The 144179-nt window shown below is 35.2% G+C and overlaps 1 protein-coding gene and 3 pseudogenes across 3 annotated transcripts; 1 reads left to right on the forward strand and 3 right to left on the reverse strand.

Annotated features, from left to right (window-relative positions):
- Nucleotides 1–1520: 1520 nt before the first annotated feature.
- On the forward strand, nucleotides 1521–2307 carry LOC149530303 (putative 12-oxophytodienoate reductase 11 pseudogene; annotated as a pseudogene).
- Nucleotides 2308–21311: 19004 nt separating this feature from the next.
- Nucleotides 21312–22144, reverse strand: LOC149530304 (putative 12-oxophytodienoate reductase 11 pseudogene; annotated as a pseudogene). The gene is made up of 2 exons (XR_016358835.1): nucleotides 21952–22144; nucleotides 21312–21869 (listed from the first exon to the last, which is right to left on the reverse strand). The product of XR_016358835.1 is annotated as a putative 12-oxophytodienoate reductase 11 pseudogene (transcript).
- Nucleotides 22145–28368: 6224 nt separating this feature from the next.
- Nucleotides 28369–31243, reverse strand: LOC149530305 (putative 12-oxophytodienoate reductase 11 pseudogene; annotated as a pseudogene). The gene is made up of 3 exons (XR_016358661.1): nucleotides 29372–31243; nucleotides 29009–29188; nucleotides 28369–28926 (listed from the first exon to the last, which is right to left on the reverse strand). The product of XR_016358661.1 is annotated as a putative 12-oxophytodienoate reductase 11 pseudogene (transcript).
- Nucleotides 31244–31944: 701 nt separating this feature from the next.
- On the reverse strand, nucleotides 31945–73634 carry LOC149530306 (NADP-dependent D-sorbitol-6-phosphate dehydrogenase-like). Its single transcript, XM_089809551.1, has 6 exons — nucleotides 73428–73634; nucleotides 33277–33371; nucleotides 33062–33179; nucleotides 32820–32952; nucleotides 32508–32727; nucleotides 31945–32435 (listed from the first exon to the last, which is right to left on the reverse strand). Exons 1-6 carry the CDS (start codon nucleotides 73570–73572, stop codon nucleotides 32205–32207), a joined length of 942 nt encoding a protein of 313 aa, XP_089665677.1. The 5' UTR covers nucleotides 73573–73634; the 3' UTR covers nucleotides 31945–32204.
- Between the last annotated feature and the right edge of the window lie 70545 nt (nucleotides 73635–144179).

Below are 144179 nucleotides of genomic sequence, written 5' to 3' on the forward strand. Positions count from 1 at the left end.
ATTCTAACCCTATCCCTAACCCTAACTATAAGCATAAGTCTAACCCTAGCCTTAACCATGAGCATAACTCTAACTTTGGATTTGACTCTACCATAATTGGACTCTAACCTTAACCCTAACCTTAATTTTGATCCTAACTCAAACCCTAACCCTTTAAACTCTAACCTTAACCTTGACTCAAACCTTAACCCTAACCTTAACCATGACCATAACATTAACCCTAACCTTAAGCATTAACATAACTCTAATCTAAACCATAACCATAACTCTAGCAATAACCATAACCATAACTCTATCCCTAACCTTAACCATAGCTCAAACCCTAACCCTAACTCCAACCCTAACTCTAATGCTAACCCTAACCCTAATTCTATCCCTAAGGTTAACATTAACTATAATGGTAACTTTGTCCCTAACCATATATCTATGTATGACTATAACATTTTACATTACAATATCCCAAAAATAAAAAATATATTTTTAATCTATATTAAACTCCTTATATTAATTTTTTTAAAATATTTTGAAGCATAATTTTATACTAACTTCATACAACTCTAATTAAAAATTAATTAACAATTTTATAGTAACCTTATCAAAATAAAAAATAAAAGGTAAATATTTTTCCTATTGCGCCGCGACTGCCACTAGCTATATATACCTCTATATATATTACGCCGAGATTAATCGTTCTCGAGGCGCCTATTTTTATTTTCATTAATCCCAACTTCGATTAAAATAACTTTGGGATTAAATAAAAATAGGCGCCTCGACAACGATTACTCTCGGCGTAATATATATAGAGGTATATATAGCTAGTTACGCTGAGAGGCGTTCTTTACAATTGCAGCACAAATGCCCAGCACGGGAATATGCCAAGATTCTTTGTCAATAAAAAAGAATTGGGAGCAGTTACAAACTTCCAAATTAAATATTAAAAAAGAATTTTCGAAATAATAGCTGGCCGAAATAATAGGAAGCCAAATGGAGGCCGAAATAATAGGCCCGAAAAAGTAGGGCCCAAAAAAGTAGGACCCGAAAAAATAGGGCTCGAAAAAATAGGGGCGAAATAATCTCAATATGATTTTTTTTTTGTTAAATATAATTTTGCATGCACATTCATGCTTATTTTTTGCGGGGAGTGGGGGAATTTGAAACAAATTTGTGGAATGTGAAGAGACGTCTGTTGGGGGATATGAGGAGCCTCTCAGAAGTTATAAAACCAAGGCTCCTCATTTCATTTTCATTTTATGTTTTTGCAGGAAGGAAGAGGTGGAGGTTATTGGAGGATTAGATTGGAGTTTTTGAATAGGAGTAAATTGAAGTTTTGGAGTAACATTTTTGCAGGTGAGATTTCTATTTTTTATTTACATTTTCATTTAGATTTAGATGTAGATGTAAATTGAAATTAAAAATTAGTTATAATATTCTACTTTGATTTAGATTTCAATTTTAATTAATTTCAATTTGGTTGGCTCTCCTCCACAACAAACAGTGTATTGTGTATTTAATGGGTGCATTGGAATGCAGATTATCAGCCTAATGGCCAATCTCCAGTTTCCTCCACAAGCAAACCAATCTCTGGAAAGATCCCTCTTCCAAACCGAAAGGATGTGGCAGATTTCTTTCCTCCTCGGCCTCTGAAAACAGAGGAAATTTCCAATATAGTTGCTGATTTTCGAAATGCTGCCAAGAATGCAATAGATGCAGGTATGTTTTTTTATTCTGATCTATCTTGGTTTGAAGAAGAGAATGTTCCTTTTGTTGACATAATTAGTCCTTTTACAAACAGGGTTTGATGGTGTTGAGATCCATGGGGCGCATGGGTACCTTGTGGACCAGTTCATGAAGGATAGCGTGAATGATCGAACAGATGGCTATGGCGAAACATTGAAGAATCATTGCAGATTTGCACTTGAAGTTGTGGAAGCAGTGGTGGAGGAAATCGGAGCAGAGCATGTGGGAATTCGGCTTTCTCCATTTTTGGATCATGCAGAAGCGTATGACTCAAATCCAGAGGCACTGGGACTTCACATGGCAGAGGCTCTGAATAAATATAAGATATTGTACGCTCATTTCTTTGAGCCCAAGATTGATAATTCGCAGACGACAATAGCGAGTGAAAAGAGCTTGATTCCCATAAGAACAGCATTCAAGGGAACATTTTTGGCTATAGGGGGTTATGATCGGGATGATGGTAACGAAGTTATTTCCAGTGGCAAGGCAGATTTGATTGCTTATGGCCGACTATTCTTGCTAACTGATATTTCTATTGTATATTCTCATGCCCAGCACGGAAAGTTTTAATCTATATAGTTTATTTTGTGCATTTAGTGCACAAAATAAAGAATGCATATGCAATCAATTTTTTTATCAATCTTTATGATAGCTTTTTTTTTAAAATAGAAAATAAAAAATAGAAAATAGAAATTATTCTTTTATGTATGTAGAAAAAAATTAGAAAGATTTTATGTATGTAAAAAATTAAAAGAATTCTATATACATCTAGATTTTTTGAAAAGAATTCTATTTACATCTAGATATTTTGATTGAAATAACCATAATGTAAAAACAAAATATAAAATAGAAATGTTAATATATGTATGTAGAAAAAATTAGAAAGATTGCATGCATCTAAAAAAATTCTATTTAGATCTAGATTTTTTTAGAATGGAAAAAAATGGATAATAGAAATATCAGTTGCATGTTTGTAGAAATAAATTAGAAAAACATGTATCTAGAAATTAAAAAGATTCTATATTTGTCTAATATCTAGATTTTACTTTATTCTAAACTAATTATTGATGGAAATATATTTTAAAAATATTTATGTAGTTTAAAGTTTAGATTTTAATTAATTTGTATGCAAATAGGAAAAAGAATAAATATTTTATATATATGTAGATTAATTTCTATTTTTAAAATTTACAAGTAAATGAGTACTTTATTCATTTAAAGTAAACAAGTTTTTAAGTAATATATTTTTATTTTAGAAATATATTAATCATAATGTTCAGTTATTATTACTTATTTAATATACTTACTCTCAAATCTAAGACAATAGAAATGATATTTTATTAACTTTGAAATAGGGAAGTGTTAAGCAAGTTCGTTTACAAAAATACCAAAAATATATTTGGTCTTTGATCAAATTGGAGTTAATATTAGAAATATAAATATGATCATTAACAATTAAGCTAAATTTAGTTCAAAACAATAATATTATTTAAATTAAAATAAATCTTTTTGAAAAGAATTCTATTTACATTTACATATTTTGATTGAAATAACCATACTGTAAAAAAAAAATATAAAATAGAAATGTTAATATATGTATGTAGAAAAAATTAGAAAGATTGCATGCATCTAAAAAAATTCTATTTACATCTAGATTTTTTTTAAATGGAAAAAAATGGATAATAGAAATATCAGTTGCATGTTTGTAGAAATAAATTAGAAAAACATGTATATAGAAATTAAAAAGATTCTATATGTGTCTAATTTTTAGATTTGACTTTATTCTAAACTATTTATTGATGGATATATATTTTAAAAATATTTATGTTGATTAAAGTTTAGATTTTAATTAATTTGTATGCAAATAGGAAAAAGAATAAATATTTTATATATATGTAGATTAATTTCTATTTTTAAAATTTACAAGTAAATGAGTACTTTATTCATTTAAAGTAAACAAGTTTTTAAGTAATATATTTTTATTTTAGAAATATATTAATCATAATGTTCATTTATTATTACTTATTTAATATACTTACTCTCAAATCTAAGACAATAGAAATGATATTTTATTAACTTTGAAATAGGGAAGTGTTAAGCAAGTTCGTTTACAAAAATACCAAAAATATATTTGGTCTTTGATCAAATTGGAGTTAATATTAGAAATATAAATATGATCATTAACAATTAAGCTAAATTCAATTCAAAACAATAATATTATTTAAATTTAAATAAAATAAGCCATGTTTACTTTGAAACATCAAACAACTAATTAACTAATACAATAATTAAAATAAATGAATCTATTATGACATAGAAAAATATTTTCGAAGTATAATTTCTTTGTTTTTGAATCAATATGAGTTTTTTTTTCTACTTGAAAAGATAAACCATCCTAATTGTCATCCTTAGTTAACCCTAACAACAACCCCTACCTTAGCCCTAGCCCCAACAATGATGTACAATATAACTATAATCCAACATTAAACTATAATTATAGCACTAAAACATATCCCTATTGATATTCTAAACTCTAATCATAACGAAAATCTTAGTCCAAACCATTATCTAAACCAAAAACCTACACACTAATATTGGTTATAGTCCTAACCCTAAAATCTAACCCTTAACCATAATGTAAAAACAAACTCCAAAATATTGATCAAAATCCTAAACCTACCTATATGGATAACCATGATATTAAACTCTAAATCCAGTCCCAAGGTCCTAACCATGGTGTAAACCTATAACTGAACTCTTAAAAAATTTACTAATCCCTGATCCTAATCACATTCCCAACTTTAAACTTGAACCATAAACCATAGTTGTAACCATAATCATAAACTTAAACAAAACCCTAACCCTAAAGGTACAATCATAAAATTAATAATAGCTTAGACCCTAATCCTAGCACAAACCACAATCATGACCAAATATAAATCTTCACCTTACCCCTAATCATAATTTCAATGTTAACCCTAACATTAGTTTCAATCCTACCATGATATGAACCCTAATATAGACTTCACCTTGATCCTCACCCTAATCTTAAGTCTAATTAAACCCTGACTAAAACCTAATCTAAATGATATATCTAACTATAATCCTAACTTTAATTATCATACAATCCAATGCTAACCCTCATGTATATTTAATCCCTAATCTTAACTCTAAATATTCTATAAACTCTAGAATTGACCTTGATTCTAACCATAACCCTAAAATCTAAATTGTAACCATAGCACAAAAGGTGGGGACCCCCACTACATGGCACAATTCTGGGTCTTGGAGCCTCGCGAAAGCACTACAGAGTGAGGAAATGTCAGAAAGGTGACATGTAGTAGCATGACGCAATTTTGGGCTTTAGAGCATTGCAGAAACAATGCAGCGTAAGGAGGCGCTAGAATGGAGACTCATGGAAAGAAGAGGAAAGACATTCATGTTGCTAGCAAAAAACTATGAAAAGAGATAACATGATGTCTTAACCTCCCACAAAAAATGCAAGGTTGATCCCAAGGGGGAATTTGGTTTCCCCAAAAATGAATGATGGTCATCGATGAAGGTCTTCCTCTCGAAATAGACGGCATAGATGCATCGTGAATCCTCACCAATGAAGGATTAAATCACAACCGTCGATGTAGATTCTCCCCTCAAAAAGGATGACTGAGATGCAACAAGGAAACTCCTCCCAATGAAGGATTAAGTCACATTCGTCAATCAAGATTGGCTTTATTTCCAATGGATGATTAAGATGTAGTGAAGAGATTCCTCCCAACAAACGAAGAAGATAGCACAAAAGGTGTGAACCCCCTCCATGTGGCACAATTTTGGGTCTCAAAGACTCATGAAAGAATTGTGGAGTGAGGAAATGTTGGAAAGGCAATGCGTGGTAGCATGATGCAATTTTTGGCTTCAAAGAATTGAAGAAACAATGTAGCATGACAATGCATCAGAATGGAGATGCATGGTAGCATCTTGTGCAATTCTAGGCTTTAGAGTATTTCGAAGACACTAGCGTATAAAGAAAAGTTAGAATGGGAATGCATGGCAACATCTTGCACTTTTGGGAAGATGGGAAGATAGCTCGCGAAGAAATAAGAGTTATCGAATCTCGCAGCATGAATCAACCCAACCAAGAAAAAATGATCCAGCGTGGTCAATGAAGAAATCGAGCCAACACAAAATGTTAGCCGCCAAATTTAGCGATGTTAACCCTCTGCAAAGAACCTATCCCATTTAAGGTCTCTCAGATCAGACATCACTGATGGGTTGAATAGGGGGAAAAAATAGCACACGATGCCCTCCTAAATGAAATTCTAAATGTAACACTAATAACCATGGTCCTACTTCTTTCCCTAACCTTATCCATGAGCGTGGGAATATACATATTATTATATAGGGCACCTTATATAATAATAAATATAATCTAAAATCCCAACCCTTACTCCCCTCCTAAATATAACTGTGACCATAAGAAAACTTCTAAATATAACCCTTCCTCTAACTCTAGCCTTAACCATGAGCATAACCCTAGCCTTAACCATGAGCATAACTCTAACTCTAGATCTGACTCTACCATAATTGGACACTAACCCTAACCCTAACCTTAATTTTGATCCTAACTTAAACCCTAACCCTAACTCTAACCTTAACCTTGATTCAAACCTTAACCCTAACCCTAACCATAGCCTTACTATAACCCTAACCCTAATCATAACCATAACCATAACTCTAACCCTAACCTTAACCATGGCCATAACTCTAACCCTAACCTTAACCATAAACATAACTCTAATCTGAACCTTAACCATAACTCTAATGATAACCATAACCATAATTCTATCCTTGACCTTAACCATAGCTCAAACCCTAACCCTAACTCCAACCCTAACCCTAATGCTAACCCTAACCCTAATTCTATCCCTGAGGTTAACATTAACTGTAATGTTAACTTTGTCCCTAACCATATATCTACGTATGACTATAACATTTTACATTACAATATCCCAAAAATAAAATATATATTTTTATCTAAATTAAACTCCTTATATTAAATTTAAAATAATATTTGACTCAAACCTTAACCGTAACCCTAACCTTAACCATGAGCATTACTCTAACCCTAACCTTAATCATAAACATAACTCTACACCTAACTCTAACCCTAATTCTAACTCTACCATAATTGGACTCTAATCCTATCCCTAACCCTAACTATAAGCATAACTCTAACCCTAGCCTTAACCATGAGCATAACTCTAATGTTAGCCTTACTATAACCCTAACACTAACCCTAATCATAACCATAACCATAACTCTAACCCTAACCTTAACCATGACCATAACATTAACCCTAACCTTAACCATAAACATAACTCTAATCTAAACCATAACCATAACTCTAGCAATAACCATAACCATAACTCTATCCCTAACCTTAACCATAGCTCAAACCCTAACCCTAACTCCAACCCTAACTCTAATGCTAACCCTAACCCTAATTCTATCCCTAAGGTTAACATTAACTATAATGGTAACTTTGTCCCTAACCATATATCTATGTATGACTATAACATTTTACATTACAATATCCCAAAAATAAAAAATATATTTTTAATCTATATTAAACTCCTTATATTAAATTTTTAAAAATATTTTGAAGCATAATTTTATACTAACTTCATACAACTCTAATTAAAAATTAATTAACAATTTTATAGTAACCTTATCAAAATAAAAAATAAAAAGTAAATATTTTTCCTATTGCGCCGCGACTGCCACTAGCTATATATACCTCTATATATATTACGCCGAGATTAATCGTTCTCGAGGCGCCTATTTTTATTTTCATTAATCCCAACTTCGATTAAAATAACTTTGGGATTAAATAAAAATAGGCGCCTCGAGAACGATTACTCTCGGCGTAATATATATAGAGGTATATATAAGCTAGTGGCAGTCGCGGCGCAATAGGAAAAATATTTACTTTTTATTTTTTATTTTGATAAGGTTACTATAAAATTGTTAATTAATTTTTAATTAGAGTTGTATGAAGTTACTATAAAATTATGCTTCAAAATATTTTTAGAAATTTAATATAAGGAGTTTAATATAGATTAAAAATATTTTTTTTATTTTTGGGATATTGTAATGTAAAATGTTATAGTCATACATAGATATATGGTTAGGGACAAAGTTACCATTATAGTTAATGTTAACCTTAGGGATAGAATTAGGGTTAGGGTTAGGGATAGCATTAGAGTTAGGGTTGGAGTTAGGGTTAGGGTTTTAGCTATGGTTAAGGTTAGGGATAGAGTTATGGTTATGGTTTATATTAGAGTTATGTTTATGGCTAAGGTTAGGGTTAATGTTATGGTCATGGTTAAGGTTAGGGTTAGAGTTATGGTTATGGTTATGATTAGGGTTAGTGTTAGGGTTATAGTAAGGCTAACGTTAGGGTTAGGGTTAAGGTTTGAGTCAAGGTTAAGGTTAGAGTTTAAAGGGTTAGGGTTTGAGTTAGGATCAAAATTAAGGTTAGGGTTAAGGTTAGTCCAATTATGGTAGAGTCAAAGCCAAAGTTAGAGTTATGCTCATGGTTAAGGCTAGGGTTAGACTTATGCTTATAGTTAGGGTTAGGGATAGGGTTAAGATCCAATTATGGTAGAGTTAGAATTAGGGTTAGAGTTAGGGGTAGAGTTATGCTTATGGTTAATGTTAGGTTTAGAGTAATGCTCATGGCTAAGGTTAGGGTTAGAGTCATCATTATGGTTATGGTTAGGGTTATAGTGGGGATAGGGTTAGGGTTAGGGTTTGAGTCAAATATATCTTTTAATTTAATATAAGGAATTTAATTTAGATAAAAAAAAAAAAATTGGGATATTGTAATGTAAAATGTTATAGTCATACGTAGATATATGGTTAGGGACAAAGTTAACATTACAGTTAATGTTAACCTTAGGGATAGAATTAGGGTTAGGGTTAGCATTAGGGTTAGGGTTGGAGTTAGGGTTAGGGTTTGAGCTATGGTTAAGGTCAAGGATAGAATTATGGTTATGGTTATCATTAGAGTTATGGTTAAGGTTCAGATTAGAGTTATGTTTATGGTTAAGGTTAGGGTTAGAGTTATGGTCATGGTTAAGGTTAGGGTTAGAGTTATGGTTATGGTTATGATTAGGGTTAGGGTTATAGTAAGGCTAGGGTTAGGGTTAGGGTTAAGGTTTGAATCAAGGTTAAGGTTAGAGTTAGGGTTAGGGTTTGAGTTAGGATCAAAATTAAGGTTAGGGTTAGGGTTAGTGTCCAATTATGGTAGAGTCAGATCTAGAGTTAGAGTTATGCTCATGGTTAAGGCTAGGGTTAGAGTTATGCTTATAGTTAGAATTAGGGATAGGATTAGAGTCCAATTATGGTAGAGTTAGAATTAGGGTTAGAGTTAGGTGTAGAGTTATGTTTATGGTTAAGGTTAGGGTTAGAGTAATGCTCATGGTTAAGGTTAGGGTTACGGTTAAGGTTTGAGTCAAATATTATTTTAAATTTAATATAAGGAGTTTAATTTAGATAAAAATATATTTTTTATTTTTGGGATATTGTAATGTAAAATGTTATAGTCATACGTAGATATATGGTTAGGGACAAAGTTAGGGTAAGGGTTTGAGCTAGGGTTAAGGTTAGGGTTAGGGTTAGATTCTAATTATGGTAGAGTTAGATTTATGGTTAGAGTTAGGGGTAGGGTTAAGGTTAGTGTTAGGATTAGAATTAGGGTTAAGATTAGGATTAGAGTTAGGGTTAGGATTAGGGTTATAGATAGGGTTAGGGTTAGGGCTAGGGTCAGGTTTAGGGTTAGAGTATGAGTTAGGGTTAGAGTTTGATTTAGGGTTAGGGTTATAGTTTGAGTTAGGGGTAGATAGAGCATTATAATTTGGGTTAGGATTAGGGTTAGGTTTAGGGTTTGAGTTTGAGTTATGGTTAGAGTTAGGGTTAGAGCTAGAGCTAGAGTTAGAGTTAGGGTTAGAATTAGGGTTAGGTTTAGGGTTTGAGTTACCAACAGAGTTAATTTTACAGTAGGGTTAATGTTAGAGTTAGGGTTAGGGTTAGAGTTTTGAGTCAAGGTTAGGGTTAGAGTTAGGGTTAGGGTTAAAATTAAAATCCAATTATGGTAGAGTTAGATTTACAATTAGAGTTATGGGTAGGGGTAGGGTTATGCTTACAGTTAGGGTTAGGGTTAGGGTTAGGGTTAGGGTTAGGGTTAGGGTTAGGTTTATATTTAGAGTTAGAGTTATATATAGAGAGAGTTATATCAATGTTAAGGTTAGAGTTAGGGTTAGGGTTAGGGTTTCAGTCAGGATTAAAGTTAGGGTTAGGGTTAGAGTCTAATTATGGTAGAGTTAGATTTACAGAAAGAGTTAGATTTAGGGTTAGAGTTAGGGGTAGGGTTAGGGTTAGGGTTAGGGTTAGAGATAGGGGTAGACAAAGGGTTAGGCTTAGGCTTAGGCTTAGGCTTAGGGTCAAGTTTAGGGTTAGGTTTAGGGTTAGAATATGAGTTAGGGTTAGAGTTTGAGTTATGGTTAGGGCTATAGTTTGAGTTAGGGGTAGACAGAGTAGTAGAATCCTAGCTACGATTAGGGTTAGGTTTTGGGTTACGGTTATGGTTACGGTTAAGGTTAGAGTTAGGTTTAGGGTTACAGTTATAGTTAGGGTTAAAGTCCAATTATGGTAGAGTTAGATTCAGGGTTACAATTAGTGGTAGGGATAGGGTTACAATTATAGTTAGGGTTAGAATTAGGGTTAGAGTTAGAGGAAGGGTTATATTTAGAAGTTTTCTTATGGTCACATTTATAGTTAGGAGGGGAGTAAGGGTTGGGATTTTAGATTATATTTATTATTAAATAAGGTGCTCTATATAATAATATGTATATCCCCACGCTCATGGATAAGGTTAGGGAAAGAAGTAGGACCATGGTTATTAGTGTTACATTTAGAATTTCATTTAGGAGGGCATTGTGTGCTATTTTTTCCACCTATTCAACCCATCACTGATGTCTAATCTGAGAGACCTTAAATGGGATAGGTTCTTTGCAGAGGGTTAACATTGCTAAAGTTGGCGGCTAACATTTTGTGTTGGTTCGGTTTCTTCATTGACCACGCTGGATCATTTTTTCTTGGTCAAGTTGATTCATGTTGCGAGATTTGATAACTCTTATTTCTTCGCAAGCTATCTTCCCATCTTCCCAAAAGTGCAAGATGTTGCCATGCATTCCCATTCTAACGTTTCTTTATACGCTAGTGTCTTTGAAACACTCTAAAGCCTAGAATTGCACAAGATGCTACCATGCATCTCCATTCTGATGCATCGTCATGCTACATTGTTTCTTCAATTCTCTGAAGCCCAAAATTGCATCATGCTACCACGCATTGCCTTTCCAACATTTCCTCACTCCACAATGCTTTCATGAGTCTTTGAGACCCAAAATTGTGCCACATGGAGGGGGTTCACACCTTTTGTGCTATCTGCTTCATTTGTTGGGAGGAATCTCTTCACTACATCTTAGTCATCCATTGGAAATAAATCCAATCTTGATCGATGAATGTGACTTAATCCTTCATTGGGAGGAGTTTCCTCGTTGCATCTCAGTCATCCTTTTTGAGGGGAGAATCTACATCAACGGTTATGACTTAATCCTTCATTGGTGAGGATTCACGATGCATCTATGCCGTCTATTTCAAGAGGAAGACCTTCATCGATGACCATCATTTATTTTTGGGGAAACCAAATTCCCCCTTGGGATCAACCTTGCATTTTTTGTGGGAGGTAAAGACATCATGTTATCTCTTTTCATAGTTTTTTTCCAGCGACATGAATGTCTTTCCTCTTCTTTCCATGAGTCTCCATTCTAACGCCTCCTTACGCTGCATTGTTTCTGCAATGCTCTAAAGCCCAAAATTGTGTCATGCTACTACATGTCACCTTTCTGACATTTCCTCACTCTGTAGTGCTTTCGCGAGGCTCCAAGACCCAGAATTGTGCCTTTTAGCGGGGGTCCCCACCTTTCATGCTATGGTTACAATTTAGATTTTACGGTTATGGTTAGAATCAAGGTCAATTCTAGAGTTTATAGAATATTTAGAGTTAAGATTAGGGATTAAATATACATGAGGGTTAGCATTGGGTTGTATGATAATTACAGTTAGGATTATAGTTAGATATATCATTTAGATTAGGTTTTAGTCAGGGTTTAATTAGACTTAAGATTAGGGTGAGGATCAAGGTGAAGTCTATATTAGGGTTCATATCATGGTAGGATTGAAACTAATGTTAGGGTTAGCATTGAAATTATGATTAGGGGTAAGGTGAAGATTTATATTTGGTCATGATTGTGGTTTGTGCTAGGATTAGGGTCTAAGCTATGATTAATTTTATGATTGTACCTTTAGGGTTAGGGTTTTTTTTAAGTTTATGATTATGGTTACAACTATGGTTTATGGTTCAAGTTTAAAGTTGAGAATATGATTAGGATCAGGGATTAGTAAATTTTTTAAGAGTTCGGTTATAGGTTTACACCATGGTTAGGACCTTGGGACTGGATTTAGAGCTTAATATCATGGTTATCCCTATAGTTAGGTTTAGGATTTTGATCAATATTTTGGAGTTTTTTTTACATTATGGTTAAGGGTTAGATTTTAGGGTTAGGACTATAACCAATATTAGTGTGTAGGTTTTTGGTTTAGATTATGGTTTGGGCTGAGATTTTCGTTATGATTAGAGTTTAGAATATCAATAGTGATATGTTTTAGTGCTATAATTATAGTTTAGTGTTGGAAAATAGTTAGATTGTACATCATTGTTGGGGCTAGGGCTAAGGTAGGGGTTGTTGTTAGGGTTAACTAAGGATGACAATTAGGATGGTTTATCTTTTCAAGTAGAAAAAAAATACTCATATTGATTCAAAAACAAAGAAATTATACTTCGAAAATATTTTTCTATGTCATAATAGATTCATTTATTTTAATTATTGTATTAGTTAATTAGATGTTTGATGTTTCAAAGTAAACATGGCTTATTTTATTTAAATTTAAATAATATTATTGTTTTGAATTGAATTTAGCTTAATTGTTAATGATCATATTTATATTTCTAATATTAGCTCCAATTTGATCAAAGACCAAATATATTTTTGGTATTTTTGTAAACGAACTTGCTTAACACTTCCCTATTTCAAAGTTAATAAAATATCATTTCTATTGTCTTAGATTTGAGAGTAAGTATATTAAATAAGTAATAATAAATGAACATTATGATTAATATATTTCTAAAATAAAAATATATTACTTAAAAACTTGTTTACTTTAAATGAATAAAGTACTCATTTACTTGTAAATTTTAAAAATAGAAATTAATCTACATATATATAAAATATTTATTCTTTTTCCTATTTGCATACAAATTAATTAAAATCTAAACTTTAAACTACATAAATATTTTTAAAATATATATCCATCAATAAATAGTTTAGAATAAAGTAAAATCTAAAAATTAGACACATATAGAATCTTTTTAATTTCTATATACATATTTTTCTAATTTATTTCTACAAACATGCAACTGATATTTCTATTATCCATTTTTTTCCATTCTAAAAAAATCTAGACGTAAATAGAATTTTTTTAGATGCATGCAATCTTTCTAATTTTTTCTGCATACATATATTAACATTTCTATTTTATATTTTGTTTTTACATTATGGTTATTTCAATTAAAATATCTAGATGTAAATAGAATTCTTTTCAAAAAAAATTATTTAAATTTAAATAATATTATTGTTTTGAACTAAATTTAGCTTAATTGTTAATGATCATATTTATATTTCTAATATTAACTCCAATTTGATCAAAAACCAAATATATTTTTGGTATTTTTGTAAACGAACTTGCTTAACACTTCCCTATTTCAAAGTTAATAAAATATCATTTCTATTGTCTTAGATTTGAGAGTAAGTATATTAAATAAGTAATAATAAATGAACATTATGATTAATATATTTCTAAAATAAAAATATATTACTTAAAAACTTGTTTACTTTAAATGAATAAAGTACTCATTTACTTGTAAATTTTAAAAATAGAAATTAGTCTACATATATATAAAATATTTATTCTTTTTCCTATTTACATACAAATTAATTAAAATCTAAACTTTAAACTACATAAATATTTTTTAAATATATATCCATCAATAATTAGTTTAGAATAAAGTAAAATCTAAAAATTAGACACATATAGAATCTTTTTAATTTCTAGATACATGTTTTTCTAATTTATTTTTACAAACATGCAACTGATATTTCTATTATCCATTTTTTTCCATTCTAAAAAAATCTAGATGTAAATAGAATTTTTTTAGATGCATGCAATCTTTCTAATTTTTTCTACATACATATATTAACATTTCTATTTTATATTTTGTTTTTACATTATGGTTATTTCAATCAAAATATCTAGATGTAAATAGATTTCTTTTCAAAAAATCTAGATGTATATAGAATTCTTTTAATTTTTTACATACATAAAATCTTTCTAATTTTTTTCTACATACATAAAAGAATAATTTCTATTTTCCCCATTTTATCTAAGGAACCGAGTAATGTCACCAATTCCTTGCTCAATGACCTCTGAGCCTCCCTTACCAATAGCTCTGAACCCTGCATCCCAAAAAAAATTATTTCCACGAATGTGAGAACGATTACTCTCGGCGTAATATATAGACGTCTCTTCACATTCCACGAAATTCCATGAATATTTTCAGGAAACTGGAGATTGGCCATTAGGCTGATAATCTGCATTCCAATGCACCCATTAAATACACAATACACTGTTTGTTGTGGAGGAGAGCCAACCAAATTGAAATTAATTAAAATTGAAATCTAAATCAAAGTAGAATATTATAATTAATTTTGAATTTCAATTTACATCTACATCTAAATCTAAATGAAAATGTAAATAAAAAATAGAAATCTCACCTACAAAAATGTTACTCCAAAACTTCAATTTACTCCTATTCAAAAACTCCAATCTAATCCTCCAATAACCTCCACCTCTTCCTTCCTGCAAAAACATAAAATGAAAATGAAATGAAGAGCCTTGGTTTTATAACTTCTGAGAGGCTCCTCATATCCCCCAACAGACGTCTCTTCACATTCCAAGAATTTGTTTCAAATTCTCCCACTCCCCGCAAAAAATAAGCATGAATGTGCATGCAAAATTATATTTAACAAAAAAAAAATCATATTGAAATTATTTCGCCCCTATTTTTTCGGGCCCTATTTTTTCGGGTCCTACTTTTTCGGGCCCTACTTTTTTCGAGCCTATTATTTCAGCCTCCATTTCGCTTCCTATTATTTGCCAGCTATTATTTCGGGAATTCTTTTTTAATATTTAATTTGGAAGTTTGTAACTGCTCCCAAATCTTTTTTATTGACAAGAAATCTTGGCATATTCCCGTGCTGCCATTGTATAGAACGCCTCTCGGCGTAACTAGCTTATATATACCTCTATATATATTACGCCGAGAGTAATCGTTCTCGAGGCGCCTATTTTTATTTAATCCCAAAGTTATTTTAATCGAAGTTGGGATTAATGAAAATAAAAATAGGCGCCTCGAGAACGATTACTCTCGGCGTAATATATATAGAGGTATATATAGCTAGTGGCAGTCGCGACGCAATAGGAAAAATATTTACTTTTTATTTTTTATTTTGATAAGGTTACTATAAAATTGTTAATTAATTTTTAATTAGAGTTGTATAAAGTTAGTATAAAATTATGCTTCAAAATATTTTTAAAAATTTAATATAAGGAGTTTAATATAGATTAAAAATATATTTTTTATTTTTGGGATATTGTAATGTAAAATGTTATAGTCATACATAGATATATGGTTAGGGACAAAGTTACCATTATAGTTAATGTTAACCTTAGGGATAGAATTAGGGTTAGGGTTAGCATTAGAGTTAGGGTTGGAGTTAGGGTTAGGGTTTGAGCTATGGTTAAGGTTAGGGATAGAGTTATGGTTATGGTTATTGTTAGAGTTATGGTTATGGTTTAGATTAGAGTTATGTTTATGGTTAAGGTTAGGGTTAATGTTATGGTCATGGTTAAGGTTAGGGTTAGAGTTATGGTTATGGTTATGATTAGGGTTAGTGTTAGGGTTATAGTAAGGCTAACATTAGAGTTATGCTCATGGTTAAGGCTAGGGTTAGAGTTATGCTTATAGTTAGGGTTAGGGATAGGATTAGAGTCCAATTATGGTAGAGTTAGAATTAGGGTTAGAGTTAGGTGTAGAGTTATGTTTATGATTAAGGTTAGGGTTAGAGTAATGCTCATGGTTAAGGTTAGGGTTACGGTTAAGGTTTGAGTCAAATATTATTTTAAATTTAATATAAGGAGTTTAATTTAGATAAAAATATATATTTTATTTTTGGGATATTGTAATGTAAAATGTTATAGTCATACGTAGATATATGGTTAGGGACAAAGTTAGGGTAAGGGTTTGAGCTAGGGTTAAGGTTAGGGTTAGGGTTAGATTCTAATTATGGTAGAGTTAGATTTATGGTTAGAGTTAGGGGTAGGGTTAAGGTTAGTGTTAGGATTAGAATTAGGGTTAAGATTAGGATTAGAGTTAGGGTTATAGATAGGGTTAGGGTTAGGGTTAGGGTAAGGTTCTAGGTTAGGGTTAGGGCTAGGGTCAGGTTTAGGGTTAGAGTATGAGTTAGGGTTAGAGTTTGAGTTAGGGTTAGGGTTATAGTTTGAGTTAGGGGTAAACAGAGCATTATAATTTGGGTTAGGATTAGGGTTAGGTTTAGGGTTTGAGTTTGAGTTATGGTTAGAGTTAGGGTTAGAGCTAGAGCTAGATTTAGAGTTAGGGTTATAATTAGGGTTAGTTTTAGGGTTTGAGTTACCAATAGAGTTAATTTTACAATTGGGTTAATGTTAGAGTTAGGGTTAGGGTTAGAGTTTTGAGTCAAGGTTAGGGTTAGAGTTAGGGTTAGGGTTAAAATTAAAATCCAATTATGGTAGAGTTAGATTTACAGTTAGAGTTATGGGTAGGGGTAGGGTTACGCTTACAGTTAGGGTTAGAGTTAGACTTAGGGTTAGGGTTAGGGTTAGGGTTAGGTTTATATTTAGAGTTAGGGTTATATATAGAGAGAGTTATATCAATGTTAAGGTTAGGGTAAGGGGATTGAGTTAGGGTTAAGGTTAGAGTTAGGGTTAGGGTTAGGGTTTCAGTCAGGATTAAAGTTAGGGTTAGGGTTAGAGTCTAATTCTGGTAGAGTTAGATTTACAGAAAGAGTTAGATTTAGGGTTAGAGTTAGGGGTAGGGTTAGGGTTAGGGTTAGGGTTAGAGATAGGGGTAGACAAAGGGTTAGGCTTAGGCTTAGGGATAGGGTTAGGGTCAAGGTTAGGGTTAGGTTTAGGGTTAGAATATGAGTTACGGTTAGAGTTTGAGGTATAGTTAGGGCTATAGTTTGAGTTAGGGGTAGACAGAGTATTAGAATCCTAGCTACGATTAGGGTTAGGTTTTGGGTTACGGTTATGGTTATAGTTATAGTTAGGGTTAAAGTCCAATTATGGTAGAGTTAGATTCAGGGTTACAGTTAGTGGTAGGGATAGGGTAACAATTATAGTTAGGGTTAGGGTTAGGGTTAGAGTTAGAGGAAGGGTTATATTTAGAAGTTTTCTTATGGTCACAGTTATAGTTAGGAGGGGAGTAAGGGTTGGGATTTTAGATTATATTTATTATTATATAAGGTGCCCTATATAATAATATGTATATTCCCACGCTCATGGATAAGGTTAGGGAAAGAAGTAGGACTGTGGTTATTAGTGTTACATTTAGAATTTCATTTAGGAGGGCATTGTGTGCTATTTTTTCCCCCTATTCAACCCATTACTGATGTCTGATCTGAGAGACCTTAAATGGGATAGGTTCTTTGCAGAGGGTTAACATCGCTAAAGTTGGCGGCTAACATTTTGTGTTGGCTCGGTTTCATTATTGACCATGCTGGATCATTTTTTCTTGGTCGGGTTGATTCATGCTGCGAGATTCGATAACTCTTATTTCTTCGCGAGCTATCTTCCCATCTTCCCAAAAGTGCAAGATGTTGCCATGCATTCCCATTCTAACGTTTCTTTATATGCTAGTGTCTTCGAAACACTCTAAAGCCTAGAATTGCACAAGATGCTGCCATGCATCTCCATTCTGATGCATCGTCATGCTACATTGTTTCTTCAATTCTCTGAAGCCCAAAATTGCATCATGCTACCACGCATTGCCTTTCCAACATTTCCTCACTCCACAAATGCTTTCATGAGTCTTTAAGACCCAAAATTGTGCCACATGGAGGGGGTTCACACCTTTTGTGCTATCTGCTTCGTTTGTTGGGAGGAATCTCTTCACTACATCTTAGTCATCCATTGGAAATAAAGCCAATCTTGATCGACAAATGTGACTTAATCCTTCATTGGGAGGAGTTTCCTCGTTGCATCTCAGTCATCCTTTTTGAGGGGAGAATCTACATCGACGGTTGCGACTTAATCCTTCATTGGTGAGGATTCACAATGCATCTATGCCGTCTATTTCGAGAGGAAGACCTTCATCGATGACCATCATTCATTTTTGGGGAAACCAAATTCCCCCTTGGGATCAACCTTGCATTTTTTGTGGGAGGTTAAGACATCATGTTATCTCTTTTCATAGTTTTTTGCCAGCAACATGAATGTCTTTCCTCTTCTTTCCATGAGTCTCCATTCTAGCGCCTCCTTAAGCTGCATTGTTTCTGTAATGCTCTAAAGCCCAAAATTGCATCATGCTACTACATGTCACCTTTATGACATTTCCTCACTCTGTAGTGCTTTCGCAAGGCTCCAAGACCCAGAATTGTGCCATGTAGCGGGGGTCCCCACCTTTCGTGCTATGGTTACAATTTAGATTTTAGGGTTATGGTTAGAATCAAGGTCATTTCTAGAGTTTATAGAATATTTAGAGTTAAGATTAGGGATTAAATATACATGAGGGTTAACATTGGGTTGTATGATAATTACAGTTAGGATTATAGTTAGATATATCATTTAGATTAGGTTTTAGTCAGGGTTTAATTAGACTTAAGATTAGGGTGAGGATCAAGGTGAAGTCTATATTAGGGTTCATATCATGGTAGGATTGAAACTAATGTTAGGGTTAACATTGAAATTATGATTAGGGGTAAGGTGAAGATTTATATTTGGTCATGATTGTGGTTTGTGCTAGGATCAGGGTCTAAGCTATGATTAATTTTATGATTGTACCTTTAGGGTTAGGGTTTTGTTTAAGTTTATGATTATGGTTACAACTATGGTTTATGGTTCAAGTTTAAAGTTGGGAATGTGATTAGGATCAGGGATTAGTAAATTTTTTAAGAGTTCGGTTATAGGTTTACACCATGGTTAGGACCTTGGGACTGGATTTAGAGTTTAATATCATGGTTATCCATATAGGTAGGTTTAGGATTTTGATCAATATTTTGTAGTTTTTTTTTACATTATGGTTAAGGGTTAGATTTTAGGGTTAGGACTATAACCAATATTAGTGTGTAGGTTTTTGGTTTAGATTATGGTTTGGACTGAGATTTTTGTTATATCAATAGGGATATGTTTTAGTGCTATAATTATAGTTTAATTTTGGATTATAGTTATATTGTACATCATTGTTGGGGCTAGGGCTAAGGTAGGGGTTGTTGTTAGGGTTAACTAAGGATGACAATTAGGATGGTTTATCTTTTCAAGTAGAAAAAAAAACTCATATTGATTCAAAAACAAAGAAATTATACTTCGAAAATATTTTTCTATGTCATAATAGATTCATTTATTTTAATTATTGTATTAGTTAATTAGTTGTTTGATGTTTCAAAGTAAACATGGCTTATTTTATTTAAATTTAAATAATATTATTGTTTTGAATTGAATTTAGCTTAATTTTTAATGATCATATTTATATTTCTAATATTAACTCCAATTTGATCAAAGACCAAATATATTTTTGGTATTTTTGTAAACAAACTTGCTTAACACTTCCCTATTTCAAAGTTAATAAAATATCATTTCTATTGTCTTAGATTTGAGAGTAAGTATATTAAATAAGTAATAATAAATGAACATTATGATTAATATATTTCTAAAATAAAAATATATTACTTAAAAACTTGTTTACTTTAAATCAATAAAGTACTCATTTACTTGTAAATTTTAAAAATAGAAATTAATCTACATATATATAAAATATTTATTCTTTTTCCTATTTGCATACAAATTAATTAAAATCTAAACTTTAAACTACACAAATATTTTAAAAATATATATCCATCAATAAATAGTTTAGAATAAAGTCAAATCTAAAAATTAGACACATATAGAATCTTTTTAATTTCTATATACATGTTTTTCTAATTTATTTCTACAAACATGCAACTGATATTTCTATTATCCATTTTTTTCCATTTAAAAAAAATCTAGATGTAAATAGAATTTTTTTAGATGCATGCAATCTTTCTAATTTTTTCTACATACATATATTAACATTTCTATTTTGTATTTTGTTTTTAGATTATGGTTATTTCAATCAAAATATGTAGATGTAAATAGAATTCTTTTCAAAAAGATTTATTTAAATTTAAATAATATTATTGTTTTCAACTGAATTTAGCTTAATTGTTAATGATCATATTTATATTTCTAATATTAACTCCAATTTGATCAAAGACCAAATATATTTTTGGTATTTTTGTAAACGAACTTGCTTAACACTTCCCTATTTCAAAGTTAATAAAATATCATTTCTATTGTCTTAGATTTGAGAGTAAGTATATTAAATAAGTAATAATAAATGAACATTATGATTAATATATTTCTAAAATAAAAATATATTACTTAAAAACTTGTTTACTTTAAATGAATAAAGTACTCATTTACTTGTAAATTTTAAAAATAGAAATTAATCTACATATATATAAAATATTTATTCTTTTTCCTATTTGCATACAAATTAATTAAAATCTAAACTTTAAACTACATAAATATTTTTAAAATATATTTCCATCAATAATTAGTTTAGAATAAAGTAAAATCTAAAAATTAGACACATATAGAATCTTTTTAATTTCTAGATACATGTTTTTCTAATTTATTTCTACAAACATGCAACTGATATTTCTATTATCCATTTTTTTCCATTCTAAAAAAATCTAGATGTAAATAGAATTTTTTTAGATGCATGCAATCTTTCTAATTTTTTCTACATACACATATTAACATTTCTATTTTATATTTTGTTTTTACATTATGGTTATTTCAATCAAAATATCTAGATCTAAATAGAATTCTTTTCAAAAAATCTAGATGTATATAGAATTCTTTTAATTTTTTACATACATAAAATCTTTCTAATTTTTTTCTATATACATAAAAGAATAATTTCTATTTTCTATTTTTTATTTTCTATTTAAAAAAAAAAGCTATCATAAAGATTGATAAAAAAATTGATTGCATATGCATTCTTTATTTTGTGCACTAAATGCACAAAATAAACTATATAGATTAAAACTTCCCGTGCTGGGCATGAGAATATACAATAGAAATATCAGTTACCAAGAATAGTCGGCCATAAGCAATCAAATCTGCCTTGCCACTGGAAATAGCTTCGTTACCATCATCCCGATCATAACCCCCTGTAGCCAAAAATGTTCCCTTGAATGTTGTTCTTATGGGAATCAGGCTCTTTTCACTCGCTATTGTCATCTGCGAATTATCAATCTTGGGCTCAAAGAAATGAGCGTACAATATCTTATATTTATTCAAAGCCTCTGCCATGTGAAGTCCCAGTGCCTCTGGATTTGAGTCATACGCTTCTGCATGATCCAAAAATGGAGAAAGCCGAATTCCCACATGCTCTGCTCCGATTTCCTCCACCACTGCTTCCACAACTTCAAGTGCAAATCTGCAATGATTCTTCAATGTTTCGCCATAGCCATCTGTTCGATCATTCACGCTATCCTTCATGAACTGGTCCACAAGGTACCCATGCGCCCCATGGATCTCAACACCATCAAACCCTGTTCGTAAAAGGACTAATTATGTCAACAAAAGGAACATTCTCTTCTTCAAACCAAGATAGATCAGAATAAAAAAACATACCTGCATCTATTGCATTCCTGGCAGCATTTCGAAAATCAGCAACTATATTGGAAATTTCCTCTGTTTTCAGAGGCCGAGGAGGAAAGAAATCTGCCACATCCTTTCGGTTCGGAAGAGGGATCTTTCCAGAGATTGGTTTGCTTGTGGAGGAAACTGGAGATTGGCCATTAGGCTGATAATCTGCATTCCAATGCACCCATTAAATACACAATACACTGTTTGTTGTGGAGGAGAGCCAACCAAATTGAAATTAATTAAAATTGAAATCTAAATCAAAGTAGAATATTATAACTAATTTTTAATTTCAATTTACATCTACATCTAAATCTAAATGAAAATGTAAATAAAAAATAGAAATCTCACCTGCAAAAATGTTACTCCAAAACTTCAATTTACTCCTATTCAAAAACTCCAATCTAATCCTCTAATAACCTCCACCTCTTCCTTCCTGCAAAAACATAAAATGAAAATGAAATGAGGAGCCTTGGTTTTATAACTTCTGAGAGGCTCCTCATATCCCCCAACAGACGTCTCTTCACATTCCACGAATTTGTTTCAAATTCCCCCACTCCCCGCAAAAAAAAAGCATGAATGTGCATGCAAAATTATATTTAACAAAAAAAAAAATCATATTGAAATTATTTTGCCCCTATTTTTTCGGGCCCTATTTTTTCGGGTCCTACTTTTTCGGGCCCTATTTTTTCGGGTCCTACTTTTTCGGGCCCTACTTTTTCGGGCCTATTATTTCGGCCTCCATTTGGCTTCCTATTATTTCGGCCAGCTATTATTTCGGGAATTCTTTTTTAATATTTAATTTGGAAGTTTGTAACTGCTCCCAATTCTTTTTTATTGACAGGAATCTTGGCATATTCTCGTGCTGGGCATTTGTGCTGCCATTGTATAGAACGCCTCTCGGCGTAAATATACCTCTATATATATTACGCCGAGATTAATCGTTCTCGAGGCGCCTATTTTTATTTAATCCCAAAGTTATTTTAATCGAAGTTGGGATTAATGAAAATAAAAATAGGGGCCTCGAGAACGATTAATCTCGGCGTAATATATATAGAGGTATATATAGCTAGTGGCAGTCGCGGCGCAATAGGAAAAATATTTACTTTTTATTTTTTATTTTGATAAGGTTACTATAAAATTGTTAATTAATTTTTAATTAGAGTTGTATGAAGTTAGTATAAAATTATGCTTCAAAATATTTTTAAAAATTTAATATAAGGAGTTTAATATAGATTAAAAATATATTTTTTATTTTTGGGATATTGTAATGTAAAATGTTATAGTCATACATAGATATATGGTTAGGGACAAAGTTACCATTATAGTTAATGTTAACCTTAGGGATAGAATTAGGGTTAGGGTTAGCATTAGAGTTAGGGTTGGAGTTAGGGTTAGGGTTTGAGCTATGGTTAAGGTTAGGGATAGAGTTATGGTTATGGTTATTGCTAGAGTTATGGTTATGGTTTAGATTAGAGTTATGTTTATGGTTAAGGTTAGGGTTAATGTTATGGTCATGGTTAAGGTTAGGGTTAGAGTTATGGTTATGATTAGGGTTAGTGTTAGGGTTATAGTAAGGCTAACGTTAGGGTTAGGGTTAAGGTTTGAGTCAAGGTTAAGGTTAGAGTTTAAAGGGTTAGGGTTTGAGTTAGGATCAAAATTAAGGTTAGGGTTAAGGTTAGAGTCCAATTATGGTAGAGTCAAATCCAAAGTTAGAGTTATGCTCATGGTTAAGGCTAGGGTTAGACTTATGCTTATAGTTAGGGTTAGGGATAGGGTTAGAATCCAATTATGGTAGAGTTAGAATTAGGGTTAGAGTTAGGGGTAGAGTTATGCTTATGGTTAATGTTAGGTTTAGAGTAATGCTAATGGTTAAGGTTAGGGTTAGAGTCATCATTATGGTTATGGTTAGGGTTATAGTGGGGATAGGGTTAGGGATAGGGTTTGAGTCAAATATATCTTTTAATTTAATATAAGGAATTTAATTTAGATAAATTTTTTATTTTTTTTGGGATATTGTAATGTAAAATGTTATAGTCATACGTAGATATATGGTTAGGGACAAAGTTAACATTACAGTTAATGTTAACCTTAGGGATAGAATTAGGGTTAGGGTTAGCATTAGGGTTAGGGTTGGAGTTAGGGTTAGGGTTTGAGCTATGGTTAAGGTCAAGGATAGAATTATGGTTATGGTTATCATTAGAGTTATGGTTAAGGTTCAGCTTAGAGTTATGTTTATGGTTAAGGTTAGGGTTAGAGTTATGGCCATGGTTAAGGTTAGGGTTAGAGTTATGGTTATGGTTATGATTAGGGTTAGGGTTATAGTAAGGCCAGGGTTAGGGTTAGGGTTAAGGTTTGAATCAAGGTTAAGGTTAGAGTTAGGGTTAGGGTTTGAGTTAGGATCAAAATTAAGGTTAGGGTTAGGGTTAGTGTCCAATTATGGTAGAGTCAGATCTAGAGTTAGAATTATGCTCATGGTTAAGGCTAGGGTTATGCTCATGGTTAAGGCTAGAGTTAGAGGAAGGGTTATATTTAGAAGTTTTCTTATGGTCACAGTTATATTTAGGAGGGGAGTAAGGGTTGGGATTTTAGATTATATTTATTATTATATAAGGTGCCCTATATAATAATATGTATATTCCCACGCTCATGGATAAGGTTAGGGAAAGAAGTAGGACCATGGTTATTAGTGTTACATTTAGAATTTCATTTAGGAGGGCATTGTGTGCTATTTTTTCCCCCTATTCAACCCATCACTGATGTCTGATCTGAGAGACCTTAAATGGGATAGGTTCTTTGCAGAGGGTTAACATCGCTAAATTTGGCGGCTAACATTTTGTGTTGGCTCGATTTCTTCATTGACCACGCTGGATCATTTTTTCTTGGTTGGGTTGATTCATGCTGCGAGATTCGATAACTCTTATTTCTTTGCGAGCTATCTTCCCATCTTCCCAAAAGTGCAAGATGTTGCCATGCATTCCCATTCTAACTTTTCTTTATACGCTAGTGTCTTCGAAACACTCTAAAGCCTAGAATTGCACAAGATGCTGCCATGCATCTCCATTCTGATGCATCGTCATGCTACATTGTTTCTTCAATTCTCTGAAGCCCAAAATTGCATCATGCTACCACGCATTGCCTTTCCAACATTTCCTCACTCCACAATTCTTTCATGAGTCTTTGAGACCCAAAATTGTGCCACATGGAGGGGGTTCACACCTTTTGTGCTATCTTCTTCGTTTGTTGGGAGGAATCTCTTCACTACATCTTAATCATCCATTGGAAATAAAGCCAATCTTGATCGACGAATGTGACTTAATCCTTCATTGGGAGGAGTTTCCTTGTTGCATCTCAGTCATCCTTTTTGAGGGGAGAATCTACATCGACGGTTGTGATTTAATCCTTCATTGGTGAGGATTCACGATGCATCTATGCCGTCTATTTCGAGAGGAAGACCTTCATCGATGACCATCATTCATTTTTGGGGAAACCAAATTCCCCCTTGGGATCAACCTTGCATTTTTTGTGGAAGGTTAAGACATCATGTTATCTCTTTTCATAGTTTTTTGCTAGCAACATGAATGTCTTTCCTCTTCTTTCCATGAGTCTCCATTCTAGCGCCTCCTTACGCTGCATTGTTTCTGCAATGCTCTAAAGCCCAAAATTGCGTCATGCTACTACATGTCACCTTTTTGACATTTCCTCACTCTGTAGTGCTTTCGCGAGGCTCCAAGACCCAGAATTGTGCCATGTAGTGGGGGTCCCCACCTTTTGTGCTATGGTTACAATTTAGATTTTAGGGTTATGGTTAGAATCAAGGTCAATTCTAGAGTTTATAGAATATTTAGAGTTAAGATTAGGGATTAAATATACATGAGGGTTAGCATTGGATTGTATGATAATTAAAGTTAGGATTATAGTTAGATATATCATTTAGATTAGGTTTTAGTCAGGGTTTAATTAGACTTAAGATTAGGGTGAGGATCAAGGTGAAGTCTATATTAGGGTTCATATCATGGTAGGATTGAAACTAATGTTAGGGTTAACATTGAAATTATGATTAGGGGTAAGATGAAGATTTATATTTGGTCATGATTGTGGTTTGTGCTAGGATTAGGGTCTAAGCTATTATTAATTTTATGATTGTACCTTTAGGGTTAGGGTTTTGTTTAAGTTTATGATTATGGTTACAACTATGGTTTATGGTTCAAGTTTAAAGTTGGGAATGTGATTAGGATTAGGGATTAGTAAATTTTTTAAGAGTTCGGTTATAGGTTTACACCATGGTTAGGACCTTGGGACTGGATTTAGAGTTTAATATCATGGTTATCCATATAGGTAGGTTTAGGATTTTGATCAATATTTTGGAGTTTGTTTTTACATTATGGTTAAGGGTTAGATTTTAGGGTTAGGACTATAACCAATATTAGTGTGTAGGTTTTTGGTTTGGATTATGGTTTGGACTAAGATTTTCGTTATAATTAGAGTTTAGAATATCAATAGGGATATGTTTTAGTGCTATAATTATAGTTTAATGTTGGATTATAGTTATATTGTACATCATTGTTGGGGCTAGGGCTAAGGTAGGGGTTGTTGTTAGGGTTAACTAAGGATGACAATTAGGATGGTTTATCTTTTCAAGTAGAAAAAAAAACTCATATTGATTCAAAAACAAAGAAATTATACTTCGAAAATATTTTTCTATGTCATAATAGATTCATTTATTTTAATTATTGTATTAGTTAATTAGTTGTTTGATGTTTCAAAGTAAACATGGCTTATTTTATTTAAATTTAAATAATATTATTGTTTTGAATTGAATTTAGCTTAATTGTTAATGATCATATTTATATTTCTAATATTAACTCCAATTTGATCAAAGACCAAATATATTTTTGGTATTTTTGTAAACAAACTTGCTTAACACTTCCCTATTTCAAAGTTAATAAAATATCATTTCTATTGTCTTAGATTTGAGAGTAAGTATATTAAATAAGTAATAATAAATGAACATTATGATTAATATATTTCTAAAATAAAAATATATTACTTAAAAACTTGTTTACTTTAAATCAATAAAGTACTCATTTACTTGTAAATTTTAAAAATAGAAATTAATCTACATATATATAAAATATTTATTCTTTTTCCTATTTGCATACAAATTAATTAAAATCTAAACTTTAAACTACATAAATATTTTAAAAATATATATCCATCAATAAATAGTTTAGAATAAAGTCAAATCTAAAAATTAGACACATATAGAATCTTTTTAATTTCTATATACATGTTTTTCTAATTTATTTCTACAAACATGCAACTGATATTTCTATTATCCATTTTTTTCCATTTAAAAAAAATCTAGATGTAAATAGAATTTTTTTAGATGCATGCAATCTTTCTAATTTTTTCTACATACATATATTAACATTTCTATTTTGTATTTTGTTTTTAGATTATGGTTATTTCAATCAAAATATGTAGATGTAAATAGAATTCTTTTCAAAAAGATTTATTTAAATTTAAATAATATTATTGTTTTCAACTGAATTTAGCTTAATTGTTAATGATCATATTTATATTTCTAATATTAACTCCAATTTGATCAAAGACCAAATATATTTTTGGTATTTTTGTAAACGAACTTGCTTAACACTTCCCTATTTCAAAGTTAATAAAATATCATTTCTATTGTCTTAGATTTGAGAGTAAGTATATTAAATAAGTAATAATAAATGAACATTATGATTAATATATTTCTAAAATAAAAATATATTACTTAAAAACTTGTTTACTTTAAATGAATAAAGTACTCATTTACTTGTAAATTTTAAAAATAGAAATTAATCTACATATATATAAAATATTTATTCTTTTTCCTATTTGCATACAAATTAATTAAAATCTAAACTTTAAACTACATAAATATTTTTAAAATATATTTCCATCAATAATTAGTTTAGAATAAAGTAAAATCTAAAAATTAGACACATATAGAATCTTTTTAATTTCTAGATACATGTTTTTCTAATTTATTTCTACAAACATGCAACTGATATTTCTATTATCCATTTTTTTCCATTCTAAAAAAATCTAGATGTAAATAGAATTTTTTTAGATGCATGCAATCTTTCTAATTTTTTCTACATACACATATTAACATTTCTATTTTATATTTTGTTTTTACATTATGGTTATTTCAATCAAAATATCTAGATCTAAATAGAATTCTTTTCAAAAAATCTAGATGTATATAGAATTCTTTTAATTTTTTACATACATAAAATCTTTCTAATTTTTTTCTATATACATAAAAGAATAATTTCTATTTTCTATTTTTTATTTTCTATTTAAAAAAAAAAGCTATCATAAAGATTGATAAAAAAATTGATTGCATATGCATTCTTTATTTTGTGCACTAAATGCACAAAATAAACTATATAGATTAAAACTTCCCGTGCTGGGCATGAGAATATACAATAGAAATATCAGTTACCAAGAATAGTCGGCCATAAGCAATCAAATCTGCCTTGCCACTGGAAATAGCTTCGTTACCATCATCCCGATCATAACCCCCTGTAGCCAAAAATGTTCCCTTGAATGTTGTTCTTATGGGAATCAGGCTCTTTTCACTCGCTATTGTCATCTGCGAATTATCAATCTTGGGCTCAAAGAAATGAGCGTACAATATCTTATATTTATTCAAAGCCTCTGCCATGTGAAGTCCCAGTGCCTCTGGATTTGAGTCATACGCTTCTGCATGATCCAAAAATGGAGAAAGCCGAATTCCCACATGCTCTGCTCCGATTTCCTCCACCACTGCTTCCACAACTTCAAGTGCAAATCTGCAATGATTCTTCAATGTTTCGCCATAGCCATCTGTTCGATCATTCACGCTATCCTTCATGAACTGGTCCACAAGGTACCCATGCGCCCCATGGATCTCAACACCATCAAACCCTGTTCGTAAAAGGACTAATTATGTCAACAAAAGGAACATTCTCTTCTTCAAACCAAGATAGATCAGAATAAAAAAACATACCTGCATCTATTGCATTCCTGGCAGCATTTCGAAAATCAGCAACTATATTGGAAATTTCCTCTGTTTTCAGAGGCCGAGGAGGAAAGAAATCTGCCACATCCTTTCGGTTCGGAAGAGGGATCTTTCCAGAGATTGGTTTGCTTGTGGAGGAAACTGGAGATTGGCCATTAGGCTGATAATCTGCATTCCAATGCACCCATTAAATACACAATACACTGTTTGTTGTGGAGGAGAGCCAACCAAATTGAAATTAATTAAAATTGAAATCTAAATCAAAGTAGAATATTATAACTAATTTTGAATTTCAATTTACATCTACATCTAAATCTAAATGAAAATGTAAATAAAAAATAGAAATCTCACCTGCAAAAATGTTACTCCAAAACTTCAATTTACTCCTATTCAAAAACTCCAATCTAATCCTCTAATAACCTCCACCTCTTCCTTCCTGCAAAAACATAAAATGAAAATGAAATGAGGAGCCTTGGTTTTATAACTTCTGAGAGGCTCCTCATATCCCCCAACAGACGTCTCTTCACATTCCACGAATTTGTTTCAAATTCCCCCACTCCCCGCAAAAAAAAAGCATGAATGTGCATGCAAAATTATATTTAACAAAAAAAAAAATCATATTGAAATTATTTTGCCCCTATTTTTTCGGGCCCTATTTTTTCGGGTCCTACTTTTTCGGGCCCTATTTTTTCGGGTCCTACTTTTTCGGGCCTATTATTTCGGCCTCCATTTGGCTTCCTATTATTTCGGCCAGCTATTATTTCGGGAATTCTTTTTTAATATTTAATTTGGAAGTTTGTAACTGCTCCCAATTCTTTTTTATTGACAGGAATCTTGGCATATTCTCGTGCTGGGCATTTGTGCTGCCATTGTATAGAATGCCTCTCGACGTAATAATTGTTATGGACATTCATTGTACGTTATTAATTTTTGCCTCCATGGTGAGGTAAGGGGTTTTGTGATTGGTACATGTCTTTACAATTGAAGTACAATTTATACGTATGAGCACAAATATAATTTTATTACTTATCCTTTCATTGACAGAATTATCGTGTCGTTATCTTCAGACATGATTCTTGTCCATCAGTTATCTAGAATAAGGATATAAAATCTTTCGGATTATTAATGGATTCCGAAATTGTAACAAATGCCCAGATCCTTAGATCAGACTCTCCTAATGTCTATTGCACTTGTGTCAGACCAATCTTTGTCCAGCGATGCTTAGATGAAATTGTAAGCTTGTTCTTCCGTTGTTCCATGATATCTATTCTCTTGTTTTATTCTATGTAATTATAACTTCCCATCCATGCGCAACGCTATAAACTTCCAGTTGATGTGCAGAGAGGTAAGCTTCCAGTTCGCAGGCAAATAGATAAACTTCCAGTTTCAACTTGTCTGATCTGTTGCTTGACGTTTTCTCCCCATCTGTCCTTTCCTCTGTCGATGGTATAGCCCGAACTCATCTCATCTCTCAATGCAAAGTGGGCTGGGTACATATCCTTGGTTCATTGATGAACCCGACATTCTAGTCTCCAACGACAGTAATATATTGAAGATAATAGTGTCTGACATTATCCATTAGGTGTATCATCCACAAGCCCTTTCTTTTTTTCTTCTTAATTTACATCGCACCGAAACCATATCTCTGACAATATGGTATTTGACATGATTCAATAATATTAAATGCAGTGCTTGTGAAATATTTAAATATTGATCAGATATTTAGCTGTCATTTCTTGGGTGAATGAAACCAATAATTGAAGGCTTGCAGTCATGCGTACCAGACTTGTTCTTCCTCCTCTCTTATGATGGTGCGCTTGTGTCTCTCAGAGCTAGATAACGATGTGGATTACAAGATTGTGTCATAACACCACATAAAACAATCCCATTCATATTGTCGGTTATCCGTTATCAATAATATTGAACGCTATGGTCTAGTGTCCATATCTTCCTTGATTTGGTATGATAATGCCACAGCCAATACAACTCCACATCCTTGTAGATGTACGCATAGAGCAATGCAGCTTTTGTTCCTTGTGCTGTAGGTTGAGGGATTCCATTGTAGAGATGTCGTCTCAAAGAATTGTAACTTAACAGGTAGAAAGTTCTGCAGATCTGACATTCCTTACCATACTATCCCATGTCTTAATTCATTTTTTACATTTGCAGCCTAGCTATGATACCATGTTATCTAGGATTGCTTCTACAAATGTAATAACATTGCCGTCGTATTGATGTGTTCCAAATGCAGATTTGGATCTCAAATAAATATGAGGAGACATGTCTTTATGGTGTAATCATCACTTGATAATATTATATTAACATAAATAATAATGTGTATAACAATATATATACAATAATACATATTATTTAACATGGATAAGTATATATAGGAAATGATAATTTACCAATAAGAATAGTGTATATCAGATCGAATCAATCCCTGAAGCTACAACTTCAACAAAACCTTTTAAGAAAATACCTTACATATTAATAATGCAGCTATTTTTCCAATTCTTCAAATTAGTGCACTTACAAGAAAGCATCATTCTAATTGTTAAGGGCAGTCAATTGACACAAACCAGCGCCATCTCCTAAGTGGTTTGGCATACAGATTTTCCCACCACCACTTGGAACATAATATATGTTGCCTCTCACAAAAGGTCCATGACTCTTACCTATATTTTACTATTTTTGCTAATTGGTAATTACAAATAACAGCCACCAACATACAAGAAGTATTTCATCATCGTATTCCAAATCTCTTGTGACTGGCAATTGTGTTAACAAGTTGAAAGGAAAAAGAAAAAGAAAACAATTAAGCCAGTTGTTTTTCAAATTCAATTAGACTACTTATATTGGATGATTGCAACAACTACGCTTCTAAACTAACTGCATGTCAAAATCTATCTGATACAATGGAATGGGAAGATTTCTCATCTAAATAATCTGAATGGAATATAGGGATACATTAATATAAGTTTCTTGGAGACCTGAAAGTTTAAGTTCCATTTCCTTTTTACAGCTTCCAATTATGAAATTTTGATATGGTTTTTGTCACAAGAATATTTGACCCCTACAAATCTTTTCTGTAACCAATTTTACATCGATTTTATTGATTTGGTCTATGTGGTTCAGAGAATTCAGATTCTCTTTTGAGAAATTTAAAGCTCTTTGCTAAAACTTAAGCATAAAGATCAATCCCCCAAAACTTTTCTGGGTTATTCGTGCGGAGTTTACGATCCATGAGCTTGATTGCCTCCATATCCTCCTTTGAAAGTTCAAAATCAAAAACATCAATATTCTCTTTCAGTCTTTCCATTTTACTAGACTTTGGGATGACAATTGTATTCCTTTGAATGCCCCACCGCAGTGCAATTTGTGCTGCAGTTTTGTTGTATTTCTTGGCTAGAGTCTGTAATCACAACAGTTTGTTAATGACAAGAAATTGTTTCATCAAAAAAGAATTGAATGTAGAAATGGATACCTGAAGACATGGATCTTCCAAGCAAGATACAGAACCAAACCATTCTATATTTGCTGTACCACCACCAAGAGGAGTATGAGCAGTAACAGCAATGTTGTGCTTCTGACAGAACTTCACTAGGCACTCTCTCTGAAAATAGGGATGTGTCTCGATCTGATTGACAGCAGGTTTTATTTTTGAGTAGGCCAGGCAATCTCGAGTCAAATATATGTCATAATTGCTGCATATCAACATATCAGATACTTTAGCCTGTGTAAATGCTCTTAAGCCTATTTATCTTGATAAATGGTAATAAAGTAACTCATATTTTACCTGATACCAATGCTTCGGACCAAGCCTAAAGAAACCAAGTCCTCCATTGCATGCCACGTAGTCTCAAGAGACACTGTAACATCTATATCCAACACACCATCCTCATCTAAGGCGCTATCAGTTGTTCCAACCCCTGCCATTTGTAAACAATGTCTGAAAGCAAGTTCTTAAAGTATTGTAATTCAATCTTATTTAGTCACAGTAAAAAGTACATGATCAAATGCTCAGGAAACAGTTTAAACCTGTGTGCCGTGTTGCTACTGGAAAATGAACCAAGTATAGATCCAAACAATCAAGCTGTAGATTCTTCAAACTGTCCTTACATGCTTCAAGAACATGTCCATGATCTGAATTCCAGAGCTGGCATAGAAAGAAACAAATTATATCTTTATAATTTATACAGAAGAATGCTTGGATTATACTACGTAATTGAACCAAATATTTATATCCAATGTACCTTTGTAGTAATAAAAATATCCTCCCGCTTGACAAGGCCCTGCTGGAAGGCCTCAGCAAGTGCTTGCCCAACTTCCTTCTCATTCTTGTAATCGGCTGGAAACATTCAACAATATCTCCATCAGTTTTCAGCCTCCAATTATCTATTATTAATTTTTTAGCATCACATTGCTGAACTTTTATTTATACACGTTATTCATTTATTATCAATCCAGTATAAAAGCGATGCCAAAAACTCTTAATTTGCCTCACAAAGTTGGCAGGCAAGCTGTCAAAGAATGCTAGATTATCTGTTTTTCAACAATATTTCAAGATAAACAGGACACTAATCAAAAAAGATCTTGTAACTCAGAAAACATATACCTAGAAATGACCATTATATGCAACGATACAAGAACACAACTAACAACGACATGCAACCGCAAATGAAGCCCAATTCACATTTGAAACTATTTGACTCTGTTTTCAGAGCTAGCAATGTTTTTTAAGTCATCCCCAAAAGCATATCCAAAATTTATAGGAAATCCCATCATTAATCATTTTGCAAAACATTAGTTATGCAAAATGAAATCATTGCTATGCTGTACATTTCTTCAATTTCCTTCTGCACAACTAAAAGGAGATAAAAATCAGATTATTGCTACTAGATCAGCTCAGACCAAAGTGAACTGTATATGCAATTAACATTGAAAACTATTAGAAACTAAGATACTAAACACTAATTTTATTTTTTTAATTAGTGAATGAAAAAAAATATATTAATGAAGATTATGGTCTCCTATTCTGTGTGGCTAGAGGCGGAGCACAGAAATGTGACATAAGCCCTCGTCTATGACAAAAAACAAAATGCTCAACACAAACAACGTAATCATAAATTGAGGGGATAAACGTTAAGCCAATGTTGCCAGTTCATTTCTGGTTCAGGGTCTGTGTTTCGCAGTTCAGCATTTTTTTCCCCAGTTCAGCACAGCTGGGTTCAACAACCAAAAACTAACTACAATTTAAACAAAACATACATAACTTACAATTCTTTGAACAGAAAACCTCAGCTAATTAATAGTTCAGTGTCACCTGTCAAATCACGAACTATATTAACCAGTTCAATGGGAAGCTTGTATGGATCCAAACTGATCCAATCTGGATTCTAATCCTGGTCTGTACGCAGCCTCTGGCAGGCTCTGACCCAGGCCAAATTTGTATTTTCTTTGAAGAAAAGAATTTAAGAATGTTACTAAGCCTAAAAAACACTAAGTTGCATCTTCTGAAGAATTCGTAGATTGATGAAAAGTGATGAGATTATGAAAAATGGTATGGACCATAAAGGTGATTGTGCACAGTTTCATAAAAACAGATATGGATATAGCATCAGATACAAGCACAGAATCAGAGACACATATTATCATATTTGAGCCTGAAATTTTGATCCCTTAAAGAGATACAGTTAGATTTTAAAAATTAAAAAATTTTGGATATATCCAATTGCCACATCTAAGGGTATAGAGCATAGCTTCAAGAAACATTATTTATATATAGTTAGCCAGTTATGAACAGCTACTAATTACATATGGTGTACCAAATCCTTTATGAGACATTAACTGTCACATTTTACCAGAAACCTTTCTTCTGTTTATCATTTTATAAATTGTATCCAAATCTCCATAGAACCAGTAGATGGACAAAAAGATTATAAAGAAAGAAAGAAAGAAACTGACAGCTGGGGGTAAATTACACAGGCCTCCAGCAGACTAGACAACCTTAACGATCAATAGCAGCATGACTCAACTTTTCCTAAAACGAAACCAAAGAGTCACAGCAATTTTCATTACCCCTCATTACCAGCAGTCGAATTCATATTGAGCACGTCTGCAATTTCTTCTAGCCTTTAGACAATGGAAGTGGTCTAAACATCAGTCACGGAACACTTTCTCGTTTTTTATCCTTAAAACATCTTCATGAAGTATAGAATCCCTAGCCACCATATATATCACTGTTGCACAACTGAGGACCCATGCAACATCAATGCACTCTTTTTGCCTATTGATTGTACTGGGAGCAGTCATAGTGAATCCATGGCTTCTCTCAGGAGTCAGGACAACACACATCATTCCAACCATATCCTTTGCCAAGCTCCACATTTGAAGCAACCAGATAATCAAGTCAGGATTAGAAATTTCCTTTTCCATGTATTCTGCAGATTTCTCTGCCAACCTATCAGCATCCTCCCTACTTCATCTTTGCTTTCTGATTATTCACTCTGCCTCATCTCACTCTTTTTTTTTTTCCTATTCTGACTGCTCTTCACCTCTGTTTACCGTACAAGGTAAACGGATAGTTATTGCATTCAGCAACTAGAATATAACACAGTATGAGAGAGCACTTTATTCATATAGCAGAGTATATAATCACGAGTACAATGATGCCTCATAGTTTAATTCGGACGATGTACATATATCTCTAGAAGGGGTGACTCAACCATCACGCAACCTTTCAAACACTAACTAATCCCATCGGCTGTAGTATAGTTTTTACCGACAACATCCCCCCCAAAAGAAAAGTCATCTCCAAATGACAAAATAGAGACAACTAAACAACTAAGTACATCAAAACAAGACTAAGAAGAAGAAAAGTTGTCTCCACCTCACTCCTCCGTTGAGCATAGTACGCATCCCGATACACCTCTACTATCTCCCACGTCAAGTTCTCAACTCGACTCTCTACTACAAACTCCTTAGTAGTCCACTCCCGCCGCATCTCCGGAGCCTCTGTGTTCAGCCATCCTCGTGCCTCGAAACATACTGAAGAGGCTGTTGGGCAACTAACTCGCATGAAGGACAGAATCTACTCCAACTCCTGCATCAGTCTCCAATGCACGTGTTTGTACTGAAATCACTACTTGGCGACCTCGGGTCACCATGTCTGCCAAGTACGCCTCGACATCCTCCCCTATGGCTATCGAGGGACCTAATGATGTGGGTTGCTTTGTGGCCATCACTATCTCTACTACTTCTAACATTCTCTCAGCAATACTTCTCGTCAGAGGTGGAGGTGGTAGCTCAACTCCAACAGTAGGATGACTCTCCTCCAATGGAGCTATAGGATCCATCTCTAGAGATACTTCTCTCATACGTGAGAGTGCTAGATGTCGGCGCTACAGTTCTGATGCTGAACCTCCGACTCAAGTACACACTCAAGTCCTGCGTTGTACTCATACCCTCACTAGTAGCCAATAACGCAGTATCTATAGTGACCACCACATCTGAACCAACTACCTCCAACCGAACCTGAGGTGCCCTCGAACTCTCAAGTACCTCTTGCACTAGTAACTCCATCACCTCGTCCGATACGGCTATAGGTGGTGACGGGGGAGACTCTGGTTGCAATGTAGTCACTGCCTTTGCAAGTACTGTCGGAGCTGTTGCTACTATGGCAGGAGTCATAACTAGGGATTGTCTGAACTGTCCAAAACTTGGAATATGCGTACTTACAGGGGCCAAATGAGTTGTCGCTGAGAGTGCAGACCATGGGAATAGCAGCGATGTCGTAGTAATGACTTCAACCTCTTCGTCATCCTCCACATCCTCTTCTCTTCATCCGTTTCACTATCATCAAATGATGTCTCCTGTCGGCCGCTATCTGTATTCCCATGCTCTGAAGCTGCGTCCAACTCCTGTCTAAGTTGCTTATGCCCAGTCGTGGCCTTCTACCTACCTAGTGTGTCTAAGTGTCTCCACTGCATGATGGGGAGCTCACTTGGTGCGAGTTGGTTAGGCTTGACCTCAAGCCTATCCAAGGGAATCATCTGTGTTGTCGTGTCAAGGAATAATCCAATAGCGCAGTAGGGCATGTAGAATGTCATGTGCTATAGCATCATGAACTCATACATTCATTCTGTCAATAATGTGGCCCAGTCATATACTCTCTCGTTCATGATCCCATTCATCATTGCTACCTGTGGAAAGGAGATATCAGACGCATGGCTCGATCCCATAAGCCTACTCTTAACCAGGTCCTGAGGCAACGCCAATGTCCTTCCTAGATATTAGTCTTCTTTAGCCCTCTGCCTTTCGAAGTGTCCACCAATGCTCCTCTTTCTAACTAAGAAAGTTCATCGCACACAAGCTCTATCAAATGCGCCTTCACTCTCGACTTAACTTCTTTGGTTTGCTATCAATTTTCCTACCTCCCTATGCGTGGCCAGGCATGTCAAATACCCTAGTGAAATCTGGTGCCCTAAAGAAGATGACCAAGTCTCGCCCAAGATAGGAAAACGAACTGGTTTTGGAGAACCGGTCATAGGTCTCTACCATCGTACACAAAAAGCCCTCATAATCACGAATGCAAAAAATTGACATTCATATCACCCACTCTACCTATGCCTTCTTCACCGGACGATCAGCAGGAGTATCCTACCACCATTTCCTGCAGTCAACTCCATTCAGACCTTCAAAAGAAATGTTTTGTGGTGAGAGCTACACTGTTGCTTGTGCTACCTGTTTGCCCTTCTTTTTGCTTGTGCTTGTGCTTCCTGCAACACGAACGCCTAGAGGCAATGTCTTCATATTTCAATTCATCCTATTACAGGTGTAAAATTTCTACAAATTCTGATAAACCAAAACTGATATAATGACTTTACTCTTGCTGCAAATCAATCTACTTCAAGTCTGGGTTGAGTGTTATTGTTTGGGAAGTTTGTAATGAATTTTGGAAATCATATTTTATCTCTAATCTAAATCGTCAAGAAGCAGATTACTAGAAGAGCAAACTTTTGATAATATTGTGTGTCTTCTATCCACAACCTTGTTCCTAATTTATACATTAACCAAGGGTCTTGTCTTTCCATAAGACACACCCCTTCTAGGTCGGTCCTCCATGAAACAATCCTTTTCCACTACAAATCAGTGGCCTTTTCATTTAACTAATAGTTAATTAATATTCAACTACAATAGTCAATTAAGAGACATATAAATATGCCTAGTAAATCGTCGATTAGTATAGGGAGAAGTATTTATCATAAGGCCATTGGTAAGGGAACTTACATGCATATTAGATCTATCTAATCTGGAATATCAGAACATTGATATAATCAAGTTATTAAGATTTAACACTCACTCTTAACTTGATAATATAAATGAAAGAAACATATCTAGCTACATTGTTTAAGCATAGAATTGTACTCTATATTTATCTAATTCTTCCATGCATATAGTATCATGGTACACATGATACTTTGTTATATTACTAAACCTATAATATGGATTATCACTAACACTTGTGATAATAGTATTACATGTAATGCAATGCATAGGATAAAATCCGGAGAATGATAAAATTCTTACTTTATCGAAATTGTGACTCATAGGTACTGACAAGCCTATATCACAATATGAATTAAGATCTGCCAGTACATAGGATAAAATCCGGAGAATGATTAAATTCTTCCTTTATCCAAATTGTGACACATAGGCATAGAAATGTCTATAACACAATATGATCTTTAATTCATCCAGATCTACTAGTAGTTTCCTACTGTTATAGATCATTATCTCAAAGATTGTCATCTCATATAATGTCTATTTATTATCACAGAGATCGTCACCTACTTAGATAATAAACACAAATGGTGAAGCCCATAACAGTCAATAGCCTAACAATAATAATTTTAAAAATTATTTCATTAATAATTAAGGAATACAAATGTATTATAATTCAATCATACCAAGTCTTTTTGTGAAGTGATCTATCTTCACTCGAGAGAGAGGTTTGGTAAGAATATCTATTGTCTGATCTGCAATGCAAATGTATTCTAACTTGACAGTTTTCTTGTCTACCATATCTCCTACATAATGGTAAAGAATTTCGACATGCTTGGACCTGTCATGAAAAACTAGAACTTGATGGAACTCTAATTGTCACAGTGAATAATAGTGGGATTCATGGGTTGACCAAATAATCCCACAAGTAACTTTCTAAGACAAACTGCTTCCCAAGAGGCCATTGCAGCTGCAATGTATTCAGCTTTTGTGGAACTCTGTGCTACTGATGCTTGTTTTTTGCATATCCATAATATCATTGCTAAGCCTAAAATGAAACAACATCCTAAAGTGCTTTCTCTATCAATAACACTTCCATCCCAATCTGAGTCTGTGAACCCATGTAAATTCAAGTCAACTTTCTCATACTTGAGCCCAAGGTTAAGAGTGCCTTGTAAATATCCCATAATGTGTTTGATTGCAACTAGGTGAATCTCCTTTGGTTCACACATAAATTGACTTAAGGCATTAACAGCATAGCAAATATCAGATCTTGTATTTACCAAGTACATAAGACACCCACTCATCTGTCTGTAAAGAGTAGAATCTATGGAGGGTGATTCTATTGCTGCTTCCTTAAGTTTGTGTAGAATAGTCTCCATTGGAGAAGACATAGGTCTGCAATTCCACATTCCAAATCTCTTCAAGATGTCTAATGTATACTTTCCTTGATTAAGTGTGATGCTATATATATTCAAGACTTTGATGTACCATCTGAAACCTTCAGAAAAAGCAAAAGACCCAAAAGATTTTCTAGCTATGCAGCAAACATGAGTGATTTATCTAAATCAAAACCATCCAATGTTTCAGATGCTATTAAACATACAGCTTGGAAAGATGCTATGACGGAAGAATACCAATCCAATATTAAGAATGATGTTTGGGAAATTGTTCCAAGGCCTGAGGGAAAACCTGTTGTTTCTTCTAAATGGATATTTAAAATCAAGCATGTTGATGATGGTAGCATTGAAAAATATAAAGCCAGATTCGTGGCCAGAGGATTCTCACAGAAGGAGGGAATTGGTTATAAAGAAACTTTTGCTCCCGGTTGCCAAATACGCCTGTGTAAGAGTAGTCCTAGCTATTGCAGAAACAAAGGGATAGAAAATACATCACATTGATGTGAAAACAACATTTCTAAATGGAAAGATTATAGAAGAGGTATATTTGGAACAACTTGAAAGATTTGAAACTCATAATCCAAAATTTCAATCAAAGATTAAATATAATTTCCAAAATTCATTATAGAGTTCCTAAGCAATAAAATTCAGCCCAGACTTGAAGTAGATTGATTTGCAGCAAGAGTAAAGTCATTATATCAGTTTTGGTTGATCAGAATTTGCAGAAACTTTACATGGTATCAGAGCATTGATATAATCAAGTTATTAAGATTTAACACTCCCTCTTGATAATATTGTGTGTCCTCTATCCACAATCTTGTTCCGACTGTTAGTTTTAGTGATCTCTGATAGATAAAACTATTACAATAAATATGGATAACAATAGATACTCTTACTTGACTAATTGTAGTACAAAGTTATTCTTCAAATAATGGTGATCTCGAATTGCTTAAATGCAGAATCTCCTTCTCTGTATATTGCTGATAATATAGACAGTATAATGAATATAATAATGGTCTTCCAAATTAGATCGCAGAAAAGAATTCTGGAAAGTATTCTGCAATGTTTAATATGTAGATCGTTGGGTCTGTGATACTGTAGATAGATGACATTCCCATCGATCTGCATTTGGTATATGTAGATATGCAAAGGGTATGCCCCATAGAGTCATGACTCTACGTGGCCACATAGGGTCATGCCTCTACGGAGGCACAACTGACTAATAGTTTAAACTACATGACACCCAATGGCAAATAATCTAAACATATTAAGACATCGCTGATAATCTGAAGGTAATACTACATGCCGGTAATATATGTTAAGACTACCATTCAAACATATATATATGTAACATCAGTAAATATTATTGGAAGAACCTATTATAGATTTGCATGTCTTAATAAACAGAATGTTTATAACATCATTACTTCTACTAATGCTAAACATTAACACTCCCTCTTAGCAAGGGAGAAGTAATACTCCTTTAGATTTCATAATAGCATATCTGATCTTAACACTCTAAAACAGTGACTAGTCAAATAATTAAAATCCCCATGCTATGAACACTATCATAACATATATTATGATCTCTAATTGTCCGAAACAATATCTAGAGTAATCATAATGGATATGTTATCTATGATCTCTAATTGCCCGAAACAATATCTAGAGATGTCCATGATAGCATAATAGGTTCATTATCCATGATCTCTAATTGTCCGAAACAATATCTAGAGATGTCTATGGTAACAAAATAGGTTTATTATCTATGATCTCTAATTGTTTGAAACAATATCTAGAGATGTCCATGATAACATGCCTATCATTTGCAAGATTGTCATCTTACAAATGATTACCTTCTGAATATATATGTCCATGAAAGATCGTCACTTTTCATTATATATCTGATGCGATTAAACAACAATAGAGGCATAAACTCACATGAATTGAAAACTTAAATTCAATATTCAATATTACAAATTAATCATACCGAGTTTTTTCTGAAGTATTTCAACTTCACTTTTGCAAGAGGCTTAGTAAAGATATCTGTTGTTTGCTCATTAGTACTAATGTACTCCAATTGAATGATTCCTCGATTCACCATATCTCTAATATAGTGGTAAGGAATTTCAATATGTTTGGAACGATTGTGGAAAACCAGATTAGTTGAAAGCTTAATGCAACTTTGATTATCACAATGGACTTCAAAGGTCTTTTGAACAAATCTGCTAACAACTTCAGTAGCCATACTGCTTCTCTAGCACCCAAGGAAGATGCAATATATTTTGCTTCAGTAGAACTTAATGCAACTAAAGACTGTTTTCTGCTGAACCAAGAAACCATTGCAGATCCTAGACTGAAGCAACATCCAGAAGTACTCTTACGTTCAATAGGATTGCCTGCCCAATCAGAATCAGAATATCCATAAAGTTCGATGTTGACTTTATCATATTTGATTCCCATGCCAATAGTGCCCTTTACATATCTCAAAATGCATTTAGCTGCATGTAGATGTATCTTCTTTGGTGCACACATAAACTAGCTCAAGGTGTTAGTAGCATAACATATGTCAGGACGAGTATCCATCAAATACATTAAAGACCCAATGATCTGTCTGTAGTAAGTAGAATGTGTAGGTTCTGATTTGATCATATCATCCTTCAACTTGTGTAGATTTACTTCCATAGGAGTAGAAGCTGATTTACATTCCATCATTCCAAATTTTGTTAAAATGTCAACTGTATATTTTCCTTGATTCAGGAAAATACAGTTATCCTATTGCCAAACTTCGAATCCAAGAAAGTAGTGAAGAAGACCTAAATCTTTCATTTCAAACTCTGTTGTGAGTTCTTGCTTGCATTTCTTTATGAGATGTTCTTCACCTGTTATTAACAAATCATCAATATATAACACAAGAATAATCATATCATCACCATCTATTTTGAAGTATAAGTTAGGATCAACTTCATTTTTAGAATATCCTAACTTCATTAGATAGTTGTCTATCCTTTCATACCACGCTCTCGGAGCCTGTTTGAGACCATATAGAGCTTTCTTTAATTTACAAACGTGAGTTTTGCTGTCATGAGTGTTGAATCCTTCTGGTTGCTCGATATAAACTTCTTCTTCAATTTTGCCACTTAGGAATGTTGTTTTGACATCCATTTGATGAACCTTCCATCCCTTGGATGTTGCGATAGCCAAAATGGTTCTAACTGAAGTATATCTAGTGACTAGTGCAAATGTTTCTTCATATTCAATGCTTTTTTTCTATGAAAAACCCCATGCTACAAACCTAGCTTTGTACTTTTCAATGCTACCATTAGATGCATGCTTAATTTTAAACAACCATTTTGAAGAAACAACTGATTTGTTTTTAGGTCTTGATACAACATCCCATACATCATTTTTTAGTATGGAGTTATATTCTTCAATCATTGCTTCTTTCCAAGACTAATTTGAAAGTGCTTCTTTAACATTTGAAGGTTCAGTTTTTATAAGTTCAGTTAATAGTGCAACATAACATGATTGATTTCTCATTCTTTTACTTTCTCAAATCACTTCATTAGGTTCAACCTGATTTTTTTCTATCATTTTTCTAGCCCAAAGTGGCCTCTTTTTATTGTTGACATTTTCAGAATCTTCATGATTAGACATAGTGGAAGAGGATGGTTCAATATCATTCTCCCTCTCAATTTCTGCTTGGTGATTTTCATCTACTCTAGGAATAGATTAAGTAATGGATTCATCACTGTTTCTAGAAATATTAAAGGCGATATCTTCTTCAAATTTCACATCTCTGCTAATCTCAATTGTTCTTTGACTTGAAATGAAGACCCTATATCCTTTTGTTATTTCACTGTATCCAATAATTATCCCCTTCTTTCCAAATGGTTCTAGTTTTATTCTTTTCTCTTTAGGAATGTGAATATAAACAAGACATCCAAATATTCTTTAGATGACTTAGATCTGGTTTAATGCCCATAAATACTTATTCCGAAGTGGTTTTCTCTAATACTGAGTGTGGACATCTGTTTTGAATGTAGAATGCAGTGTTAGATGCTTTTGCCCAAAAGGAAGTATGAAGGTTTTGATCATGCATCATTGCTCTGGCTGATTCAACAATTGATCTGTTTTTACATTCAGCAACTCCATTCTATTGAGGATTATATGGTATAGAAAACTCCCTCTTAAACCCAACAGCAATGCAAAAGTTTTTAAAAAGATCAGAGATGTATTCACCTCCATTGTCTGACCTTAGAATTTTTATTTTCTATCCTGACTGATTTTCAACTAGGTCTTTGAACTCTTTGAATTTCAATAAAACTTCAGGTGATTCTTTCTGTTTCTGGAAATAGATCCAAGTTCTTTTAGAGTAATCATTAATAAAAATTACATAAAAGAAGCACCCATTAAGAGAAGGTACAGACATAGGACCGCAAAGGTCAATGTGAATCAGTTCAAGAATGGATTTTGATTTGTGAACACTATTAAGAAATTATTGCTTAGTATTTTTGCCTAAAGCACATCCTTTGCAAATACTTAAGTGATCAGTTTTGAGACTAGGTAAACCTTTTACAATTTTTCCTATGGATGATAATGCACAATAGTGAAGGTGACCTAGCATCCTATGCCAAATTTCGGTAGAATTTAAAGTTTCATGACTAAGAGCTAGGTCTTGATTATTACAAAGTTTAAATGGACTTCCATCTCTAAATCCGATGGAAATGGCTTTCTTGATATTAGAGTTCTTAGGCCAAGATAGAATTGTTTCCTCTTGAAAAGTGATTTTGAATTCTTGATCAGTAAGACCAAAAATAGAGACTAGGTTTCTCTTTATTCCTGGTACATATAAAACATTTTTGAGTTGGAGAGTAATCCCTGAATTTAGGTAAATCGAACAAGAACCAATGTCTTTGATAGGTTGGGTAGAGTTATCTCCAATGGCAACTTCTTCTGAGAGTTCTGAGAAAGTTTCAAATTTGTCTTTAAAACCGGTGATGTACAAAGATGCTCCACTATCAATGATCCAAGTGTTGTGGTTTGAGTTTAATTCACTTCAAAGTGCTAAGTAAAAAGCATAGTTTTCTCTTTCTTCTTTCTCTACTTCCTCTCCTTTGATTTTTGCTAAGGTTGCTTGAATTATCTTCTTTTCAGGGCAGAAGTTATGTGAGTGACCAATTTTATCACATTTAAAACATCTAACTTTGGACCAATCACGTTACTTATATGATTTGTTAGATTCCCTTCTATTATGTTTAGCTTTTCTTTTCTTGTTTGAATTTACATGAAGTGCTTGAATGTCTCCCTCTTGATTTGTACTTAGTCCTCTTGAGACTAATCTTGATTCTTCTTGTAACCATTCATTCTTTAGTAAATCAAATTTAGGGAGTTAGGGTCAAGGGCTTAAACCTCGAATAAATGTTTCCCAAGATAGAGGAAGACCTCTTAGTGCTATCATGTTGAGTTCTTTGTCATCAACTCGATTTTCCATTGTTGCAAGTTGATCTTTTAATTCATAGATCCTTAGAAAGTAGGATGTAATAGATTCTCCATTTTTCATTTTTATATATAGTATTGTTTTAGAGTTAATAATCTACTAGTATTGTTGATTTCAAATGTATCTCTTATAGTAGAGAATATCTCAAATGCAATCTTGAGACTTGATATGGATGGAAAAATATGATCTTTTACAAAATCTATTATAATTTTCATTGCTTTGTTATTGTGTCTTTTCCATTTTACTTTCTCAGGATCATTTTCAGGCATGGATATGTTTGTTTCAATATACTCCTTTAATTTCATTTCTCTTAATATTATCATGACTCTAATTTCCACGATGAAAAATTTGATGCACCCTCAAGCCTATCTTCTAGTCTTACATGATTCACCATTTTGATTTAATAATATAATTTAGCTTTTGTAAATCTCAGACTTTAGATTTTAATTCTGAGTAATAGCTTTTCTTATCAGAATGGCTCTGATACCATGTTAGTTTTAGTGATCTCTGATAGATAAAACTATTACAATAAATATGGATAAGAATAGTTACTCTTACTTGAGTAACTGTAGTGCAGAGTTGTTCTTCAAATAATGGTGATGTCGAATTGCTTAGATGCAGAATCTCCTTCTCTATATATTGCTGATAATACAGACAGTAGAATGAATATAATAATGGTCTTCCAAATTCGATCGTAGAGAAGAATTTTGGAAAGTATTCTACAATGTTTAATAAGCAGATCATTGGGTCTGTGATGCCGTAGATAGATGACATTCCCATCGATCTGCATTTGGTATATATAGATATGCAAAGGGTATGCCCTGTAGAGTCATGACTCTACGTGGCCTTTGGCCACGTAGGGTCATGCCTCTATGGAGGCACAACTAACTAATAGTTAGTTCAAACTACATGACACTCGATGGCAAATCATCTAAACATATTAAGACATCCATCGATAATCTGAAGGTAATACTGCCTGCCGATAATATATGTTAAGACAACCATTCAGACATAAATATATATATATAACATCAGTAAATATTATTGGAAGAACCTGTTACAGATTCGCATATGTCTTAATAAATAGAATGTTTATAACATCATTACTTCTACTGATGCTAAACATTAACACCTACGTTATACATTAACCATGGATCTTGTCTTTCCATAAGACACACCCCTTCTAGGTCGGCTCTCCATGAAACAATCCTTTTCCACTACAAATCGGCAGCCTTTTCATTTAACTAATAGTTAATTAATATTCAACTACAATAGTCAATTAAGAGGGATTAAAATATGCCTAGTAAATTGTTGATCAGTATAGGGAGAAGTATTTATCATAAGGCCATATGTAAGGGAACTTACAAGCATATTAGATCTATCTAATCTGGAATATCAAAACATTGATATAATCAAGTTATTAGGATTTAAAAACTAGTAGCTCAGTCTTCCAATTTTTTCTTCCAAGCTCTTTTACCAGCCAACTCCATAATTGTCTTCTCTTTTTGTCATTTTGTCTGCCAGAAACAAAAACGGTTAGGGCGTTTTGCTTCTCTTTTGAACCAACTCCACCAAACAACTTCTTCAGTACGACAACTAGGAAGACCGTACAGTTCAATCCTTAGCTTGTGTGAGTGTGGCTCTCTCGCTTGCGTAATTTTTAAGTTGTGCACTATGGTACAATCCTCAAATTGCATACGACCACACATCTCAAAATTATTGGGTGTCAAAATCCCCCACAAGTGCGCTCACTAATCCAACTTCCAACTTCACACGGGTATGCACCCTATATACTCTTTTGTGGGTCGTGCAGTGCGTCAAAATCACCTCTTTGACCGTACAACATCTAGCGTCTATCCCTGTTGTCTCTTCTAATGTTAGGTGTCCTATGGTCGTACGGTGTTCCTTACTATAATGAATTGCTCCACACGAGTGATACCGTACGGTCCGCACAATCCCTAGCTATTCCATTTCAATGCTTGGTTGTCATACGGCCTGTGCATACTCTGCCTCCTTTTAATGCTTTGCTACCGTACGGTGGGTATGTGCTCTTATCAATATGTTTTGTCCGTATGGTGTACAATAGTCTAACTCCCCCTTTCACAGTAATTTTTGTATGGTGTGCAGAAATCTAGCTTCTTCCTGGTCGTGAAATGTCTCTACTTGGTCGTACGATGGCAGCTTTTGAGGGTGGTGTAGTGCAACTCTTTGGGCTTTCTTCCTTTGAAGTCGTATGGTCTTCTCTTTTGAACTCTAGAGGACTTGTCTTGGTCATTTGTACGGTATCCTGTCTTAGTCATAAGGTGAGTTGTTGTATTCAAGCCATATGGTGGTATCGTGTACGTGACTGTACGATTTTAGAGTGGTAAAGTGCCTACTTAACTTTGTTCCTGAAGGGATCTCTAAAATGAAAAATGAAGTAATATAAGTAATCTCTTTCTTAAATAATCCAAGTCTTTATTACTCCTCTTTGTTCATCTAACTTTTTTCTCTATCGGCATGTCTCTTTATTATTATTATTTTCTATATAAATTTTATTATTATTTATCTATTTACTTATTTACTATTATTATCAAATATTTATATTCCATCTAAATCGTTCATCTGGATCTCCTTATTTCCCCAAGCTTCATTCCCCTCATGGTAGATTTTTAACTTTAAACCATTTACCGGATTAATCACTTCCTTCCCGTCCAGCGTCCACAATTTCATTGCTTTGTTATCGCCCACTCCACGAATCTTGTATGGTCCAATACGCTTCACTTTGAATTCGCCCAGTTTGATTTCGTTACGCCCGTTGTTTTTCAATACCAACTCTCCTGGTTGGAACCTGTTCAGCTTCAAGTGTTTATCATGCCAAACCTTGCACCAAAGTTGTGAAATCTTCGTGGCCCATTGTACTTGTAATCTTTGCTCATCTAGCTTATTCAGGTTATACAACCTCTCTATGAGACTTTCCATGTCTCCTAATTTGTTTTCAATCGCTATTTGCAAGCTCGGTGCCATGAACTATGCTAGTACTACAACCTCCTGACCATACATTAACTGAAACGGAGTATGTCCCGTGGTAACTTTGTAAGAGGTACAGTATGCCCCTAATGATGATAGCAACTTCTCCCAATCTTCACCTTCAACTATGCAAGATTTATAAATTATTGCAACCAAGATTTTATTTGTAGATTTTGCTTGCCCGTTTGCTTTCGAGTAGTACAAGCTCAATAGGGAATGGTAGATTTTAAATTTCTGCAGTGAGTAGTCGAATGACATGGTTGACAAAATGTCCTCCGCGGTCGCTTGTCAGTTGTATCGAGATTCCATACCTTGTAATGATCTCTTCATAAATGAATTTCATCGAACTCAATGCAGAGTTATTCGGTAAGGCTCGTGCCTCTGGCCACTTTGTAAAATACTCGGTTGCTACAACAATGTATCTACATCTCCGAGCTTTGCTCACCTTTAGAGGTGCAACAAAGTCCAACCCCACCATTCAAAAAGTTCATGCGCTTGTGAGGGGTTCAAAGGCATAAAATCCTTCTTCAATAGTTTCGCAGCCCTCTAGCATGTATCACATCCAATGACCCACTCCCTAGTGTCGTTATACACCGTCAGCCACCATAGCCCTACAAGCAGTATCTTCCGCACAGTTGTGTCTAGCCCCATGTGTCTGCCTGCAAGCCCTTTGTGTGCTTTCTTCAATACTCTTGGTATTTCCTCCTCAAGAACACATCGCCGAAGGATTTGGTCAGGTCCCATCTTATACAATAGTTCATTGATCAATTGAAATGTTCGGCTTCTCAGTATGAATTTTCGTCTTTCATTTGGTTGCATTTCCCTAGGGAACTAACACGTTGAAAGGTACTCTCCAATACTTGCGTACCATGATGGTAGTACAGCGATCTGAAATAATTGTGCATCCGAAAAGTCATCATTGACTCCCTCTGGAGGTTCTCCTGACTTGATCCTGGATAGATGATCCGCATTCACGTGGCTTTTCCCTGGCCATACCACAATTTTAAATGTGAATTCTTGCAAGAGAAGTAACCATCTTCTTATCCGTCCTTGAATGATTGGTTTATTCACCAGGTATAGCAAGACATGATGGTCTACATAGAACATGAATGTAATCGCTAGTAAGTAGTGCCTGAACTTCTGTACAGCATATATCATTCTGAGAGACTCCCACTCCGTCGTGTTGTAGTTCTTTTCTAATTTTGACAACAGTCTACTTGCATGCAAAGTACACTAGGTGGCCTAATCCATGATCACCTATTCGCGCCAATGTTGCTCCGATTGCGAAATTCGACGCATCATGTATGTGGAACTCCTTGTCCCAGATGGGGTAAGCCAGAATAGGTGATGTAGCTAGTCGTGTTTTCAACCCCTAAAAGGCTTCATCTTGTTCTGTTTCTCATTTGTAGGGTTCTCCTTTGCAAGTTAGCTTGTCGAGAGGGTAAGATATTTTGGTGAAGTTTTTAATAAACCTCCGATAATACCTTGTGTCCTAGGAATGATTTTAATTCGGTCACATACGTCGAAGGTGGCATTTCCAAAATCACTTGAATCTTATCCAAATGTCTTCAATCCTGCCTTGCACTTGATGTGTCCCAATTAAGGCACCATAAATCTGCAATTCTTAGGGTTTAGTGCTAGTCGTGCCCGTCTGCATCTTTCCATACATTCTGAGTGCAGTCAGATGCTTGTCCTCCACACTGGAAACTAACCAATATCGAAGAACACTTTGAAGTTTTCCTACTAACGTCTTGTCGAAGATGTGCAGGATGATTCTTTGAAACATTGTCGGGGCGTTGCACAGACCGAACAACATCTTGTTGTAGGCGTACACTCCATCTTCCACCACAAAGGTTGTTTTGAGCTTATCTTCCTCTGCGATGGATATTTGGTTGTAACCAGAAAATCCATCCATGAATGAGTATATTTCATGCCCGGCAACTTCCTCCAAAATACTATTAGTAAACAGTATTGGAAATTGATCGTTAATTGTTACTGCATTCAGACAGTGAAAGTCTATGCATATCCTTATTTGAGTGGTGTCATTTTCCAGTGATATCACAATTGAGGATACGCACTCACTTGTTTGTACCCAAATGATAATGCCTACATCAAGCATTTGATTAATCTCGTTCGTGACTCGTGCGGCATAGTTTTTATTCATGCGGTATGGTTGCTTCCGTACAGGTATTGGTCCTTGTATTTAGTGGGATGCGGTGGACACACAATTTTGGTGGTACCCCCTTCAGGTCTTTGTATGTCTGTGCGAAAACATCCTTATACTCCATGAATATCTTAAATGTTGTCATTTTTAGTACGGGATTCCAATCATCTCCCACAAAAATGTTTTTAGGGTTGGCGTCATCTGCTAAGTTCACCATCTTCACCGTGGGTTCTTCATATTTAATAGGTTTCTCGTGGCTAAATGTATGTGCATGGGTTTCATCTATTGATGCCTCCCCTTCTTTGACTTCTTTGTATTCCATTGGAAATTCGTTCTTTTCCTCTCCCTTACTTCTTCAACCGCTAACATCTAACAACTCAAAAAGAATTCATAGTCCTCCATTTGCCAATGGCAAATGGAGTAGGCCATTTACCGAGTCCAAGTCATCATCGTCGGATCCTCCTTCCACTTTCAAGATTCCTTCTTCACTAGGTTCCATTCTTTTCTTTCCTTTGTCATCTCCTTCACCTTCGGAATCTAACGATGCCACATCTCCCACCATCTGGGTGTGTAGGTAAATTACGAACCTACGACCTCCTCTTTCCATGGACAGAGTGTTCCTTTTCTAGTCATGTTTCACCTTTGCCTGTACTAGCCAGCCCCTTCCGAGGATGGCGCTGTAACCTTTCCTTTTCAACGGAATAACCACAAAGTCGAGTAAGAAGGGTTGTGTCTCGACCATTACGGTTTTCGCTATTAGAGTTCTAAGGGGTTTGATTTCGTGTTGATCCATGGTAAGCAGTTGAAATGTAGGTGGCCATAGGGTTGGTTGTCCCAACTTCTTCCACGTTTCCTCAGGCGATACATTTACACCCGACCCTCCATCTACGATAATGTCTGTGAGGATGGTTCTAAGGATACCCATCTCAACTACTGCAAGGTGTCTTCTTGTGTTCAGCGTGAGTAGCATTGGGTCTACTGTGGTAGTTTTGCTTCCACCATGTGTGTTCTTCCCTGGCTCATCCACCACCTTTAGGGATGGTGTCATGTTTAAGATTGTTGTCCATAACTGAGGCATTGCAAGGTCATTTAGTTTCATAGGAACCTCAGCTTGCATTACCTGTCATATGATGTTTTGTTCTACCCAGTTCCTCCTTGAGGTGCCAGCAACATCCTTCATTTGAGTTCTTTTGGCCTCCATCTCTTTTTCTATTTCTGTTTTTGCCTATTGCATCCTTTTCTTTTCCTCTTCCAGATTTGGGTATGTTGCCTTCTTTGTTTGTGCGCGAGTGATTGCTAATGTTTCTTCCTCACATCTTTCTATGGTCAACAAGTTCACCCCGGGCTTAGGGCATTTTGAATCATCGTGGTCTCTCGAACCACACCATTTGCACAATAGTTGCGGTGTTCCCTTTGTAGTACAATCTTTGGCAAAGTGGACCCAGAGGTTACACACATGGCATTGTATCATTGGTCGTTTGGTTGGATCGTATAGTATCCAACTACGGCCCCCGTTATTATTGTTGTTGCCACCTCTTGTCAGTTGTTCGATACCCTCCTAAAGTTGTTGCATCATTGTTTGTATCTGTTCCTACTCTCGAGGTGGACACTTCTTATATTAGTAGCACTTGTTGGTGTCCTTTTGTTTTCATATTAAACAAGCATTCCTTGGTGGAATGTCCCGCAATCTGATAGATATCGCAAAATTGGTTCTTAGGGAAATAGCCGTTTGTGTGGCCCTCTTCCTTGCAATCCATACACAATAGTTCCCCTTCCCTATTTTGGCCAGGGTTCTTATTCATGTTTTTAAATTCTTTCATCATAAGTAGGATATATTTCTATAATGCCCAAACCTTTTTACTCGATTCCTAATCGTTTCTTTCAAAGGATGAGTCTTCAGAATCCAAAGATTTGTCTTTCTTCTTTTTGTTAGTTTTGTGTTCGCTCTCTAAGGCCATTGCGTGATTATATGCATCAATGTATGATGCCGGAGGTACCATCATCTTTTTCCAGAGTGTTGTCGTAGCCTTTCGACAAACCATCTTTTCTTCTACCTGTCCGCTAGTGGGCTTTCCATTTTTCCTACTAGCTCCTTCAGTCTCCTCATGTATACGTGGAATGTTTCATTCTTCCCCTTCTTTGTACTATAAATTTCCACTACGATCTCATTGTCATCCCTGAGTAGTCAGAATTCTGCTGTAAATTCTTTCTTGACATCCACCCATATAGTTAGCTTCTTCTGGTCGATGTCTGAAAACCAATCAATTGCTACACCTCGTAGGGTAGCTGAAAACTATTGGATCCAGACATCTTGGTCCATTACGCCATTCGCAATCCATATCGTTTCACACATTTTACAGTGTCAAACTCGATCAACCATCCTGTCGCCATTAAATTTTGGTAGTTTTTCCTTTGGCCCTGCCATTCTTAACTTCTTCCTTATTTGTTGTGTTTGTGCTTGTTGCGTACCCATGTTGTTTGACACACCTACGTTGTTCAGTGCACCCACCTTGTTCTGCGTACCGGCATTCTACACAACCACGCTACTCCGAACAACCGCATTACTATGGATAAAAATGTTACTTTGTGGTGTGAAGAGGTCTTCTAGAAGCAAAGTTGTTCAATTCTCAACTTGTCTCCACTCGTCTGGTGTATCGGGGACAAAGAGTTCACCCCATGCTTGTGCTCCTTTGGTACCTCGAGCCATGCAGATTCCTTCTCTTCCATCTGGATTCTCTACCCTTGCCGTATAGAAGTTTAAGGAACTCCTCCCTTGTCTCTTCAACCAAATTCAATCTTTGTCGCGTCTCCTCGAGCAAGTTGTCGGCACTTCTCGGTCGGTTAGGTGAATGCACTCCATCAATCAATTCTCCTTCACCACTTTGGTGTCCGTCGGCAAGCTGCTAAAGTTTTTGCCTATTACATGAGAATTAATGCTTCCTGTGATTTACACACATCATCCTTTTCTTTTATTTTATTTCGATCTTTGTTGAGCAAGTTCGGCATTAATCTTCAGAACACATCTTTGGTACTAGGTTCAACAGGCAATGGCGCCAAATGTTTACCGTACAGGGTAATCGAATAGTTATTGCATTCAACGACTAGAATATAACAAAGAATGAGATAGCACTGATTCATTTCATAGAGGATATAATCACGAGTACAATGATGCAGATTCCTTCTCTTCCATCTGGATTCTCTACCCTTGTCGTATACAAGTTTAAGGAACTCCTCCCTTGTCTCTTCAACCAAATTCAATCTTTGTCACGTCTCCTCGAGCAAGTCACCGGCACTTCTCGGTCGGTTAGGTGAATGCACTCCGTTGATCAATGCTCCTTCACCACTTTAGTGCCCATCGGCAAGCTGCTGAAGTTTCTGTCTATTACATGAGAATTAATGCTTCCTGTGATGTGCACACATCATCCTTTTCTTTTCTTTTATTTCGATCTTTGTTGAGCAAGTTCGGCATTAATCTTCATAACACATCTTTGGTACTAGGTTCAACAAGCAATGGCGCCAAATGTTTACCGTACAGGGTAAACGAATAGTTATTGCATTCAACGACTAGAATATAACAAAGAATGAGATAGCACTGATTCATTTCATAGAGGATATAATCACGAGTACAATGATGCCTCATAGTTCAATTCGGACGATATACATATATCTCCTAAAGGGGTGACTCGACTGTCACACAACCTTTTGGACACTAACTAATCCCGTCGGCTGTAGTATAGTTTTTAAGGACAACAGCCTCCACCATTTTTAAATTTGTCATGGGAATGAAGATGCAAACCCTTATTGGAGCCCAGCTTAAACCAATGTATTGTAATGTCCCCGTTATTTGGCTTAAGCTTGAGATGAGATATACTTGCAAGGAAATGTTAGAACCAAATAATAATATGCATTAATTATATTGTTCTAGATACAAAACTACCCATTTCTAATCCCAACCTTAAAGATGTCTCCTGATCAAGATTACTAACCCTCCTGAAGATCCCCAGTATATGTCACTAATCCTAGTACCATCCTTGGTTACTTCTCCATCTTCTCTGAAGTGCACCCCTTAAGGTTCTTAGGAAGATAACCTCTATCCAAGGCCTTATCACATATCCATATCTTGACTCGTCAGAATATTCTAGCACATGGAGATTAGATCAATCTCAAACACACCAGTTAGATGGAGATTATATCAATCTCTCATACCAGCATAATAGGGATTATATCAATCTCAATCATGCCGATGGAGATTATATCAATCTCCTCCTCACTTAGAGAATACATCAATCTCTTCTCTGGAGATTATATCAATCTCACATAAGATATTATATTAATCTTGTTTCCACAAGAGATTATAACAATATCTTTCTGAATAATAAATATGAGTAATATTTTCTAAATGATATATATATCTCATTGTTTACAAAGAAAGAAACATTGAATAATATACCTGATATATCCCTTGCCCTATGTATGTGATTCGTATGTCGTATGTTCTCAATGACATCCATCTGACGAAGTCTTTGCAAGGTTCAAATATAATAATCTTTATTCTCTTCTCGCCGTCTCACTTGACTACATACAATAAAGGAGAAAGATATGCTTGAATACCCTATCTGATAATTATGGATACTTGATGGTATGAAATCCTTGTGAATGTGGTGAGAGGTGAGAACAATGTTTACAAGCGTTGGTAAGACCAGCAACTTTCTATAATCAGTATTAGGAGCCATGTATTATTAGCTAAGACCAGCAACTAGTATATTATCACATGTTACTGCTGATGCACTTAGTGTTTTTATTCCCTTCTTACTAAATGCATCATTATTTCTGTCACATTATTATCATGCTTCCTGTTTCCTAATGTTTTATACACTTTGAATATATGAATCGTATTGTTTTTTCCCCTTCCCTTAATTCATTGTATGACTCATGTTTATATCATTGGGATCCACGGGGTGTGCCCTTTTAAACCAACCCACCCTTAGTTTTATAATTATGACCGATGTTATCGTTTATTAAATATATATTGCTAAGGAAACTTTATTAATAATAATTTTATATTGCTTCGTAATATTAACTAATACTAAATGACAATTTGTGTTGATATGGCTTATCATTATTAATAGCATAAATAGTATACTATTAATTATGTTGATTATCAATGGACTATTTATCCACATTGAATATATAATTTGTATTTTAATTAATTTTTTATATTGATTATAAATGGACTAGTTATCTATATTGATTATATTGGATTATTGTTATCTATGGCAACATTCTCTACTTGAACATATTAACATTGATTAATTATTGTCTTAATCAAGGGTCATTGCATGTATGTTAGCAAAATATTAAAGATTACAGTCACTTTACAACAATCGACCCACCCCTTTGATCAACATACCATCTCATGCGTGAGGAAGAAATGATTATTCAGCGTGAATATGAAGTCACAGCCTGCAGCAGCCTTACACCTTGCCTTCTGATAATGCTTAGACAAACTAAATAAGCGTATCAAACTGAAAGATGGTTCACGCCCACCATTTTGGAATTGCATGCCAACTATCAAACACTATTGAAAACATGCCAGCCATCCCAAAACACCAAAAAATAATAACTATTGCCCCTTATAAAGCACCTTCTTCTTCCTGCTTAAGTCATTAACCAGATGCCTCAGAATTTCCAAGAAAGTACTTTGCCATTCCTACAATTGCCTTTTATTTCAATCAGTCCAAACTCCTGATCTGCAACCCAGTCAGCAACACATGTTTGTTTCCTCTTAACATGGATGGAGAAGGTGCTCCCTGTCCTACCACAAATCAACCTTGCTTGCTACACTCGTTATCTAAAAGCCATGGTAAGGTCTTAATCTTTTTCTTCCAGTTAACCAATAATCCTTCACACTTTCAAAGGTACCATTCCTTTTTCCACTTCTGCAGTGCCCATACCCATAATTGTTCACGAAGGTATATTCAAGAAATATGTGGGACATGTCTTTGCCTACTTTACATATAATGCATTTAGAAGGCCCATGCTACCTCCAAAGTTTCAATCTGTCCCACATGAGGACTCTGTCCTCTACAGTGATCCACAGAGAAGTGTATGCCTTGGGAAGACCTTTATCCAAATTTTGTCCCCTAGAAAGTGAGGATGGCAGGCTTCTTTTGTTAAGGATCCATAAGCCTCCTTTATTGTTACCTCTCCCAACCTACTCCTACTCCAAATCAGTTTTTCTTCATTAATTTCATAAGAAATAGGCCATTCATTCAACAGCTATGAGTTGTTTATGAGTGCTCTCCAATTCTTCTAAAGGTTCTTGTAAGTCTACCGATTTCAAGTCTCCTCCAGATTTCAAATATAATCTTTGACCCGGGGTCCATACCTTTCTGAGGAATAAGCCTAGGGCCTTGAGGTACAAATATTCATCAAGGGGTTGTTTAATGGATCAAATCAAAAATTGATACTATTTCCACTCCCGAGTTTCCATCTAAAGATCATCTTAAACATTGGCTGGTAGCTTCTCAAAAAAATCTATTTCCCATATCTTTTTCCTTCCTTATTCTGCTCTTTATGTATTTGGAGCGAAGTGGCTTGCTCTATAATCATTTTCATTCTTACATTTAAGTCCATTTTCTTGCAATCTCAGAATCCTTATCCTCCCTCTTTTTCGCTCAAACAGGTACTGGGCCATTTGACTTTTCTGTATTTCCTTCTATCCCCCATACCACTCCAAAAGAAATCCTCTGAATGTGTCGTACTGCTTTAGAAATTTTACTTGGTACCTGATAATAATTTGCTTTGAACCCTATCTACCAAGGATAGAAGCATGTCAAGGGTAGCCTTTTCCATCAATGGCATTCCCAGCTATATGCTTGGGAATCTGGTCATCTCAAAGCCAAAAAAGTGTTGTATTTTATTGAATAATTGTAGTCCTTGAGGGAGTCAAGTTGATTTCTATATGTAGATTTTCTAAACTACTGCCTTTTCCTATTTATCTGTAATCTTCTTGAATATCTTGGGTTCCCTAATGGTTGCCTCACCAATAAGGGTGTCATCCACAAATTATAGATGGGTGATGTTATCTAATCTGAAAGAGGCTTGCAACACATTGATAATCTAGCCTTGGATTTCCCTTTAATGGCCCAGCCTAAAGATTCTGCTATAATAAGGAAGAGAACAGATGAGAGAGGATCACCCTACCTCAATCCTTCCATGGCTTGAAAAATGTTTGTCAAGGTACCATTTATCAAAAGAGAATTAGGCAGTAGCATAATGCTGCCTTTTTTATCCATTCTAACATTCTTGTAAACTTTCTTGGAGAACACTAGCTATTTCAGAAAGAAATTCTACCAAAACCAGCAAGTTTCCCCACCTCAAACCTTACTTGGCTTGAAAATAGTTTGTCGAGGCACCATTAATCAAAAAGAATGAAGCAGTAGTGCAATGCCAACTTTTTCTGATCCATTCCAACATTCTTGAAAACTATAGCTTTCTTGGAGAACACTAGCTTTCTCAGAAAGAAATTATAATAGCACCAACACATTTTGGGTGAGAAGGCTAATACTATTGATGTGTAAATCGGACATCTTAGAAGCACGCATAGCTTCTTGGAGATGTGCATCGTCTGTGGCTAGTGCCCACTTTTTGTGGACTAAAGTCCTATGCAGCTAAGGGGTTGATGGAATTATCAGATAGTTCAATTGGCTTATTTTAATATTTTCTGTAAGGTGTTGAGATTTTTAAAAGGGAAAATTAGTTAAATTTTAAAATTGTCAATAAAGTAAAATTGTTTGTCATCTTATATTTAATTATTCAAAAGTCGTTTTAAAGTGTGCAAATGAAGTGTCACTAAGCCCAAGGGGCTAAAAAATGGTCATAAAACATTTTAAGTTATTTTACTGAGGTAAAAAGAAGCAGTAAGTGCTGTTTTTACTGATGTGAAAAGAAGTAATAAGTGCTTTTCTAAACACACTTTTTCCTGCAATTGGTCTAAAAAAGTCATATGAGAAGAGTTTTCAAAACAAAACATTGCATTTTTTTTTAAATTATTTCATTTTCTCAGGTGGTGGTAGGATGTGGAAACAATGGAATTTCCCTCTTCTAGCAAAACCCCTCTTAGGAGGAAGTTGAGGTGGAATGTCTTTAATGTTTTGAACAGTCTTCTGTTTGTTTAGGATAGATTGAATGTCAACATGTATAGTCTTTCCTCCATTTGGTGATGATCTAGAATTCTATATTGTGCTGTCCACTCCCCTTGTCCATGCCTCAAAGCTCTTTCCATTCTTTTGGGCATTACCACCATTGGGGTCCCAATGAACAGGCCTTGTAGAATTACTTCTTGGCCATCATGTTGGAAACAAGGTTCCATCTATTAGAAGTCTTGGTAATATCTCCCTAAAGAATGTAACTATTGGATGCCCAATACCACATCAATATCACCCATGTTCACCACATAAAAGTCTTCCTTTATTTGATGTCTCCTTAATTGTAATAACCGCAATAGGTTATTACTTCTTCAAACACCAAAAATCTTTATACTTCAGTTGTTTGACATTTCGTCAAACACTTTGCAAGCAAGCTCTGATAGTCCTGCTCAATTCCGACCTTAAAATGCTGATTGAAGGCTCGAAGAATTTTGTCAAACACTTCGCGTACAAGGGGTCATATGACTGATATAACTTTTTAGATTGCTGCAATGACTCTTGTTTCGATTTGCATCAAAGAGAATGCTTACAAAAAAGAATCCAGATTGTCTAAACAATGATCTAACATGAATGTGCAACTAATTTTGACAATATTCAATACAAATATGTGACTTAACCACTTGCAATATGCAGCTACAGCAACTAGTAATTATGACAAATACTTTGGATGCAACCTAAGATGGACCAAGTGTCATTAATATAAACACTTAGTATGCAAAATTATAACATTATTTATGCCAAAAAGAGAACTTATAGCCAATTGACATTTTGTCAAACAATTGGCATGCAAACTAATAAGCTGATCATCAAACTCTAGGTTTGCAATATAGATAGTCTAAAAATTACAATGCTCTTTCAATTGCAAAATCCTAGCCTCCCTTTGATACCAATAATGCCAAATGGCAAACAAAGACAAGTACAATATGAAAATAGTGAAGTGCTGAAGCTATATTTCGTACTCAGCTGAAAACCTACATTTCTCAGAAAATATGCCAAATGAGAAGTGAAGAACCTGATTGTAGATGGCTGTAATAATTTTCTACAATGCTGGCCCTTCTGCTTTGCTTTTTTCCGATCTGCTTTTTCCACTTGCTTTTTCTGGATTTTCTTTTTTCGTTTTTTTGCTTTTTCGAGCTGCTCTTTCGGATTGCTTTTTTCAGAGCTATTTTTTCGGACTGCTTTTTCCGCCTGCTTTTTTTCGGGTCTGCTTTTTCGGCCTGCTTTTTTCAAACTATTTTTTTGGCCTGCTTTTTTTTGGCCTTGCTAAAAATGCCTCCTGAAATGCTGAAATGCTGAAAAATGGCCTTAGGCCCAATGATGCCCTAGCTGAAGTGACTGAAGTATCGCCTCCAAATGTGCAACCCTTCAGAAGATATTTCACTTCCTCAGTTATGCAAATCCAAGGGAGTTTTCTTTCCCAAAGATCATCTGAAACCACTTGGCTCCACAATAGACTATGTGACTGAATCACAATTTGATGTCAAGAAAGAAATAAACAACTGGATGATTAGAATGAAGCCCGAGGTGCCTATTTATTCTTTTTCTCCACTTTCTCTAGAAACTTCTAGAACATTATTTTATTTTATCTATTAAGTGACTTTATAAAAAATATTTTATAATTCAAGTCACTTTATTAAATTAATTAAATATAAAGTTACCTTTTAATATTTATTTATTTGATAACTTTAGAAATAATTAACTTAATATCACTTATTTATTTAATTAAAATAATTAATTAGTCATCCTCATAAAATATTCATTATTTTGGACAACCTAATTAATTAAATTAATTAAATCAAATTGCCTCCAAAATGGGGACATGACATTAATGTGATGATAAGCTATTGGATTCTTTGATTAAAAAGCATGGTTACATATTCTAGGTACATTTTTATGAACGTTTTTCAAAGTAAAGAAATAATTACTTGTTTTCATTAATATTTTTGTTTATTAAGTTTTTCTATCATTACATTAATTATTTTTTGTATGTGTTCATTTTATCTTTATTTAAAGAAAGAATTATTTGTTTCCAATAATATTTTGTTTATCAAGTCTTTTTGTCATTAAATGATTATTTTATGTATGTGTTCCTTTTATTTTTATTTAGTTGTTATAAGTTTTTATTTGAGTCGTTTTAATTTCTCCTTTAGGAGTCCAATGTTTAATGTCAATTGCATTTTATATTACCTTTTTCTTGTTATAAAAACTTGGTTTTGAGCATTAAAGAGCCACAAATGGAGAAATAAAAAAGTAAGGGGATAGCATCCCTTGCGTGCATAATGCAAAAAGAAAACTATAAACGCCAATTAGTTACCAACATCCTACAATGTCTTGGCCATGATCTCTGGCTAGAAGCATCAGCCCAATAATCAATCAATCTATCTATTTTAGGGGCAGGGCGAGGCCTCAAAATATTAGACCAAGGGAAAGGAATCCTCCCATCGTTTGGACAAAACATCTGATTTCACCCTTAAGAACAAACCCACATTGGCAGCACAATCCACCACTGCATTGCCAATGCGCCCAATGTATGAAAATCTCACCTAGTCCAAAGACTTGTATATAAAGCTTGCAACATTAATAATGGCCTCAAGTCTCCAGTTGTGAACAACATCTCCTTTCATTGCTCCAACAACAAGCTTTGAATCTCCCTCGATCCATAATTTCCTCCAGCCCTTCTCTTTGGAAATCATTAGAAGAGGGCTTTCACTTTAGCAAAATTATTCGTATCATAACCTCGGTCGAGCACATGAAGTAGGATGGGTTTTCCCTAATCATCTCTAAAAACACAACCTCCACCTGCCTTGCCAAGGCTAAGTAAAAATTCAGATTGGAAACCATTGGGCTAGGGCTATCTTTAGAGATTAAGGATAGGTTTTTCCCTAATCATCTCTGGCCCCCAAGGAGAAGACAGCAACTTCAATCTCTTACTTCGTGAAGAGGGCCATGAGGGTCTCATTTTGAAGGTTTGTGATGATGTCTAGTATACAATCATGCATGTCATCTTATATAAGGATATTCTCATTACCAGATTGTTAGGATTAAACCACGGACAAAAATAACAATTACATGCAAATATAAACAATATCAGAAAATAATAGATCACCCAGAAAAGAACACAAGACACCAAGATTTAACGTGGTTCACCCAATCCCTGGGCTACGTCCACCAAACAACAAGTCCAATATTATTACGATCCAGTGATAACAACCTGATTACAATTCGTAATCCCTTACAGCTCAATACCGCCGCAAGAACCAATTTTCGCATCACAACAATGAAACAATCCCTAACCCTAAGCCCTTTTATACAAGTATTTTTACCGTTTTAGGGTTATAATTAATAATTACATGTCGGCCCAACATCCCAATAAAATAGGGCCCACAAAAATTTTGAAGTATATACAATACTTTCCTGATCAATCACCACAAACTAACATAGATGTCCCCAACATACCACATAAATACCTCTAAGCTTTGCCTTGAATGACCCCAATGTATTCTATCATCTCATTGTCAGAGTTTTGAATCCTCAAATCTTATTATGTTCTCTTCTTATTTTGGTAAACAGCTAGAAAAACTTAGTATTTTTTGTCACCTTCTTTAAGCCATTTGACTTTGGACTTCTGTTGCCAAAAGATTTCCTCATTTTTAACAATCAATTGTATTCTTCTAAAATTTTAACCTCCAACTCCCTTTTTTCTTGAGTACAACCAAAAATCGTTATATCTTCTTCTATGGCTATAAGGTCACCTTCCACCTTACTTTTATTGACAAAAAGATGCCCATGGCTACCTTATTCCAGCATCTAGCCTCTTTCTTAACCTCTTGTAATTTGTTCTCAATTATGAATCTTTACAAGCCTTTATATCCACATTCCACCAATTTCTTGCTAGCTTATTGAAATTTGGGTGGGAGTTCCAAAAACTTTCCATTTTGGAAGGTATACCTCGAGGCTCATTTGAATGAAATAAGGAAGGCACAATGGATTTGTGATCTAAGCCTCCATAATACAAGACTTCAAAGCCATAGCCACCCAGCTCTAGTAACCATTTTGAACTAAGAAAGAATTGATCTAACTTGCATTGGATGAAATCCTCATCTATCCACTTATTATTCTAAGTGAACCACCCAAATCTCGGCTTGATATCTACCAAGGTAAGGTCATCACAACAATTTCTATAGCTAAATTTTAACCACAACTCCTACGGATACTTCTACCTTGCTTCTCCTCAAGGGGTGAGAATAGCATTGAAATCTCCACCCAAAACATAGTTGGCTTGAGAAAAGGTGAGCTTGAGGGAGCAAAGGTAATCCAAACCTTAGCCCAATCACACTCTATGTGAGGACCATAGACATTAGTTATCAGGAACTTACTTCCACTTTTCACATCCAAGCATTGTATCAAAAGGCAAAAATTATTGGCATCCACCACAACAACACTAACGTTGGACTTGTTCCAAAGAATTGTGGCTCCACCAGTCATACCATTAGCCCTGTGAACTACCCCAGGACCATTTTTCCAAAGTCTGAATGACAAATCTTTAAATTTGTTAGCTTCGACTTTAGTTTATTGATTTAACGATAGATCAAGTGCTTCAATTTCTATTAGCCAATTTAATAAGCGACGCTTCTCAAGGCTATTGAGGCCCCTCATATTCCATCTCAAAACTATCCTTGAAAACCTGTGGCTAGGAGGTGCTCATGTCCATGAGAGATGAATTTAGTCATAGGCACTTTTGACCCATTTTTTAAGTCCTCCAATGCCTTGGTTTTTTCCTTATGGGCTTCTAAATTTCTACCTTTTCTATTGCTACCTCCAACATCAACCAAGATGCTTGGCTTGTAACCAAAAATTTTCGTTCTTCTAGTGGAGATGTTCCATCCATTGTGCCTAACTATCTCCTCATTACCACTATATTCCAGTAATGGTGCAGCCCTATTGCACCTATTCCCCCTATAATTTTCATCCTCTTGTTATATGCCACATTTGATGTCAAGGACATCCAAATAGAACCCTTAAGCCGCATTTATTGTCTATTAGGAGGCCAAACCGAGACTTGTGGCAATAGCTAAAAGTCATAGCCTAAGGAACAGCTCTATCCACTATTCTCAGTCATTGGACCATTCGTTTTCGCCTAAAAATTGTAGGAAGCAAGGAGGCATGGAATAATTCCATCGTGCTGGAGGCGATGCTACGACATTATCATCCACTACAGGGTTGCCCATCGAGCTTGGAGTTATCATCATGATTTGACCTTGGATTTAATTCCACGCTTAGCGAGCAAGCTTTTTTAGCTACAAAATTTGGCTCGGTGCCCTAACATTCCACAATTAAAACACTTGATTGGCAAATCGTCGAATTCAATTGGTTGTACCCAAACTCCCAAAGCAGAAGAGTTTGAGAGAGAGTTGAAGGGGTTTGCTAAGACCAAGCCAAACACAAATTTTGACCCCAACTTGCGATTGGTCCTTGCTTTCAATATGCTCACTATGAATAAAGGTCCCTGTTGCATTGAAAATGTGTTGATAGATCTAATTTGATCACAATTCATGTGGCAGCCTACACAATCTTAACCACAATGGCAACTTGCTAAGTGTTTCAAATATTGGGTCAAACCCTAGGGACCAAGGTCGGATGAAGAGCCCCATAGAGCCTATGAACCGGGGCCAAATGCCAAAATCCAATCCCTCTCAACCTCAAAAGGAAAAAGCATTTGGATAGACCCTAGAGGTAAAAAGCTAATACCAAGGATTGAACTCTTCCAATTATGTTTGCACCAAAATTTAATCTAAGCCAAGGTAGGCCAAATCACCACAAATTTAGCAATTGCAGCAATTTGTTTCAGCTTTTCCACTTTCAAGTTGAGGAGATGGTCGAGAATCAAAATGTTTCGCACTCCATCTACAATAGAAAAAATTATATTCTTGACTGAAACCTTAGTAATGCCCTTGTCATTATACCTGTCATGGTGTTGCTCAGCTTCTATGAATAGTGGGTCAATATTTGCCTCCTATCCTGCATGCTCAATTCAGCTCTCATTCTTCTCCATCATCCCCTAATTTGCATCCTCTGCTACCCTGCTTCATTCACTCATCTTCGCTATAACATCTCTTTCTTTTGCATTTTATATTATATTGCATGCAATAGATGTATTGCATAAACCCCCAAAAAATATACAATGGTCAGGCATTTTATTTAAAATTGCATATTATATGACATTTAATATATGTGTGATCAATCACTAAAATCCCAAAGTCACACCTTTTAGGGTCTTTGTATTTTACGAAATAAACGAATGCATATGTAATGCAAATTTAAAATTTTGATGACTTAAGAAGTCAGGTTCTTTCTATGGTTCTGCATATTTATTTGCGTTCTTTTGCGTAAAATGTCCAAAAAGCCCTGATATTTTAAGATTATTGTGTTTTCTAAATAACATTACATTTTTAATACATATTATACTGATATGAATTATATCACATATTACATGTGATTGGAATTTTTATTACCGACCACCTATAGTAGTGTAATAAATGAAACTCTAGTTAACAATGAAACTTGGAGTCTAATATAATGTTGAGCTTCACTGCATGTTAATGTTGAGTTTCATTGCATATCTATATCACTTAGCCTTTGCATTTAACCTATCACTATGATTCATCACTAATATGCATCTGGTTCCTATGCAAAGCATTTATTGACTCAAGCTTTGGTCTTCACATCTTTTCTTCCTGTGCAAGCATTTCAAGTTTATCCTTCATTTTTCTTGCCCCACAATATGCATCTGGTTCCTATGCAAAGCATTTATTGACTCAAGCTTTGGTCTTCACATCTTTTCTTCCTGTGCAAGCATTTCAAGTTTATCCTTCATTTTTCTTGCCCCACACAACCACACAGCTATAGTTTTATTTTTATCTCTATGTTTTTGTTCATATTAGTGATCATTTTTCTTTGTTTTCATGGTCATGCCTGCAAATTTGTGGTTGTTTTTGCTAGCCCTAGTCATTTTTGTTAATCCATGGTCATCTTTGACACATAAATCGCCATTTTTGCTTAGTTACCGGTCATTTTTGTTTATTTAGTGGTTTTTTTTCCATGAAGCATAGACATTTTTCAATATTTCTCCATTCACAGCTTTGTGTTAGGATTTTATGGCATTGTGTTGTTAAAAACGAGTTTTAGGTATCTCATTCTATGCATTTTTTAAGGTTACTTCTTGACCACAATGTAACCATGCTTCCAAAGGTTTAATCTCCTCTTTATTCCCCTTGTTATTGCATTCTTTCATTGTTTTTTCCTATATTTCAATATACAATGATCCAATGTAATATCTAGAGTTGTATCCTCACACTGCTTCATGATATTTATACTAGTCAATAATTTGATATACATAAGGCAATCAGGATTTCATATATTGACTGCAAATGTTTTTACAGACAAAACAAGTGAAGACTTCACAATCTTATATGAATGCCAGTATGCTGGGATTTCTCATTTACAAACGAATGTAAATTGATTCCATGATTGGTAGGGTTTTATTCCAACAACATGCCTATGTGTACTCCCATTTGCAAAAGAAATGCAAAAATACTTGCAATTTGTAATGTCACTTCTAAAAAATATACCTTTTGTTCCAACATCACAGCTTTTCATTTCCTTTACGTGTAATATAGAGTGCAGTCATAGTTTAAAATTCTGTTTGCATACTTTACACTATGCATTTCGGGAATTTCTATACCATTACATGTGATGATTTGTGCAATGTAATGAGCAATCATAGCCAAAAACCCTAATTGCATTTTATAAAGACCTACCATGTTCCCAAAACGGGATTTTTATTACCCATTTCATGTATTGTAACATGTAATCTTAAGTGCAACTACCTCTAAAATCTCCATACCCATCAGAACCATTTTGAGATTTTTCACACCTACTGCATGTTTTGTTACATATAGTCAAATGCACAATTGCATCCAAAATCCTCGACCATACCTAAGTTTACTTTGAAAATGCAAATACAAGTGCAATCGGGGATTTCTGACGTGATTGCAAATTGAACTACACATGCAGTTATGCAATCTTAAGTATAGTTCAGTCCAAAAAAACCCAATTTAATCTAAAACTTGTATTTTTTTATGTAATAGGAACTTTTTGTTCCAGTTGCATAAACTTTTGCATGTTGAACTACACTTGCACCTTCACCTGCAGAGCACTCCAAAATTGCCAAATTGCAAGCCCACAAAAAGCAACTTTTTCACTTCAACCTTGTTTGCATACACAAACTATCAAGTTTCAAAATCAAAGTATGATCTTCATGAAGAATGACATGGAACTAACATTCACACATTTTGACATTATACTATTTTGGTCTTTGCATCTCAGTGCTACTAGTACTCAACCAAAATCAGAAGAGCCAAACATCATGCCTAAGAAAACGATGAAGTCAAGTTTGATAAATACTAGAATGCTTTCAAAACTGATTCCAAAAAGGTGGCAGCAGACCAATAAGAGGGATCATTAAAAAAATCAGTCATGGGTTAGAATGAAATTCAATGATTTGCTAATGAGGTCAAATGCAGAGGTAAAGTGTTACTTTTTGTAGATGTTCCCAACCCATGTACAGATTTAAATACTTCAAACATTGTCACTCTAGTGATTACGTATATATTGGTTTCAGATAAAAACATTAGCATGATGAACAATATGTCCTACTTGTTGGAGATGGAATATTGAAGTGAATTGAGTCACTCAACCATTTTTTTAGGCAAGATCCAAAGATTGAGGAGCCTAAACCTAAGGCTAAACATACAATTCAATATTAACACGATAAGGAGGTTGTTTGAAAAGTGAACAAAATGATTCAAAGAGGAACAATCTTATACCCCACTCTTGAAGAGGTATCCTTGACTAGCCCACCTATTTTTCGAAAGCTTCTCGTTTTTATAGATTGTTCTTCTAACGCAGATGGGACTAAATTATAAGAAAGTCAATTCAAAGGACAAGTTTGAGAGGCATGAGGCAAGGTCAGCGACTCATGGCTAATTAACAAGTTAAGAGAACAAAGTTAGGTGAGATATTTTATCCTATTGCAAAGCTTATATTTTTCAAAGTTTTGACCTATTCTTGTGTTTGATCTTGTGATTGAAGGTCAAATATTAAGACAACTTTTCTACATGCAAATTTAGGGGGGCTCTATGCAATACAGCCAAAGCAATTTGTGGTTTAATGTATGGACATGGCTTATACAATAACTACTTATAACCAACTAGTCACCCTTGTATCAGAGTTTTGACTCATTATAGGAGTTGGGATTTAATACAATCAAGTCAAATCACTGTGTTTATTTCAAACATCATGATCATTTATTGTGATTTCACTATATATTTTATTTTTACAAGAGTAAGGATATTATTATGGCTATTAAATCTCACAAATGGAATGCATGTGGTAGCTAAGTTTATCTTTCATGTTAAGATCAAGAGAGAGGGAGCTAACAAAATACTTCGGCTGCTCACAAGAAGTAGGTTAGTTCTCTATCTTGCAATGGTTTGGTATGCAACATTACAAATCAATAATTGCTCTTGTTCGTGTGGAATCAATTTTTTCAATAGATCAATGTGCTTTGACAACAATGAGATAGAGGAATAAGCCATATTCCTTTGCTAATGTAGTTGGTGGTTTTAGGTATGTTAAGGTTTGCAACAAACCAAACATTGCTTCACAAAAGGGAGTCGTATGCAAGTACATATCGAATATGGTAAAAGAGCATTGGGGTGCAGTGAAATGGAGCTTCAAGTATCTTAAAGACCCATTGGAATGTTCGATTTGCAACCAAGGAGGATAGACTTTGAGTAAGATATTAGACATACAAGATGTCACACCCCTTTTATTTGAAACTTTCATGCTCATGTTTTTTCTAATTAATGCCCTAGATAGAGTTTACTTTTTCCAATAATGGTTTTGTACATGTGCCCTAACCTAAACAGTGGTTTTGTTGCTTCAGATAGTTTTGACTATTACGATACAGTGGTATAACTTTTGTGCCCTAAGTGGTATATGTGGACTAACCGTGGTTTTGCAGACTTTGCCCTAGGTGGATTCTGGTTTCGAAATTTAGGGTATTTCTAACTTAAAATGCTTAATTTAGTTTTTGGTTATGCCTTAAACATAGTCTAAACTATTGATTTTTGTGTACAGTGAATTTAATTTTAATAGTAATATGTTCATGATCATGGTAATGCAATTATATGATGAAGATCTTGTTTACTCAGAATTTAATATCAAAGTTTGACCACTTGTCTAATTGGATGTAGGAAGAACGTGAAACAAACCCGAAGGGGGAAGGGGTATCACCAAGAAAGGGGATGTTGAATGATCAAGTTCCAAAAAACCTAGGAAATGGTAAGACCTAACAAGTTGAACCTAGTGACCAAGGTGATTAAACTCTACGATCTCTCCTCTACACTTCCTAACCAACGAACAATTTAATAATTTTAGACAAATGTCTTGATCAATATTGTATCATAGCGATTGGTATGTAACCTATTCCACCTTGTTTATCACAACCTTGCCAATTTTGAGAATACTCTCACCCTCTTATGTGACATGAAATTAAAGAGGGAATCTTAGTGTAAGTTGAATGTCATAATATTAAATTTTAAAAATAAAAAAAACCATCTTCAACTTTGTATGGGACCCATTCATTATCACATTGTTATGGTTGAATCACCCCTCTATGGAAACTCTTCTCTCCTCTTTGTATGTAATTTCAAGTAGACAATTATTTAACTCTGCCAGTAATGTTGAATCTAAACATCCCGATAAAACCATCTTCACCATTCTAATTGTTCACCACCAACTTTATAACTCATGTTAGGTTCCTAAAAAAAGAAGGGAATATATTTCATTGCGGCAACTTTAGAATTTGGAAGGATAAGAGTCTTGAATCGTTGAATAAGTTGGCGAAGGATAGGACCGCGTCAAGCTAACAAATAGCCAAGACCTCCAAACTCCCCTTTTTGTCACCCAAGTTTCGGGCATTAGGGTGGAAGAAAACAAATAGATAGGGTCGTTTTTTCTTGTTTCTGGATACACAATACGAGGAGCTGGAAAAAGAAGCCACAGGGGGTTGATAACTATCTCTATCAGGAGCTCACATCAAGAAAAAAAAACGTTGTGAAAGGAGCTGCAGTACAGTCAAATTAATCTAGACCGGTGCTACAGGCATGTATTCCTTATCTACAACACGATTTCAATAAACCTGCAATCTCATTCCAGAAAGAACTTTCTTTTAAATTCGTGTTAAGGTCTAAAAGCGTTCTCTGCTATATAACGCCTGCACTTTCTCCCTCAATTTCAGAGCTGTAGAGTATGGACAGAACTCTCGGTTATAGGTAAATTGCTGAGTGATATGTAGTGATAACCTCTCTATAGTTTCACAGCCTCTTGTCAACAAAAGATTTATTCTGGTTTGGTTAATCATTCATTATAGGTCGGTTATTGTTATTTGCTTAGTAGGAAATCCAGACCAACCTGTACCATTTGAAAGCCATAGAAAACAATACTGAAACCTCCCATGTAATTCTGGAAAAATATCTATGTGATTCTTATTCTGCAAACTTGTCTAGTGACGGCAAGAATGGTAAACAAAGTATTCTCCAGGTTGACTGTTTTCAAGTTAGAAGTTTTAAGATTCTATGATTATCTGATATTATATAAGTATTAAACTGCAATGACTGTAACTCCTATTCAACTGGATTGTTGGCACCTTTATGAGAGTTAATATTATTCAAATTCCTTAAGATACTTATGGAATTTTATCCACAAAAGACCTTGTTAATGATAAAGTTGGATAATCTTGTCAAGACTAACTGCATGAAGGGGATTGACAGAATAGTTGACCCTAAGTCGAAGAATTAATCTGAAATTTTGTATTGATCTTTTTCTATATGAGACATACCTTGGTTCATCTGTCACCTCACAGGAAAAACTGAATTGAGCTCATTCCTAGTAAGAATTAGTAGAGGACAGAAAGAATGGCGTTAACTCGCTATCACATTGTCACAGTCTCACATCTAATTCATACAGCAGACCAGCTGATTGGAAAAGAACACAAACCCTATTAATAAGTAAACTGATCAAGAGTAGAATCAAACTAATAAGAAGAATGCCTAGACAAACCCAAACTATTCAATATCAAAAGAGTAAACTTGTTCAACCTAAGGTTAGGCGGGAAGGTGAGAAGTTGACTCCAGATACAAAAAATCCTTGGCCAAGGTAAGACTAATGGATGTCAGAATAGAGTCGCTAGATACATCCATGACAAAAGTCATACTAGAGTAGCCGTAGGCTACAGAGTGCAACTGATAACGATGTAAGTATCTCTATACCGGATTCCCAAGAAACTTGACTTGATCATCCACCATCCCTCACAAAGGGTCAGGTCTGCTTTCGATCTCGAAGCAGCCTAGGAGGGGTTGAATTACGATCCATGGTTGGGTGGTTAAACACTCCAGTGATGCCTCTTCCCCCCTGACTGAACCACAAGCCGGAGATTTGGGTGCATTGTTCAAGCAGAAAACTCTCTATCAAACTCAACCTCTGTACACATTATGTGAGTATTCTACTTTCAGTTCGTTGCAAGTACTTTCCAGAATATTAAAAGGGAAAAGCATGTAATTAGAAAAGTTGAATTTTCCTATTAAGAAATAAATTGATAATTGTTAGTTTATATTCAGTACTCACTCTTGTTAGGTATTGTTAGAGTTACAGTTATCTATGCCATGTACTTTCATTTCTTTTTAAAAAAAATTACCCTTCACTTACAACTTCTTATAAACGAGTACATCACAGATTAGCAAAACTTCTGTTATTAATTTTTAGCCTATTACACAAGAAGTCCTGGATTTTGAATGTACTGGCAATGAGGATAGCAAGATGTGACCAGTGGGCATTTGTTTACCTATTCACCAGTACAAGCAATTAGACATGAAACAACAATAGCTTGCGGTTGCATTTTCAACTAAAGAAGCAAAGTAAATGGCACTAATCATGTTCTAATAAGGCATTCTAGCATCAAAGATTGTATTAAACTATTGGGTTGAAGTTGGGTACAATGATGATTCAATGCAATACCAAAAATGCCACCAACTTGGCAAAGAACCCTACCTTTCATGCACAAACAGAGCACACTAATTTGCACTATCACTTAGTTTGTGACATGGTGTAGAACACAGGAGTTATGGCCAAGAAGGTGGGTTTGTTGGTGAATGTTGGAGGTTATTTGACAAATCTTGTGAGTATAGATAACTTTAAGTGATGCAAGATGGTCAAGCAGATCACTCTCTAGCATTTGAATCACTACAATGACTACCTATTGTGACATTTGTAAAGTATACAGCAAATGGGACATTTTTAGGGCTACGGGACTAGGTGCAATGTACCCCCTGCAAGTCACGGATCTAGAAACAATTTTTAATATTTACGATATTATAAATAATGTACCCACATGGAAAAGGACATCTTGCTTGGAGTGAATCTTGAGAAGCCATAATTGAGACTTGCTACCATGTGCCATTGGTCATATGATTGTTGCAAGAAGTCATTTGATAGGGTTCACAAGGTGAGCAATGACTAGCATCTTTCACAAGTTATTTATAGCACATGTAAGAGGTATGTAAATACTAATAACTTAACCAAAATAGAGCACACTTAGCAGCTACTTTTTATCACCTGATTTGGAGGTCGCCTTGACTAATCATAAGCTTGTGCTTTTGAAGCACAACATTCTGGAAAGTATTCTTGGTTTCCTAGGTCTCCTTGACCAATATATAGCAGGGTTGGGATAGAGATTTATCTCATATTTTATGCAAGGTTATTTTGCCAAAATTCCTCCAAATTCAAAGTGTACATAACCAATAAAGCTAGAAGCTTGGTTTTGTATTGTAACATGTTGTTGCCGATAATACACTTGACTCAGTGTCTGGTAGAAGAATTTTTCTCTAATGAGAGGTTTCCCAAGGTGTATTAATATTTTAGTCTTATTCTTATTTTAGTTTTTGATTTGTTCTCTCTCAAAAAAAATATTATATTTTAAAGATAAAATTCCAAAAGCCATACTCCCTAAATTTTGAATAAAATCTTATAGATACTTGTTATTTTTATATTTTTTTATTTTTAAATGAACGAATTCTCGCTTCCTCACCCGGTGCTGGGGATGTAGAATGCCTCTCGGCACAATGATGTCAAATTTGCACGGGAAGTTAATCTACAATGACGTCTTTATTGTGCTTTGGCTTCAAGTTGGGAAAACCCACACTGCTACAAAACTACTAGAATAGGATATCTCGTAGGATCTAAACACGAAAAGTTATATGCACTTGCTCTGCTTATGTTAATATGTTGGTCTAGAAGCATAAACTCTAGTTAGCCCTTTCTAAAATGTTCAAATTAAATCTCCAGGCCCCAATACCCGATCAGATTGGCAAAACGCCATCATTGATGCTTGGCCCTACGAAATATGGACAGAGTACATAGACATTGAAATTTGAAACTCAAAGATACATAGATGAATACCCAAACCCCCAAAACCACGACGAATAAAGCTAAGTTGAAAAGTTTTAAAGAATTTGAGCAAAATTCCAATAGAACCTTCATGGACCAAACAAAGACTCAAAAAACAACACTATAAATGCCTTGGAAAACAGACCTAAAAATGTAAACAAGGAGTCATTGAAAACATCCAAGCAAACACGAACCCAGATTAACTATCAATCGATAAAACATAAATCTAAGAGATTTATATGATGGAGCTGAGGTTTAAGATGATTCCGAATACCTGCACAATCGAAGTGCCTGTATCCCATATGGAGCGCATTGAAGATGAGGTCTTTTATGAGGTGTCCTTCCATTCTCCACACTCCCAGCCCAACAATGGGCATTTTGAGACCATTGTACAGTGTAAGTGCAGATTCTCCAGCCATTCTCAAATTCAATACTGTCGAATGTTCACTTCTAACAGCAATAGCAGAGAAAATTGTTAGTTACCAATTAAAACTCGATCTGTCCAGTGATTTAAACAAGAGTTGGCTAACGTTGCTTTCAATAGTGAGCGTGCTGGGATGGCCGGCAGGAACGGGATGGGACCGTCACGGGCGTACTTGCAGAAGATTATTTGAATATTCAAGGATATGTCCAATTTCTAATTATTACGGAGGGTAAGGCAACAAAGTCCCACAGTGCCGACCTCATCTTTTATGGTGTCAAAGTCCCTCACTAGTCGTGTATAAAAGTACAAATAGTTCGCGATTAGTTAGCACTTGTATCACTTGTACAAGGGTTTAGTCAATTTGAATTATAAGGTGTTAAATTTATATTAGTTTTTATCTATTAAAGATCTTATACTAGTATAAGATTATTATCATTTGTCCTTAAATCATAAGAAAAAATATTTGTAGTACATATAATATATTTCTTAATTAAAGTCAAAAGACACATTTACATTTTTCTAATATTTGTTGTTGAATAATAGTATGTCCTCTTTGTATTTTCATATATTGAACATTATCTTATTGGGAGAGATATCTCACGTTAACCTATCTATAATTGCAAAATACAAAATATTTTTCATACAAGTTAATTTATTCCAAAGTTTTATCTTTGTGAACAACACGTGTATTATGAGTGTTGAGTGTCTCTCTCTCTAAATCTCTCTCTCTCTGAATCTCTCCCCCCTTTCTCTCTAAGATAATTTTAAATATTTTTCATATTTTAACTATAAAAAAAAATTATTTTGGCTATTTTTCATTTGTAGGCAGAGGCCTTTGTAAATAGCAAGGCAAGAGAGTGCACAACCTGCGATGACTTGGAAGTGCAAAATATTGCATATTGTTAGCAATTCAAGGTTAAATTGGAAGGGGAAAATGAGTCTAATGGTAGGTTTTCAAGATAATGGTGTCTACCAGGTTGCTCAATTAGCCTCAATTCTTTCAATTTTTTACCCTTTTTGGTAGCATTCAAATTAATAGACGTGTATTGCATATCAATTAGTCATGAAAATGGTGGCATGCATGGGATACTTATAGAGTTTTTTTTTTGTAAAAATATTGAAACTTTAGAAGTCACCTAAAACTTAAGGAGCTTCTTCAGCTTTTCTTGAGCAGTTACCTATAAAACTTCAAGTACATTTTTGTAAGAGTATTTTTATTATGACATAGTTAGAAATGGAAGATATATAGAGTCAATTTACAGTGACATTTTATGATGTGGGAGTAACTTGGACTATATGATTTTATAATTTGTGAACATTCAAAATTAAAACAATCCTGGAAATACGTGTTGTTATTGTTTCTTGCTATAATTTTCTATGTAAGAAATGATTGTTTCGTATCCTCATATCGGTCATTAATTTATTCTTCATCTAGTTTTATTTTAAAAATAGGAAAGTAGTATGTGTGTTAGTTGTTGTTAGTTGTTATTTAAAATTGAATCCTACTATATCACACACATGTACTTACTACTCTAAATAATGTGTCATTATTTTATTCCATCTTTGTTTCAAGTTACTTATTTTTATTACTTTCTTTCCTTTCGCACTTTTTGGTTAAAAGTGCACTCTTAGATAACTCAGAGGGGAGGGGTGCGTCAATTATCCTCGGGTCCTTTAAATCACTTTCACAAACTCAAACTTATATACTTTCAATTTATTAGCTCGGTAAACATATTAGGCATTACAATCCAAACTAATTTATACTTCAAAATAAATAGTCAACTTCATTTCCTTCATTTATCGAATAGCAAACTTAACTGTCATTTTCTACCAAGTAATGACAAAAAGTAGTACATATGAAAATAATATGCAACACCATAAACATCCACACAATTTAACACAAGTATTTAACATGGAAACCTTGTAAAGGGAAAAACCACCTTAGAACTGTAATCACCTAAAAATGGTCATCTAGACTATTAGCCCCCTTCTCAACATTCTGGCTAAATTACTTTATTATTTGTCTATGCCAAATTGCTAAAAATCAATTAATTTTATTTTAACCTATAGTTTGACTATATTATCCTAAGTCCATATTTGATTAAAATAACATATCCCCTTGTAATTAAATAAAAGACCCCATTCTTCTAACCCACTCAATGTGCACACATAAAGTCATTTTTCTATTTACAAATTAAAAGAAAAAGCTTTTGTCTCACATGAAAAGTCAACTCTTTTTCATTGGTTGACTTGCTCTTACACATGGATCATGCCAAAAGTCAAACCCCGCCCTTGATTGTCCACTTCCTTGAACTTGATCTCAACCGTATGTCTACCTTTAAAAGAGAAAGCTCTCTCCTTCTCAAGGATCCATCTTCTTGAGTATTGTTACATTGCAAGTTTCTTGATAGATTTCTTGGAGCTTTTTGGAGAACTTCTCATCTCTTATCTAATTCTCTCATCACTACTCTCATATTAGCTTAGAGTCATGTGCATAGTAGTTTAATTCATTTTGCAATAGTTTAAATAACCTAGCTTAACTAGAATGGTTGTTGTAACACTCTCATTTTGATTAATCTAGTTGTATTGTGCATATCATTTTAGCATAAATCACACTTGCATTGCATATTTGAGAGTTCTTTTGGACAATTGCATTCTTGTCGTTGTCTCAAGAACCTCCCATTGCATGGTTTATGAGCAAGGGTTGTGTCTCTAAGGCTTGGCTAAGAGCTCTTCATATGCTCAAAAACACACCTTTGCACTCCATGGATAGGGAGCTGACATTCAAGCATTCCAATTCATGGAATAACTTGGCTATAAGGGTTTAGAGGAGTGCACATTTCTAGTGTACATTTTTGGTGTCCATCGTGGGGTCGAATGCTCTGGCCATTTTACCTCTTAATCTATTATTTTTCTTGCATTTTTTGATTGTTGTCTAGTCTTTTTTATTTTTGCAGTTGTGATTATCATACGATACTTTCTCAACATCACACAACATTTCTCAATACTGTCGTGCAATATTTTTCCAGTAAAAGTATCGTGCACCCATACAAAGGTCTATCACACAAGATACAAGAAAATATCACCTGGGTATAGTACAAAGTATCGCATGAAGGATTATCGCCCAACCTGAAACTTGTTGCTGTTAGGATTTTTGATCAATTTTTTGGTCTGTAGTAGTTTGTTTTTTAGGTTTTTTAGGTCTAGTACTGTCTGACAAAGGTTTATTGTAGGTTTTCACCTTGTTTTTGAGACAAACCTTAGTTGGAATAACGTTTGTGCTTATAGGTTTTTCCCTAAATGCTTAAAAATTTGCCTTAAAATAATGCATGTCAAAGCTTCAAATGCAAAAAGGCTACTAGTGATTACTTGCAGGGTTACCTAAAAGAATAAAAGCTAAATAAGTGCTTGCATTTCCCTTATTTTTTGTATATGACAATATTACTAATTGTTTATCTTTCATAGGCACATAAGACTTGTGATTATGGTCTCTTACGGTAAGAAAGTATGTTCTTCACCCTTGTGGTGAATTAGAAATCTTGACCCACCTTTAGATTTCAAAAGTAAGAGGGTTAATTAAACTTGTTTGGTGTGTTTGGGAGAAATAATTGGGATAGGAGAGTATGCAATCAAGAGGAACAACCCAACAATTGTTTCTTACATAGAAAGTTATAGCAAGAAACAATCGTGAACCGATATGAGGATACCAAACAATCATTTCTTATTTGTTCCCAATGGCAATATGAGGATACAAATATGATAGACTTCATATTTGTGAGCAATCAAGAGGAACAACCCAAGTGGGGATAAGTGAACCTAGCTATTCTAACCCACTATAAACTCAAGGCTACCAAGGACACAAAACCTTGGTAGATGTAGTGCTTGTCTTTGCTTAGTGTGAGTACTTGTGGGATTGGGACAATGAGGAAAATGCCACGAGGCAAGAATACTTAAGGTGGCCACGAGGTCCATGACTTTTTGTAAGGCAAGGTGTCTCGTAATTAGGTGCAAGAGGAGTACTATGGACAAAAGCCTAATCTAAACACTCTAGGTTAGTAACTACCTTATTTTGTCACTCAACTTTTTCATGCAAAGATCAATCCTAGTGAATTACCTGGATCACCCCAAGATTTTTACACTCACCATTTGTGTCCCCTTGGTTACGCTAATGGCATCTCTATGACAAAGCCAATATCTCTTGTGGGCAACCACTAGGTGTGAGGCGAAGGGGCACTTAGTGTGGGCCAAGTTGTTGAGTAATGAACCTTGACTCTTAGGTAGATTTGCTTGGCAAGTGTTTTTGAATGTGCTAGACTTATGCAAACATTTTTGCAAATCAAACATCTCATTAGCATTAGTAAGAATTTGCTTTGATATCACAATTGCATGTTGGCAAGGTTGCTTTGTCCCTTCTTCAATTGTTTGAGAGATGAAAATCGCCCTTACTATTTGCAAACCATGTTGTTCTCTAATGAAAACTGAGGTCATATACTATCTACATAACACTTAGGTCTAAAAGTATTTGACAATCAACCTGAAACATAAGTTTTTTTAGCTCAAAATTGTCTTTTCCACAGTTTACTGTCACTCTATCACATGGCCTTTTGAGAAGTCTTGTACAACATTTTTTACTAAAAATGTATCGCCTATCTACTGTAAAGTCTATCACCTGACTATAGTGAAGTATATTGCCCTCCTTAAGGAAAATTAGCGTCTGACACAAAAGTATCGCCCAACTACTGTCAACTCTATCGTACGATATATTTTGCTATCCAAAAATTGCCTGCTTCTTAGAAAAATATTGCCTAGTTTTGTTGCTTATAAAATAGAGTCAAAATTGCATCCTAGTTAGTCTAGGGGTGTTGTCACTTCATCTTACCTAAATCTGGTCAAAAATCTCTGTGTTAGGTACTATTCTAAGTCAAAAAGATAGGTTTAGTCTATCAAGTGTAAGCTAAAAATGATCAACAATGGTCACTTGCCAAAATCCAGTTTCCTTTCTATGCCAGCTACTTGCTATCAAGTTTCTTGCTCACTCTCTTGGCTCAAGTCACTAGTGTTGTAAATGCTTGAGCACTCTTGACAAGTCATTCACTTATTCTATCTTTGACAAGTGATCACTCTTGACCCTACAAGCTTCAAATTTGAAACATTTTTCTCATCCTATTAAACAAAGACACACCTTTACATGTTGGTTGCAACTAGGTTCCAAGTTGGTAAAGGTAGTTGTTCTTCTTTCACCTTCAAACAATTGGAAACTCCAACTAGGCGCCCTTGTGGACAACCTTGTGTGGAGGATCTTGTCTTTGATAAGCCACAAGTGGCTAATACTTGGAATAACACACTCTATAGCTTTGAGAATTTGTTTGATACACTTAGGGCTAAAGATAGTGTGTCACTCACCATGCATCTCAAGGAGATGAAATGTCACTTAGAAGAACAAGCGCAAGAAAATGAAAGATTCAAAGAGGTCATACACATGGCTACTAGAGAAAGAACCTATCACCAATTTGAGTCTGATTCTCATGCATGTAATGATGAAAACAAGCATGGATACCATAGAAACCCTTTTAGGAACATCCCTCTCGGTGGCAATGATGGAAATAATACACCTCCTAGAACTCCTAGAGTAAATGCAAGAGTATGTCTTGTTGACCTAATGGTCAAATCATTTGTCTATTAGTGACTTAACACTTATTTAGTTCTTTACTTTGCTACCAAGCTCCACATGTAGAAAGAAGAGTCTCCCGAGCTTCATAGTGTGTATCGAGCATTTGAGATAGAATGTAGTGTAAGCCGAGCATATTAGTTGCTACTAAGCTCTTCAGTATAAGAAATGAAGATTTAGTGTTAACTGAGCTCTATGGTGTCTACTGAGTATTTAGTTTCTATTGAGCTACAGTGTGTTAACAAAGTGAATGAAGGTAGTGTTGACTGACCCATTCAATGTCAACCGAGTCTATCGAGTTCTTCAATGTCTACTGAGTCATCTAGTGTTGACTAAGTTCCTATTGTAATCACCTAAAAATGGTCATCTAGACTATTAGCCCCCTTTTCAACATTTTGGCTAAATTAATTTAATCACTTACCTAAGCCAAATTGCTAATAATCAATTTATTTGATTATAACCTATAGTTTGACTATGCTATCCTAAGTTCATTATTTGATTAAAAGAACATGTCCCCTTTTAATTAAATAAAAGACCCCATTCTTATAACCCACTTAAAGTGCACACATAAAGTCCTTTTTCTATTTTGCAATTAAAAGAAAAGGCTTTGTGACTTTTGTCTTATATGACAAGTCAACTTATATTCTATTGGTTGATTTGTGTGTGCACATGGATCACTCCTATTTTCGAATTCCACCATTGATCATCCACCATCTTCATCTTGATCTCCACCGTCCATACATCTTTAAAAGGGAGAGAGCTTTCCCCATCCATGATCCATCTTTTGAACATTGTTATGCTGCAGGTTTTCTAACAGGTTTCTTTGGAGCTTTGTGGAGAACTTCTATTTCTTGTCTACATTCTCTCATACCATAGCATCTTAGCTTAGATTTCATTTTTACATGTAGCTTAATCTCACATAGCTTAATATTTGGATTGTAACACTCTCATTCATATTCTAGCATAGCTGCATTTGACATTCTCATTCTAGCTTAATCTTCATTTGCATTGCATCCTTGAGGAACTCCTTGGGACATTTGCATTCTTGCATCTTGTCTTTGGAACCTCCCATTGCATGGTTTACTAGCAAGAAGAGTATCTCTAAGGCTCATCTGAGAGCCTTTTTATTCTTGAAATATACTCTCTTGCACTCCATGGATAGGGAGCTCTAAGTCGGCATCTAAGCATTCCAACTCATGGAATTGTTTGGATAGAAGGGTTTAGAGTGTGACACAATCTAGTGTACATTTTTGGCGCCCACCGTGGGGCTTGAATCAAGTTCTAGCTCCATTTGCTTTCATTTTTTATCTCTGGTTTTTTTGCAGCAACATATTGGATCTAATCAAATGCTTTTGTAGAATTATCACTTTGGTTTTAAGGCCAACCCATAAGTAAATTGGTTTGAAGGCCAAAAACTTAGTTGGTTTAAAGATTTGATCATATCTTTTAAACCGCTTAGATTTTGGTTCTGAAATTTTGTTTGTAGGTTGGTTATATGCTCAAAATGTCTCAGTCCAATTTTCAGAGCATTTTGACGTGATTTTCGGAAGTTATGATTTTTTCTTTATTTTTCATAAAAAGCCGTTTTTGATCGCAAATCAGCGCATTTTTTGGAAAAACTTACATTTTCAGAAAGTTTTTTGAATTCTAATTGGGGTTATTTCTTTGTGTTTTGAATTTTGAGATTGTATTAAGGATAAAAAATTCGATTTGATAAATTTGGCCTGTTTTGACAAAATCAATCTCTAGGGAGCAAATGAAGAGATTTTTTAAAATTTCTTGCATTTTTGGAAAGCTCTCTGATTTTTAACAGGGGTCTCTTTTTTTCATTTTCATTTTTGGATACGAAATCATAGCAAAAAAGTCCAATCTTGTTGACTAGGTCAAAATCAAAGAGTAAAAATGAAAGCATTTGTGATTAACTTGCACTTTCTTTGCATGTACTTGGTTGGAGGATAAATTATATTTTTGAAGCAACTCACCACTTTTTATTGCAGATTTTTATATTATTTCACACTAACTTTTGTTGCTAACAAGTTGTGATTTCAGGTTGCCATCCTTGTGAAAAAAATTGAAACATTGCATAAAAAGAACGCATGTCAAAGCTTCAAATGCACAAGGGCTACTAACGATTGTTTGCAGGGCTACCCAAAGCATAAAAACCCAAAATTTCTTGCTTTTTTGTTTTCATGTGTGGCATTGAATAATTGTTCATTTTTCATAGGCACATAAAACTTGTGATTGGAGTCTTTTGGTAATAGGAGAGTATGCTCTTCACCCTTGTGGTGAATCAGAAATCTTGACTTGCCATTTGGTTTCAAAAGCAAGGGGTAACTGAATCTTCTTGGCGTGTTTGGGAGAAAATTATTGGAATAGGAGAGTATGCTCTTCACCCTTGTGGTGAACCAGAAATCTTGACTTCCAAAATTTGATCCACTTTGTGTAGTTAGAATCCTTTAGAGGGCCTGCTCTCGGACAACCTGAGAGGAACGACCCAAGTGGGGACAAGCCGATTACCTGGCTCTTCCAACCCACTATAAACTCAAGGCTACCAAGGACACAAAACTTTGGTAGACATAGTGTTTGTCTTCGCCTAGTGTGATCGCTTATGGGATTTCGACCATAGGGAGATCACTAGGCAAGAATGCTTAAGGTACTCTTGTGATCGCGAGATCGGTTACTCATCGCAAGGTGAGGTGTCCCTTAATTGGGAGCAAGAGGAACACTATGAACGGAAGCCCTATCTAAACACCCTAAGTTAGTAACTACCTTTTTTAGCCACTCAACTTCTTGGTGCAAGGATTGATCCTAGTGGACTACCCGGATCACCCCAAGATTTACACTCACCATATGTGTTCCCTTGGTTATGCTTATGGCATTTCCATGACAAAGCCAATATCTCTTGTGGGAAACCACTTGGTGTGAGGCAAAGGAGCATCAAGCGTGGGCCAAGTTGTTGAGTAATGAACCATGACTTCTAGGTAGATATTGCTTGATGTGTTCTCGAGTGTGGTATACTTGTGAAAATCTTTTGAACATACACATGACGATAATTCTAAGGAATTCTTTTGAGACGTCACATATGCTTGTATCATGCAAGGTTGCTTTGTCCCTTGATTGATTGTTTGAAGACTACTCCATGTGTCACTATCTTGCTTGGAAAGAAATTGCTTTTGAACATCAAACTTGCTATGCTATCAACTATTGTCAAACTTTGTCAACCAAGTCAAAACATCAAATGCAAATATTTTCTTGTGTTGCTTACTAAAGGGGGTTCCATCATTTGGCTGTGATTTTCTATGTCTCTAGTGCTTAAACATACTTAAAGTGGCTCTTTGGTCTTAGTGCTCTTGGTATTTTTGTCTTCATGGTCTATGCATGCTGCTAGTTATCCTTTTGTTAAAATGGTTACCTTGATTTCTTGACTACACTCTTGGGTTGGAGAGTTGTTCACTTGTCACCTTGCTTGCTCTATCTATTTCGCTATTTGGGCACCTTGCCTAGCTATTGACTTGAGTCATTCATGTCGTAAGTTTCTTGGACATATTGTTTGATAAGTCACTTTAATCTCTCTCTACTATCTTGGCAAGTGAACACTCTACCTCCTATAGTTTCAACATCAAGTTATCTTCTAGGCTCTTTTATGCTTGGCTTTGCATCTAAAACTATGGGATCTAAACCTTGTGCTAGCAAACCTCAACCAAATCTAGATGATCATGATATCCTCCATGTCACTAAAGAGTTTCAAGATCTATATGTGCAATACAAAGAACTAGAAGAGACAAATGATCTTTCTTACCTTCATTTCTCTAAGCGCATGACAAAAATGAAGTCTAAACTTGAGAAAAGGTTAGAGGAGAAGAGTGCTTCATTACATGAATCTTCCTTAAGGTCTTTACATGCATGTGATTCACCTTCTTTGAGGTCATCCTCTTCTTCTAGGTCTACATGCTCTACTTCAAGACATCAAATTTCTTCATCTTCTAGATCTAAAGACCTCTTTAGAGGACAAGCAAGTGATACCTGCTTTGAGCCTATTCCAAAATTTCATGATGGACCTATCTTTGACCAAGATAATGATGAAGAAATGAATGTATTCTATTCACTTGAGAAACAACAAGAAGATCCTAGACATACGTCTAATAGAACTTTTGCTCCCTTGGAAGATTCTTATGATGACACTTTGCAAAAACTTCTTAGCAATAAGATCATCATGTTACCAAAGTATAGCTCATATGGAAACCCATTCTTGGATATCTATTGTGCTTATCATCAACATAATGAGCATAGTACTTCAGATTGCATTGAGCTAAAACATAAAATCCAAGATCTTATGGATAATGGAATTATTGGAACCTCTAGTGACTCATGTGCCGAGGATACTTCTCTTGAGCAAGATTACGTTGATGAACCTATGTCTAGTAGTGGCTCCATTACATCTTCCACTTCTTCCAACACTCATGCATCTCCCAACACTTCAAATCTTTCCAACATACCTCCATCAAATAAAGAACCTAATGCTTTCCACATTGACTATGTGTATCCTCAAGGGCTATCTCTAAAAGAAACTCAAGCCAACCTTCACTTGGCTGCAAACCTTTTCCATGCTACTAATCCTAAACATCCTCAACCTTCATGCATTGCTATGCCTAATCCAAGCACTACTCCATTCACTCTTCATTCTCCCTTGTCCTTAGAAGTGGCTCCATGTCAAGAGGACTCTCAAAAAGAAAAAGCTATAAATGTCAAGAAAGATCAAGATCAAGCACCCTTTCATCTCTTTCAAGATTTTTCCCCTCCATATCTTATAACTTGTCCACCTCCTAAGTATGATGAGGATAGCACTTCCATTATCTCCCTTGAGCTTACTGAAAATTATGAGAAAAGTTCTCTTCCTATGCTATTGAAAGCTACTTGTCAAGATCAAAGCATCCCCTCATGTTCTACTTCTTCACATCCACTTCAAAACTGTGCTCAAGCTTCAAGTGCTTCTATTAGAAATGTTGTTCCTATCAAAGGTACTCATGAATCTATTGATGGCTTTGACCACGTTGCTCACTCTAAAGATGTTGATATCCCTTTTCACTATCCCTTTGCATCTTCTAAATCTATCCTTGGTCCTTATCCATCTAAGCTAAAGCATTCAAACCTTCCATCCATATTGGGGCCTTATGTTCCTTCATCTCCTGCATTCACTCCTAGCTCATTCCCTAGCTCTCCTATAATACCTCAAGATCAACAAAGACACTCATCCTTGATGACTTTTCATCCATCTATACATTTAAACCAGTCATATCATCCTTATTCATCCACAAATCCCAAGTCCTTTGGAAGTGAGAATAAACATAAGAATCCATTGAAAAAGAAAGATCACTATGTCCCATCTAATCAACATGTGAATGCTAAGAAAGAAAATGCACAAAAGAGACCGCAAAGGTCCACTGTTAAGAGAGCTAAATCAAAGAAAATGTGGGTTCCTAAATCCATCATTGAAGAAATGCAATCTCAAGCACCCAAAGAACGAGGAAAATCTAAAGCTATATGGATTCCCAAGTCTCTTTTAAAAGACTTGAATTTTGAAAATACTTCAAAGTTGACATTCAAGCTTCCAAAGGCTTCCATTCCATCTTCTTCCAAAAATCTTTCTAAAAATATTCCAAAGCCTTCCACACCACTTTTTTCCAAATCTTTTCTACCACCTCATACATCTAAATCTCGAGCTATTTCATCCATGATTCCTCCATTGTTCCAATACCCTTCAAGGTGTGTGTCAATGTTGATCTTGTCCAATATTTCAGCTACCCTCATGAAATCCTCTAAAGCTTACACTTACTTTCTATACATGAACTATTATCCTCCATATACTCTTCCTACTACCATTTCTCTTTCATCACCCTATCAACATCTTTGAGCATACCTTTCTATGGTCTTGGCTTATCATGACTTGTCTTTTCTATAGGAGCATTATCTACATTCAAATAGCTTGAGCTCTTTCTAAATATTCGAAAAAAAAAAAAAAATGAAAAAAATGAAAAAAATTGAAAATGTGCCTTGGTGAAAACCACTTCTTGTGGCACCTTGGTAGCAAAAGTAAAGAGAAATAAATGCATCCTATGGTGAAAACTACATCTTGTGGTACCTTGGATAAGTACCATGATGAAAACCTGGCAAACAGGCATCAAGCATAATTCTTCCATCATCCATCTATCCCCTCTTCTCTCTTTGATCTGGACAATGTTGAGCTATCTTTGCATATTGGCTATCTTATCCACGAGATTTTCTATTGTGCTCTCCGATTCACTCATAGCCTCTATCTTGAGCTTTATTCTTATTTCTCTATCCCATTGCTATACTATCTAGTTGACCGCTTGGTCTTGATCATAATAAATAAATCATGGTTCTCATAGGTCTCTTGACATGGCTACTCTTTTGGACTACATGCTTCATGCTATCTCACTTGTTGGCTTCACCGCTTATCCTACATGCTATCTTGCTCATTACTTCCATTGCTTATCCAAAACATGCTTCATATGACTATTTCACCTCTTTCCCTAGCTTGGGTACTCTTGAGGAGTCAGTCCTTGAGGATCACTTTTACTTGCTTCACATTCCTTTCTTATGCATCTTTTCTTATCTATCAGCTTGTTTCTCCATCGTGTCCTATACCTTGCTAGACATTGGGAGAAAATGATGTGATCTTGCTTGAGAACTAGTGATCTCTAAATTATTCTAAAAATTCCAAAAAAAATCATATATGATCCTGAAAAAAATCTTTAAAATCAGAAAATGTCCTGAAAAAATGATCATCTTAGTGAAAACCTCACTTTGATGTATCACCAAAAAAAAAAAAAAAAAAAAAAAAATCTGTCAAAGTGGTGAAAACCTAGAAACAGGCGCTACTTGAAACCCTTGCACCTATGTCTATCAATCTCAATCATCCACTTTGCTACACATCTCCTAGCTTGGAATTGTTTCTTGTCCTCATCTTGGGGGCATAGCTACTTAGCCTATTGAGGTATTCTTGTGGATTAGGGTTTCTTTGACAACTCACAAAATAGTGTTTCTCAACACTTCCCCCACTTTGACATCAAGTGTTTTTTAACACTTTACAGATAGTTTACCTACGGTCTTCGATGTCGCGATATCTCACTATCAGAATCAAGTCTGGAAGAAATGGCCAAGTGACTTACACACACGCACTTTAACACTTAAATGACTGAGCTATGCTGACATTTATCTACTTTGTGTGTTGTCTATGATGATTTCTTTGCCATGTATTCCCTCCCTAATAGTCTTTCAAGGATGTCATTGACTAGAAGACTGGGGGCATGGGACATATTTTCTTGATTTCTGCTTGTGGGTATACTTTTGTTTGTCTATAGTGTTGTAAGCATTCATGCTTGTCCTATTCAACACTTTGACTTATAAATGTATCATCCTTGATTGTTTTGCAAGACCGCACTCAGGGTTTATCATGGCGCTTATGCCTTGATACAGGTGTAAATCTTGCTAAATTAAACTTAGGGAATCTAATTGTGTAGTTATCTTGACTTACATGTCTCTGATGCTTAGATTGGATTTCCACATACCTATCTAATATCGATCATATTCATATCCCAATAGTTATACTAGTGATGGTTGTATGATCTCATGATGTCCCTAATAAATGCTCAATGATGAAATTAAGAGTCTAAATGTTATGCACTTCTTGCTGGTAAACCACTTTGCATGTTAGCTTGCATTTTAGGTTCATTTTCTAGCTTAGTCTTGCATTCTTGCATATGGGGAGAGCTCTCTCTTCATCTTTCTGTGGACATATCAGCTAACTCCTTTCATATATTTCTTTACTTTCTTCTTGTTCATGTCTTTTCACCTTCTTAATCTTTCGCTTCATCTCTTTTCTATCTTATCATCACATTATATAAAGTTTTGACCTCTTAAATAATTTTGACGTCCTAGATTCATTTTCGGGATCGAAATCCAAATTCGAGTTCATCTTGATGGTCAAAATTGTCTTTTAAAATTCTACTTTCTTCTAAGCAGTTAGCTAACCTTTTGAGGTCTAATCTTCGAATCATCACTGGGGCATCTTCATTTATTCATGTCTTCATCATTTCCATACTTCATATCTACTTCAATTCACTGTTTCACATCTAAATCATCTTTCTACTAGATTTGACCTAATTTTATGCTATATCCTTCAAGGTCAACTCTAGTCAAACTGGGGCATTTTATCAGTTTCTTATAGTCATTCTTGGGTTCTAATCATCTATCTATCATCTTGGACATTGCTATATTCTATTTTTCTCATTTCTAGCCAATTTTTGCATCCCCTTACCTCATTTCAATTTCGATCCCGAGGGGGCAGAAATACTCTATCACTGCTTAGGAGCATTTGTTTGATCTTCTCACTTGTTCTCAATCTATCTACTTTGCTAAGTGTTAGCATTCTTCTTGAATTCTAACATCATCTTCCTAGTGTTCAGTACTACCGCTATCAGGCTGTACATTTAGGACTTGTTATCTTTTTCTACATTTCGTTCTTCAAAATCAGATATCTATATCTATCACCGCCTACTTGGCTTTCTATTTTCTTTGACATAATGTGTTCCCAGATCGATCACGCATTAGTCAAAGAGGGGCAAATGTAATCACCTGAAAATGGTCATCTAGACTATTAGCCCCCTTTTCAACATTTTGGCTAAATTAATTTAATCACTTACCTAAGCCAAATTGCTAATAATCAATTTATTTGATTATAACCTATAGTTTGACTATGCTATCCTAAGTTCATTATTTGATTAAAAGAACATGTCCCCTTTTAATTAAATAAAAGACCCCATTCTTATAACCCACTTAAAGTGCACACATAAAGTCCTTTTTCTATTTTGCAATTAAAAGAAAAGGCTTTGTGACTTTTGTCTTATATGACAAGTCAACTTATATTCTATTGGTTGATTTGTGTGTGCACATGGATCACTCCTATTTTCGAATTCCACCATTGATCATCCACCATCTTCATCTTGATCTCCACCGTCCATACATCTTTAAAAGGGAGAGAGCTTTCCCCATCCATGATCCATCTTTTGAACATTGTTATGCTGCAGGTTTTCTAACAGGTTTCTTTGGAGCTTTGTGGAGAACTTCTATTTCTTGTCTACATTCTCTCATACCATAGCATCTTAGCTTAGATTTCATTTTTACATGTAGCTTAATCTCACATAGCTTAATATTTGGATTGTAACACTCTCATTCATATTCTAGCATAGCTGCATTTGACATTCTCATTCTAGCTTAATCTTCATTTGCATTGCATCCTTGAGGAACTCCTTGGGACATTTGCATTCTTGCATCTTGTCTTTGGAACCTCCCATTGCATGGTTTACTAGCAAGAAGAGTATCTCTAAGGCTCATCTGAGAGCCTTTTTATTCTTGAAATATACTCTCTTGCACTCCATGGATAGGGAGCTCTAAGCCGGCATCTAAGCATTCCAACTCATGGAATTGTTTGGATAGAAGGGTTTAGAGTGTGACACAATCTAGTGTACACCTATTACCCCAAGTGATCAGTATGGACTGAGCATCTACATTAACCGAATGCTAGAGTTTGTTGAGTGTTGAAAAGTGTTGCTAAGTGTCAGAAAATCACCTGAGTTACAGTAGTGAGCCAACTTTGTGAAAATTGTTTTATTTTTGTATTGTAGTTGACTCCAAAAAGTAATTTATTGGATTCGTATATATATGTAATATATATTTTCATATCCAATGAGTCTACAAATGAAAAGAATATCAAGCAACAAGTAGATGAGTGTGAATTAAGAAGGCTATGAGTAGTATAAGGAAAAGTAGAGACTAATCTATCACAGTCAGGTGATCATTGTATTTCAAAGGAATCTCATTTAGCAAACCAAGTTGCAAATCAAAGATCAACCATTGATTCATCCTAACAGGTGCATCAGCCAAATCCTCTAACCACGAGTACTTAACTATCTTTTCCAAATCTCCTAACAGAGTGCATACTTCATTATATGTTGTAAATCCTTTCACAAGGTGGACCTAATAGTCCATATTGCTCCTAATAGGGAAAATCATTAGAAGTGATCAATTGTAAGCTTTAACATGCTAACTTTATACTACAATAATAAAGCTTGTGGATATCATAGCCACCCCAGTTTTACTTTCTATTTTGGAAGGTTTCTTCGTTACCAAATATTGTGTCAAGTGTTATGAATGTTTTATTGCTTCCATTTTTTCATGCATTCAATTAGATCAAATTACATGGTGAATTAAAGTATAAGTTTTATTAGTTCTTGATACACCCCACCCCCCTCTCAATCACCCAGTCTATACTACATTTCCAATAATTGGTATTAGAGCATTGGTTCTCACATCAGAAGTTTAGTAGCTTGAGAAAAGATCCGAGACAATGGAAGTCTATAGACTGGTGAAAGCTATTGAAAATGAAAAGTTGGATCTACAATTAGCCATGGATCAATTCAAGAGAATGAAGGAGCAACTCTCTGAATCCTTGAAAAGAAGAAAAGATCTTGTAGCATAGATGAATGACAATCTCTACATTGAAGAAAGATTGAAGACATTTATCAAGAAAGAAGTTCAGATGAAGCTGATGCAGCAATCACATATCTACTTGAAAATAATCTTACTCTTCATGAAGAAGTCAGAAAGTTGAAAAGAGAACAAGAAATTCAATCAGTTAGAATGTGTGAAGTCATGGAACAAAAGGACAAATCCAAAGAAGAAATAGAAGAAAAGGACAATGAAATTAATCAGCTATCTCTTTAGCAAACAGATATGATTGATCAACTCAATGATGCAAATCAAGAGCTTATCAACTTAAGGATAGAGAATGAAAGATTGCACAATGACTTCAACATAGAGAAGAAAACCAATAAGAGGATGATGAAATCTCAAGAAAGCATGGATCGGTTGAATGAGCAAACTCAATTTAGACACAAAGGACAAGCTTGAGTAGGATACACAAAAGAAGGTGAATCATCTCAAGGAGCTCAAAAAAACAAAAGGCCTATGTGTAATAATTGTGGAAAGATAGGACATACATCAAACAAGTGTTGGAGTAATGGTAAATCAAAGTGTAGTAGAAAGTGTTATAGTTGCAACAAACCAAGACATAGAGAAACTAAATGCACAGAGAAACCTACGTTTGAAAGAAAGTGTCACAATTGCAACAAACAAGGGCACAAATCTTCATAATGCAAGACCAAGAAATGGAACCTAGTAGAACAAATTGTCAAAGCTAGATTTGGTTGGGATTACAATACATGGTGTAGATGTCACTATTGTGGCGAGTATGGGAAAATTGCATAAAACATAACACAAGGAAGAGAGACACTACAAAGAGATGTTTTGTATGTAGAGAACTTTGACATCTTGCCAAGAACTGTATCAACTAAGGAATATTGGAAGATGAAAGAAAGAAAAGACTAACAATATCAAAAGTCAGATGAGGTAGCAATGGGTAAGGAAATCTCCTGAGGATGCAAATCAGAGAAATGAAAGTGTTGACACCCAAGTCAATGAGTTGGGTTACTCAACCATTTTGAACTAGTTATTTATGGAGATTACTGGAACTATGATTAAGAAGGAGATATCTCACATCAATTCTAGTTAGTAAGAAAAAGATTTATATCAACATTCTAGATGCACAAGGATCATTGAGTTATGATGACAATTGAAGTGATGTCTTAGACATTATCGAGCATGGTTGGGTTGCACAACCTTAAGTACTGAGTTTGGATGTAGATACCGAGTTGGTGACTCTACCAAGTTTCAAGTTCAAATTTCTTTCATTAAACTTTCTACCAAGTTAAGAGACCTTACCGAGTCAAAGGTTTCTTTCAAGTGATGAAGACTTAGCCAAGTGGAGGACAACCTATCATCGAGTGAACTATTGTATGATGCATTAATGGAAATTTTAAGAGCAAATAGAGTGAAGAGTATTCCAAAGCCCTTGAGTAATTCAGAGTAATTTTGTCATAGTTCTTTCTAGCATTTGAATTTTTATGAGCAATATGGCATCCTCTAGCAGCAAGGTAAAGAAAGGTACAGAGATGTTAGTTCGAGGAGTCAATTGTAAAGCCCCAACATTCAAACTGAGTATGGTGATTGTTAAAGAACTTGACCCAGCTAGAGAACAATCACGAATTCCTTCCAAGGTACTCCTTGTTCATTATTTTTGGTCATATTACAACTATTCAATTCAAGAGTTGGGAACCCTAGAAATGAACCAAGTGTTTAATGAGTTATGTGTGGATGGGAGCTTGAAACCTAAGCACAGGCATTTGGAGACGAAAGGTCTAACACATATCCTACACATGCTAAGAGATTTCCAAGGGAAATGGATTGGTTAATCCTCAGCTAAGTTCATGACATGTATTTTTGGTTAGAACAACCTATTCAGATCACCAAGAAGATGATGCACATAATTACAGGGTTACCAATGTTAAACAAGGCAAAGACCACAAAAACCCTAGGTTGGGTTGAACTGACAAAGAGAACTCTTGCCGAATGGGATGGTAGAGGTATGGAGTTGAATAAAATAACTAACATGGAGATAAAGCTCAACATCCATGTTATATCCCGCACGATTTTCAACTGGAGTCAATTGAACAATGTTCTATGTGAAGTTGTTGACCTTGCATTCAAAGCTACGAAGAACAACTTATCTTTTGACCTTGCTGAGCTATAACTCAATCAGTTGAGCAAGAGCATGGAAAACATTCGGTCATCAAAGAACAATCCAAGTAAGTTCAAATTTATTTTGACTTGTGTCTTCTTGTATGTGCAAAATTTGTTTCCTTCTAAAGGAATTGTGGTGTGAAAGAAGGATACACCAATTAGTATCAGATTAATGAATTCATAGTAGAAATGGGTGACAATTTTGAAACTATAATGGATGCATATTTTGAAACTTTCAAGGAGAAAATACAAAGCAGATATAGAATCCCTAAGAAATTAGTGGAAGATTATGAGTAGGACATCTATTTCCTAGTGGATTGTAATAAAGTGCACATCTAGGCAGTAAGGTCTAAAGTAGCATGGGTTAAGCCTCTTGGATATGAGGTTAACATAGATGACACAAGAAACATAATTGAGGCTCTTGTGAATGAACTAGTAGACCCCAAGGAACCATACTTTGGTACCTATGAGGAAGCCAAGCCTAGGATCTCACTGGAGATCAAACTTCCTTAGGCCATGAAGAGAGGAAGGAAACAAGTTGAGAAGATTTTCAAAGAAACCAAGAAATCTAGTTCTCCTCTTTTGTTGACAGAAGGTAAAGGGGATGACATTGAGGAAGAGGATGAAGTAGAGGAAGAAAATGTAGACGAAGAAGAACCTAAGGAGGAGGAGCCACCTAAGAAGAAAGGAAAGGTTATCATAACCAGACCTTCAAAGTCTTCCCTTGCTATATTCAAAGAAACCAAGAAATCTAGTTCTCCTCTTTTGTTGATAGAAGGTAAAGGGGATGACATTGAGGAAGAGGAGGAAGTAGAGGAAGAAAATGTAGAGGAAGAATAACCCAAGGAGGAGGAGCCACCTAAGAAGAAAGGAAAGGTTATCATAACCAGACCTTCAAAGTCTTCCCTTGCTATATTCACTCTGAGACATACTATGTCTAGGAAGAAATTGAAATTATGTGAAGAAGAAGAAGATGAAGTAGTCTTTAAGAGGTTTGCCCCTACCTTTGAAGAAAGGCTATCTAGACTACAAAGTGGAGGAGGCATGGGAGACTTCAAATTCCTTAAGTATGAGACAAGGAATAAGGAGGAGCAAAAACTTATTGACGAAGCCCTAGTGGGTAAAATAGAAAAATGGAAGTACTCCCCAAAGGAACTGACAAAGCAAGTTCCTAATATCCTACTAAAAATAGTAACACATCATTGGGAGAATGCATTACAATTTGCCAAGGACATCAGAGAAAAAACTCTCAAACAACTTATGTCGAGTCTATCTGATAAGGAAGTGAAGGAATCATTGAAGGAGAATGAAATAAATTTGACCCCTATATTCAATGCATTCCTAATCCTATCAAAAGACATTGAAGTAGTTGTGAAGTCTAACAAAATTGCATGGAAAATATCTATGGGCTACACAAACCTAGTGAACAAGTTGTGTAAATTGATGATGAAGAAAGTGTTGAGAAAGATGATGAATAAATAAATGATGATGAGATTGATGATATTGAAAATGTAAAAGAAAATGATGTAGAGGATGAAGAGGATCAAAAAGTAGCCCAAGGTGATCTTCCTAAAATTTAGAGTATTGAAGACTCAGACCCAAAAAAGATAGTAGTAGAGGTAATGGCCTCCCTTCCTCTCTCTCCGAGCAAAGCCTTAGTGCCACCTAGCTCAAAGAAGGCTACTTTTGAGTTAGTTGAGGAAAACACCACTTCACCAAGCACCTAACTAATAATTGGAGCAATACTACTAAGTGCAATGATGAGTGAAGTTTCCATCACTTCATCTACCAAGCAACAGGCTCAAATCATCTCAGCATCAGTGTCACAACCAACATCAGTATGTTTTCTTGTCATATATGTTATTGATGTTATTTCTATTGTTATTACTTCTTCTATAATTTCTATTGTGGCAAGTGCAATGATAGTTGAGGTTAACCCTCAACCAAGCACTGAAGTTTTGAAGAAAGACAAGGAAATTATTCCTTCAGTTATTCATAAGGAAAAGGGTAAAGAGGTAGAAGCCTCTATTGAAGAAATTGATCTAGAGGAGGATATTGTAATACCATATTGGGATCTTTCCAATCTAACTCTTGATCAAATGGATACCCTTGGTGAGTTATGGAAGAAGAGGGCAAAACAACAAAATCTCTAAGAGGAGAAGAAAAATAATAATCAAGTGCTTGTAGACATCAAGAATATATTTGTTAATGCACTAAATAGTGAGGTTGATGATAAAAAACCAATTTTGGATCAACTTGTTGACATTGTTCACAAGTATAATGAGAAAATGGATGGACAAGACAAACTTCTGTAGAGGGCAGAAAGGAAGTTTGAAAATAAAGTTTTGGAGAAGGTACCATAGAGGATAACTATTGAACAAGTAGAATTATCTACTATTCTTGCTACATTTTAAATTTCTATAAATAATGTTGTTGCTTTATTTGTAAAGTTAAGTGATACATCTAACTTCACTAAGGAGATAAAGGAGAAACTATCTAAGATAGATGCTAACATGAAGGCAAGTGCATATCAGTTGTCACTTGATCTTAGTTGGAGTTCTGTACATTTTGTGAAAATCAAATATCTAACAGATCTCTAGGAAAAATTATTGAGGGAAGATGACAAGATAAGTGCCACAATAGCAAAAATATAGGGCATGATCCTTCCCAACATGGATGCAATGCAAAAACATATTGCACATGCAAAAACATTAATCCATGACAACAATTTTACTATAGCAGATCACATGATGGAATTATCAACAAAGGTGTAGATAGCTTTGCACACATCAAAAGTTTTGCAAGAGAATTTGAACAAGACAATGTCCATAGTTTTGAAGGTACACAGTGATTTTGTTTCACATTTTGGTTTTACCTTGTAGTTATGCATTTTTGGCATTTGTGTCAAAAAGGGGGAGAACAATATTATCATACACAAGGGGAACATATATATACTAGAAGGAAATACATGTACAATATGAAAGATGTATATACAAAGTGAAAAATATGTTAACAAAAACAATTTTGAAAAATAAAAAAATAGAGTCAGAGGTTACCGAGTAGCAGCAATAGACAGCAGTCAAAATCAAGTTACAAACCCAGACATGTTGATAGGGGGAGTTTTGACATATATTTTGAGTATTTAGATTTTGGTATTGTATGTGTTTTTGTCACTAATGCTAAAGGGGGAGATTGTTGACATGATGGTTAAATCATTTGTCTATTAGTGACTTAACACTTAGTCAATTCTTTACATTGCTACCGAGCTCCACATGCATAAAGAAGAGTCTCTTGAGCTTCACAGTGTCTATCGAGCATCTAAGATAGAATGTAGTGTAAGTCGAGCATATCAATTACTACCAAGATCTTCAGTGTAAGTGATGAAGATTTAGTGTTAACCGAGCTATGTGGTGTCTAGAGTATTCAATTGCTACCGAGCTATAGTGTGTTAGTGAAGTGAATGAAGGTAGTGTTGACCAAGCCATTCAGTGTCAACTGAGTCTACTAAGTTCTTCAGTGTTCGCATGAGTCATCTAGTGCTGACTGAGTTCCTGTTACCCCAAGTGATCAGTATGGAACAAGCATCTACATCAATCAAGTGCCAAAGTTTTTTGAGTGTTGATAAGTATTGTCGAGTGACAGAACATCACCCAAGTGGTCTTTAGAACCCGAGTTACAGTAGTGAGCCAACTTTGTGAAGATTGTTTGATTTTGGTATTGTAGCCAACTCTAGAAGGTAATTTATTAGATTGGAATGTATATGTAATATATATTTTCATATCCAATGAGTGTACAAATGAAAAGAATATCAAACAAGAAGAAGATGAGTGTGAATTAAGAAGGCTACAAGCAGTATAAGGAAAAGTAGAGACTTATCTATCATAGTCAGGTGATCATTGTATTTCAAAGGAATCTTATTCAACAAACCAAGTTGCAAATTAGATATCAACCACTGATTCATCCTAACAGGTGCATCATCCAAATCCTCTAACTAGGTGGACTTAACAGACTTTCCAAATCTCCTAACAAAGTGCATACTTTATTGTATATTGTAAATCCTTTCACAAGGTAGGCCTAATAGTCCTTATTGCTCCTAATAGGGTAGATCATCAAAAGTGATCAATTGTAAGCTTTAATAGGCTAACTTTATATGGCAATAATAAAGCTTGTCAATATTGTACACTCAAAAGGTGTCACAATCTGAACCCTTCTATCCAAGTGATAACATGAGATCAGAATGCTTGGATGTTGTCTTAGAGCTCCCTATCCATGGAGTGCAAGGATGCATAAAATAACATGAAATGGGCTCTCAACTGAGCCTTAGAAGTGCATTCCTTGCTAGTAAACCATGCAATGGGAGGTTCTGAAGACAAGATGCAAGAATGCAAATGTCCACAAGGAATTCCTCAAGGATAAAATGCAAATGTAGACTAAACTATATGAATATGTAAAATGCAGCTAGATTTAAACAAGATGAGAGTTTTACAATCCAAACTAATTACTATGTGAGCTAGATTATTGCAAAATGAAAGATAAACTATATGAACCTAAATTAGAATGCCATGGTATGATAAAATGAGACAAGAAATTAAAAATTCTCCACAAAGCTCTCAATAATTCGTATGGCAAACCTACAACATAACAATACTCAAGAGTGTGGATCCTTTGACAAGGGGAAAGCTCTTTCTTTTAAAGATGTATGGATGGTGGAGATCAAGATCAAATGATGAATGATCAAGGGTGGAGTTTGAAAATAAGAGTTATCCATGTGACAGTTGATTTTGCATGTGAGACGAAAAGAGCTTTTTCTTTTAATTTTGAAATAGGAATAATGCTTTATGTGTGCACATTGAGTAGGTTAGAAGAATGGGGTCTTTTATTTAATAAAAAGGGGACATTTTATATTAATCAAATAATGAACTTTAGGATAACATAGTCAAACTATAGGTTATAATCAAGTTAATTGATTTTTAGTAATTTGGCCTAGGTAAATGATTAATTAATTTAGCCAAAATACTGAGAAGGGGGCTAATAGTCTAGATGAACATTGAGATCTTGAGGGAAGAAATGCAAGAACTCAAAAATCAACTTGCATAACTACAAGTTTTTGAACAACCCAAGGTCTCCTTTGTTGAATCAAAATGTGTTCTTCCTTTTGATAAGAGTCTTTACATGCTTCCATTTCCTAGGGATATAAAGGTTCCCAAATATGATAAATGTGATGGAAATGGAAATCCTCACAATCATGTGATACACTTTTATGCTCTTAGTATGGACTTCATGCATGAAGACACATACCTTATGAGGTTGTTTCCTAGGAGCTTGAGAGGCCAAGCCATGGAATGGTTCACAAAACTGTCGCCTTCTCTCAAAACATTTGAAAAGCTCGCACAACATTTCATCTAGTAGTACTCTTACAATATTCAACATCCTATTACTATGCTTGATATGTGCAACATCAAACAGAAATAAGAAGAACCCTTTGCAACATACCTCCAGTAGTGGAGATCTCTACATTCTAGGTAACCTCAACAAATTCCTAAGACTGAGAAGATTGACATTTATGACAATACTCTTGTACTTGAGCTCTACTATGAGCTTAGAAAACAATTGTTCACATCCTTCAATGCCATGGTGAAAATACATATCACATTGAGGATGTTTCTATTAGAAAAGGTGACATTGTCTTGAATAAAGACAAAAATAGCAACAAAAATGGCAAAGGAAAAAAAAAAAGCCTTGGAATAAGAACAAATATATTGTCAATAATGGATTAGTGGATGTTCCTAAGACCAAGGAGTCTACCTTTAATCTTTCCAATGCTATTTGTGTTGCAAAACAGCAAGAGACTTCAAAGTCTCAAACATCTAAGAAAAAAATTAAAATCCTAAACCAAAGTGTGTTTACACACTAATGGTGGAATCTTATGAAGTGGTCTTGAAGACTTTACTTGTGAATAAAACTTGTCATGCTTCTAGAAAACTATTGGCCCTATGACCCACCCATTAAACCTGATTGGTGGTGAGATGATTATTTCTTCAACTATCATAAGAACAAGGGACATAACACTGAATGTTGCTTCAAGCTCAAAGATTTTATCCAAGATCTCATTGATGCCAACAAAGTCATACCTGTAATCACCTAAAAATGGTTATTTAGACTATTAGCCCCCTTCTTAGCATTTTGGCTAAATTTAATTACTCAATTACCTATACCAAATTGCTAATAATCAATTAATTTGATTATAACCTATAGTTTGACTATGCTATCCTAAGTCCATTATTTGATTAAAAGAACATGTCCCCTTTTAATTAAATAAAAGACCCCATTCTTTTAACCCACTTAAAGTACACACATAAATTCCTTTTCTAATTTTCAAATTAAAAGAAAAAGGTTTTGTGACTTTTGCCTTATGTGACAAGTCAACTTATAGTCTATTGGTTGACTTGTGTGTGCACATGGATCACTCCTCTTTTTCAAATTCTATCTTGGATCATCCACCATCTTCATCTCGATCTCTACCATCCGCACAACTTTAAAAGGGAGAGAGCTTTCCCCCTCAAAGGATCCTCATTTAAATATTGTTTTGCTGTAAGTTTTTTTAATAGGTTTCCTTGGAGCTTTATAGAGAACTTCTCATTTCTTGTCTTCACTCTTGCATTCCATCACATTTAGCTCAAAATCTTATGGCATGTTAGCATAGTTGCATGATATCTTAGTTTCATTTGTTATAATCTAGCTAACATAGCATAATAGTTGGATTGTAATACTCTCATCATTGTTTAGAATAGCTACATTTTGCATTCTCATATTAGTTTAGTCATCATATTTGCATTGCATCTTTAAGGGATTCATTGTAGGCACTTGCATTCTTGCTCTTGTCTCACGGAACCTCCTGTTGCATGGTTTACTCTCAAGAAGCGTATCTGTAAGGCTCGACTAAGAGCTTTCATACTTGAAATATACATTCTTGCACTCCATGGATAGGAAGCTCTAAGTCGACATCCAAGCATTCCAAACTCATGGAATCATTTGGATAGAAGGGTTTAGAGTGTGGCCCACTTTTGAGTGTACATTTATGGCGCCCACCATGGGGCAGAACATCAAGTTTTGTCCTCTGCTTCACCATTTTCATTGCATTTTTTGCTTACTATCTACACTTTCTTTTCTATTTTAGTCGCAGTTCTCAAACAATGTTTTTCAAATTTTGTATGATAGTTCTCATAATTGTCAGGTGATATTTTTTGGAAATAGTGTCATACGACCATACTAAGAATTGTTACACCAGTATTGTGGATTCTGTTGCCTGGCTTAGTGAAAATTATTGCACAGAAAGATTATGTCACCCACGTATGTTGAGAAGTATCGTACGATAGTCTTCCAACATAAACTATCATCTAGTCTGAATTTGCTTGTTGTTTGGGGCATTTTGGTCAATTTTCTCAGTTGTTGCTTGTTGTTTACTACTTTTGCATACTTTTAGCTATTTTTACAGAGTATCATTTACAGATTTGTTTTTGTTTGAAGGCTAACTCGTGGTGCTAATGGTTGTGATTGCAAGGTATTGTTTTGAAGCATTAAACATTGCCTAAAATTGCCTAAAAGAACACATGTCAAAGCTTCAAATGCACAAGGGCTATTAATAATTGTTTGTAGGGCTGCCTGACGCATAAAAACCCAACTTGCTTATTTTTTATTTTACGTGCAACATCTACTAGTTGTTCTTTTTTTAGGCACATTAAACTTGTGATTGAGGTTATTTGGTGATAGGAGAGTATGCTCTTCACCTTTGTAGTGAATCTGAAATCTTGACCCACCTTTGAATTTTGAAAGCAAGTGGGTAATTGAATCTTCTTGGCATGTTTGGGGGAAGCAATCGAGGTAGGAGAGTATGCTCTTCACCCTTGAGGTGAATCAAAAATCTTGATTTATGAGAGTGGATTCATTTTGCTATAGTTAGGATCCTTTAGAGGGCCTATCTTAGACAACCTAAGAGGAATGACCCAAGTGGGGACAAGAAAATTACATAGCTTTTCCAACCCACTATAAACTCAAGGCTATCAAGGACACAAAACCTTGGTAGATGTAGTGTTTTTCTTCACTTAGTGTGATTTCTTATGAGATTTCGACCATAGGGAGATCACTAGGCAAGATTGCTTAAGGTGCTCTTATGGCCGCGAGGTCTATTACCCATTGCAAGGTGGGGTGTCCCTTAATTGGGTGCAAGAGGAACATTATGAACATAAGCCCTTTCTAAACACCCTAGGTTAGTATCTACCCTACTTTTTTGCTTAACTTCTTGGTGCATAGATTGATCCTAGTGGACTACTCAGATCGCCCCAAGATTTACACTCACCATATGTGTTCTGTTGGTTGTGCTTATGACACTTCCATGACAAAGCCAATATCTCTTGTGGGCAACCACTTGGTGTGAGGCGAAGGAGCATCAAGCATGGGACAAGTTGTTGAGTAATGAACCATGACCTTAAGGTAGACTGCTGTCTATTGTTTTTGATGTGTTGACCAATGTTAACGTTCTTACAAATCAAACATCTCGATAGTGTTGGTAGAAAGGTTGTTTTTACAAGTGCATGTTGGCAAGGTTGTTTTTACCCTTGTTCAACTGTTTGAGACATGTTAACACCCCTATTGTTTGTGGCCTCACTGGTTCATAGCTCCAGGTCAAAGCGTTTACCCCTTAAAAAAAAAAAGGTTGTTTTTACCCTTGTTCAATTGTTTGAGACATGTTAACACCCCTATTGTTTGCAAACCTTGCTGATAAATGACACTAACTAAAATCTCACACTGTCTAATCCAAAATTACCTAATTGTCAAATTGGAACACAAACTTTTGGAGTCAAAACTTGTCCTTTTTGCACAAAAACTAGCATTTTATCATCTATTCACTGAAGAAATATTGTGCGACATTATTTTTCAAAAATTGTGTCATACGCCTTTACTAATTCTATTGTCCCAATATTCAAAAATTTGTCCCTCGCCTTGGGTGAACTGTCGTCTAGAAGAAAAGTATCACATGGGTGTTCTAAACTGTGTCGTACGATGTATTATGTTGTCCTAATATCACCTGATCTCTGAAAAAGTATCGCCTAAGATAGGGTCTGTGTTCTAATTTTTTTGCTGTTAAAATAGGGTTTGTGTTCTAATTTTTCTGATCTAGGATCTCATTACTTCCATCCTCCTTGGTCTTGATTGCACATCTGTGTGTTAGGAAACTGTCCTAAGTTGAAAAGATGGGTTTAATCCGTCAGATGTAAGTCTTCAAATATTATTGATGAATCACTTGTCAAGATCCAATTACCATTCTATTTTAGCTATTTTCTATTGAGCTTCTTGCTCGCTCACTTGGCTCGAGTCACTACTGCTATAAATTCTTGAGCATTGTTTGACAAGCCATCTATTATACATTGACAAGTGACTAATCTTGATTTTAAGAGCTTCAAATATGACTTACTTTTCTAGATCCAATTAAACAAAGACAAGTCCATACATGCTGGTTACAACTATATTTCAAGTTGAGAGCGGTAGTCATATCCCTTTTGTCTGCAAACAATTAGAAACCCCACCTAGATGTCCTCATGGACACCCTTGTGTGGAAGACCCTGAACCTATTCAAACACAAACAACTAATGTTAGGCACAATTCACTTTACAATTTTGAAAACCTGTTTGGCACACCCTATGAGACACCTAAGGGTGAGAATGGTTTGGTCAACATGGTGCACCCTGATGAAGTCCAACATCGCTTAGAAGAACAAGTGCATAAAAATCAAAGGATCCTAGAAGCCATGTATGCTAGGGAGAAAGAACATCAACAAGCTGAAAATAGTAACCATACCCGCCATGAAGGGAACAAGGGGAATTGCTCTTAAAATCCTTTTGATGGAAATGATGGCAAAAACACACCTCCAAGGACTCCTAGAGTCACCATGAGCACATGCCCTTCCCATCATGAAAGTGATGAAGAAGTAACTAGCGAGGATGTTATAAAATTCCAACAAGATGGCTTTGCTCAAAAACTGATGCTTCGAGCTTTAGAGGAAAATGGAGACCAATACTTCTGATACATGGCAGCAAGAAGATGGAAACTCCCTCAAGATTTTGTTGTAGAGCACATAATTCCAAAATGAGAACCCACTGAGGCTAAAATATTAAGGGAAGAAATAAAAGAACTGAGGAAACAATTTACACAATTGTAAACTTCAAAAGAACTGCCCAAAACTTCATTTGTCGAATCAATATGTGCTCTTCCATTTGATAAGATTCTATACATGCTACGATTTCCTAAGGATCTAAAGGTTCCTAAGTACGACAAATATGATGGAAATGGTGACCCTTACAATCATGTGAGGCATTTTTATGCTCTTAGCATAGATTTTATGCATGAAGACACCTTTCTTATGTGACTGTTTCCTAGGAGTCTAAGAGGGAAAGCTATGGAATGGTTCACAAAATTGAGTCCTCCTCTTAAAACATTTGATGAACTTGCACAACGCTTTATCCAACAATACTCCTACAACATTCAACATCTTGTAATGGTGTCGGACTTATGCAACATCAAACAAAAATTGAGAGAACCCTTTGCAACATATCTTCAACGATGGAGATCCTTATACTCTTGCTATCCTCAACAAGTTTCTGAGGCTGAAAAATTGACATTTTTGTCAATACACTTGTATCAGAGCTATACTTTGATCTAAGAAAATAGTTATTCACATCCTTTAATGCCATTATTGAGAGTGTGTATCGCATTGAAGATGTTGCTATAAAAAAGGGTGACATTGTTATAAACAAAGACAAAAATAACAACGGAAATGGTAAAGAAAAAGGTAAACCTTGGAAGAAAAATAATTATGTTGTCAATGATGGAGTAGTGGATACTCCTAATACCAAGGAACATGTGTTTAACCTTTCTACTACCATCTATGCTACAAAGGAACAAGAAAATGTGAGACCACAAACATTTGACAAGAGCTCTAAGTTTACCAAGAAACAACATGTTTATACACCAATGGTTGAGCCTTATGAAGTGGTATTAAAAAATTAATTGCAAATAAGCTAGTTACTTTACCAAAAAATTCTCGACCCTATGACCCACCTGTCAAAACCCTATAGTGGGGAGAGGATCATATTTGCAGTTACCACCAACGTAAGGGTCACGACACTGAAAACTATTTCAAGCTCAAAGATGTAATCAAAGATCTTATTGAGGAAGGTAAAGTAGTCACAAATGGCCTCATCAAAAATACTGATCACAAATCTTTTAAACAACCCTTTCTAGAATATGAGAAAGGTGAAACCTCCAAAGCTACTAAAAAGAATCATGATGCCAAGATTAGCTATGCTTGTGTTGACACAGACAATATTATAGGCATGCTTGAGCCTGTTGAGTATTTATGCATGGCAAGTTCTACTGACGACAACCAATATGTAGATGAACAACCCAAAGTTGTGTTAAAAATGTGTAATGTTCCTCAACACCATCATGACCCTAGACCTAAGGTGGTGCTTCGGGTGATTGACTCTTTCTCATCACAAAGTGAACCACTTACTGTCATCACTTGGGAACAATCTAAGGTTATTCTAAAAGTTTCCCATGATCCTAAGAATGCTTCATTTTCTAAACAACCAACTACTTCCAAGATCTCCAACTATGACCTTGTTAGTTGACTACAATGTACCCCAACTCAAATTTCCATTTTGAGTTGTTATAATTATCCCCTTTGCACAAGGATATCCTCGAAAAAGCTTTACGTTCTACTAATGTTTCCATAGATATTGATGCAAAATGATTCCAAGCTATGGTGAACCATATCTCTTCACCCCATTATCTCACCTTTTTTGAAGAAGATGATCGAGCTCTCAGTCATCCCCACAACCTTGCTCTCCATGTTGAAGTCCAAATCTTTCACACTCGCATTCATCGAGTCTTGATAGAGAATGGTGCGAGGTTAAACATAATCTCATTCCACGTGATTCAATAGTTGGGCATGTCAGAATTTTCCATTTACTCTAGGTGCAAGATCACTATAAAATCCTATGATGAGTTCAAACGACCTTCCAAAGGCCTAATTGTACTTCCAATAAGAGTTGGTCCAGTTGAGAAGGATGTCATTTTCCAAGTCTTAGACATACCGCTTGCATACAACTTGTTGTTGGGATGACCATGGATTCATGACATGAAAGCACTACCTTCTATGTATCATTAGTGTATCAAGTTCCCTTTTAATGACAATGAGATAGTTGTCCCTGACAACAACTCCATGTCTATCAACACGTTATCTACTGCTGAAACATTGGTTCTACACAATCGGTCCTCTTAGGAGCCAACACCATCCTTTATAGAGTGTGAATATAAATTGAAAATGATGAGCCTTGGTATGGGCAATTACACTCTAGACTCCATTGCTACTCTACTTGTTTCCCCTCGGTCTTATGGGAAACCGTTTGCTAAAAAGAAGCCCTCTTCTTCCACCATGATCCTTTTTGGCACTTTTGTGTAGTCCTCAGTTCCCATAGATGCAAAGAAAGAAGAATAAGTAATTAAAGATTGGATATATAGGGGAGAGGAAGATGAGGAGGACATCACAGTCACCACTCCCATTTTTCCTAAATGATATGGAAAAGGATATAAGATGTTCGCAAACATGGGCTATTAGGGCCATGACTCCTTAACTGGTAATAAAAAAGCTCTAGTTGAACTTTTAAGTCATACTCAAGGTCATGATGTTGGAGATACTGTTGGCTTATGATTTGGGTTAGAGGATAGTACACCAACATTCACTCAAAGTGCGCCCATATCTAGTGAATCAGAGCATGACAATCCTCCTTTATTGCTACCACTTCACAAGCTAAGGACTTTATGCCCATAACTTCCCTCCTTTGGGGAGAAGAAACATTTACCACTAATGATGATGCTAAGGCTTCCACCTCTAGACAACCAGAAAAAGATGAATATGACCATGAAGACTTGAATAGAGGATGGATTAGACAAAATATTGCTCATCTAATTGCTAGAGATCAAAGTACAAACTCTCAAGAGTATGAATGGGAAAATTTATCAAATGCATATTGTGAACTTGGGGTAGATTTCATTCATGCTTATGCAACCCAACCAAATGTGGTCATTGAGTCTAATATAGGGTCGGATGAATTTGGCTCACAAAATGCTTTAGTGGACCATGTTGGTCCCTCTAGGTCTATTCTTGATTTGGATACCTTTGTGACATTCACTATAGGCTCAACTTTGCATGTCACCAGAGATGACTCTTTTTGCATCAATAACCTTGAAGCTTCTACCTCACTCTCATTGATTCATCCCGATCTCATAGATTGGTTGATTTAACATCAAAGACTAGGGATACATGTAGTCTTTCCAAAATGACTATGGGACCGCCTATTACCTAAACACCATTAAACTAGTCACTTCTTCCACTAGTGAACCCACATTTCATATGAAAGAATCAAGTATCAAGTACCTTAGTCATAAAATCAAAAGAAAAAATAAATGGTTAGATGGCGAAAACCACATTGTGGTGGTATCTAAGCCTAAAATTAGTAAAAATAAAGACATATCTAATGGTGAAAACCTCTTCGAGGCACCTTCAGATGAGGTACTCGGTAGTCTACCAAGCTATTTTTAGGACAGATTGTCAGTTCTCATTGAGCCTACATAGTCTATCAACTTAGGGATAAAGCAATCTCCTAAAATCATTCATGTAGCTCAATCATTGTGAGCTGAAGAAAAGGAACAATTTACCCAATTTTTTCAAGACAAAAAGATCAATTTCACATGGATATACTCAGATATGCCTAGGCTCAAAACAAATCTTATCATGCATCATTTGTCTATTTCTCCTGATATCAAGTTTGTTAAACAAAAGTTGAGAAAGATGCATCCACATGTAGCCTTGTTGGTGAAAGCAAAATTGGAGAAACTTTTGAGTGCAAATTTTATCAAAGCTATTGACTATGTAGAATGGATTCCAAACATTGTACCTATATCCAAACATGATAAAAATATTTGAGTTTGTACTAATTTTAGAGACCTTAACAATGCATGCCCCAAGGATGACTTTCCACTACCAAACATCGATATGATAGTGGACATGACTGTGGGTTATGAAATGTACTCCCTTATGGATGGGTTTTCTAGGTATAATCAAATTAAAATAGCTCCAACTGATCAAGAGAAGATAACCTTTACATGTGCATGGGGTAATTTCTGTTGGAATGCCATGTCTTTTGGGCTCAAAAATGTTGGTGCTACCTATCAAAGACCAATGACCACCATATTCTATGATATGATGCATAAAAATATGAAAGACTATGTTGATGACACACTGGCAAAATCTAGAAAATGAGATACACATCTTGAAAACCTTAGTTTGATATTGGACCATATGGAACAATTTCAACTTAGGCTAAACCCAAAAAAGTGTGCATTTGGTGTCACTTTTGGAAAATTGCTAGGCTACATTATCTCAACAAAAGGTATTGAGGTTGATCCTAAAAAGGTCTAGGATATCATGGAGATGCCTCCTCCAAGAAATATCAACCGACTTAGAAGTCTACAAGGACATGTACAATCCATAAGAAGATTTATTTCTCAATTGGCTGATAAAGCTCAACCTTTTAACAAGAATTTGCATAAAGGCTCTACTCATATATGGAATGATGAGTGTCAACAAAGTCTAGACCAAATGAAAGGATACTTGGCAAAACCTCCAGTTTTGATGCCACCTATTCTAGGAAAATCTTTGATCTTGTATATCTCAGCTACAACTTCTTCTTTAGGAGTGCTATTAGCCCAAAGTGATGAGACTGGTAAAGAATGGGCTATTTATTATATCAGTCAAACTTTGGTTTCTTATGAAATAAACTACACCAGCATTGAGAAATCCTATCTTGCAGTGGTCTTTGCTTCTCAAAAACTCTGAGATTACATGTTGGCACATACAGTTCACCTAGTCACTAAAATTGACCCTTTGAATATTTGTTGAGCAAAGTTGTGCTTACTGGTCATCTAGCTAAATGGATGATGATTCTTTTAGAATTTGACATTCCACATGTCGAATGTAAAACCATAAAAGGGCAAGCTATAACAGATCAATTGTTTGATTTTCCATTATAGGATACGACACCCATACAAGCTGAATTTCTAGATGCCTCAATTATGTACATCACTGACAAAACTTGGAAAATGTTCTTTGATGGTTCTCATACACAAAATGGAGCTAGGGCAAGTATCTTATTTGTTTCCCCTCATGGATATATGATCCCCAAATCTTACAAACTCGTATTCCCTTGTACAAACAACATTACAAAATATGAGGCATTAACAATGGGATCAAAATGGCTCTTGAATGGAGCATAACTAAGTTGCATATCTATGGAGATTCTCAACTTGTTATTAACTAAGTGAACAATGACTATCAAATGAAAGATGAAAAGTTGATACTGTACAAAAGGTTAATAGGCACTCTAAGGAACTACTTCACTTTTGTGACATTTTAGCATATTCCTAGAGCAGAAAACAAGGTTGCTGATGCTATGACCACTCTAGCATCTATCCTCCAACTACAAGAACATGAATCCTAATTTGAGTTCCTGGTGGAAGAATTGCATCATCCTGCCTATGATTCCTTAGATAACCAAGTGATCTGCACTATTGTAGGTCACGATTCTTCCCGCTATCTGGTCATCTTGTCTTACCTATGTGATCATATTGTTCCTAAGAACCTCATGCACAACCTAAAATGCCAATTCCTCTATAATGCCTCACATTACACTTTGGTCTCTGCTCACTTGTATAGGAAGGGTATAGACAGAATGTTGCTTAGGTGTTTATAACTAGAAGAGTCTAAAAAGGTACTTGCTGAAGTCCATGATGACATTTCTGGGGCACATTCTAATGGCCTTGCACTTGCTTGAAAGCTACTTAGGGTGGGTTATTACTAGCCAACCATGCAAGCTGATGCTGTTCATTATGCCAAGTCCTATAAAAAATGTCAACTTCATGTTAACTTAATTCATGCTCCTAGACGTGAGTTGATTTCTTCTATGAAATATTGGCCATTTCAACAATGGACCTTCAACTTGGTAGGAAAAATTCACCCAAGTTCATCTCGTGGTCACAAGTTCATCATTTCAGCAATTGAGTATTTCACCAAATGGGTTGAAGCTGTGCCACTATCTACTGCTACAGGCAAATACGTTGCCCTATTTATACTAAACCACATTATTTATTGGTATGGTATTCCTTCCTCCATTGTCACTGATAATGAAGGATAGTTCAAGAATAAGGACCTCAAACAACTATGCAAAAAATTTCAAATCAAACAACACTAGTCCTTTATTTACTACCCTCAAGGGAATGGCCAAGCTAAGGCCTTCAACAAAACATTGCTAAAAATCTTACATCACACAGTTCACAAGTCTGGGAGAGATTGGCACCTATAGATAAATCTAACACTTTAGGCCTATAGAATTACCATTTGCACTCCTACAGGGGCCACCTTGTTTTCTCTAGTCTATGGCTCTGAGGCCGTTCTCCCATTAGAAGTAGAGATCCCCTCCTTGCGAGTCTCCTTACATGGGTTGATAACTAATGAAGACCATAGAGCTATGTGAATACAAGAATTAGAAAATCTTGATGAATGCCTTAAGGAAGCTTTTGATCACATGAGGGCTTATCAAAAGTGCATGTCTACTCAGTATAACAAGAAAGTTCACCCACGTGAGTTTCAAGTAGGTGACCTTGTGCTTAGAGAGAATCCAAAAAATTAGCAACATAGAGTGCATAAGGGAAAGTTTGAACCTAACTGGTTAGGCCCATACATTATCACAACAATATTTGGGTCTGGTGATTATTAGCTATCTACTCATGAAGGTGAAGAAATTGCAGAGCCTATCAATGTCTTACATTTAAAGTTCTATGCTTAGAGGCTTACTGCTCAGCTATCCTGTACATATCTATGATCCTGAAAAAATCCTTAAAAGTGAAAAAAATGTCTTAAAAAATAATCATCTTAGTGAAAACCTAGTAATAGGTGCTTTGATGTATCACCAAAAAAATTAAAAAATACAATTTAAAAAAAAAAAAAACAATCTACCAAGTGGTGAAAACCTTAAAACAGGTGCTGCTTGAAACCCTTGCACCTATGTCTATCAGTCTCAATCACCCATTTTGCTACACATTTCTTAGCTTGGGATTATTTCTTGTCCTCATATTGTAGGCATAACTACTTATCCTTTTGAGGTGTCCTTGTGCATTAGGGTTTGTTTAGCAACTCACAAAACAATGTTTCTCGACACTGCCCCCCCCAAACTTGACATCAAGTGTTTCTCAACACTTTTCAAATAGTTTACCTATATTTTTTGATGTCAAAATATTCCTCACTATTAGAATCAAGCATTAAAGAAATAGCCAAGTGACTTACACACACACACACACACACACACACTTAAACAACTAAGCTATGCTAACCTTTGTTTTTGTGTGGTGTTTATGCTGATTTCTTTGTTATATGTTCCCTCCCTAATAGTCTTTTGAGGATGTCATTGACTAGAAGACTAGGGGCATGGGGCATGTTTTCTTGATTTTTGCTTGTGGGTATACTTTATTTTCCTATAGTGTTTAAAGCATTCATGCTTGTCTTATTCGACACTTTGGCTTATAAACATATCATCCTTGATTGTTTCACAAGACCACACTCGAGGGTTATCTTGGCCCTTATGCCTTGATACAAGTGTAATCTTGCTATACTAAACTTAGGGAATCTAATCGTGTAGTCATCTTGATTTACATGTCTCTGATGCTTAGATTAGATTTCCACATAGCTATCTGATATTGATCATATTCATATCCTCATAGTTATACTAGTGATGGTTGTATGATCATGATGTCCCTAATAAACACTCAATAATGAAATAAGAGTCTAAATGCTATGTGTTTCTTGCTGGTAAACCACTGTGCATTTTAGCTTGCATTATAGGATCATTCTCTAGTTTAGTTTTACACATATGGGGAGAGCTCTCTCTTCATCCTTTTTGTGAACATATCAACTAACTACTTTCACATCTTTCTTTGCTTTCTTCTTTATCATGTCTTTTTGTCTTCTTGATCTTTCACTTCATCTCTATTTTTTTTGCTATCCTATCATCACAATGGGTTAATCTAAATATCACATTCAATCTATCTAAGTGTCACATATTTTTAGAAACATAAGTCGATATCATACACATGAGAGCTAAAAACCTCATACATGAGAGAGATACATGAGCATATACACATAAGTATCCAGGCAACACATACATGAGCAAGAAATAGAGACTGAAACATCACACAAAAACTATAATGCTGAAACATCCATTTGAGACAAGTATACAAGTCTGTCAATCAAAAATCTAATATGTCATATATATATCCCAATTTTTCATAGTACATATATACAAAAAAATGCCATCCAAAATTTGGATATCCATCTCAAAAATACATGGAGTGGAATCAAAAATGTCAAAACTTTCATAATCAGCGTATGACTGGCTCGCACCCTCTCCAGCTGGTGGTGGAGCCTATCTCCTATCTAGTGGCTGTACCACACCTTTTGACCTGCTTGCCTACTTTGAGTAGTCAGGAAGTCCCTGCCTTGGTGGCACCACACCCTTGTAGGTAGCATAATAATATGCAACATGCATACCATGATGAGAGACCTCTCGCCTTGCCGCATCTCGCTCCCTATGGAGCTCATCTCCTTGAGCCTACTCATCCATAAGCTACTGATCTCATACTGCAATAGTGACACCAGCCGCCTATAGCTTTGCCTCTAAGGTATAGATCCTCACATCTTAGTCATCATCCCCTTCTGGTTGGTTGCTCTACCTGCACCTCCACTTGCCCCACTCATCGCTACCTTAGTTGCACCTTCTCCCCCTCTCTGGCAGCCTGTGCTCATGTCCTCCTTCTCCTAAAGAGAGAACCCTCTCTAACCTCCATTTTTCTACCTCCACCATCTCTGCCTCCTCCTCCACCTCCATCTTCTCCATGTCTCCCTACTATAGGCAATGCATTTGGCTCTGTAAAATGTGGAAATGGATGTCTCTACATCTCATATAAATATGTTGGGTCTACTCCTACATTTGCCACATTTGGGCAATAATCCCAAGGAGCTTGCACTAGAGCAACTATCTCTTGCATTGCTATCTCATAATCCAACGTAGGCAGCCATCCCCATGCCTCATCCGAATGAAAGTGAGCATAGGTAGTAGTCTCTACAAATATCACTTGTCACTCTGCAAACTGTCACCAAACCCAACTGATCACAAATTGCTCCATGATCTTTGAATGCATGCCTACCAATGGCCTGCTATATCTCATGTTATCCAACTCCTAGGCATCTGACAACCTCTAACACCCTTGACAGGGTCACCATGTGAATGCTATCAGCTCATCAAAAATGTGCTGATAATATGTCATGTCCCCACTATGAGTCTGTAGGAAAAATCCTCTATAACAAAAAATATAGGGCTGGTTTCACTCCTATGGCTGCACCCATTATCGGATCACTGCAATATGCTCCTAGGCCCAGACCTGTGCTACACTACCCCACATGCCCAGGAATGACCACTATGGTATACTACCTCATGGAGCTCATGGTACATATCTGCTAGAATAGTTGGCCCCCATGCCATCTTGCATGGCCGTGCAATTAGATCCACCACCAATTGACCCCATCCTAGTGGGAAGCCCTTTTGGCCCTTGTCTATCACCAAGGCCTAGGCTACTAAAGAACATAGCAAGCTAGGAAGAGGGTAATCCACTCCATACCCATCAATGAGTCACTCCTAGCTTAGATGGCAGTCTAGGATGGTAATGTCTTGAAACAACTGTTGCATCATGGCTCACCCCTTTGTCGGGGTCTAATCATAATATACCATTGAAATTCAACCAAACTTAGCATAAGTGTCCCTCACACATTATTAGAACTTGCAAAACATAACAAGAGAAATCAAGAATACAACTTATAAGATCATCATAGCATGGCACTCGAAGAATCTGATATACATCCTCCAATGTAATTGAGGCCTCTTTAGTTGGTATATGGAAGGTATTATGCTCACTGTTCCACTGCTCAACCAATGCAGTCAACAACCCATGGTTTGCCCATCTATGGGGCATCCAAATAACGCATCTCAAACCCATGGCTGATATCACTGCAAGCTCATCATCGGTCAAATATTGCACAACTCACAACCCCACCACTTTGGGGGCTCTAATAAGTAGCACTAGAAATACCTCCTACAACCATAAAACATGTAAACATCAACACACAATCAAAAACATGATCACAATGCAAAAAAAATCAACGAAAAATGCTCAAAAATAGGTTTTACAATACTTTTTCCTATATTTAGGCGATACAAAATGCTGGCATAGTATCATACGATACTTTTTCTTAAGTGGTGTGACACAATTCTGTCGTGTGATATTTCACATCAGTTTGGTCGAAAAATGGGTATGTCCCATGCAATACATTTCAAAACAACCATGTGATACATTTTTGTAACACAATGTATCGTGCAATATTTTATAAAGTACCGATGTGATACTTTTAAAATATCACATTATATTTTTCATTTTAAATCTTAAAATGTGCAAAAAAGATCAAAAAAGCTCAAAAAATGACAAAAAGAGTAGTCACTTACCGGTGCCTCGTAGTGCTCTAGCTAGTTGTGCAATCAGCTGCACTTGAAATGGTGTTAGTGAGTCAGAATGTTTGCCAAAGGTATAATGCTCTCTTGACCACTCACAAAGCTCTCAAAAATCACAAAAGACAAATGATTTTGAAAATGACACTTGGGCCCCTTTTATAGCTTCTGACCTCATTTTGACCTAATTTTCAAACTCCTCAAAATTTCACAAAAATTGCACCCCTGGCTAATTTTGACAACCTGGATCCATTTTTGGGATCAAAATCAAAATCTGAGTTCATCTTGATGGTCAAAATTGCATTTTAAAATTCTACTGTCTTCTAAGTAATTAGCTGACCTTCTAAGGTCTAATCTCTAAATCATCACTGGGGCATCCTCATTTCTTTATGTCTTCATCATTTCCATGCTTCATATCTACTCAAATTCACCTTTCATGACTCAAATCACCTTTCTACTTGATTTGACCTAATTTTTATGATGTATTCTTCATGGTCAACTCTAGTTAAATTGGGGCATTCTGTCACTTCTTAATAGTCAATCGTTGGTTCTAATCATCTATCTATCATCTTGGACATTGCTATATCTCAATTTACTGATATCTAGCTTGTTTCTACATCCCCTTACCTCATTTCGATTTCAATCATAAGGGGACAGAAATACTCTATCATCGCTTGCTATAACTATGTATTTCTTAGGAGCATTTGTTTGATCTTTTTACTTGCTCTTGATCTATTTGCTTCGTTAGGTGCTAGCATTCTTCTTGAATTCTGACATCGTCTTTTCCTAGTGTTTAATACTACTGATATTAGGCTATACATTTAGGATGCACTATCTCTTTCTGCATTTCGTCCTTCGAAATTAGATATCTATATCTACCGCTACCTACTTGGCTTCTGTTTTCTTTGACATAATGTGTTGCCAAATTGATCACACATTAGTTAAAGAGGGGCAAACGTAATCACCTAAAAATGGTCATTTAGACTATTATCCCCCTTCTTATAATTTTGGCTAAATTTAATTAATCAATTACCTAGACCAAATTGCTAATAATCAATTAATTTGATTATAACCTATAGTTTGACTATGCTATCCTAAGTCGATTATTTGATTAAAAGAACATGTCTCCTTTTAATTAAATAAACGACCCCATTTCTTCTAACCCACTTAGAGTAGACACATATAGTCCTTTTCTAATTTTCAAATTAAAAGAAAAAGGCTTTATGACTTTTGTCTTATATGACAAGTCAACTTATATTCTATTGGTTGACTTGTGTGTGCACATGGATCATTCCTCTTTTTTGAAATCCACCATTGATCATCCACTATCTTCATCTTGATCTCTACTGTCCGTACAACTTTAAAAGGGAGAGAGATTTCCCCCTCAAAGGATCCTCATTTGAATATTGTTATGTTGTAGGTTTTTTTTAATAGGTTTCCTTGGAGCTTTGTAGAGAATTTCTCATTTCTTGTCTTTATTCTTGCATTCCATCACATTTAGCTCAAAATCTTATGGCATGCTAGCATACTTGCATGATAGCTTAGTTTCATTTGTTATAATATAGCTCACATAACATAATAGTTGGATGGTTATACTCTCATCATTGTTTAGAATAGTTGCATTTTGCATTCTCATATTAGTTTAGTCATCATATTTGCATTGCATCTTTGAGGGATTCATTATAGACACTTGCATTCTTGCTCTTATCTCAAAGAACCTCCCGTTGCATGGTTCACTAGCAAGAAGCACATCTCTAAGTCTTGGCTAAGAGATTTCATACTTGAAACATACCTTGTTGCACTCCATGGATAGGGAGCTCTAAGCCAACATCCAAACATTCCAAACTTATGGAATCGTTTGGATAGAAGGGTTTAGAGTGTGACACACTTTTGAGTGTACGATACCAGATGTCTTAGTTTTAAAAACTTTGATCACAAAGCCTTCAAACAACTATTACCAAAATATGAAAAAGGGCAATCATCTAACGTTAAAAAGAAAAATCATGATGCAAAGACCAACTACACATACACATACACTGACAATATCACAAACATGATAGAACCTATTGAATAACTTTTCATGATGGGTCCTAAGTTTGATAAGGGACCTAGTTATGATACAAATGATGAAAAATCTAAGGTAGTCCTCAAAATACACAGTGCTCAACAACAACATAGGGACACTCAACCTAAGGTAGTTCTTAGAGTGGCGGAACCTTACTCCTTACAGGGTGAGACACTGAACATTATTACTAGGGGGCAATTCAAAGTTGTTCTTAAAGTTGAAAATGATCCTAAAAATGCCTCATCATCTAAACAAGTAGCTACCTCAACCATTTCAAACTATGACCTTGTTAGTTGGTTATAAAGAACCTCGACAGAAATATCCATCTTTGAATTGTTAAAGCTATCTCCTTTGCACATGAATATTCTTGAAAAATCCTTACACATAGCCAACGTCCCCACAGATATTGATGTTGAGTAATTCCAAGCTATGGTGAATCACATTTCTTCATCACATTACCTCACATTCTCCAAAGAAGATGAAAAATCCCTCAGTCATCCTCATAATCTCACCCTACACATAAAAGTCCAAATCTTTCATACTCATGTTCATCAAGTCTTGATAGAGAGTGGTGCAGGGTTAAACATTATCTCTTTCAACATTATTCAAAAAATAGGCATGTCTGAGTTTGCTATCAACCCTAGGAAAAAGATTATCATCAAAGCCTATGATGAGGTTGAAAGGCCTTCTAAAGGTCTCATTGTGCTACCAATTCGCATTGGTCCTATTGAAAAAAATGTGGTCTTCCAAGTTCTAGATACCCCACTGGCATATAATTTGTTTTTAGGAAGACCTTGGATTCATGATATGTAGGTAGTGGCATTTACATACCACCAATGTATAAAGCTTCCCTTTAATGGTACTGAAATAGTCATTCCTAGGGACAATTCTATGTGTATCAACACATTGTCTGCTGGTAAAATACTTGTCCCTCACAACCACTCTTCTCATGAGCTCAAACCTTCTCTCTAAGAGTGTGAACAAAAATTGAAAATGATGAGCCTATGTATGGGTGAGTACACTTTGGATTCTATTGCTGCTCTACCAATTTCCCCTCGATCTTATGGTAAACCTTCTAAAAAATTGAAGCACTCTACTTCCACTATGACCATTTTTAACATTTTTGTTCAGTCCTCAATTCCCCTAGAAGTAGAAAAATAATACTAGGCTATCAGAGATTGGATATATAGGAAAGAGGAAGATATGGAGGAAGTCATAGTCATTACTCCTATCTCTGCTAAGCATTATGGAAAAGGATACAAATTTCTTAAAAATATGGGCTATCAGGGCCATGGGTCCTTAACTAGTAACAAGAAATCTCTCATAGAACCCTTAGGTCATATTGAGGGTCGCAAAAATAGAGATAATATTGGCCTAGGCTTTGGGCTAGAATATGAATTACCAAGATTTGATAGAAGAGCTCCCATGTTTAGCAAATCAAAGAATTATGGAGCATCCTTTGCTACAACAATTCTACAAGAAGAGGATTTTATGTGTCCTACTTCTCTCCTTTGGGGAGAAGAACCTATGGTAACCTCCAATGATGTTGAGGCTTCTAACTCTCAATAACACCAATCTGATGAATTTGATCATGAAGATCCAAATAAAGGAAGGATAAGAGATAACATTGGTCGCTTGATTGCTAGGAACTAGAGTATAGATTCTAGTGAGTATGAATGGGAAAGTCTCTTAGATTCATCTTGTGAATTAGGGATAGATGTCATCCATGCCTATGCTACCTAACAAAACATAGTCAAATGGTCTATTTTAGGGTTTGACAAGTTTGGTTCGCAAACTGCTCTAGTGGATCATGTTAATCCCTCTAGGCCTACTCATGATCTGGCTTCCTTTGGAAATTTCACTATAGGCTCAACCTCTCATGTCACTCGAGATGAGTCTTTAGATATCAACAATCTTGAAGCCTCTACACCCATCTCATTAATCAACCTCAATCTCATAGATTGGTCTGCTCAACACCAAAGATTTGAACTGTCATCTTTTCAGAATGATTATGAGATTGCTTGCTACCTCACTGCCATCAAACTTGTGATATCTTCCAATAGAGAACCTATCGTTAACATGATAGAGGTAGATATTAAGTACCTTAGTCATTAAAAAAAAAACATTCAAATAGCGAAAACCACTTTGTGGTAGTGTCAGAACCACAAAAAAGTAAAAAAAAAGATTTATCTAAGGAGGAAAACCTCTTTGAGGCACCTAAGGATGAGGTACTTGGTAGTTTTCCAAGCTATTTTTATGATATATCTTTGGTTCACATCAAACCCACACAACCTATCCACTTGGGTACATAAGAGTCTCCTAAAATCATTCATGTGGCTCAATCGCTATCAATTGAAGAAAAGGAGAACTTTACTAAGTTCTTTCCAGAGAAGAAAATCAATTTTTCCTGGACTTACTCAGATATTACTGGCCTTGACACTGATCTAATTATGTATCATCTATATAGTTGTCTTGGTGTCAAGCTTGTTAAATATAAGTTGAGAAAAATGCATCCACATTTGGCTCTTTTGGTCAAGGTAGAACTAGAAAAACTCTTAAGTGCTAACTTTATCAAAGCTATTGATTATGTAGAATGGATCTCCAACATTTTACCCATGTGTAAACATGACAAGTCCATTCAAGTGTGCACTAATTTTAGATACCTAAACAAAGCATCCCCTAAGGATGATTTTCCACTGCCTAATATAGATATGATAGTGGATATGACTACGGGCTATGAAATGTATTCTTTATTGGATGACTTCTTAGGTTACAATCAAATCAAACTTTCCCTTGGAGATTAGGAAAAAAATTCTTTTACATGTGCATGGGGTACCTTTTTTTGGAATGTCATGCCCTTTGGGCTAAAAAAATTAGGAGCTACCTATCAACAAGCCATGACCACCATTTTCCATGACATGATGCACAAAAATATGAAAGACTATGTTGGTGACACATTGGAAAAATCTAAACAAATAAATGAACATCTTGATGACATTAGTTTGATATTGGACTACATGGAACAATTTTAACCTAGGCTAAATCCCAAAAAGTGTGTCTTTGGTATCACATTCGACAAATGGTTAGGCTATATCATATCAGCAAAAGGCATTGAAGTTGATCTTGAAAAGGTGCAAGCCATCATAGAAATGCCTCCTCCTAGAAATATTAGTCAATTAAGAAGTCTTCAGGGATGTATGTAATCCATTAGGAGGCTTATATCATAGTTGGTTGATAAATCTCAATCGTTTAACAACAACTTGCACAAAGGCTCCACCTATATCTGGATTGAAGATTGTCAACAAAGCTTGGATCATATCAAAGGTTATTTTTCTAAACCTCTAGTATTGATGCCACTATACCAGGAAAAACTTTGATTCTATACATCTCAGGTACAGATTCTTCCCTAGGAGCACTCTTAGCACAAAGTGATGAAACTAGAAAAGAGTGTGCTATTTACTACATTAGTCACACTTTGGTGGCTTATGAGATGAACTACAATAACATTAAGAAGGCTTGTCTTGTAGTGGTATTTGCCTCCCAAAAGGTTAGTACTACATGCTAGCTCACATGGTGCATCTCATTGCAAAAATAGATCCCCTTAAATATCTATTCAGTAAAGTTGTGCTTACCGGTCGTCTGGCTAAATGGATGATGATTCTCTTTGCATTTGACATTCAATATCTTGAATACAAATATATCAAGGGGAAATCCATAATTGACTAGCTTGTTGATTTTCCATTGCAAGATACAACTCCTATGCATATTGAATTTCATGATGCTTCCATCATGCATCTAACTGAAAGAACCCGAAAGATGTTCTTTGATGATTCTCACACCCAGAATGAGGCTGCTACAGGCATTTTGTTTATCACACCTCATGGTTACATGATCCCTAAGTCCTACAAACTCATGTTTTATTGCACTAATAATATTGTAGAGTATGAGGCCTTAAAAAATGGGATTAAAATGGCTTTGGAATGGAGGATCACATAGCTGCATATCTATGGAGATTCTTAGCTTTTCATAAACCAAGTAAATAATGATTATCAAACCAAAGGTGACAAGTTGGTACCCTATAAGAAATTGATTGATTCTCTATGGAAATACTTCACATTTGTGACATTTTAAAAAATTCCTAGAGCATAAAATAAGGTTGCAAATGCTATGGCCACTCTAGAACCTATTCTTCAGTTATAAGAACATGAATCACATTTTGAGATCTTGGTGGAAGAATTATGTCATCCTGCATATGAGTCTAATAATCATGTGGTCTACACTATTGTTGGTCATGATTCCTCTCACTACTCCACCATTTTCTCCCACCTAGGTGATTAGGTCATCCCTAAAAATCTCATGCAAAAGAAAAAATGCCAACTCCTTTGCAATGCCTCACACTACACCTTGGTCTCTAGTGACTTGTATAGGAAGTGTTTGGACAAAACACTCCTTAGATGTCTAGAAATAGAAGAGTCTAAAAAAGGCATTAGCTAAAGTCCATGATGACATTTTAGGGGCACACTCAAATGGCCTTGTACTTTCTTGGAAGCTACTTAAGATAGGCTACTATTGGCCAACCATGTAGGTTGACGTTGTTCAATATGCTAAATCTTGTAAGAAATGTCAGCTTCACGGTAACTTGATTCATGCTCCTAGATGTGAGCTCATACCTTCTCTTACATATTGGCCATTTTAGCAATGGGTCTTTGACTTGGTAGGAAAGATTCATCCAAGTTTATCCAGTGGTCACATGTTTATCATTACAATTGAATACTTTACAAAATGGGTTCAAGTTGTACCTTTATTTGCTACTACAGGAAAACATGTTGCCTTATTTATTCTCAACCACATTATTTGTCACTATGACATCCCAGTCTCCATCCTCACTAATAATGAAGTACAATTCAAAAACAAGGACCTAAAACAGTTGTGTAAGAAATTCAAGATCAAACAACATTGGTCCTCAATATAGTATCCCCAAGGGAATGGACAATTTGAGGCCTCTAATAAGGCATTGCTCAAAATCTTACACATAACAATTCACAAATTAGGTAAAGATTGGCACCTACAGATCAATCTGGCACTATGGTCCTGCAAGACCACCATACGTACTCCTACAAGGGCTACACCTTTTTTGTTAGTCTATAGTTTTGAGGTTGTCTTACCCCTAGAAGTCAAGATTCCCTCACTATGAGTCTCCCTACATGGGTTGATAACTAATGAAGACCATAGGGTTATGAGGATACAAGAGCTAGAAACCCTTGATGAGTGTCGTAAGGCTACTTTTGATCACATGACAGCCTATAAAAGACATACATCTACTACCTACAATAAAAAGGTTCATCCTTATGAGTTCCAAGTAGGTGAATTTTTGCTTCAAGAAAACCCCAAGAATCAGCAAAACAGGGAATAGAAGGAGAAATTTGAGCCTAACTGGTTAGGTCCCTTGCATTGTCATAGAAACATTTGGATCTAGTATCTATCAAATTTCTACCTCCAAAGGGGAACAACTTTTTGAGCCTATCAACATTCTACATCTAAAGAAATTATATGCTTAAGGCTCATGACTTAGCTATCTGTATATTTCTATTGATCTTGAAAAAAACCTAAAAAATAGAAAATGTCCTAAAAAAAAATCATCTCAGTGAAAACCTAGCAATAGGCACTTTGATGTATCACCAAAAATAAATAAAAATATATGCCAACTGGTGAAAACTTGGAAATAGGAGCTACTTGTGATCCTTGCACCTATGTCTATCAATCTCACTCATTCACTCCACAACACATTTCCTAGCTTGGAATTGTCTCTTTTCCTTGTCTCGGGGGCATGAATACTTAGCTTATCAAGGTATCCTTGTGCATTAGGGTTTCTTTGCATCTCAAAAAATAATGTTTCTCAACACTACCCCCCTTGACATCGAGTGTTTTTCAACACTTTCTGGATACCTTACCTACAGCCTAGGATGAACTTCAAAACATTCTCAATCTTAGGTACACTATTGTCAAAGTTACTTAACTCAAATATAGTTATTATACTAACCAATCCATCAAGACTAAGATAACTACTAGACATAGCCTTGAATTCTTGAATAGAAGATAATCTAATAGCATAAATAGGAAATAAAGTTCTTAAAACTTTACTTAGAACTTCATCATCATTGATAGCTCCTCCAGTAGCTTTGATGGTGTGGAGTAGGAAATGTAACTCAAGGATACAAGACCTAAGTTCACCACATAACCTTCAAAGATATCCACAAGTATATAATATAGAAGGAGAGAACATAGGGGAAAAAATCCTTTCAATCCCAATTCTAGAGAACTAGGTCTAGAGAGATTAGTGTTAACTACATGAACAAGGAGCACTAATGCAAACTAGATCTAGGAAGAATAGAGGAAAGATATCCAATTCCTTTAAAACCCTCAATGTGTGTGTGTAATGGAAGCTAGATATATGTTGAAAAGACAAAGGAGGAAAATGAACATACCTTTTGAATCAGTTTTGTGCTTGTTGTCTCCATTGAAATGAGTGGAATCATCAGATTCGAGCCTGGAACTATGCAATAGACGAAACCCATAAATATTTTGACAAAATATTGGGAGAAAACTAGATCTTCACGACCCAAATATAATCTTCAAGTGTGCAAAGCATGATGGTGTATGAAGTTGATTGCAATTTCAGAGTTTCAAAGAAAGCCAAAAAGGGTACTCTGATCTACAACTAGTTCATCATTTTGATATTCACAACTTATAATTTTTTATTTTTTTTTGTTGATGGGGGGTTTTAATTGGTAAAACCATAGTTCAAGAATTAACCTTGAATTAAAATAATTGAAATAGCATATAAAGTGAATGTACAAATTCACCTTACAAAAGTTGGATCTCTTGACTCGAATGGAATGTGCTTACTTTACCGATGGATTAGGACCAAGAAGATGAAGATGAATGGATGTAGAAGATACAAAAAAGGATCATGGATGAAATAAAAAAGATCTTGAAGATAAACTCCTCAATCTCTTGAATTCTTGAATCCTTGATCATCAATAAAGGAATGCTTGAAGACTTGAAACTTGAACATTTGAATGCTTGACAGCTAGAGCTTGTGGATGTAGTTTCTTGTTATGATTGTGGATTTATAAATGAAGCAAATGGAAGGATTTATATAGAGCTCAAAATTAACTAATTCCCAACACATGAGATGCAAAGAGGGGAGCTAAAATAGGGATTTGTTAGGGGTGCACTGCATTCCTAATTGGCCCATCAAGGGTGAACTACACCCTTGATTGGTCAAGGGTGCATTGCACCCCTAATGACCAGGTGCAAAAACTCTAGGGGCTGTCTTGGGGCTCCAAAATAGGTCTCAAGATCTAGAAATTAGGTCTAGATTATGAGGAAATCTCATTTTGGTGCAAGGAGTAGATTCTAAGTGGGAATATGAATGAAAAGGAGAGACCTAGGAGAAACATATCCTATGTCAAGCTTAACACCATAAAAATAGGATCTTTAAAGAGGATCTATTAGGTTTTACCTTGATTCCACCTAAGGGGAAGGATGGAAAAGAGAAGAAGAGATGAAAGAGAGAATGAGATTGATGATCTCACATTAAATAGGTGCTAAACCTTCATTAAATTTGAGTTCTTCCAATTTAAGATGATACATTTAGCCCCACTTTAGCGAGAGTATGCACTCAATCCAAACTCTTGGTAAAGTAGAGCAAAAGGCATATGATACTCTTCTTAAAATCTAAGAGACAAAGAATCCATCAAGCTACTAAAGGGATCAAGAATTTTCTAACTCCCAAATCATAATGAGAGAGAGACTGTTGACTAAAAAAAAGAGTGATTATCTCACACAGTTGAGTTCCCACCATATTGTGAATCATTGAAAGAACATTTGCAAAAGATGACATTGAAATAGTCTAACAGGGTGGTAACCTTCTAGTCAACACATCAGAAGACCCACCCATATATATCAATGTTCTTTGTATCACCATGGTAATGTTTAGTAGAGATGCATTACCCATGGATAGGACTTATAAAATTATTGTGCATTACCCCTAGATGAGATTCAACAAATGTGCATGTAAAGGAAAGAGAGACCCAATAGGGATGCTCACTTCCTAGATTGAATGTATACATAGAGAATCCATTCTTTAGGATTGTGCATAATTCATAAATGGATTCACAATAAATGTGCATTGAAATATGAGGATGAAGTAGTAATGCATAGATTTGATGCTAAATTAGGAAGCATACCAAGAAACCAGGGCTAAAGTACCCCAAGTTAGACTTAGAATCTGTATTCACTACCCCATGATTGGAATGCAAATTGATGAGAAAAGTGTATGACCCCATGTTAAATTCATTGCTAATACTTTAATATGAGAAATGAATTTAATAGAGTATGTGTACAATCATTAAAGGATTTTTTTACTATGAGATGCCCATAGAATAATATAAATCAAAATGAAAATATAACATGCAAGAACACAAAAGGGATCTACTGACTATGGGGTTAGTATGATCATATGATAATATGTAAGTATTATATTAAGTATGACATTTCATCATCCCCAAAGGAAGTAGAACTACAACAAAATGGAAGAAAGATGCATAAGAGTTACGAATAAGAGTCTTTTTGGACCACCACCACAGAGACCAAAAAGAATTGGTGCTACCATGTTGTAAATCCAAGTACACAATAGAAGGATACAAGTATGGACAATAGCATATGTACAACATAAGATAAAATGAAAGATATAATAAGTAAGATACAAATAGAAGAATTTTACAATGTGGTGATTTCTTTATTGCCTTGCACCAACAAAACAACAAGGATTTTTAAGAGAAATATAAACATACATTTGGTAAACACAATATGGGGGAAGCACCTAATAATAAGACAACACACAAAACTCTATTATGCTAGAGCACTCACTTCAAGCATGTTTCCCTTCTCCCATATCTCGATTCATAGTAATAAGAAGGGTGGATAACTTGCAAGAGGAGTTGTGTCCAACATAGTAGGAACAATAGCTAGATCAAAAGAAGGATGCTTGGGAGAGTCACTATGCTTATGTGTAGATGTAAGCATAAGATACATAGAAAGAATGTTAGGTAAGTCAACATCAATAACAATTATCTCATGCTCAACATCATCTCAAGTATCATCTTCATCTAAATTGATAGCAATACAATCCAAAAAAATAATATTTGTAATCACCTAAAAATGGTCATCTAGACTATTAGCCCCCTTTTCAACATTTTGGCTAAATTAATTTAATCATTTACCTAGACCAAATTGCTAATAATCAATTTATTTGATTATAACCTATAGTTTGACTATGCTATCCTAAGTTCATTATTTGATTAAAAGAACATGTACCCTTTTAATTAAATAAAAGACCCCATTCTTCTAACCCACTTAAAGTGCACACATAAAGTCCTTTTTCTATTTTGCAATTAAAAGAAAAGGCTTTGTGACTTTTGTCTTATATGACAAGTCAACTTATATTCTATTGGTTGACTTGTGTGTGCACATGGATCACTCCTCTTTTCAAATTCCACCATTGATCATCCACCATCTTCATCTTGATCTCTACCATTCGTACGACTTTAAAAGGGAGAGAGCTTTCCCCCTCAAAGCATCAATCTTTTGAGTATTGTTATGCTGTAGGTTTTCTAACAAGTTTCTTTGGAGCTTTGTTGAGAACTTCTATTTCTTGTCTACATTCTCTCATACCATAGCATTTTAGCTTAGATTCATGTTGCATGTTAGTTGTAGCTTCTATTTTGCAATAATCTATCTCACATAGCTTAATATTTTGGATTGTAACACTCTCATCCATGCTTAGGATAGCTGCACTTTTCATATTCATTCTAGCTTAATCTTTATTTGCATTGCATCCTTGAGGAACTCCTTGGGACACTTACATTCTTGCATCTTGTCTTTGAAACCTCCCATTGAATGGTTTACTAGCAAGAAGATTATCTCTAAGGCTCATCTGAGAGCCTTCTTATTCTTGAAATACACTCTCTTGCACTCCATGGATAGGGAGCTCTAAGCTAGCATTCAAACACTCCAAACTCATGGAATCATTTGGATAGAAGGGTTTAGAGCGTGACACAATGTTAGGTAAGTCAACATCAATAACCATTATCTCATGCTTAACATCATCTCAAGTATCATCTTCATCTAAATTGATAGCAATACAATCCAAAAAAATAATATTCATATCATTAAAATTTTCAATAGACATGGGCTGGTGAGAAGCATTCATATGAGCTTTAGCATGAGCTTGATGGTTCTTTGATGTTCATAAGCATGTAGGTTATGCTTAGTCTTATTAGAAATTGTTAGAATATATAATCCACTAATATAACTAAGAAGGGGGTGGGGGGAATTAGTTATCCAACTAATATCACAATTAACAATCTTAAACAATCTTTAATCATATGAGTAACATAAAATGAAACCACAAAAAGATACTCATACACAATAACACCAGATATTTTAACTAGGGAAACCCTTGATCAGAGGGAAAACCCCAGTGGGGATGGTACCCACAAGATGATGTACTAATATAAATATTCCTTGTTAGAGGATAGACCCTGTTAGGATTCTATTACAACATTCAATACATATGAGTCTCTATTAGTAGACTTTGAATCCATGTTAGGAGATTCCAACCCTATTAGGATTTGTGGAAGACAACTGGACCCATTGTCCAAACAACTGCAAGGGCAAGACCAATGAACCCAATGTCCAAATGATCTCTATATTATTCCTTAAAGAATAATAGAATAGAATTGTACTTCCTTCCTCTATCTCTATCTTGTTAACTAGACCTCTGCTCCCCCAAGTCTAGTAACCAGATCTTGAATCGCGCATCCAATAATCCCTTGGATCACTTACATGCATTCAGTAAGCACTTTTCTTCTTTTTGCACTTCACACTTAAACAACAATCACAATACTTGAACACACTCTACGATCAAGGAAAATATATTTCCTTTATACCATATCTTAAAAATAATTCCTTGAGTCAGCCTTAAATCTTTCCCAATTAATTAAAATAAGATAATTAATTAAATTATAACTATAATAGCATTCTCAGCTCAAAATCTATACAAAAATTCACATGTGTGATACTAAGGCTTGCACACTTGCTGATGTCATCATATGACTATCCTCTATCATTTCCTAACTGTGCATCACTTCATTACATCTGGAATGTAAGATAGATAACAATCATCAAGAATTGCTTTTCCAATACTGTGTCTCTAAACTACTCTCTGTAAATTTGGTACAACTTTCATACACCATCGACTTAGACTCTATACACTTAACTATGTCATCAGGACACTATGTGTACATGTCCATAACTATACATGACCAAACAATCAAACCATCATTCATACCATCAAGATCTATGTCTTCTATTCTGCCAGTCTTTATATAAACAATGCTATGTTGGCATCAATGACAAACACAATCATGAATGAAACATATCAATACTCTCCAATGCTCAAGATACCCCCTCAATGTAGTATCATCTGTACACTAGAAATGTGTCATACTCTAAACCCTTCTATCCAAACGATTCCATGAGTTCGAAATGTTTGGATGTCGGCTTAGAGCTCCCTATCCATGGAGTGCAAGAGAGTATATTTCAAAAATAAGAAGGCTCTCAGATGAGCCTTAGAGATACTCTTCTTGCTAGTAAACCATGCAATGGGAGGTTCCAAAGACAAGATGCAAGAATGCAAATGTCTCAAGGAGTTCCTCAAGAATGCAATGCAACTAAAGATTAAACTAGAATGAATATGAAAAGTGCAGCTATTCTAAGCATAGATGAGAGTGTTACAATCCAAATATTAAGCTATGTGAGATAGATTATTGCAAAATAAAAGCTAAACTAACATGCAACATGAATCTAAGCTAAAATGCTATGGTATGAGAGAATGTAGACAAGAAATAGAAGTTCTCCACAAAGCTCCAAAGAAACCTGTTAGAAAACCTGCAGCATAACAATATTCAAAATGAGGATGGATTGAGGGGGAAAGATCTCTCCCTTTTAAAGATGTATGGATGGTAGAGATCAAGATGAAGATGGTGGATGATCAATGGTGGAATTTGAAAAGAGGAGTGATCCATGTGCACACACAAGTCAACCAATAGAATATAAGTTGACTTGTCATATAAGACAAAAGTCACAAAGCCTTTTCTTTTAATTGCAAAATAGAAAAATGACTTTATGTGTGCACTTTAAGTGGGTTAGAAGAATGGGGTCTTTTATTTAATTAAAAGGGGACATGTTCTTTTAATCAAATAATGAACTTAGGATAACATAGTCAAACTATAGGTTATAATCAAATAAATTGATTATTAGCAATTTAGTCTAGGTAAATGATTAAATTAATTTAGCCAAAATGTTGAAAAGGGGGCTAATAGTCTAGATGACCATTTTTAGGTGATTAAATTTGCCCCTCTTTGACTAATGCATGATCAATCTGGGAACACATTATGTCAAAGAAAATCGAAGCCAAGTAGGTGATGATAGATATAGATATCTGATTCCAAAGAATGAAATGCAGAAATAGATAGCAAGTCCTGAATGCACAACCTGATAGCGGTAGTACTGAACATTAAGAAGATGATGTTAGGATCCGAAAAGAATTCTTGAATAGATTGAGAGCAAGTGATAAGGTTAAACAAATGCTCCTAAGAAATAGATAGCTGTAACAATCAGCAATAGAGTATTTTTGCCCCCTCGGGATCGAAATTGAAATGAGATAAGGGGATGCAAAAACTGGTTGGACATGAGAAAATTAGAATATAGCAATGTCCAAGATGACTATAAAAAAATTGATAAAATGCCCCAGTTTGACTAGAGTTGACCTTGAAGGATATAGCATAAAAATTAGGTCAAAATGAGTTGAAAGGTGATTTTAGACATGAAACAGTGAATTGAAGTAGATATGAAGTATGGAAATGATGAAAACATGAAGAAATGAAGATGCCCCAGTGATGATTCGAAGATTAGACCTCAAAAGGTTAGCTAACTGCTTAGAAGAAAGTAGAATTTTAAAAGACAATTTTGACCATCAAGATAAACTTGAATTTGGATTTCGATCCCGAAAATGGATCTAGGATGTTGAAATTATTTAAGAGGTCAAAACTTTATATAATGTGATGATAAGATAGAAAAGAGATGAAGCGAAAGATTAAGAAGGTGAAAAGACATGAACAAGAAGAAAGTAAAGAAATATATAAAAGGAGTTAGCCGATATGTCTATGAAAAGATGAAGAGAGAGCTTTCCCCATATGCAAGAATGTAGGATTAAGCTATAAAATGAACCTAAAATGCAAGCTAATATGCAAAGTGGTTTACCGGCAAGAAGCGGATAACATTTAGACTCTTAATTTCATCATTGAGCATTTATTAGGGACATCATGAGATCATACAACCATCACTAGTATAACTATGAGGATATGAATATGATCAATATCATATAGGTATGTGGAAATCCAATCTAAGCATCAGAGACATGTAAGTCAAGATAACTACGCGATTAGATTCCCTAAGTTTAATTTAGCAAGATTACACAGGTGTATCAAGGCATAAGCGCTAGGATAAACCCCAAGTGTGGTCTTGCAAAATAGTCAAGGATGATACATTTATAAGTCAAAGTGTTGAATAGGACAAGCACGAATGCTTACAATACTATAGACAAACAAAGTATACCCACAAGCAAAAATCAAGAAAACATGCCCCATGCCCCCAGTCTTCTAGTCAATGACATCCTTGAAAGACTATTAGGGATGGAACATATAGTAAAGAAATCATCATAGACAACACACAAAGTAGATAAAGATTAGCATAGCTTAGTTGTTTAAGTATTAAAGTGCGTGTGTGTAAGTCACTTGGCCATTTCTTCAAGACTTGATTCTGATAGTGAGAAATATCGCAACATCAGAGACCGTAGGTAAACTATCTATAAAGTGTTAAAAAAACACTTGATGTCAAAGTGGGGGAAGTGTTGAGAAGCACTGTTTTGTGAGTTGTCAAAGAAACCCTAATGCACAAGAATACCTCAATAGGCTAAGCAGTTGTGCCCCCAAGATGAAGACAAGAAACAATTCCAAGCTAGGAAATGTGTAGTGAATTGGATGATTGAGATTGATAGACATAGGTGCGAGGGTTTCAAGTAGCGCCTATTTCTAGATTTTCACCACTTGACAAATTTTTTCAAGACTTTTTAAAATTTTTTTGGTGATACATCAAAGCACCTATTGCTAGGTTTTCACTAAGATGATCATTTTTTCAAGACATTTTCTGATTTTTAGGATTTTTTAGAAGGTTTTAGATATCACTAGTTCTCAAGCAAGATCACATCATTTTCTCCCAATGTCTAGCAAGGTATAGGATATGATGGAGCAATGAGCCAGTGGATAAGCAAAGATGGATGAAAAAAGAGAGTATGAAGCAAGTGAAAGTGATCCTCAAGGACTGACTCCTCAAGAGTACCTAAGCTAGGGAAAGAGGTGAAATAGTCATATGAAGCATATTTTGGATAAGCAATGGAAGTAATGAGAAAGATAACATGTAGGATAAGAAATGAAGCCAACAAGTGAGATAGCATGAAGTGTGTAGTCCAAAAGAGTAGCCATGTCAAGAGACCTATGAGAACCATGTTTCATTTATTATGATCAAGACCAAGGGGTCAACTAGATAGGATAGCGATGGGATAGAGCAATAAAAATAAAGCTCAAGATGGAGGCTATGAGGGAATGAGAAAGCACAAATAGAGAATCTCATGGATAAGATAGCCAAAATGCAAAGATAGCTCAACATTGTCAAGATCAAAGAGAGAAGAGGGGAGAGATGGATGATGGAAGAATTACGCATGATGCCTATTTGCCAAGTTTTCATCATGGTACTTATCTAAGGTGCCACAAGAAGTAGTTTTCACCATAGGATAAATTTATTTCTGTTTACTTTTGCTACCAAGGTGCCACAACAAGTAGTTTTCACCAAGGCACATTTTCATTTTTTTTTTTCGCTTTTTTTTCTTCTTCTTTTTTTTTTGAATTTTTAGAAAGAGCTAAAGCTGTTTCAATGTAGATAATGCTCCTATAGAAAAGATAAGTCATGATAAGCCAAGACCATAGAAAGCTATGCTCAAAGATGTTGATAGAGTGATGAAAGAGAAATGGTAGTAGGAAGAGTATATGGAGGATAATAGTTCATGTATAGAAAGTAAGTGTAAGATTTAGAGGATTTCATGAGGGTAGTTGAAATATTGGACAAGATCAACATTGACACACACCTTGAAGGGTATTGGAACAATGGAGGAATCATGGATGAAATAGCTTGAGATTTAGATGTATGAGGTGGTAGAAGAGATTTGGAAAAAAGTGGAGTGGAAGGCTTTGGAATATTTATAGAAATATTTTTAGAAGAAGATGGAATGGAAGCCTTTGGAAGCTTGAATGTCAACTTTGAAGTATTTTCAATATTCAAGTCTTTTAAAAGAGACTTGGGAATCCACATAGCTTTAGATTTTCCTCGTTCTTTGGGTGCTTGAGAGTGCATTTCTTCAATGATGGATTTAGGAACCCACATTTTCTTTGATTTAGCTCTCTTAATAGTGGACCTTTGCAGTCTCTTTTGTGCTTTCTCCTTCTTAGCATTCACATGTCGATTAGATGGGACATAGTGATCTTTCTTTTTCAATGGATTCTTATGTTTATTCTCACTTCCAAAGGACTTGGGATTTTTGGATGAATAAGGATGATATGACTGGTTTAGATGTATAGATGGGTGAAAATTCACCAAGGATGAGTGTCTTTGTTGATCTTGAGGTATGATGGAAGAGCTAGGGAATGAGCTAGGAGTGAATGTAGGAGATGGAGGAACATAAGGCCCTAATATGGATGGAAGGTTTGAATGCTTTAGCTTAGATGGATATGGACCAAGGATAGATTTAGAAGATGCAGAGGGATATTGGAAAGGGATATCAACATCTTTAGAGTGAGCAACATGGTCAAAGCCATTAATAGACTCATGAGTACCTTTGATAGGAACAACATTTTTAATAGAAGCACTTGAAGCTTGAGCACAATTTTGAAGTGGATATGGAGAAGTAGAACATGAGGGGATGCTTTGATCTTGACAAGTAGCCTTGGATAGCATATGAAGAGAACTTTTCTCATAATTTTTAGTAAGCTCAAGGGAGATAATGGAAGTGGTATCTTCATCATACTTAGGAGGTGGACAAGATATAGGATATGGAGGGGAAAAATCTTGAAAGAGATGAAAGGGTGCTTGATCTTGATCTTTCTTGACATTTATAGCTTTTTCTTTTTGAGAGTCCTCTTGACATGAAGCCACTTCTAAGGACAAGGGAGAATGAAGAGTGAATGGAGTAGTGCTTGGATTAGGAATAGTAGTGCATGAAGGTTGAGGATGTTTAGGATTAGTAGCATGGAAAAGGTTTGCAGCCAAGTGAAGGTTAGCTTGAGTTTCTTTTAGAGATAGCCCTTGAGGATACACGTAGTCAATGTGGAAAGCATTAGATTCTTTATTTGATGGAGGCATGTTGGAAAGATTTGAAGTGTTGGGAGATGCACGAGTGTTGGAAGAAGTGGAAGATGTAATAGAGCTGCTACTAGACATAGGCTCATTAATGTAATCTTGCTCAAGAAAAGTATCCTCATTGCATGAATCATTAGAGGTATCAATAATTCCATTATCAATAAGATCTTGGATTTTATGTTTTAGCTCAATGCAATATAAAGTACTATGCTCATTATGTTGATGATAAGCACAATAGATATCCAAGAATGGGTTTCCATATGAGCTAGACTTTGGTAACATGATGATCTTATTGCTAAGAAGTTTTTGCAAAGTGTCATCGTAAGAATCTTCCAAGGGATCAAAAGTTCTATTAGAAGTATGTCTAGGATCTTCTTGTTGTTTCTCAAGTGAATAAAATGAGTTCATGTCTTCATCATTATCTTGGTCAAAGATAGGTCCATCATGAAATTTTGGAATAGGCTCAAAGTAGGTATCACTTGCTTGTCCTCTAAAGAGGTCTTTAGGTCTAGAAGATGAAGACATTTGATGTCTTGAAATAGAGCATGTAGACCTAGAAGAAGAGGATGACCTCAAAGAAGGTGACTCACATGCATGTAAAGACCTTAAGGAAGATTCATGTAATGATGCAATCTTCTCCTCTAACCTTTTCTCAAGTTTAGACTTCATTTTTGTCATGCGCTTAGAGAAATGAAGGTAAGAAAGATCATTTGTCTCTTCTAGTTCTTTGTATTGTGCATATAGATCTTGAAACTCTTTAGTGACATGGAGGATATCATGATCATCTAGATTTGGTTGAAGTTTGGTAGCATAAGGTTTAGATCCCATAGTTTTAGATGCAAAGCCAAGCATAAAATAGTCTAGAAGATAACTTGATGTTGAAACTATAGGAGGTAGAGTGTTCACTTGCCAAGATATTAGAGAGAGATTAAAGTGACTTGTCAAACAATATGTCCAAGAAACTTACGACATGAATGACTCAAGTCAATAGCTAGGCAAGATGCCCAAATAGCCAAATAGATAGAGCAAGCAGGGTGACAAGTGAACAACTCTCCAATCCAAGAGTGTAGTCAAGAAATCAAGGCAACCATTTCAGAAAAAAGATAACTAGCAAGTGGACATAGACCATGAAGACAAAAAGACCAAGAGCACCAAGACCAAAGAGTCACTTTAAGCATGTTCAAGAACTATAGACATAGAAAATAAAAATCAAATGATGAGACTCCCCTTAGCAAGAAACACAAGAAAATGTTTTCATTTGATGTTTTGACTTGGTTGACAAAGTTTGACAATAGTTGATAGCATAGCAAGTTTGATGTTCAAAAAAAATTTCTTTCCAAGCAAGATAGTGACACATGGAGTAGTCTTAAAACAATCAAGCAAGGGACAAAGCAACCTTGCATGATACAAGCATATGTGAGGTCTTAAAAGAAATTCGTATAACTATCATCATGTGTATGTTCCAAAGATTTCCACAGGTCTAGCACATTTGAGAATAGATCAAGAAATATCTACCTAAAGGACATGGTTCATTACTCAACAACTTGGCCCACGCTTGATGCTCCTTCGCCTCACACCAAGTGGTTGCCCACAAGAGATATTGGCTTTGTCATGGAAATTCCATAAGCATAACCAAGGGAACATAGATGGTGAGTGTAAAATCTTGGGGTGATCCGGGTAGTCCACTAGGATCGATCCTTGCACCAAGAAGTTGAGCGGCTAAAAAAAGTAGTTACTAACTTAGGGTGTTTAGATAGGGCTTCCGTTCATAGTGTTCCTCTTGCTCCCAATTACGGGACACCTCACCTTGCGATGAGTAAGCAATCTCGCAACCACAAGAGTACCTTAAGCATTCTTGCCTAGTGATCTCCCTATGGTCGAAATCCCATAAGCGATCACACTAGGCGAAGAAAAACACTATGTATACCAAGGTTTTGTGTCCTTGATAGCCTTGAGTTTATAGCGGGTTGGAAGAGCTGGGTAATCTGCTTGTCCCCACTTGGGTTGTTCCTCTCAGGTTGTCCGAGAGAAGACCCTCTAAAGGATTCTAAACTACACAAAGAGGATCAACTTTTGGAAGTCAAGATTTCTGGTTCACCACAAGGGTGAAGAGCATACTCTCCTATTCTAATAATTTTCTCCCAAACACACCAAGAAGATTCAGTTACCCCTTGCTTTTGAAACCAAATGGCAAGTCAAGATTTTTGATTCACCACAAGGGTGAAGAGCATACTCTCCTATTACCAAAAGACTCCAATCACAAGTTTTATGTGCCTATGAAAAATGAACAATTAGTCAATGCCACACATGAAAACAAAAATGCAAAAATTTTTGGGTTTTTATGCTTTGGGCAGCCCTGCAAACAATGTTAGTAGCCCTTGCACATTTGAAGCTTTGACATGCATTCTTTTTATGCAATGTTTCAATTTTTTTTTACAAGAATGGCAACTTGCAATCAGAACTTGTTAGCACCACAAGTTAGTGTGAAATAACATAAAATAATGCAATAAAAAGTGGTTAGTTGCCTCAAATATCCAAGTTATCTTCCAATCAAGTGTATGCAAAGAAAGGGCAAACTAATCACAAATGCTCTCATTTTTACTCTTTGCTTTTGACCTAGTCAACAAGATTGGACTTGTTTGCTATGCTTTCAGATCCAAAAATAGAAATGAAAAGAAGATACCCCTACTAAAAATTAAAGAGCTTTTCAAAAATGCAAGAAATTCAAAAAAATCTCTTCATTTGCGCTCTAGAGATCGATTTTGTCAAAATAGGACAAATTTATCAAATCGAGTTTTTGATCCTTAATACGACCTCAAAAATAAAAACACAAAGAAATTAACCCCCTTAGAATTCAAAAAACTTTCTAAAAATGTAAGTTTTTCCGAAAAATGCACTGATTTGCGATCAGAAATAGCTTTTTATGAAAAATAAAGAAAAAATAATAACTCATGCAAATCATATCAAAATGTTCTAAAAATCGATCTGCAACATGTTGGACACATACTAAACTTGCAAAAAAAATTTTAGAACCAAAATCTAAGCGGTTTAAAAGATATGATCAAATCTTTAAACCAACTAGATTTTTGGCCTTCAAACCAATCTACTTATGGGTTGGCCTTAAAACCAAAGTGATAATTCTACAAAAGCACTTGATTAGATCCAATATGCTTCTGTAAAAAAATTAGAAATGAGAAATGAAAGCAAATGGAGCTAAAAACTTGATTCATGCCCCACAGTGGGCGCCAAAAATGTACACTAGAAATGTGTCACACTCTAAACCCTTCTATCCAAACGATTCCATGAGTTCGAAATGTTCGGATACCAGCTTAGAGCTCCCTATCCATGGAGTGCAAGAGAGTATATTTCAAAAATAAGAAGGCTCTCAGATGAGCCTTAGAGATACTCTTCTTGCTAGTAAACCATGCAATGGGAGGTTCCAAAGACAAGATGCAAGAATGCAAATGTCTCAAGGAGTTTCTCAAGAATGCAATGCAACTAAAGATTAAACTAGAATGAATATGAAAATTGCAACTATTCTAAGCATAGATGAGAGTGTTACAATCCAAATATTAAGCTATGTGAGATAGATTATTGCAAAATAAAAGCTAAACTAACATGCAACATGAATCTAAGCTAAAATGCTATGGTACGAGAGAATGTAGACAAGAAATAGAAGTTCTCCACGAAGCTCCAAAGAAACCTGTTAGAAAACCTGCAGCATAACAATATTCAAAATGAGGATGGATTGAGAGGGAAAGCTCTCTCCCTTTTAAAGATGTATGGATGGTAGAGATCAAGATGAAGATGGTGGATGATCAACGGTGGAATTTGAAAAGAGGAGTGATCCATGTGCACACACAAGTCAACCAATAGAATATAAGTTGACTTGTCATATAAGACAAAAGTCACAAAGCCTTTTTTTTTAATTGCAAAATAGAAAAATGACTTTATGTGATACACTTTAAGTGGGTTAGAAGAATGGGGTCTTTTATTTAATTAAAAGGGGACATGTTCTTTTAATCAAATAATGAACTTAAGATAGCATAGTCAAACTATAGGTTATAATCAAATAAATTGATTATTAGCAATTTGGTCTAGGTAAATGATTAAATTAATTTAGCCAAAATGTTGAAAAGGGGGCTAATAGTCTAGATGACCATTTTTAGGTGATTACATCATCAACATTCATGCTAATGATCTCCCCCTTTGGCATTGATGGCAACATAGATGAAAACATCTAAGTTCCAAGAATACCAAGTAGTACTTTGCTATTGCTTCTATCCTCATCTCATGCATACTCTCTGCCATGCTTTAGGAAATGTTTTTCATGCATATTCTCCCCCATTGACATCAATGTCAAAGTCCTTAAACTCAATGTACCAATTGTTAAATATCAATTATTAATCAGTTGCTCCAAGTCATCAACCATTTTGAGTGTCCAAAGACACTATTCAATACAAAATACTAATTATGAAGTGTCCTTAATGACTCAATACATACTAGATACTCCCCATATAAGAAGCATCATCACTTAGTTCAATCAAATAATGTGCTTCATATCATTGGACCGATGCACTCTCTATATCAACTACTCAGAAGTAGGCAACAACATAACCCCAAGCATACCTCTGAAGTACTCAAATGTATCTTTAGGCAAAGGCTTTGTAAAGATATCTACAATTTGATCCTTAATACTTACATACTCCAATCTGATCTCCTTCTCTACTGCTTTCTCTCTTAGCACATGATACTTAATAGATATATGCTTTGTCTTAGAATGTAATACATGATTCTTAGACATACTCATAGTACCTATATTGTCAATGTAAATGATAATAGGTTCTTTAATCTCAATTCTGATGTCCTTCAATATCTTCTTCATCCACATAACTTGATTATAGTTATTCGCTACTACAACATACTATGCCTCAGAAGTACTTTGTGAAATATAATCTTGCTTCTTGCTTAATCAAGAAACCAATCTTCTTCCAAGAAAGAATGCTCCACCATAGGTGCTCTTTCTATCATCCAAATTACCTGCCTAACCAACATCAGTATATGCACAAAGTGTGGAATCACTTGATCTATCATACCAAATTCCACAATCAAATGTCCCTTTTAGATATCTAAATACTCTCTTTACTATTGAAAAATGATATTCCTTAGGATCAACTTGAAATCTAGCTACAATCCCAACTATAATTGCTATGTCTAGTCTGGTGTGAGTAAGATACTGCAAACCTCAAATCATTGATCTATACTTCTTCTCAACTGCAAGTTGCTCATCTTTGTTGGATAACTTGTGACCAATTATCATAGGTGTGCCAACATGTTAACAACTTTCCAAGCCAAACCTTTTCAAAAAATATTTTAGGTACTTATCTTATAAATTGAATATACCAACATTATTCTACACAATTTGCAAACCTAGGAAAAACCTCATTTCTCCTATAATGCTCATTTCAAATTCATTCTTCATCTCCTCAGCAAATTTATCACTAGCTCCATCATTACCTCCAAAAATGATCTCATTAAAAAATATTACAATAATAAGAAATCCATCTTCAATTTCTTTTAGATACAAATTACTGTCTACTGTAGCTTTAGTAAATCCAAGCTTTTCCAAGTAATTGTCCAACCTTACATACCAGGATCTTGGTGCTTACTTTAGACCATAAAGAGCTTTCATCAATCTACATACCATGTCTCTGTCTTCTGATAAAGGAAAACCTTCAGGCTACTCAATATAGACCTCTTCTTCTAGTTCTCCATTTAGAAAGGTAGATTTTACATCCATCTAATAAACCTTGAATTTCTTGTTCACTGCATAAGCCAGGAACATCCTTACTACTTCCATTCTTGCTACAAGTGCATATGTTTCCTTATAATCAATGCCTTCTTGCTATGAATAACCTTTAAAAACAAGTTTGGCTTTGTTTCTCAGAACTTCTCCTTGTTCATTCATCTTATTCCTAAAAAGCCATTTTGTTCCTATCACATTCTTGTCTTTTGGTCTAGAAACTAACTCCCATGTATCATTCTTTACTATCTAATCCAATTATTCCTTCATTTCTTGGATCCAATGATTATCTTTGACTGCTTCATCTATGCACTTGGGTTCAGCTTGGGATATCAAACATATCTCTTCATTTACTATGTTCCTTATCATTATGCCTTTGCCTTTACTTCTGATTATCTACTCAGGAGGGTGATTCCTTGTCATAGAAGTTGACATCTCAACTCTTATCTCTTCTCTAGGTTTAGAACTCTATTCTCCTCTATGCTCAAAATTTAGCACATCATTTTGCAAGTCATTTTTAGTCTTAAACAAAACTTCAACATTCTGTCTAACAATTCCAAAGTTATTCTCTTCTTCATCTAAATTATAATCTACCATGTTTTCTTTGGTTCCAAACTTCTCATCAATCCTTACATTTGCGCATTCAACTATTGTCTTAGTTATATAGGTAAGCATCTATAAGCCTTACTTTTCAATGAATAACCAAGAAAGATACCTTTAGGCTTCTTGGATCAAACTTACCAATATCGTCATCTCTCTTAATATAACATTTGCTCCCAAATATCCTAAAATATTTGACTAATGGTGAATGTCCAAACCATAGTTCATAAGTTGTCTTGTCCATACCTTTTCTGATCTGTACTCTATTCAAAGTATATACTACAGTATTAATTGCTTCTCTCCAAAATGTCTTAGAAACATCATTCTCAAATAACATTGCTCTAGCTGCTTTTGCTATATACTTATTTCTTCTCTTAGCAATCCCATTTTGCTCAGGTGTTCTAGGTGCAGATAGCCATCTTTTGATTCCTTTTTTTCACAAAATATGTTAAATTCTCTAGAGGTGAATCCTCCTCTATCAAATGTCAAAGACATAATCTTAACACTAGGTTTATTCTCAACTCTATTCTTAAATATCTTAAACTTCTCACAAGCTTCTAATTTCTCTTTAAGAAATGCTACCCACATCATTCAAATGAAATCATCAACAAAAATCATAAAATACCTTTCACCATAAAATCCTCTTGTTCTCAAAAGACCACTCAGATCTATATGAAAGATATCCAACTTTTCTGTGGTAGTGAACTTCTTGCAAGGGAATGATAGTTTCTTTTGCTTAGCCAAAATACATTCCTTACACACAACATTAGTAGAATTAACAATCTTAGGTAAGTCTCTAACTGCAAAAGTGCTACTAACCTTCACAATATTATCAAAGTTTATGTAACAAAATATTCTAAGCCACAACCAACTGTTATCCACTTTAGATACCAAACATGTCATTTCAATAGGGTTCAACTGAAATACATTACCTTTAGATCTAGTGCCAGTTCCAATCATCTTACCATCTCTATCTTTGATAGTGCAGGTCTTCTCAATGAACTACAACAAATAACCCTTGTCCACCAACTATCCAACACTGAACAAATTATGCTTTAATCCATCAACAAAATAGACATCATTAGTGTTAGTTTTACCATAAAGAGTAATGGATACAATTCATGCAATATGATAAGCTACATTGTTACCAACTCTAACAATACCTCCATCATGATTCTTAAACCTGGAAAACTTATTCATATCACCAATCATGTGACATGAACAATCACTATCAATTATCCAATCAGACTTCTTTTTCACATGGGTAACTAGAGCTCTTTGTTTTCTAATATCTCTATCCAGATCATCTTCCTCGATAGCCACACATCCTAATTCATCATCACTTTCACTTTGACCTTTCTCATCAAATTATTCATCTTTATTAGCATATAAACAATTTCTATCTCTATCTCTTCTAGGGTTAAAATTTACCTTATATTTCTTCTCTCTTTTAGGAAACTTAGATGCATGATGACCAAATTCATTACAAGTTCAACATTTAAATATTTTCTTACAATCTCTTTCTCTTCCAACTAGAAGGGCTATTCCTTCCTCAATCTTCTTGTCTTCATCAACTCTGCCACTGCTAGCAAAATCTCCATGAGTTCTTGCACTCCTTGTCAAATTAGGTCAAATGTTTAGGGTACTAAAAGCTATTTCAACTCTTACAAGTTCTCTAGACTATCTCATATATGCTTCTACTAATTTGGATCCTCCAAGAAATGTTTCCTTAGTGAAATACTTAGTATAGGGCATCACTAGTTGAATCATCTAAGCTATCAACTTAAATGGTGGTGTCAAAATTTTCAAGATCTTCCATATGACTTAATCATCTTCCTTGGTTCCACCATGAGAATAAATCCTTGCAATCATTTATGATATTCTTCCAATATAACTTCTTACAAATTCATCTTCCATCATTCTTGCATCTTGAAATGCACATATCCAATTCTGTAATTTCATTCTTTTGCATTATTATCACCTTCAAAAATAGATTCTAAAGCTTTCCAAATTCACAAGTGACTTTACCTAACTATACTCATTCTTTGGAAGTGTTATCAGTAGGCCTTCTCTTGCTCCCATGTTACACATGAATAGATCTCTCTCTTCTTCACCACTTCCCTCAAGCCTTTCTTCTTCAACGATTACCTTCTAACTATTTGTCAAGATCCAATATCTTGGACCCATGCGCAATAGATGTGTCTTCATCTTCTCCTTCCAACTATCATAGTTGGCCCTATCAAATCTTGGACTATCCTTCCTGAACATATTCTCCATTGACCCCCCAAATCTGTTAAGCTTATTCTTCAAGGACTTGAAGCTCTGACACTAATTGTTAGAATATATAGTCCACTAGTATAACTTGGGGGCGGGGGGGGGGGGGGGGGGGGGGGGTGAATTAGTTATCCAACTAATATCACAATTAAAAATCTTAAACAATATTTAATCATATGAGTACTATAAATTGAAACCACAATAAGACACTCATACATGATAACACTATATATGTTAACTAGGGAAACCATTGATTAGAGGGAAAACCCTAGTGGTGATGGTACCCACAAGATGATGTACTAATATAAATATTCCTTGTTAGAGGATAGACCCTGTTAGTAGTCTGTTACAACATTTACTACTTATGAGTCCCTGTTAGGAGACTTTGAATCCTTGTTAGGAGATTCCAACCTTGTTAGGAGTTGTAAGAGACAACTGGACCCACTACCCAAACAACTTCAAGGGCAAGACCAATGAACTCACTACCCAAATGATCTCTATATTATTCCTTATAGAATAATAGAACTGAAATGTACTTCCTTGCTCTATCTTTTTCCTATCAACTAGACCTATGTTCCTTCAGATCTTGTAACTAGATCTCGAATCTTGCATCTAATAATCCCTTGAATCTCTTATATGCATTCAATAAGCACTCTGCTTCTTTTCACACTTCACACTTGAACAATGATCAAAATACTTGAACACACTCTACAATCAAGGAAAACATTATCCTTTATAACATATCTTCATAATAATTCCTTGAGTCAGCCTTGAGGTTTTCCCAATTAATTAATCTAAGATTATTAATTAAATTACAATTACAATAGCACTATCAGCTCACAATCTATACAAAAATTCACATGCATGATACTAAGGCTTGCACACTTACTGACATCATCATATGACTATCCTCTATCACTGCCTGACTGTGCATCTCTTCATTACATCTGGGATGTAAGATAGCCAACAATCATTAGGAACTGCTTTCCCAATACTCTGTCTCTAAACTACTCTATGTAAATTAGGTACAACTTCCATACACCATCGACTTAGACTTTGTCCACTTAACCATGTCATTAGGACACTGTGCCATACATGTCCATAATTTCCCATGACTAGACAATCAAACCATTGTCTATACCATTAAGATCTTTGTCTACTACTATGCTAGTCTTTATAGAAGCAATGCTAGGTTGACATCAATGAGAAACATAGTCATGAATGCAACCTATCAATACTCTCCAATGCTCAAGATACTCCCCAAATGTAGTATCATCAAAATTCATGCTAACATAATTTTTTGACAAGAAGGAGGATCAACAACAATAGGTTATTTACCTTTTGACGACACAAGTGGAGGAACAATTAAAGGTTGAGATGTAGAAGGAGGAACCACACTACAAGGAGGCATACTAAGAGAAAGGTCCATACTAGTAGAAGGAACCACACTAGAAAGATTAGAATATGTAAGAGGTGGTCGACCATTAGAAATAGAACAATTAGAAGAGATATGCATAGAAGTTGTAGGAAAAAGACCACAAGGCATATTAAACAGAACAATATTTCAACATTTATGTTCTTGATATGAATGGAACATATAGTCTAGATGATTAGGAGGAGTAGGAGGAAGAGAAGGATAAAATAAGTCAAGAGTAGCACCATTTTGAGGTCTATAAGGATGATAAAGACTATGATTTATCATCTTAATCTCACCATCATAAGGAAATTTAATAAATTGATGAATAGGAGAAGCAATAGCTTATATGATAGTCAACCAAGGGAAACCAAATTTCACTTGGAACTGATCAAAAGTAGGAATGACAACAGAGGTACTATTTACCGCTTTACCACAAATCTCAATAGGAAAAGGGATGGAACCTTGCAGAAGATAAAAAAAACCATTACAAGTCTGCATCCAAGTATCAGTTGAGTCATAAAATTCTTGACATTTCCTCTTAGTATAAAGATGTTCCCCAGTGATGATATTAACCATAGAAGTAGGTTCAATAAGATACCCATAAGAAGGATATTTAGCAATTTAAGTAGCAATATAAAGAGGACCATCTGGAGCCTTAAAATTATCAAAGTAAAAAAATGAGATACTAAGAGCTCTAAAATGCTTACAATTTGATTTAGGTTTAGCTTAAGCATTAGATGTAGAGGGAATATCTTTATTGGGTGGAGGTGGAGGTTGAACTACATGTTCTACAATATTAACAATATTTTCATTCTCTCGTCGTAAGGTATTGTAAGCAACATTCACTTCAAGAGGGACAAAAGAAGAAGGATAACACTGGTCTTTGGAGGGACATCATGAATAAGAAATACTTGAGAAGGGAGTCTCTCAATTATTTGTTAAATGGGATTGAGATTCCTCAAGGATCCTATATATGGAATGAGATCTTGAAGGCAAAACCCTTGGCCAAGTCCAAGGCCAAATGGAAAGTTAGCAAAGGAGATCATATTCTATTTTGGTAGGACAACTAGATGGGCCAGAGACCCCTAATTAATCACCCCAATTATGGTCGATGGGCAGAGCAATGCATTGGAAGATTTGGCACGAAAGTTAGTGATTACAAATCTGGTCAAGGTTCGCATGACCTTTTTGTGCTATCCCAGGAACTCAACCCTCTGATGATTACTCTGAATGCCACCTTCATCAACAAAGATAGGGATTCTATTATTTAGAGAGATAGCTTGAATGGGCAATACCCTGTCACCTTTGGCTACTTCTTTCTACGAGACATATTTGGAGAAGCCCATCTGGGCCAAAGCCTAGATTTTTGGTCTCACACCCAAAATAAATATCTTCTTCTGGCTCCTCCTGCAAGACAAAATTCTCACCTTGGATAATTTGACCAAGAGGGGCCAAATAATCCCCAATAGGTGTAGTCTTTGCATGAATGACCTGGAAATGGTTAATTAATTATTCATCCATTGTTCCTTCTCTTCCATGGTTTGGAACCTTTTGACTAGGGATTTTAGTTTCAGTTGGTGCCCTCTGGCTAATATTCAGGACCTCTTTGGCCAATGGAGTAGCCACTACTCTAGTTTGAATTCTTAGTTAATCAGCACCTGGATTCTCCCACACTTTTGCTAGGGAATCTGGAAAGAGTGCAACAATAGGATATTTAGGGTAAGAGAGTCTCCAAAGTTCATTATTGTAGAGAAAATTGAAGGACTCATTAAGGAGAATTTTACTACTTCAAAGGGAGGTAACATAGAGGAAGGCAGGAATAGTAGACAAAGAAAAGAAGATAGGGATAGAAAAAGACAGGAAGCCAGATGGTCTTTCCCCCCTGAGGACTAGCACAAAGCCAACTTTGATGGGGCGACTAAGGGGAACCCTGACCCGACTGGTAGTGGAGGCATCATCAAAAATAGTGCGGGTGGGGGAATTGTGGCTATTTCTTTCCCTCTTGGTCACCAAACAAATCCCTTCACAGAAGCCAGTGTGGCCAGACACATTGTCAAGCTGGCTCTGGCCTCTGGAATCGAGCACCTCTAGCTAGAGGGGGACTCTTTAAACATCATCAACTGCATCAGAGGTCATACCATGCCTTCCTGGATGATTACTAACATCATCAAGGACCTCAAATCTAACTTGGGAAAGTTCAAAAAGACTTTCATTAGCCATGCTTATCGTGAGGCCAACTTGGTTGTTGACTAGTTCGCCAATGATGTGGTCACTAGAAACTCGAAGATGCCATGGACAAATGATGATGACATCCTACTAGTGGCGATTGAGTTCATTTGGCACGACCAAGTTCAGGGTACTAATACAATCCCTTTTTAATTATGAAAGGATACACCATATCGCATGTTAGGAGGGGAGTAATTAAAAGTCATACAGAGCTCTTTAAAATTCATAAAAGTGAGTATGGATGGCATGCTTCGAGGGCTAGCTTGAATATAACCACTAAAAATTGTAAAAATGTTTTCATTTTTAGCGTCTCAAAGAAGACTATGCTCTGTAAAACTACTAGTAGAATAGGGTTTGCTGAGCTGAAGGAAGCCATGGTCAGGGAAAGGATCAGAATGGAGCCTTTGGGGGAGTCAAAAAATTGGAAGGAGAAGGAGAAGGTTTGGCACAAGCTTGAAAAAGGTAGTATTACCAGGTTTCTTGAGAAGCTTCACGGTTTTGATGTGAGGG

Source organism: Cupressus sempervirens, chromosome 11 (assembly GCF_028749045.1).
Source record: "Cupressus sempervirens isolate cs-2001-9-10 chromosome 11, ASM2874904v1, whole genome shotgun sequence".
NCBI classification, from domain to species: domain Eukaryota; kingdom Viridiplantae; phylum Streptophyta; class Pinopsida; order Cupressales; family Cupressaceae; genus Cupressus; species Cupressus sempervirens.

What these genes read in the sequence shown, in the direction of transcription:
- LOC149530306 (XM_089809551.1), bottom strand. Translation starts at nt 73,572, where the DNA reads ATGGCTGGAGAATCTGCACTTACACTGTACAATGGTCTCAAAATGCCC. An exon ending in ATATTTTTATTACTACAAAG is followed by an intron (nt 33,180 to 33,276) that starts GTACATTGGATA and finishes TTTCTATGCCAG; the next exon opens with CTCTGGAATTCAGATCATGG. An exon ending in AGTAGCAACACGGCACACAG is followed by an intron (nt 32,953 to 33,061) that starts GTTTAAACTGTT and finishes TACAAATGGCAG; the next exon opens with GGGTTGGAACAACTGATAGC.